Source organism: Lissotriton helveticus, chromosome 2_1 (assembly GCF_964261635.1).
Source record: "Lissotriton helveticus chromosome 2_1, aLisHel1.1, whole genome shotgun sequence".
Lineage (NCBI taxonomy): Eukaryota > Metazoa > Chordata > Amphibia > Caudata > Salamandridae > Lissotriton > Lissotriton helveticus.
The window spans coordinates 1,488,854,891-1,488,999,069 of NC_136059.1; positions in this window are offsets into that span (position 1 = coordinate 1,488,854,891).

Here is a 144,179-nt window from a genome sequence, read left to right on the forward strand (position 1 = left end):
AACCTCCCATCACCCTCTCCCCCCAAGCACGCCACTGTCTTGCAACCCGGGATCCTGTCCCCTGTCCCCCCTGCCCCCACCTCTAACCGGGCACTCCTCCTCTTCCCCTTGGCACTCCCCCCACCCCTCCCCCGCTGGCCGCCCCTCTTCCTCCCCCCGCGCCCCCTTCCGTGCTCCACCCACCTCAGCCCCGCAGACAGCTCCCCCTTGCCCCCCCGCACCCTCACAAAAGTCAACAGAGCCTTCCGCACTCCTCCTCTCTTCTTCCCCGGCCCCTTTCCTCTTCGCAGTGCCCCAGCCGCCTGCCGACCGCCGCGGCACGTCACTCCGCCTTCCCGCCCCTCCCCCTTCCCGCCCCTCCCCCTCCTCCCTCCGCACCCGCGACCTCGGCGGCTCACAAGCCGCAACCGTCGCCGTGGCGCCATCCGCAGCGCGCCGCGGAGGCCTTACCCTAACGTTGCCTCTCAGGAGGTCCATCCGTCCCGCGTCGCCAAGAAGGCGCAGCGCCTCCGGCACTCGAGGGTCCGACATCGCTGCCTCCGCCATGCCAGGTACGCCGCTCCCGCCACCTCACCACCACAACACCGCTGCGCCGCCGCCTCCAAACCTCACGCCTCAAAACGACTACCGCTCACACTAACACCCTGCCGCTAAACAAAACCCTGCCAACCCCACCCTGCAACCAGCTCAAACAAACCGACAAAACTTTCTTGACAAAAACTTTCCTGCCTACCACTCGACTGCTGGGTCACTGTCCCTAAAATGGTGGACAGTGACCCAACATGGCCGGTATTATACATTCCAGCCCAAAAGAAGCCCAAAGCTACCACCAGCCCAAAGCTAGCCCAGGGAAGCCCAATTCCCCCCAAACAGCCCAACCAGCCCAAGGCTCCTTCCTGTCCCCTGTCTATCCCGTCCCCCTCCCCTTCCTCCTGGGGCCCCAAAATTCCCTGGGAGGGCAAGCCTCCCTCCGGTCGGCCGCCCCCCGCAAAGCCCCATTTACTTTTAAGCCTCCATCAACTAATGAGGTGACAAAATCAAAAGAGGTGACATTGGCCATCTCTTTAACTGCATCCTTATTAAATAGGAACAGAATCATTTACCAATATTGGGGCATTCTGGTCTCTAACTTGAACAGAGAATGTTACATTTATGCACTTTGCATGGAGAATACCTCTCAGAGGTGCAGCTGGGCAGTGGTATACTGTGGAACCTATATCTACAAACTATGTTCTGTTGTTTGTGAAGTAGCACTACTTAACATACTACCAAATGCCATTCACCACTCTACGAGCAAAGATCTACACATAAGCCTCTCCGGCCTTTTGGTTGTATGACATCACAACGTGTTGTTTTACCACGTATGTTTTTACTTTGCAGGCTTTTGCCACGCGTTTACATTTGGTCACATTAAAAATGTGTCTACCCGCTCAAAACTAGCATGCAGATGTTCACCACGCAAGTGTAAACCAACTCCTGCAGATCACAGCAACAGCAGGCCTTCAGCCTCATACCTCGAGACTGAACATGGCTCTGTGGAAGAGTTCAAATGTTTCCGGCCCCTGACTTAATCCTTTCTGTTGCAGGAATCAAAATGCATTCACTTAGAATCAAGATAAACTTGATAGCTTTCATGTGGCCAGTTTAGATCTTACGACACCATACTGCCCTACTGAGAGAAACTTGCACTGCCTTCAGCTACAACTTAATTGTGCCCGCTATAAACACTTGGATGTGGCTAAATTCAAATTATGCACTTGATAAGAGCAATATGCTGTCTAAAAAATAAAATAAAATTGAAAGCAAACTCTCATAGGGAATGCAAGATTAAGTAAAGCATGTGAAATGTAAGCAGAAACAACATGGCTACCTTAACGATCTCTCACTCACTATTCAGAAATCAGCGAGTGTTTTTTCCTGAAAAGTTAAGGACATGACTACAGGGCCCTAAGGAGAACCGTTTCAATGTCCATTGCTTATATCCTTACAAAACGTAAGCAGTATGGTTTAAAAAGACCACATCCATAAACAAAGAGCCATGGTGCACATTTTGTTTTCCAATCCACCCATCAACCAGGTATTGCAATACTGCCAGGAATGGTGCACAGTGGGGACAACAATGCTGTTCAAAGAAAGACGAGAAAACAAAAGTAGCGCTTCACTGCAACGTCTGTAAAGTGAGGCTGATGCGTTTGGATGTGAATAAAACCAATCTGGCCACTTTGCAACCACTCTGTCTTGCTTTATTTAGTTATGTATTTATTTTTCATATTTAAAACCTTTTACTTCTCTCCATCCCGAAGCTGCACTTTGGAGTAGAAAAATGTCATCTTTTTTGGATCCATTTCACAGGGAAGCAACTAAATGAAGGAAAGGAAAAAAGGTTGTGAACCGTTTCTTCGTGTCATGGTTTTCAGTAAGGGAGGAGCAAGACAGAAAGAGATGGAATTATAGTAAGGGGGGAGGCAGCTGCCAACACAGAAAAGAAGAGGACATTGTCCGTATCTTTGCTGGGCAGTAAGGAAGAGACAGAGTACTTTTCCTTCTCTGCCCGTCCCAGAACGTCCACGAAAGCAAGCCGAGCCTCATCTGAATGCCTTTGCTATTTCTGCCGTCCTGGGACACAGCTTTGAAAAGAAAAAGTAGGGGAACTGAATCGTTTTAATAAAAGAAGTAGGGGCACGCCATGCCCTTCCAATCCCGCCCACTTCCACCACTGGGTATTTGAGATCATGGTAAACGATCGTCTCAAGGTTGTACAGCACTACAAATGCTGAAGAGAGACGATAATGTCCAAAGGCATATTCCTTTAGCTGCAGTACAGACCCACGGGAACAAAGATTCTGTCACAGTGTCTGTCCCTCTTCACTTGTTCCTCACTGGCATCCCTTCATATTACCCGGAAGCTCTTCTACTTTCTCTCAGAGTTGAGCCGAGACACGGGCGACCCCCTGCTCAGATGAGAGCCGTCTAAATGCTAAGATGAAACGTGGGTTGTTTTGGAACCGTCTTGCTCATTCCTCTTTGACGTTTCAATGTTCTTGAACTCTCATAATTCATGCTGGTCTGTTCCAGAAGTAGACACGAGGCCGAGGCCTACTCGTGCTACTTGTTTCAGCAAGAGAAAGGATGTCGTAGTCTCACTAACAGTAATCAATGCCCTTTTTAAGTACATTAAGATATCGTGTGGTGTGCAAATATTATACTGTAGTACAACATGATCGTTATACAGCTATAGTTCTGTAGATAATTACATGATACTTTTGTTATATTGAATTTTGCATTTCTTTAGGTTAAATTTGTTTTACTTTGCTGATTACACATTATTTCTTTCCTTTAAAATTCAGGAAGAGCTTTTTCTGGAATTCCGACCCCCGCAACACCAGCAGGTACGATAATAAGCTTTACTAGTCAAAATCCAATATTGTTCAATGAATGAGAAATACACCTGTAGTGTATTGCTATTGCAATTGTACAGCTCTTCATATCCATAAAGAGGCACTGAAGTGTTCTTGCAGACAGGTAGAGCAAAGCAACACAGCGAATTGCACTGCCCTGTGTTACTCTAGATTTATCAAGCCTCACAAGACCATGCAAGGTGGCCTTGCGTGGCTTGATAACTCAAACTGAAGAGATGCATCACTCTTGCACAAAGGGGCGTGCTGCAAGAGCGACGCTGCCATCTTAATTGTGTGTGAACCTGCCCTCTCAGAAGTTCATGCTTTTATCTATTAAAGACTCTTGATTCCCACAAAAGTGGAGGAAAAACTCATGTCAATATACATTGCGCTGGGTATGCCCAGATGTGGGTCCAGAGTTCACTCTGCCACTGGATTCAGCTGGCCTGGCTGATGAAGGGTGATGCCCCGAAAACCAGTCCCAGGATGCTTGTTTCCGGTACAGGGAGGTTCTGGCTTGGCAGTTTCGGCTGGACAGTTCCCATGAGGCACAGTGTCAAGGTCTGATTTGCATATGGCTGAGTCCAAACTGGGCTAGCATGGTGAATAAAAGAACGATGGATTTAACCCGGATCTCTTGACTGGGGGTGAATGTTTGATTTGCTCTGCATTGCGTCCATCATATGTGTGTCTTTTGTCTTCTCTCTTTACGTGCGCCGAGTATACCCAGACGTGGGTCCCGGGCTCACTGCGCCACTGGATTCAAGCTAGCCTTGCTTATTAGGGTTGATGCCAAGAAACCTTTCACAGGATACTTGTTTCCTGTCCAGGGAGGACCTGGATTGGCAGTTCGAGACAGACTGTTCCCATGAGGCACAGGGTCAAGACTGATTGGCATATGGCTGGGTCCAAACTGGGGTGGCATGATGAGCAACGGAACAATGGATTTAACCAGATCCCTTGACTGGGGATGGATGTTTGATTTGCTCTGTATTCTGTCCATCATCTGTGTGTCTTTTAATATACATTACACAGCCGGTTGCAGAATATGAACTATTGGGAGGGGGCAATTCATTTGAAAGAAGAGTATGCCCCGAGCTGTATTATGTTGTTGTGGGATTCCCAGTGGTGGCAGAATGGCAGCCCATGAGAATGGGATTCATGCCATCTGGTACATTATTTCTTGTAGTTTTGATTCAAGAGCAATGGAGCGGCTTCCCATATGAACCGCTTTATATGACCAGCTGTATCATATTTATAACAACCTCCCCAGCCCAGGAGCATAAAAATGAATAGGCCACACACCAATCTCTGTAACAATGTCTTTATTCTCAAACTTACGACTACGCTCTGCATTCATTACCTTAAAACCTTTTAAAACCACACATTAGTACCTCCCAGCAGATTACCCAGTTCTCATTTAGAGTCCACCCAGAACTGCGAGGTTTCTAGTGCGGATAATATCAACAAAACTATTTCTCCCTCTTTGTTATTTTAAAATTACAAACAACATGAGCATACTATTTGCTCAATGAGTCTTCGAGGTGCTCTCAGTGGTCTGTCAGATTGGGCGGTATGATGTAGTTGAGTTGCACCTTGATTATGCACCAATGATATAGGCTCAGATGTGTGATCTGGACATTTAGGCAGAGTCACCTTAGTTGTGTTTTTAGGAACTGATGGTAGTAATTAAAATGAGATGAGTCCCTTGTGATAGACTTTCTGGGATGATGTGCTGTCACTATATATCCTTTGCACGTCACAACCCTCAAAGGGTCGACAGCAAGCAGGGTGTCTGTTTTCCACTTCCGTTTCTGTTTGACAAATATCCAGTACCCTCCCTCGAAGACTGTTTTCTGGGCGTGATGGCGCTGATCTGCATATGTTTCTTTTTGCACTTATGAGAAGTATACATGGCATGAACCTTTTTGGCACTCAGCCATCACTCTTATGTCCATTGTGGAAGTTTGATTCTGATGGCCAGGGCCGACTTTAGCACTGGTAAATCCCAGTGTGACAATCATTTTTTCACCCCCCACACCCTATGACCATATCCTCGAATTCTGTCACTACCTCTAGGCAAAAGTGCCCCTCATCTCACCAATCATAAGATACTGCTCAACACAGCTCCCCCAATGAGATCAGCGCCCCCTCCAAAGGTCAGCACCCAGTGCGGCTGCACCAGTCGCACTGTCCAAATTCCTTCCCTGCTAATGGCTCCCCCAAATAGCAAGGTGGCAGGACTCTCATCAGTTGTGGAATAAGGAGTTGATCAATAGGCTCAAAGGGCTTGACACAAAGCTTGATTCATTGTGTTTCCTTCGATTGATGATCCCTGGAAGACCTTCTTGAGGGTGGCTATAAATCGTTCAACAACACCTCTGGCTAAGGACTTTTGATGCTTGAGAATTATTCGAACAAGAAACTCCTTGAATTATTTGCTCTTGGAAGGCGGGCAATTATCAGACTTGAGAATAGCAGGGATGCCCCATGCTGCAAAAATGTAATGGAGCTGCTCAATGACTTTGTCATGGGTTGTCGATGATAAGTCTTCCACCAAAGGAAAAAACGAATATTCATCAATGACTTTTCCAGGCATGTGCAGGAAGGTCAGATATTGTCAGAGTGTACTGTGTCACCGTAGGGGATAAACAGTTACAAATATTGCATGTTTTCAGCTCTTTCTCAACTCGTTTATCTGGGTGAAGGAACCACACTTAGGGCCAGATGTAGCAGCCTAAATACCGGTCGGTAACGGCCGATTTCGGCCGTTACCGACCGGTATTTAAGAATCGGCATGTAGGGGCACATTTTTACAGAATCGGTAAATTTACCGATTCAGTAAATTTACCGATTCTGTAAAATGCCGAATCGGTATTTTTACCGATTCGGTAAATCTGAGATGTAGGTGGGACTCTTCAGAGTCCCAAAGGCCCTACAAATTCGGTATTTTACCACCCAATCCAATTGGGTGTTAAAATACCGAATTCAGGTGTGCATGCACATGTGTGCATGCACACCTATGCCATGTGACAGACAGACATGCCCTTAGGGCATGTCTGTGTGCCACATGGCGCACATGTCAATTTTCGGGGTGCAAGAGGGTGTCAAAGTGACACCCCCTGCTCCCTTGCAGAATTCGGTATTTACCGATTCGGTAATTACCGAATCGGTATTTCCCATTGATTCCTATGGGCTGTGAAGCCCATAGGAATCAATAGGAAATACCGATTCGGTATTTACCGAATCGGTAAATACCGAATATTACCGATTTGGTAATTCCACATCTGGAATTACCTACATCTCCCCCCTTCATATTTACCGACTCTTACAACGCCGCAATGTCTATCTTTGGCTAATTCAATGACTTGCTGTCTCAGTCTCTCAGGTATGATGATTCTCGAGCCTCTCATTAAGATACCGTCTCGATTGATGGATAACTCATCCTGTGCATTTTGGAACGTTTGAAATTCAGCATCATCCACAGAAGGTTGAATGCTTTACTTCCAAGATTGTATCATAATGATGTCTTTGAGGATGTGTATGTCTTTATTTGCTTTAGTAGCAGTAATAATCTGTTCAATGGATAGAGCTGCTGGTGTGCTGAACCTCACAATTAAATTGATATGCTCTTCATTCGCTTTGGCTGTTGAGCTGTGGTGATGTAGCAGCACTCGTGCAGAGTAATCTGCAGGGTTTTGATCTTTTACCAACTTGTGCACAATTGCACATTGTATTGTAGGTAGTACTTGTACAGTGCACTGTCACTCTACGGGTATCCTGGTGCTGCAATTACCAGCACTGCTCAAATCTATGCCTGATCATTACTGAAAGAGAGAAATACAATCTATTGCTTGCCTAATCCCTAGGGAACAACCAGGTTTTCAATTTTTTCCTGAAAAGTAGCAGATTCTCTGTCTTTCTCGGGTCAATCGACAGTTCATTCCACAGCTGTGAGGGTGCGGAGCTGAAGTCTTGACCTCCCATCCTGGTTCTTCTAGCTTTAGGGATACACACCAGATTTGTTGAAGCAGAGCGAAGATTTCTAGATGGAGTATACCATGTGAACTTGCTCTGCAATGGCCTTGGTCCCATTCCATGTGTTGCCCTAAAGACCAGGCATAGTGACTTAAACTGTACTCTCTGCAGAATTGGAAGCCAGTGAAGATCCCTCAAAGCTAAAGCGGCAGAGGACTTGCAATGTCTATTTGAGGCTAGCTTCACAGCCAAAGTTTGAACTCTCTGTAGTTTCCTTATCAAAATAATAGGGGCCCCAAGCATCAGGCCATTACAGTAATCTAGTCTGCTCAGTATAGTGCTTCTCACCACCTGTGCCCTTGCTGGGATCGGTAGCAGCGGTAGAATTTTCCGATGGGCTCTGAGCAGCGGGAAGCACAAGCCATATAACTTGTTTACTTGAGATTCCAGCTGTAGTGTGTTACCAAACGTCACCCCCAAATTACATACCGATTGGGATGGTGTCAAAGATTTATCAGTGAGAATAGGCCAGAAGTCAGCTGAGAGTGGACACGGAGGCTTACTAGTAGCACAGTGTATTATCTCTGTTTTTTCCCCGTTAAATTGTAAGGAGTTTTCTCTAAGCCATGCAACAGTTTTCAGCATGCACTCATGAAATCTGTCCAGTGACACCGCTTGATTCCCTTCTAACGAGAAAACAAGCTGAGTGTCATCTGCATAGTTCACAAGTTCTAGTCTATAGGATCTAATAATATAGATTAGTGGTCACAAGTAGATGTTGAATAAGATGGGACGTATTGCTGAGCCTTGCGGACCCCATTCAAGATAGGACTGTAACTGTAGGAGAAAGGTGGCATAGACACTGCTTGCTGTCTACCAGAGAGGTAAGACAGAAACCATTCCAGTGATGTACCCCTGATACCAAGATCGGTTAACCTTTCCAGCAAAATGTTGTGGTTGACTGTGTCGAGATCGGCTGACATGTCCAGCAATACTAACATTACTTGATGTCCATTGTCAGCCCGCATTCTGAATCCATCAAGGACTGTCACTAGAGCTGTTTCAGTTCCGTGAGCTGGACGGAAACCAAACTGCCAGTCGTCTACCAGAGGATTTTCCTCCAAGAATAGGGATAGAGTTTGACTGACCAGCCTTTCCAAGATCTTTACCACGTAAGGCCTCAAGGAGATAGGTCTATAGTTGCACAGACAGAGGGGGTCAAAAGTGGCCTTATTCAAAAGAGGTGTTACAATAGCCTGCTTCCAACACTCAGGAACTATACCACTACTTAAAGATTGACCACATATCAGTTGGAGTTGGGGGTAGAGCTCTTGGTTAAATTCTCTCCATATCCTTTGCGGAAGAGGGTCAAGAGGTGATCCAGAGGACACACTCAGTGCAAGTTTGTTAAAGCCTTCCTCCGTCGGGATCGCACTTGATCCATGATGACCTGAGCTCCATTAACTACTCTACTTTCTTGCAGCTCCTTTGTGCTTAGGCCAAGTGGGCCATGTCCATGGGTTATTTCAACGTCTTTACTACTTTTGAGACTGCCAATAATGTTATTGATCTTCTCTTCAAAATACATTGCTAGCTTGTTGCACAACTCTTGTGTGGCCACAACTTTGCTTTTTATGCACTCCGGTTTGGAGAGGTTAATTACTACATTAAATAAAGCCTTCATGCTTTTAGCTGCTTGTAAAATAATTTTAGCATAGTATGCCGCTTTAGATTTAGCATAATGATTTTGTCCTGTTCTCCATACTCCTTTCTCCTTTTTCTCTCAGCCTGTTTACACTCTTTCCTCAGTCTTCTTAACTCTTCATTATATCACAGGGTTGGTGGTTTGTCCCTGCTCTTAATCTTTTTCATGGGGCCCCATTTGTCCAGAGAGATGTGTCTGCCTATAAAGATTAGAGTAGTTTTCCCCCACTGATTTACTGGTATCAACAATGCTATTTCCATCGAAACAAGGACAGTGTTTATTTTCAAGCAATTTGTTCCTTTCCCTGCCATAACGACAGGCGCCAGACTGGGCAGTTTTGTAATTCCCTTTATTTGCAGTGTGAAGTATTAACTGGAACTGTATTAAGAATCGGTCTGTCCTGTCTAGAGGCAATATTTCTATTATTTCTACCTCATTAAGATTGGCAAATATTAGGTCTAACATATGACCTCCCTGGTGCGTGGGTTGCTGCACTAATTGCTGCAGATATAAGGTCTTACAGGCTTGTAGTAATGTCTCTCAAGGCTGAATCTAGGGTCCCATGGTTCCGTAGATTAAATTCCCCTAAGATAAGTAGTTTGGAGTGGGTGACAGCAATGTTAAAAAGAGTATCTATTAGTGCTCGACACTGAGGGCTTTTTCCTCCAGGCGGTCTATGGCCGACTATGCCGGAGACTAGATGTCCTTTAGCTTCCCTAAGGAAGAAACCTAGCATTTCTATACCATCCAATTTGTCCACCGTAAAAGGAGCAACATTCTTCTATGTTTCCTTGTACATCACTCCCACCCCTACTCCTTTCCCTGTTAACCTAGGCTTGTGAAAAACCTTGTAGCCTGGGGGCAAGCAACCCAATACAACCTCAGAGTTGGGTTGCGTCCATTTTTCTGTAAGAACAGTACATCCAGGTTATAACCCTCTAGCAGGACAAAGATTTCCTGATAGTGTTTTATCATTGATCGAACATTGATAAGACCACATTTTTTATTGTTTTGTGTACTGTCTGTGAGTGTAAACCCTCCCTCCCCGCACACCATGCCTTCATTACTCGCTTTGCTGTGCTCACCTATTGCCAGGAAGTGGTCCCTAGAATAGCAAATGGTAGTATCCTTAATGGGGAGCTGCTTGCGGCCAGCAGGATGGCTAGCGCTAGACTCGCCCGGTGCGCGGATGGGCACAGACGGGCTTGACCTAGGTGTGCCTTCGGCGCGCATGTGCCGCGCCCCTTGCACGCTTGCATCTCCTCTGCTTAAGTAGGGAGGAGCGTGCTGGGTGAAACACTAGCATGCTGACCAAGATGGCGTGTGCTTTCCCTCATTTCTCAGTTCCTGCATGGCGATTTATAACAAATTTTCACACATTGGATACTCCATTTCCACGAATAATCATCAAATGAGCACAATTCATTGTTCTTTCTCTTTTTTTCATTTCACGCTATTTACAGTCTTTCTTCTAGCAGTGCCTGTCTAGTCATGAACGAGACAGTAACGTTCTAGTCTTTCCGACCGGAAGCCAGGCGCCATGGTATGTCGTCACTGACATTCGCCTGATTACCGGCTCCGCATGGTACTCGGTTCTCACATACCCGGAGAAACCGACAGACTACTCCATTCTTTCTCGTCTCGGCAATAAGGTAAAATATACGGCCACTGTGTCATTGAGAGACACACTTTTAGATCACTCCCCTTCTGTGCGCTTTCTGGATTTTTCCTCATCAAAACAAAACTAGACTAACAACATTTCTATTCACTACAGCCGAGAGTATGGGACAAGCGGATCGGCTTGCCCCTTTGTGACCGACCGCACACCCGACGGCGGCACACTTCTACCTTGACAAACCCACTGGACACGAAGGAGGAACACCCTTCACGTCCGCTTACATTTTCTGACACCCGATTAGGACCGGGTTGGAATTATCACCGGTCTGACGGTGAGTCCAGCCACCTTTTTCTCTTGACAATCTCGTAACTACTAGTAGTCTTATTAGGCATTCACATTTTGTATGTCAATTATCAACCAATGCCCCCCCTTTTCTCTTGTTTTTCGATTCTATAGACACTGCCCGCAGCTCAAACTTTGACAGGTATGCCTGCACATTTTGTTAAATATTCATCACCTTGTTTAATCGTTATCCTCCGCTTCGATACCTTTACGTAGGACACTTGGGGTAGTTGATTTGATTAGACAAACTGACACCAAGGGCAATCCAACCAGACTCCAACCAGTATCATTAAAGAAAGCATAACTATCATACAAAATAGAACATTATTTTTTATAATTATAATCGTTATCCTCCGCTTCGATACCTTTACGTAGGACACTTGGGGTAGTTGACTTGATTAGACAAACCGACACTAAGGGCATTCCAACCTGACTCCAACCAGTATCACTAAAGAAAGCATAACTATCATACAAAATAGAACATTATTTTCTCTCCTTGTGAACCACTTGTTAAATGATTAATATGATCTTCGTAGGTACAAGTCAATCACACTAGATATGGTTAGTGAAACATACATACGTACCAGTATAGATATATATACTCCAGATAGAGATGATGATGTTTACTGTATAGTACACTGAGTATGTGGAAACAATTATGATTATATTTTTTTCACCACTCAACTAAAAATTAAGACGAGAAATCTTGCAAATGTATGTGGTTTTCGGTCCTATTTGCCAGACGTTAAGTATTGAAAGAAGGAAAATAACTATGGAACTGTGCATGATAATGTAAGGTCACCACACCCCACGCAACACCACATCTAATTGGAGCTACTTGTATATATTTTTTACCACTCAACTAAAAATTCAGACAAGAAATCTTGCAAATGTATGTGGTTTTCGGTCCTATTTGCGAGTCGTTATGTATTGAAAGAAGGAAAATAACTATGGAAATGTGCATGATAATGTAAGGTCACCACGCCCCACGCACCACTACATCCAATTGGAGCCATCTGTATATATATTTTTGGTCTTAGAGTATATGCTTTCTTCCTCCCTTTTTTTCCACAGGATATATTATTGGACATTGATTATGTCAAAGTATTTCTGGATATTCAGCTTGTCACCGTGTCCCCACATGACACACACCATGTGGTTTTGCGTCTTGCGTCGCTGCATTATTATTGTTATCATGAGTACGATTAGCAGCTCACCACCACACTGATCTCTTAGATCACACTCACTGTTTATTGTATGTTACACTCGGGTGCTCATCGCGTCATAGACTCACCCCCAGCCCATCCCTTTGCACCTTCCTTTGGTCTACACATCTTCATGATTGTTCTTCCAGTCATTTTCTCCTTCCTATCACATCCCCTCACACTGGCCATCACTCGACCCCTTTTACGGGTACCATTTCTCTTCACTCTCACATTACTATAAAATTGTTTCTGACTTTACTTTATCTCCCCAGCCCTGAAGAGTCACGGGTTCACCCCGCTATTGACGAAACACGTGTCGGCTGGTTTTCGTGTAAAAACAAACACTGTCAATGGATAAAATAAACAAGAAAAGAAACAACAAAAGTGAAGTCTGATCTTATCCTTTCATCAAAAGATACATAACTAACTATTGAATTTACTTAGGTTGTGTGCGCTTGACCTTGCATACAAAATTCTATGTTTCCTTGTACATCACTCCCACCCCTACTCCTTTCCCTGTTAACCTAGGCTTGTGAAAAACCTTGTAGCCTGGGGGCAAGCAACCCCAATACAACCTCAGAGTTGGGTCGCGTCCATGTTTCTGTAAGAACAGTACATCCAGGTTATAACCCTCTAGCAGGACAAAGATTTCCTGATAGTGTTTTATCATTGATCGAACATTGATAAGACCACATTTTTTATTGTTTTGTGTACTGTCTGTGAGTGTAAACCCTCCCTCCCCGCACACCATGCCTTCATTACTCGCTTTGCTGTGCTCACCTATTGCCAGGAGGTGGTCCCTAGAATAGCAAATGGTAGTATCCTTAATGGGGAGCTGCTTGCGGCCAGCAGGATAGTTAGCGCTAGGCTCGCCCGGTGCGCGGATGGGCACAGACGGGCTTGACCTAGGTGTGCCTTCGGCGCGCATGTGCCGCGCCCCTTGCACGCTTGCATCTCCTCTGCTTAAGTAGGGAGGAGCGTGCTGGGTGAAACACTAGCATGCTGACCAAGATGGCGTGTGCTTGGTGACCCGCTCTTACAGGCTGAGTACACCGACTCACCCTCACCGTAAAGTGCGAATACAGGCAAACAACAGTTACATGTTACTTTAAAATGAAGTTAAAAACATTTGCCCTACTTTAAAAAGCCTAAAAAACTTAAGCCTCACCCCTTCTACTAAACAATGCTATACGTGCTGCTACCAACAATGACGAAAAGAAAAGCGCAACAAGGTAATCGTTACTGACTGCGCACTTGCATCCCCTCTGCTTAAGTAGGGAGGAGTGTGCTGGGTGAAACACTAGTTTCTTGCAGTCACAACCCCCACCTGTCAATGTGAGAAGGCATCTAAGCTTTCTGGTTTCCAATGATAGTGAGCAACTCCTGGTGGCCTGTAATAATATTGAAACATTTCCTATATAGAAATACATGAAAATGTTTTACAGGTCCACACTGCAGCCAGACTCTTCTTTTCCTTCTGAGAATAGGCATGTTCTGGTTCAGACAGGCTTTACTGGCATAGGCCACAATGTGTCTCTGAGCATTTGGATGTCCATTGGTGTTGAGCAAGAATGGCCCTCAGCCCCACCAGTTCAAATAACTGTATTTCAGCCACCTGGGCCATAAAAGTACATACATGAATAAAAAGAAATCATAAATAGATAAAAAAATACAGTTCGACAATAAGCAGTCACATTAAAGAAAACTAAAATAGTACACTCCAGTAACTGATTTATAGCAAATATTCAAGTAGATCAAAGTTAAAAGCATAACAGTATTTGTATGAGCGCAATAATTTACATGAGGTAGTGCACGAGTGATACAGCAGTGTGGTGCCAGAAAAACAGTGCAAACAACATCATCCTACTGATGGAGGGGAAAAAGCCTTTCTCCTAAGTATCCACATAGCGCCTAGGGACTTGGCAACAGAGATGGCAAATACAGGCGCACCCATCCACTATAACTATGTGAAGAGCAATAAGGTGACTGGGTACACCTAGCAAACTGCATATAGAGGTACTCAAATTCCACAGGGTGAAGCGTAAGCTGATCATGCAAACAAGACAGGTGACATGCTCCCCTCAAAGGAGTTGCAAGCCGGGTACACAGCAACTCCCCCATTAGCCCATTTGGAGGTACGCATTTCTGGTTGACTCCTTTAAGTATCCTGTCAGTCAACTGGCCCTGGTCACCCAACATCATTTGTATATATATATTCTTATGTAGATGTACTCATTACAATAGGATGTCAGGGGGCATAGCAAAATTAGCAAGGGTAGTCTAAAGACCCAACAGAGGGTCTAAATCAAAAGGGGATTTTAAATCAATGAATGCAATGTAAAGTTTGCTCTTGACGATTACAAAAGTCCTCCAGTAGATCAACAAAAAAAAAGGCTTTGTCAATGGTAGAAACTTTCCTGCGGAAAGTGGCTTGGAAGGAGCTGAGAATAACATTTATAGCTATCCATTCCATTTTAGCTATCCAAGAGTCTAGTTGAACATTTCCAATTTGTTATATATTCCTGAAAAGCTAAAGCTACCAACAAGTCAAACAACACACTTTCATGAGGCAATAACCCCAGTGACTCTGATAAGATTCCTGTAAAATGAAGAACATTTGATATAGGGATGTAAATTAAAAATAATTGAAATACAAGGTCTATTGTTAATAGTGATGCGACGATTATACCAGAGAGGAGAGTGCTGAAAAGTATTTCTCATGATTATCCTTGGCTGACTCTGAGGCGTTAACCTTTTTTGCCTATTTGTGGTAGTTCATGCTTAGGCCCCTGTAACCTTTTGACCACATAAGGTATCCACGCCAAATATGTGTCCTTTTTTACAACATCTTGGGGATTCTACAGGTACCCAGGGTTTGTGGATTCCCTTGGAGGGGACCCAGAAATTAGCCAAAATACAGCTACATTTAGTTTTTTAGGGGAAAAATGGGAACAAAGGGCTACAGATGAAAGCCTTTGTTTTTTCCCTGTAAATAGTAAAAAAAAAGGTTGTGGTGCTGAAATCACCATATTCCCAGCTTTCAGGGACAAGCAGACTTTTGTAAGAAAACCAAAATATTTTACACAGTAGGATGCGAGTACGCATTTCTAGTAGACTCAATTTTTCTGGGACATATTATTGCAATTTTTTGTGCTTTCAACCTCTTTTCAATTAATGATAGAAGTAGGGTTGAAAGCAATAATGGATCCTGGAAAGCTATACATTTTAGAGAAGTAGTCAATATTCTGAATTCAGCAAGGGGTTATTTGTGTAGATCGTTCAAGGTTTCTTCATAGAAACTAAATGTTGAATATAGGAAAAATTGCAAATTATTTGAAGAAAACAGCCATTTGTGTCAAGGTTTGCACCTGTGAATTCTTCTAAATATGATAGCTGGTTGAAATAAATATACTATTACATCCGCTGCACCTTTCTGGTTTTGGGGACATATAGGACTTGTAGGTTCACCTAGAACCCGACGATCCCAGATCCAATAACTGAGCAGCGACTTGCAATGGTTTTTTATTATGTACCAGGTATATAGCAATAATTCTGGGAAAATGTATACATGGAACAATTGGTATGAAACTCACCTATGTACTTCTGAAATGGGAACAAAATATAGAGTTTAGAAACAGTAGATATTTTCACATTTCCGAAATTGGGAATACCCATACTAGCATGAGAATTATTGGTTATTTTTCAAAATGACTTATTTTTTACACACTGTCTTTCATTTGGAAGGCAGAAATGCATTGAAAGTCAATAGGTAATACCAGTTGCTCTACAATTCTGTGTTACCCTAAGTCTTCCAATAAAAATGGTACCCCACTTGCCACGACAGGACACGGCTCAAAAAGCAACGTGGACACACCACATTTTCACAATGAAAAAATACCCTATTTTTGCAAAGCGCCTAGCTGTAGTTTTTTAACCCTACCTCTGCAGGCACCTATGGAGATCTAGCAAACCTATTCATTCTGGAAAACTAGACACCCAGGGGAATCTAGAATGGGGTGACTTGACTGGCTCTCACCAGGTTCTGTTACCCAGAATCCCTTGCAAACATAAAAAATTATTTAAAAAAACACACATTTTCCTCACATTTCTTTGATGGAAAGTTCTGGAATCTGAGTGGTTCCACAAAATTCCACCCACCCCGCATTCCCCAAAGACTTCCAAGAAAAATAGTTCCTCACTTGTGTGGGTAGGCTTAGTGACCGCGACAGGAAACGGCACAAAACGCAAAGTGTACACACCACATTTTCACAGTGAAAAATGACTCTTTTTTTGGAAAGTGCCTTGCTGTCGTTTTTTAACCCCAGCTCTGCCGGCACCTATGGAAACCTAGCAAGCCTATACATTTTTTAAAACTAGACAAGCAGGGGAATCCAGGATGGGTGACTTGACTGGCTCTCACCAGGTTTTGTTACCCAGAATCCCTTGCAAACATAGAAAATTGTCCAAAAACACATTTTCCTCACATTTCTTAAGTGGAAAGTTCCGGAATCTGTGTGAATCCACAGAATTCTACGCACTGTGCGTTTCCCAAAGTCTTCTGAGAACAACAGTATCCCACTTGTGAGGGTAGGCCTAGTGCCCACGTAGGGAAAGGCGCAAAACGCAACGTGGACACACCATATTTTCACAGTGACCACTAGGGAAACCTAGCAAGAAAAGTGGAACCTCACATGTGTGGGTAGGCCTAGTGGTCGTGCCAGGAAATGGCGCAGAATACAACGTTGACACACCACATTAACACAGTGAAAAATTACCCTTTTTTTTGCAAAGTGCCTAGCTGTAGTGTTTGAACCCTAACTCTGCCGGCACCTAGGAAAACCTAGAAAACATATAAAAAAAATTAAATTAGACACCCAGAGGAATCCAGGATGGGTGACTCGACTGGCTCTCACCAGGTTCTGTTACCCAGAATCCCTTGCAAACATAAGAAACTGTAAAAAAATAAAACATATTCCTCAAATTTCTTAGGTGGAAAGTTCCGGAAAATGTGTTGATCCACAAAATTCTACCCACCCCACGTTCCCAAAAGTCTACTGAGAAAAATGGAACCTCACTTATATGGGTAGGACTAGTGCTCGCCACAGGAAACAGGGCAAAACGCAACATTGACACACCACATTTTCACAGTGAATAGTGACCCTTTTTTTGCACAGTGCCTAGCTGTAGTTTTTAACCCTAGCTGTAGTTTTTAACCCGAGCCGGCACCTGGGGAAACCTAGCAAACCTATAAATGTTTTAAAACTAGACACCCAGGGGAATCCAGGATGGGGTAACTTGACTGGCTCTCACCAGGTTCTGTTACCCAGAATCCCTTGCAAACGTAATTTTTTTTTTTAGAAACACATTTTACTCACATTTCTGTAGTGGAAAGTTCTTTAATCTGCGTGGATCAACAAAATTCCTCCCAACCCGCATTCCCCAAAGTCTTCCAAGAGAAATGGTACCTCACTTGTGTGGATAGGCCTAGTGTCCATGACAGGCAAGGGCCCAAAACCTTTTGAGGCGACATAAAAATTACCTATCACAAATCAACCTGGTTTTGCAAGGGGGGTCCCATTAGTTTTTGACCCGAAGCTCGGCGGCCATCAAGGGAAACCCACCAAACCCACACATTTCAGGATAATAGACACCCGGGAGAGTCCAGTGAGGTATAGCTTGCATGGGTCCTCCAACATTCTTCTACCTAGAGTCCCCTGCAAACCTCAAATTTCATTGAAAAAATCACTTTTTGTCTCAAATATCTGTCTGGGAAAGTTCTCGAATCTGCGTGGATTCACAAATTTCCTCCCACCTAGTGTTCCTTCGGGTCTACCGATAAACATGGTACCTCACTCCTGTGGGTGGGTCAAGGACCCGAGACCGGCAAGGGCCCAAAACCTATTGAGGAGACATCAAAATGACCTGTCACGCATGGGGGGTGCCATGAGCTTTTGGCCCCAGGCTCGGCGGCCATCTAGGTAAATCTACCAAACACACACATTTCTGAAAACAAGACACCCAGGGGAGTCCACCGAGGTATGGATTGTCTACCGCGGGGGGCAGATAAGGGGCTATTGCCTCAATATGCCTCGGGATGGGGCAGAAAGACTGTGGTAATAGAACGTGTGCTCATGACGGAACCATTCCGTCATGAGCATAGAAGTGGTTAACAATGAGCAAGAATGTTTGAACAAAGGAAGAGATGTGAGATTAATCTTTGCCGTAAAGGCAAGAATCTCTGTATAGAAAAAGAGCAAGTAAGTGACGTTCAATAGTGAGGCATAAAGGAGTAAAAGGAGAAATGTCTGTAAGAAGCCAATGAGAAGCTTGTTTAAGACAAAACGCTTTGTGATACAGCTGGAAATCAGAAAAAAATCACTCCTCCATTAGATTTTAACTTTCTAAGATGAAACAATTACATTCTAGATTTCTTATTATTCCATAAAAATTTGAAGAGAATGGAATCAATTTTTTTTAAATACATGAAAGTAATATGTATTGAATCATTGAAAAAGTATATAACATAATTGGAGTGATCATCTTGATAGAATCAAGGCGCACCCACCATGAAGAAAAATAGGGTTCCAGGATGATATAAGTTTGGAGATACTATCAAGGCCTTCCTTCATACTTATTTTGAGCGAATCCAATATGGAATTAGTATACCATATACCTAAGTATTTGGTTCACTGATATAATATCATGTAATACATTTTGATGTTCAAAATATCAAGAAATAAATATAGAGTACAAAAATATCGACTCCCATACCTAAACAGGTAAGTACAAAAATGTTGAATCAAAAATATCGATGTTAAAAATATAGATGCAAACAACATTGATTTAAATATATACTTAAAGTAAAATAATATATATCAAATATATTAAGGGGTAGATTCTGATGCCGTCCGACATCGGTCAGGGACCGTGACCGACCGACCTACTGTCGTCAGATACGGCCCTGCAAGTACGATGCAACCGAACCCTGTTCCTTCGCAATCGTATGTCACACAATGGGAGCACGCTTTCCGGGCGGAATGCATGCCCGTATTGTGAAATGGAGGGGTGCAGTTCATGGCTGCATCCTCTGGCCGGTACCTCAAGGTGCCTGTCACCGGGTGCAGGGATCTGTAGATGGGCCCCATAGGTGCCTCCAGGCTGCCATTCGGCGCCTCACACCCCTGGGGTCCCTACTGGGGGCCCCAAAGACAGTTTCCGCCTGCCTTTTCATGCCGGAAACACCAGCACGAAAAGGCAGTGAAAAACTGCCATTGTATTCCCTCAGTCGTAAAGAGGCGGCCGGGGGAGTACTGAAGGATTTCCGTCTGACGGACAGGCTCTCCGAGCCTGTCGTCAGCCATTTGGAAATCCGAGTCAGATTCCTTTCCGACCGAGCCCATCGGAATGGCTCGGTCGGAAAGGAATCCGGCCAGCACATTCCGATGGGGGTGGATGGGATCCGAATGTCGTTCGAAGCCCTTCCATCCGAAATCGGTATCGGCCCCTAAATATTAATATTAATAAAATAAAATAAATGTAACATACATTTAAAAAAAAATGACAAAAAAACTTAATTTCAAAAAAACACACAAACATAAGTTATACTTATATATTTACTTTTACATAATTAATAAACTATTACCTTTTAAAACGTTAAAATTATATAAAAAATATATATACATAATTTAATATATATAAAAAAAATCTAGAATAAATTAAAACATTAAACAATGAACAAATAATGAAACATAAAATGCCCAATACAATCAGTGCAACAGTATGGAAAGTGTTGCATAGCAAAATAATTAAATTTACCATTCCAACTCCAGTGAGTGCAACAGTAGGGGAAATGTTGGATAGCGGAAGGGTAAAAATTACTATTTCCACTCCTCAAAGTGCAACAGTAGGGAAAGTATTGGATAGCGGAGTGGTAAAAATGACTATTCCCACTCCTGTGAGAGCAACAGTAGGAAAACTGTTGGATAGCGAAGGGCACAAAATTACCATTCCCACTCCAGTGAGTGCAACAGTAGGGAAGGTGTGGGAGATGCATCCATCCTTGTAAACTCGCACTAATGTCCTTTTTTACTTTATCAAAATTCACCTTCATAAGATCTACAATATTCTGGGTAACCCTGACCCCAAAATATATTTTTTCTTTCTTACATTCTATACCCTCTGTCTCCATATTCCAGGCCATGACTTCAGTTTCAGTTGATGCCATATCCCCAGATTTTCCCGAACTCATTCGATATACCCAACATCCACCCCATCGATTGTTGTAAGTTTGTAGTAAGAATTAAAATATCGCCAGCATAGAAGTCAATCTTTTTATTCCAACCGTGAAATTCAAAGGGCAGTATACCGTGACTATTCCTGATTTTTCTGGCCAAGGGTTCGGTATAAAGATCGAACAAAAGTGGCGACAAAGGGCATCCCTGCCTAGTCCCCCGCACAATCTGTAGTAAACCGTTAACTAGTGTAAGAAAGGGGCTCTGTATATACTGGACCAAAGTAAGGTACATTGTGCACAGAGTCCTCAGTCCCCAGAGGTTTGGCAGAGGCTAAAGTTAGATATAACCTTACTCTCTAAAGTGGTTGCTTGGTCGAGCAGTAAGGCAGTATCAGAGGACAGTGTAAAGCATTTGTTGTACACACTCAGTCAGCAAATGGTCTCACACACTCAAGAACTGAACTCTAAGCCAATTGTTTTGTATCAAAAGATATAGTTCTTTTATTTTAGAACCAACATGTATCAAAACAGACTTTTCTCAATATGAGTGGCTTTAGGTGATTACTTTTCAAATAGGCAATAGACTTTGTAAGTACCATAGCTACAGTGGTTGCAATAGGCAACACAATTTGAAACACAATATAACATTGAGCTCAATGGGTTTTTCTAGTTTTTCTAATTATATGCAATTGATTACTTTATAGATTACTTTTCTAAACACAGGACTGGATCCTAGATTCAGTCCCGAGACATATGCTGTAAACAGTTAAGTAAAAGCGTTTTGGTTACGGTAGTGAATTTTAAAGAATATAATTGTATTTTCAAAGTTGATACTTTTCAGTAAAAACCAAGCAATGTTATCCTATGGGAGGAAATTCAAGTTACTGGTAAGCACAGTTATAATTACTTTTTCGGTTCAGTGCTGGGCTGAAAGGGACAGCACTGGCTTCTCTCCTGATCACAGGTGAGTAAATTGGCAATTGTTATTCGTCTTAGAAGAATTTCCAAGTGAAACCAGTCAATGTTAACCTATGGAAGGAAAATGAGTTATCAGTTTTTAGGTAAGTACTCAACTGGTAGAGTTAAGGTTCTGGGCATAGACTCAGGAGTCTCCCAGGGTCGGAAAGGTACAGTTGTTGCACCCTCAGCGGCAGATGGGCAGCTGGATGCAGAGAGAGTGGGCCCAATGCAATCCTATTGAGGGTAGGGGGCCTTCGGTTGATGGCTGCAAGCAAGCAGGCCCCGCGGCTGTGGGAGCTGACCTCCTTTTCACTTACACAGGGCAAGTGGGAAAGTAAAGTAGTGTAGTTGCTTCCCTTTCAGCGGCACTCGGGCGGCTGGGTGCAGGGTGCTTTTGAGCCGTCGGGCGCTCAATATCAATCAATGGGAAAGTGAAAAAGTGAACAAAGGCTGCAGACTCGAAGGGCAGAGATTCTTCAGGTGCGACTACCACTTCGAGAGGTAAGTTGGGATCTTGCAGAAGAGATAAGTACCCCAAATGAAGGCACAGGGGGCCGCAGGGCGCAGGGTGCAGGGGTGTCTTTTGATGTCGGGAAATCTTACTCTCAGCTGGTTGCGGTAAGAGGGGTCCCTGGTTCTGAGGCTGCAGGCGTTGTCTGGCTCATCGAGGATGGTCTTTGGGCACTGGACTCCGGGTCACAGTCGCCGGGGAGATATCCTTGTGGCTTCGGTCACTCAGGTACAGGCCGGGCTCGGCGGGTGCAGAGTGGGCTGGACTCGCAGTTCCTGGCTGGCACCAGGGGTGTTGCTGTTTGAGCAGAACTACTGCTCGTGGGAGTCCCAGTCTTTTTAGAGGTTCAAGGCAGGCAGGTCCCTAGGGGTTTTCGAGGTTGCTGTCCGCAGGAGCCTCCGGAGTTTCGCAGGAGCAGATTCAAGGATCAACAGGCTTGTTGGGTTCTGGGACCAAGTCAGTTGGGGTCCTCTTCTTAGCAGCTGCATGGCAGGTCTTCTTGTTTTTTGTTCATCTTCCTGTTGCAATCGGGATCTGAGGAAGGAAGGTTCAGGGTGCCCCTAAATACTACAGGTAGGGCTAGGGCAGGGACCAATGGGTCCCTGTCCTGGGGTTAGTACACCCCATAGCCTGCTCCTCTCCTGTGGGAGGGGGCAGGTGCCTATCTCTGATTGGGCAGGGCTCCCCATCCTCAAGATGGCCGGAGTCCGGAGTTGTGCTTCACCTCGCCTCTGCCACCTGAGGGGTAGTGTTGACATAGGCTGGCACACCCCCTTTCCTGACTTAGGTTTTCCCGCTGTTCTTCCTGCCAGAGTGGGGGTCAGAACCGGTGGGGGCCAGTTGCTGAGTATAGCAAGTGGCCTGGAGAAGCTCACAATGGCGGCATGGCTTTGAAGCTTCCCCTGCGCATCCTGGAGGAGGAGGATTGGCACCTCGTCCCAGGATGTGTATTGTTTCAGGCCACCGAGAGCAGCAGGCTCTTGACCCAGGGGTCCAGAAACATGTCTGGCGGTGGCAGCCTCAGTAGCCACACAGGCAAGACACTGGAAGTTGGTTAGGTTTCAGGGGGCATCTCTAAGATGCCCTCTGTCATGCATTTTACATTAAATCCCACACTGGCATCAGTGCAGGTTTAATGTGCTGAGAAGTTTGATATCAAACTCTTCAGTCTTCAATGAAGCCATCATGGTGCTGTGGAGTTTGTGATGACAACCTCCCAGCACCATATACTCTTAATGGCAGCTCTGCACTTACAGTGCCCAGGAATGGCCCTGGGTACTGTAGGGGCACAGGGCTCATGCACCTCTGCCCACACCACTGGCTTAGGGCACCCAGCTAGGGGGGTTACTGATAGATGCCAGGATAGTGTGTTTGTGGGCATGGCACACAGGGATGTGCGCCATGTTGACTCTTTGTTTAGTTCTGCACCAAGACACTCAGCCTGCAATGGCAGTGTGTGTGTGTCAGGGTACAGGGACCCTAAGGGTGGCACAATAAGTGCTGTAGCCCTTAGGCGTCCTCTCTGGTCACAATGCCCTGAATACCTAGGGTACCATTTACCAGAGGCTGACATGTGGCCAGAGATGCCAATTGGGTCTGTTTAAACACAGTTATAGGGAAGGAAAACCCCCCTATCATCGGGAGACGGGGAGGGAAAAGACCGACTGGAGAGAATATATGGCGTGATAAAGGCCGCTTTATTGGGAACAGGTGCATCTTAACACAATACCAAATCCTTGGCCTTTGCCATACAAAACTAGGCCTAACTAAATATATACATAACTGGCAAACCCCCGCCCCACCCCTAAAATGTTCCCCCGCAAACAGCATATCCATAATTACCAACTACCCAAACGCCTGCCTCAACTGTTTAAACACTTGCCATATGTATACTCCCTCCCCCTCTTTCCTGGAAACCTCATTCCTCCTATCCTACCCCACCCTTTAAACTAGGAAAAAGCGCCACTCGAAAGCCCCATACGGCTTTCGACCCCCCCCAGGGCCCCTGCACCTTCGGATACCGGCGCACCCCAAGTGCCCGATCTACTGCTTCTTTCAGCTGTACAATATAGAGTTCCATCCCATATCGTGACAAATGCACGCCATCCTCCATGAAAAAATACACTGCCCCATACTTCAACTCCGGGTGCTCCATCCTACCCAAGCCTTCCTTCTCACAGAAAGCCCGCATTTCCCTGTTAATTTTTCTCCGTGTCCTGTCAATAGCCGCAGGCCTCTCTGCCCCCCTCCAGCATCATCTAGGGATGAATTCTGACCAAATGACTTCACACCCCGCCCACTGCCTCCGAATTTCCAGCAAATCCCTCTTCATCTGCTAGACAAGTGCCAGTCTCTTACACTGCACCAAGTCATTTTCTCCCAAGTGTATTACAACCGCATCCGGACAGACTCCCCCGCACAACATTGTTTAAAACCAGCACCAACTCGTGCCAACGCATACCCCCTTTCCCCCTCCAATAACACCGAAACAACTGTTCATCTAACTCCAAATGGAGGTTCCTGTGATTTTCCCATTCGGCCCTCTACGCTCTCTTAACAAAGGAATGGCCCACCACGTAAATGCTCATCGCTGTTGCAGTAGGCCCCGCCACGGCACCTGCAAAGATACATATGTAAGCAATGGGCCAAACATGTCCACCTCACTCCACTTCTACCCCCCCACATCCGAACATTTGTCCTATAGCAGTCCAATTTCCAGTGTCCCAATCGTTTGATCTCTTCCTTGCCCCAACCCTTTTGCGGCGACGTGCGAAAGGAATGCGTTCCGAACTTCTTCGGGTCCTCACCCTCAGACCGCAGGGCGTGCCGCCGGACCCACAGCAGCTGAGCCGCCGTCACCCGACCGGCCTCTCCCCGACAAAACACCTCCCCACCATCCTGCGCCTGCCCTCCCGCCAGTCGCCTCCCCCACTCTGCCGGACACACAGCCTCTGACCCCCCAGGACCCAGCACCACCCAAGTACCCTCTCCGCGCTGATCAGTCTTTGACCGTTGCAAATGCACCGCCACCTCCCGGCCTCGCAAATCTACCTCCCCCCACCGCACTCCTGGCCATCCTCGCAAACCCGCCAACTCCGACACCCGGAACGCTAAAACAAACATCCACGACATCAGTGTGGAAAACAAACTGTCTCTGCCTGATCCCTGCATACCTCCGGTAAGCGGCGCACCAAGTCTTCCAGCATCCCTTCCGTAATAGGACGTCGATGCCACACCCTTGCCCCCTTCTTCCACTCCCAACCCTCCAAAAGACGACCCCCAACTCTCCCGCCGAAGGCGCATGACCCCACCGGAGCTTCCCCAATAACGCCACCCCCGCCAACTTCCCCGCAATCGCCACCCTCGCCAGCCCCTTGTCCATCAACCCGAGCATGTACCGCACCACCTGCTCCTCCCGACGCCACTGGCCACGCTGCCTTACTGCTCCACAACGCAGAAACTCCAGCCAAGCCTGCTCATACGCCTTCCATGTGGACGCCGCCAGAGACGCCTTCACCAACTGAACGGCCCGCGCTCTCCCACCAACCAAAGCTCCTCCGGCACCCGCGTCTTGGCTGCGGCCGCCTCCGTGGCTAGCCCATGGAACCTCTGCCACTGTGAACGAGACAAAGCATCCGCAATGTAATTGTCCACCCCCGGTACATGTTGAGCTTGAAACAGAATGTCATGCTCCAGGCACTTCAACACAAAAACGCGCAACAACTTCAGCACTTGGGGCTCCCTCGCGGATTGCCGATTCACCACTTGCACCACCGCCATATTATCCACCCGGAACAAGACTCGCTTGTGCGCCAGGTCCTGCGCCTACACTGTCACAGCCACCACCAACGGAAAAAGCTCCAGGAACGCAATACTCCTGCCCCCTGCCTGCCAATGAGCCGGCCACTGCTCCGCGCACCATCTCCCCGCCCAGTAGAGACCGAAGCCGCCGACTCCCGCCACGTCCAACGACATCGTGACGTCTCACTCCCAGTCCTCCGGCGGCGCCATGGGCACTCCATTAAAGCGCCCCAAAAAGGCCAGCCACATGGTCAAGTCCTCTCTCGAACCCGCCGACAAGCGTACGTGATGGTGAGGCAACGTCAGACCGGACAATGCCAGCCCCAGCCGACAACAAAAAGTCCACCCCGCCCGCACAACTCGGCACGCAAAGTTCAAATGCCCAAGCAACACCTGCACCTCCCGCACCTTCACTTTTCGCCTGGTCAACATGTCTCTCACCAAATCCATCATCACTGCCCGCTTTTCCTCTGGTAGGCGTTCTTCCATGGCCGCAGAGTCGAGCTCTATACCGAGAAAGGACAGCACTGTGCTGGGACCCTGAGTCTTCTCCGGCGCCAAGGGGATCCCCAGGTAACCCATCAAGGCCGTAAAACTGTCCAGCTGCTGCTGGCAGTCAATCGAACTGGGCTGACCTACCAGGAAGAAGTCGTCCAGGTAGTGGGTCACCGTCTCAGAGCCTGTGCGCCAGGAAAAAGCCCACTGCAAGAAGGAGTTGAACCTCTCAAACAATGCACACGACACGGAGCACCCCATGGGAAGCGCTCTATCGACGGAAATGGAGCCGTCAAACTGGATCCCCAGCAATTGATGACCCGCCGGGTGTACCGGCAACAACTGAAACGCAGATTTTACATCGCATTTCGCCATGAGCGCACCCAGCCCTGCTGCCGTCACCAGCCTCCTCGCCACATCAACGGACGAGTACGACACCGACGCCAAATCTGCCGAGATGTAGTCAGTCACCGACGTGCCCTCTGGCCATGACAAATGCTGAATCAGTCGAAACTGACCCGGCTCCTTTTTGGGTACCACTCCAATCGGGGAAATTATCAAGCCCGGCAGGGGCGGCTCCTGAAAGGGACCCACCATCCTCCCTTCCTTCACCTCCTTGAAAAGCTTCTCCCGGACGATACCTCTGTGCGCGTTCACAGACTTCAAGTTCTCCGCCCACCGAGCGATCTGCGGACCCTCGTACCCCAACCGACAACCCTCCCTGAAGCCCTGACGCAGCACAGCCGCATCGTCCGCCCGCGGATAAGCCACCAAGAGAGGCTCGAGCCTGTCCAGCCTAACCGGTGTACAAGCCTTTTCCCATGGCACTGCCCCGCCCCCCTGCTGCCCCCTCTCCCCCCAGCGGGGGCTGGCACCGCCTGCTGCCCTTGTGCGGGTCCTCCCCCGAACCCCCAGCACCGCACCACTGGGTGTCTCCTCCCGCACTTGGAGCATTCATGCCGAAAACGGCACACGTGCCTGAGGCAGGAACCCCTATTGAAGTCCCAGCAGGCCCCGACACTGTTTGTATTCCCGGTGTCCGACGACCCCACCCACCCACGGGTGGGGTGGGCCGTAAAGGGGGGCGGCTGTGTAGATGGTGCGGCCAAACTTCGCCCCACTAATCGTCTGCTGATACAAGTCTGCATCCAGCTCACCCCACTGTGCCTCCTGGTCCGAAGCCATGCGCGCCCAGAACTCCTCATCGAAATGTGACCACGCATAACCTCTGTACGTCACATGTGCCCTCCGCACCACATCCATATATTTAAATAAAGCGACCGACCTGTCAGAGTACTTTTTGCAGTAGACACTAGCGTAAATCAAGAAAGCAGCCGACCAATTCTCAATGGTCACTGGCACCTTGGGACGTCTAGCTAACTCCTGCTCCTCCTCCTTCGAACCCTTCTTGGCCATCAACTCCCTGTGAAGCAACTTCAAAATCTCCACATACTCCCCCTTCCAGATCATCTCCTTGGTTGCCAGTGACAAGTGCGCCCCCAGTGGTTTCGCCACCCCATATACGGCAACTTCTTGACCGGCACATCGCAACTCTCCTTCGCTCCGCCGACAGATGCCACCGCTCCTCCGGACTTTTCTGCATCCCCCATCACCGCGCTCACCGACGCCGTGTCTCACGCTGCCCCGTCGGCACCATACCCACCCCCGCATCCATCACATACCTGCCCTTCACCAGTCTCACCAACTCACCACCTTCAGCATCCATACCCACTGACACCCGGGCTCCCTGAGGCGCGCACAAACCCCCCCCCCGGCATCCGTACCCCCAGCCACTCGGCCTCCATGAGGCCCGCCCAAGCCACTCCTCATCCGTGCTCCGGTCTTACCTGGCGTCAAGGCTGGCGTCTGCACCGGATCCCGCCGCCTAACCAGTTCTGCTGGGGGCGCCGTCACTCGCAGGACCGTCTGCCGGGTGCGTACCTGTAAAATACTCCCTTTTTTTTTTTTTATATTTTATTGGGTTTTCCCCCCCCCATTTTCTTTATAACATTAGCAGGGCACATTGATTACAGTCCATTTGAAGCAGAGAGTTAAACAAAAAAATTGCAGACAGAAATCAAAAGCAAATATATAAGCTTCCCCCCCCCTAAAGATCTCAACCAGACTTCCATCGGATAAAGGGTTCCCAAATTTGCATTCCCATCTTTTTACCATTTTTTCCCTTTCTGGCATATATAGCTGTTTCTAACTTTTGTATAGACATTACTTTGCCTAACCATTGATGATATGTTGGAGGATTAGGATCTAGCCAGGCCGAGGCCACGATCAATCTCAGAATCGCCATTGCCACAAACAAAAAATATTTACAAGTCGGCAGCTCGCCAGCACTTAGCCTCAATAACATAACTGCTGGCGTTAATTCTATAGTCCAAGTCATAGCAATCTGAAAAAAATTCACAATGTCCTGTTTCAATTTATCCAAATGGGGGCAGACTGCAAAAATATGTATCAGATCAGCATCTACATTTCCACATCTAAAACAGGTATTTCCAGTCATACCGCCCCACTGAGCAATCTTAGCGGGTGTGTAATATAAATGGTATAGTATCTTATAGTGCTGAGCTTGGAGGGACGATGAACACAGCGCTGTCCTGCCCATTTCCATTGATTCGATGAAAATGTCCCTACCCATATCTAAATTCATATCTAAATCCATAGACCATCTGTCTACCCATTTCTCTAAATCATCCTTCTTTAATTTCGTCATTTCTAAATAAAACCTCTTGATCGTGCAGTCTGAGCCTTTTTCAATAAGATCCATCAATGCATTTCTTTCGAAACCCAATGCGCCCCCTTGCTTATTTATAAGGCAGCTTCTTATTTGAAGATATTTAAAAAAATATTTTGTGTCCAAAGTAAACCTATTTTGCAATTCTGTGAATTGTAGTATGCCATGGAGACCCATCATATCTCCAACTTTTCTTATCCCCCGCCTATCCCATTCTTGAAATACAGGATCCGAGAAAACCTCGCTAGGAAGGGAAGGATTATTTTTTAATCTGGTATATATACTATACTTCCCGATTCCCACCTTTTTAGATATTCCTTTCCATATATTATATGCAGCTATTACAGTCTTAAAGCGTGTTCTTTTAAAGTAACTGCCCTCAGTGAATCTTAAAAAGACATTTTCAGCATTCATACCAAGAGCCAGACCGTAGATGGCAAGCGATCCAAAATCGTGCCAGCCCTCCACTTCGGCTCCTCCAATCAAACCCGCCATACATTGTAATGCCGCTGCCCAATAATAGAGCTTTAGATCAGGTAGTGACCAACCCCCTCTTTCCCGCGGGAGCGACATAAACCTCAGGGCCCTCCGCGTCTTGCCTCTTGCCCAAACAAAGCGGTTAACCATTTGTTCACAGATTTTGAACCATTTGTTATCGACTAATAGTGGAATTGCTCTAAAAATGTACAAAAATTTGGGCAAGACCAACATTTTAATAATATTAACTCGTCCTACTAACGATAAGTGTAAATTTTCGTACCAATCTAGATCTTTCTTTACTTTGTCTATTATTGGAGCGATATTTTTTTCCACCAAGTTATCTAAGTCCGCTGAGATATTAATGCCTAAATAGAGCCCACCATGTACAACACGGTTATCGTTACAGATAGTCATAGAGTTCTTAATGATCTGGGTCTTTAAAGTATTCAGCGCATAACCTGATACATATCCAAACTTGAGAGCCTCCCCCTCCAACACAGCAATTGCCTCCGTGGGGTTTGGTGTTATCACCGCCACATCATCAGCGTATGCGAGTATCTTGCAGGATCCCAGTAATGTATTTAATGGAATGATATCTGGACATAGCTCTATCCTACGGATTAACGGATCCATATACATGGCAAACAGGAGGGGCGAGCAAGGGCACCCCTGCCGTGTGCCTCTCTTAATCAAAAATTGACCCGTTGTGCCCCCGTTGACTCTTAAAGCTGCGACCGGGTCCCTATACAGAGTTTTTAGGGCTTTCACAAATCCCTCCTTCATCCCAGCTCTTATTAAGATATGCCACAAGAAGTCCCAGGAGACCCGATCGAATGCCTTTTCAGCATCGAGCAACATTACAGCCATCGGGTCTCCTGTGACTTCTGCGGCGTCAAACATGGTTATGACTTTCCGAATATGATGTGTCGTCCCTCTACCAGGGATAAAGCCATGTTGACTACTACTAACCAGGGGAGATATTATTCCTGCGAATCTCATTGCAAGGGCTTTTGAGTATATTTTAGTATTGTTATTCATCAGCGTAATTGGTCTATAGGACCCTGGTTCAGTTTCTATCTTCCCTTTTTTTAATATTAAAATGATATCTGCACCGCTCCAAGATTTGGGGATAGATTCCCCAGACTGTGCAGTTTGGATTGTCCTAATTAAGTCCTGCCCTAAACTCCCCCAAAATTTTTTATAAAACTCTAGAGGCAATTGGTCCGGGCCAGCGGCCTTTCCAGAGGGCAGATTGGCCATAGCTTCTTTAACTTCATTGGACTCTAAACTCGTAACATCTCTCCCTTTTAATAGAATAGTGTTGAGCTGCCTTGTTCGCCATATCTTCTTCCGCTTCACTTTTTGCTTTCATCAATTCTATAGTCGCCTCTTCAATCATTTCACCCCTTGTTAAAGATTCGTGAAGGTGTTCCTCCACCTCTAAAACAGCCCTCTCTATGTCACTATCCCTAGTTCGTGCTACTTTCCTTTTATGAGCACTGAAGCTACATGTCTCACCTGTAAAAAACTTCCAACAGTATTACTCGCTTCTCCCTCCCCCTCCCGAAGCTCCTCTTCCTCCTCCGACTCCATCTCTCTGCTCACCCTGCTCAAACCCGCCTTGTCCCTGCAGGCCTGCATCAAATCAAAGCCCCCAAGTCGACGCTCTGCCTTCTCCCCCTCTCTGTTTGGTAATCCGAATATCCTAACACATGTTCGCTCCATCCCCGTCCCCCGGCGGCCCTCTCGACCCATCGGGAGGGGGGCGGCGGAGACCTTTGGCCCTGCCATCCGCTCTCCTCACGTGCAAGGTCCCTCGGTGGAGCGCGACCGCCCATACAAGGCAGAGCCGGCCCATCCTCTTGGTGGGTTGGAGCCGCATGCTGCTCACCCGAGCCCCCTGCCAACTGCTCCTGCCAAGAAAAAAGCGGGGAAGTCCAGCATGCCAATGAAAACTCACCTCTGTCGCCCCCCCAACCTCCAGGCGCGCCTCTCCCCCAGGCCGCTGAATGCCCTCCCCGTCACACCGGACGTCCCCGCTACCCCCTTCCCACCGCCCCCACCCCGCGCCCCCCCATTCCCCTCCTGTGCCCACCACCAAACCCCCACATGCCCCACATCCCTGCGACCCACCCCCGCTCCCCCCGCCACCCCCTGTCCCCAAGGCCCCACTCCTCGCACACCCCCTTTTCCCCCTCCTCTCCCACCCCCTCTCTGCCCCTGACCCCCGTGGCCACGCCTCACCCCTCCCTCGCCCCACGACCGCCCCGCCTCACCCCCTCAACCCCACGTCCACCCTCACCCCCTGAGGAGACACCAGCCTGCTGGGCCCCACCACACCCCCTCCCCTTCCGATGATGACCCCAGTCCAGTTCACTCTCTGCCCCCCTCCCCTGCTCCCCCCTCCACCTCCGATTCCTCTATCAGCAACGGGGAGCCGCCCCCCCTCCCGCTGGCCCCCCGACCCCACCCCCCCGCGTGTACCCAGGGCCGGCCCCCTCCCCCCACCCCCCCACTCCCCACACCGAGTAAGCCTGGCAACCTCCCATCACCCTCTCCCCCCAAGCATGCAACTGTCTTGCAACCCGGGCTCCTGTCCCCTGTCCCCCCTGCCCCCAACTCTAACCGGGCACTCCTCCTCTTCCCCTTAGCACTCCCCCCACCCCTCCCCCGCATGCCGCCCCTCTTCCTCCCCCCGCACCCCCTTCCCGTGCTCCACCCACCTCAGCCCCGCAGACAGCTCCCCCTCGCCCCCCCGCACCCCGACAAAGGTCAACGGAGCCTTCCGCACTCCTCCTCTCTTCTTCCCCAGCCCCTTTCCTCTTCGCAGTGCCCCAGCCGCCTGCCGACCACCGCCGCACGTCACTCCGCCTTCCCGCCCCGCCCCCTCCTCCCTCCGCACCCGCGACCTCGGCGGCTCACAAGCCGCAACCGCCGCCGTGGCGCCATCCGCAGCGCGCCGCGGAGGCCTTACCCTAACGTTGCCTCTCAGGAGGTCCATCCGTCCTGCGACGCCAAGAAGGCGCAGCGCTTTCGCACTCGAGGGTCCGACATCGCTGCCTCCGCCATGCCAGGTACGCCGCTCCCGCCGCCTCACCACCACAACACCGCTGCGCCGCCGCCTCCAAACCTCACGCCTCAAAAGGACAACCGCTCACACTAAAACCCTGCCGCTAAACAAAGCCCTGCCAACCCCACCCTGCAACCAGCTCAAACAAACGACAAAACTTTCTTGACAAAAGCTTTCCTGCCTACCACTCGACTGCTGGGTCACTGTCCCTAAAATGGTGGACAGTGACCCAACATGGCCGGTATTATACATCCCAGCCCAAAAGAAGCCCAAAGCTACCACCAGCCCAAAGCTAGCCCAGGGAAGCCCAAATCCCCCCAAACAGTCGAACCAGCCCAAGGCTCCTTCCTGTCCCCTGTCTATCCCGTCCCCCTCCCCTTCCTCCCGGGGCCCCAAAATTCCCGAGGGAGGGCAAGCCTCCCTCCGGTCGGCCGCCCCCCGCAAAGCCCCATTTGCTTTTAAGCCTCCATCAACTAATGAGGTGACAAAATCAAAAGAGGTGGCATTGGCCATCTCTTTAACTGCATCCTTATTAAATAGGAACAGAATCATTTACCAATATTGGGACATTCTGGTCTCTAACTTGAACAGAGAATGTTACATTTATGCACTTTGCATGGAGAATACCTCTCAGAGGTGCTGCTGGGCAGTGGTATACTGTGGAACCTATATCTACAAAGTATGTTCTGTTGTTTGTGAAGTAGCACTACTTAACATACTACCAAATGCCATTCACCACTCTACGAGCAAAGATCTACACATAAGCCTCTCCGGCCTTTTGGTTTTATGACATCACAACGTGTTGTTTTACAACGTATGTTTTTACTTTGCAGGCTTTTGCCACGCGTTTACATTTGGTCACATTAAAAATGTGTCTACCCTCTCAAAACTAGCATGCAGATGTTCACCACGCAAGTGTAAACCAACTCCTGCAGATCACAGCAACAGCAGGCCTTCAGCCTCATACCTCGAGACTGAACATGGCTCTGTGGAAGAGTTCAAATGTTTCCGGCCCCTGACTTAATCTTTTCTGTTGCAGGAATCAAAGGGCATTCACTTAAAATCAAGATAAACTTGATAGCTTTCATGTGGCCAGTTTAGATCTTACGACACCGTACTGCCCTACTGAGAGAAACTTGCACTGCCTTCAGCTACAACTTAATTGTGCCCGCTATAAACACTTGGATGTGGCTAAATTCAAATTATGCACTTGATAAGAGTAATATGCTGTCTAAAAAATAAAATAAAATTGAAAGCAAACTCTCATAGGGAATGCAAGATTAAGTAAAGCATGTGAAATGTAAGCAGAAACAACATGGCTACCTTAACGATCTCTCACTCACTATTCAGAAATCAGCGAGTGTTTTTTCCTGAAAAGTTAAGGACATGACTACAGGGCCCTAAAGAGAACCGTTTCAATGTCCATTGCTTATATCCTTACAAAACGTAAGCAGTATGGTTTAAAAAGACCACATCCATAAACAAAGAGCCATGATGCACATTTTGTTTTCCAATCCACCCATCAACCAGGTATTGCAATACTGCCAGGAATGGTGCACAGTGGGGACAACAATGCTGTTCAAAGAAAGACGAGAAAACAAAAGTAGCGCTTCACTGCAAGGTCTGTAAAGTGAGGCTGATGCGTTTGGATGTGAATAAAACCAATCTGGCCACTTTGCAACCACTCTGTCTTGCTTTATTTAGTTATGTATTTATTTTTCATATTTAAAACCTTTTACTTCTCTCCATCCCGAAGCTGCACTTTGGAATAGAAAAATGTCATATTTTTTGGATCCATTTCACAGGGAAACAACTAAATGAAGGAAAGGAAAAGAGGTTGTGAACCGTTTCTTCATGTCATGGTTTTCAGTAAGTGAGGAGCAAGACAGAAAGAGATGGAATTATAGTAAGGGGGGAGGCAGCTGCCAACACAGAAAAGAAGAGGACATTGTCCGTATCTTCGCTGGGAAGTAAGGAAGAGACAGAGTACTTTTCCTTCTCTGCCCGTCCCAGAACGTCCACGAAAGCAAGCCGAGCCTCATCTGAATGCCTTTGCTATTTCTGCCGTCCTGGGACACAGCTTTGAAAAGAAAAAGTAGGGAACGGAATTGTTTTAATAAAAGAAGTAGGGGCACGCCGTGCCCTTCCAATCCCGCCCACTTCCACCACTGGGTATTTGAGATCATGGTAAACGATCCTCTCAAGGTTGTACAGCACTACAAATGTTGAAGAGAGACGATAATGTCCAAAGGCATATTCCTTTAGCTGCAGTCCAGACCCACGGGAACAAAGATTCTGTCACAGTGTCTGTCCCTCTTCACTTGTTCCTCACTGGCATCCCTTCATATTACCCGGCAGCTCTTCTACTTTCTCTCAGAGTTGAGCCGAGACACGGGCGACCCCCTGCTCAGATGAGAGCCGTCTAAATGCTAAGATGAAACGTGGGTTGTTTTGGTACCGTCTTGCTCATTCCTCTTTGACGTTTCAATGTTCTTGAACTCTCATAATTCATGCTGGTCTGTTCCAGAAGTAGCCATGAGGCTGAGGCCTACTCGTGCTACTTGTTTCAGCAAGAGAAAGGATGTCGTAGTCTCACTAACAGTAATCAATGCCTTTTTAAGTACATTAAGATATCGTGTGGTGTGCAAATATTATACTGTAGTACAACATGATAGTAATACAGCTATAGTTCTGTAGATAATTACATGATACTTTTGTTATATTGAATTTTGCATTTCTTTAGGTTAAATTTGTTTTACTTTGCTGATTACACATTATTTCTTTCCTTTAAAATTCAGGAAGAAATTTTTCTGGAATACCAACACCCGCAACACCAGCAGGTACGATAATAAGCTTTACTAGTCAAAATCCAATATTGTTCAATGAATGAGTAATACACCTGTATTGTATTGCTATTGCAATTGTACAGCTCTTCATATCCATAAAGAGGCACTGAAGTGTTCTTGCAGACAGGTAGAGCAAAGCAGCACATCGAATTGCACTGCCCTGCGTTACTCTAGATTTATCAAGCCTCACAAGACCATGCAAGGTGGCCTTGCGTGGCTTGATAACTCAAACTGAAGAGATGCATCACTCTTGCACAAAGGCGCGTGCTGCAAGAGCGACGCTGCCATCTTAATTGTGTGTGAACCTGCCCTCTCAGAAGTTCATGCTTTTATCTATTAAAGACTCTTGATTCCCACAAAAGTGGAGGAAAAACTCATGTCAATATACATTGCGCTGGGTATGCCCAGATGTGGGTCCAGAGTTCACTCTGCCACTGGATTCAAGCTGGCCTGGCTGATGAAGGGTGATGCCCCGAAAACCAGTCCCAGGATGCTTGTTTCCGGTACAGGGAGGTCCTGGCTTGGCAGTTTCGGCTGGACAGTTCCCATGAGGCACAGTGTCAAGGTCTGATTTGCACATGGCTGAGTCCAAACTGGGCTAGCATGGTGAGCAAAAGAACGATGGATTTAACCTGGAGCTCTTGACTGGGGGTGAATGTTTGATTTGCTCTGCATTGCGTCCATCATATGTGTGTCTATTGTCTTCTCTCTTTACGTGCGCCGAGTATGCCCAGACGTGGGTCCCGGGCTCACTGCGCCACTGGATTCAAGCTAGCCTTGCTTATTAGGGTTGATGCCCAGAAACCTGTCACAGGATACTTGTTTCCTGTCCAGGGAGGACCTGGATTGGCAGTTCGAGACGGACTGTTCCCATGAGGCACAGGGTCAAGACTGATTGGCATATGGCTGGGTCCAAACTGGGGTGGCATGATGAGCAAAGGAACAATGGATTTAACCAGATCCCTTGACTGGGGATGGATGTTTGATTTGCTCTGTATTCTGTCCATCATCTGTGTGTCTTTTAATATACATTACACAGCCGGTTGCAGAATATGAACTATTGGGAGGGGGCAATTCATTTGAAAGAAGAGTATGCCCCGAGCTGTATTATGTTGTTGTGGGATTCCCAGTGGTGGCAGAATGTCAGTCCATGAGAATGGGATTCATGCCATCTGCTGCGTTATTTGTTGTAGTTTTGATTCAAGAGCAATGGAGCGGCTTCCCATATGAACTGCTTTATATGACCAGCTGTATCATATCTGTAACAACCTCCCCAGCCCAGGAGCATAAAAATGAATAGGCCACACACCAATCTCTGTAACAATGTCTTTATTCTCAAACTTACGACTACGCTCTCCATTCATTACCTCAAAACCTTTTAAAACCACACATTAGTACCTCCCAGCAGATTACCCAGTTCTCATTTAGAGTCCATCCAGAACTGTAAGGTTTCTAGTGCGGATAATATCAACAAAACTATTTCTCCCTCTTTGTTATTTTAAAATTACAAACAACATGAGCATACTATTTGCTCAATGAGTCTTCGAGGTGCTCTCAGTGGTCTGTCAGATTGGGCGGTATGATGTAGTTGAGTTGCACCTTGATTATGCACCAATGATATAGGCTCAGATGTGTGATCTGGACATTTAGGGAGAGTCACCTTAGTTGTGTTTTTAGGAACTGATGAACGTTGAGGTAGGTAATTAAAATGAGATGAGTCCCTTGTGATAGACTTTCTGGGATGATGTGCTGTCACTATATATCCTTTGCACGTCACAACCCTCAAAGGGTCGACAGCCAGCAGGGTGTCTGTTTTCCACTTACGTTTCTGTTTGACAAATATCCAGTACCCTCCATCGAAGACTATTTTCTGGGCGTGATGGCTCTGATCTGCATATGTTTCTTTTTGCACTTATGAGAAGTATACATGGCATGTACCTTTTTGGCACTCAGCCATCACTCTTATGTCCATTGTGGAAGTTTGATTCTGATGGCCAGGGCCGACTTTAGCACTGGTAAATCCCAGTGTGACAATCATTTTTGCACCCCCCACACCCTATGACCATATCCTCGAATTCTGTCACTACCTCTAGGCAAAAGTGCCCCTCATCTCACCAATCATAAGATACTGCTCAACACAGCTCCCCCAATGAGGTCAGCGCCCCCTCCAAAGGTCAGCACCCAGTGCGGCTGCACCAGTCGCACTGTCCAAATTCCTTCCCTGCTGATGGCTCCCCCAAATAGCAAGGTGGCAGGACTCTCATCAGTTGTGGAATAAGGAGTTGATCAATAGGCTCAAAGGGCTTGACACAAAGCTTGATTCATTGTGTTTCCCTCGATTGATGATCCCTGGAAGACCTTCTTGAGGGTGGCTATAAATCGTTCAACAACGCCTCTGGCTAAGGACTTTTGATGCTTGAGAATTATTCGAACAAGAAACTCCTTGAATTATTTGCTCTTGGAAGGCAGGCAATTATCAGACTTGAGAATAGCAGGGATGCCCCATGCTGCAAAAATGTAATGGAGCTGCTCAATGACTTTGTCATGGGTTGTCGATGATAAGTCTTCCACCAAAGGAAAAAACAAATATTCATCAATGACTTTTCCAGGCATGTGCAGGAAGGTCAGATATTGTCAGAGTGTACTGTGTCACCGTAGGGGATAAACAGTTACAAATATTGCATGATTTCAGCTCTTTCTCAACTCGTTTATCTAGGTGAAGGAACCACACTTAGGGCTAGATGTAGGAGCCTAAATACCGGTCGGTAACGGCCGATTTTGGCCGTTACCGACCGGTATTTAAGAATCGGCATGTAGGGGCACATTTTTAGAGAATCGGTAAATTTACAGATTCGGTAAATTTACCGATTCTGTAAAATACCGAATCGGTATTTTTACCAATTCGGTAAATCTGAGATGTAGGTGGGACTCTTCAGAGTCCCAAAGGCCCTACAAATTCGGTATTTTACCACCCAATCCAATTGGGTGATCAAAATACCGAATTCAGGTGTGCATGCACATGTGTGCATGCACACCTATGCCATGTGACAGACAGACATGCCCTTAGGGCATGTCTGTGTGCCACATCGCGCACATGTCAATTTTCGGGGTGCCAGAGGGTGTCAAAGTGACACCCCCTGCACCCTTGCAGAATTCGGTATTTACAGATTCGGTAATTACCGAATCGGTATTTCCCATTGATTCCTATGGGCTGTGAAGCCCATAGGAATCAATAGGAAATACCGATTCGGTATTTACCGAATCGGTAAATACCGAATATTACCGATTCGGTAATTCCACATCTGGAATTACCTACATCTCCCCCCTTCATATTTACCGACTCTTAAATACCGAATCGGTAAAATTCGGTATTTAAGTCGGTAAATATGATTTACCTACATCTGGCCCCTGGTCTGTTAGATCTCTCTTGGTGGCCACAATGTCTATCTTTGTCTAATTCAATGACTTGCTGTCTCAGTCTCTCAGGTATGATGATTCTCGAGCCTCTCATTAAGATACCGTCTCGATTGATGGATAGCTCATCCTGTGCATTTTGGAACGTTTGAAATTCAGCATCATCCACAGAAGGTTGAATGCTTTACTTCCAAGATTGCATCATAATGATGTCTTTGAGGATGTGTATGTCTTTATTTGCTTTAGTAGCAGTAATAATCTGTTCAATGGATAGAGCTGCTGGTGTGCTGAACCTCCCAATTAAATTGATATGCTCTTCATTCGCTTTGGCTGTTGAGCTGTGGTGATGTAGCAGCACTCGTACAGAGTAATCTGCAGGGTTTTGATCTTTTACCAACTTGTGCACAATTGCACATTGTATTGTAGGTAGTACTTGTACAGTGCACTGTCACTCTACGGGTATCCTGGTGCTGCAATTAAAAGCACTGCTCAAATCTATGCCTGATCATTACTGAAAGAGAGAAATACAATCTATTGCTGGCCTAATCCCTAGGGAACAACCAGGTTTTCAATTTTTTCCTGAAAAGTAGCAGATTCTCTGTCTTTCTCAGGTCGATCGACAGTTCATTCCACAGCTGTGAGGCTGCGGAGCTGAAGTCTTGACCTCCCATCCTGGTTCTTCTAGCTTTAGGGATACACACCAGATTTGTTGAAGCAGAGCGAAGATTTCTAGATGGAGTATACCATGTGAACTTGCTCTGCAATGGCCTTGGTCCCATTCCATGTGTTGCCCTAAAGACCAGGCATAGTGACTTAAACTGTACTCTCTGCAGAATTGGAAGCCAGTGAAGATCCCTCAAAGCTAAAGCGGCAGAGGACTTGCGATGTCTATTTGAGGCTAGCTTCACAGCCAAAGTTTGAACTCTCTGTAGTTTCCTTATCAAAATAATAGGGGCCCCAAGCATCAGGCCATTACAGTAATCTAGTCTGCTCAGTATAGTGCTTCTCACCACCTGTGCCCTTGCTGGGATTGGTAGCAGCGGTAGAATTTTCCGATGGGCTCTGAGCAGTGAGAAGCACAAGCCATATAACTTGTTTACTTGAGATTCCAGCTGTAGTGTGTTACCAAACGTCACCCCCAAATTACATACCGATTGGGATGGTGTCAAAGATTTATCAGTGAGAATAGGCCAGAAGTCAGCTGAGAGTGGACACGGAGGCTTACTAGTAGCACAGTGTATTATCTCTGTTTTTCCCCGTTAAATTGTAAGGAGTTTTCTCTAAGCCATGCAACAGTTTTCAGCATGCACTCATGAAATCTGTCCAGTGACACCGCTTGATTCCCTTCTAACGAGAAAACAAGCTGAGTGTCATCTGCATAGTTCACAAGTTCTAGTCTATAGGATCTAATAATATAGATTAGTGCTCACAAGTAGATGTTGAATAAGATGGGACGTATTGCTGAGCCTTGCGGACCCCATTCAAGATAGGACTGTAACTGTAGGAGAAAGGTGGCATAGACACTGCTTGCTGTCTACCAGAGAGGTAAGACAGAAACCATTCCAGTGATGTACCCCGGATACCAAGATCAGTTAACCTTTCCAGCAAAATGTTGAGGTTGACTGTGTCGAGATCAGCTGACATGTCCAGCAATACTAACATTACTTGATGTCCATTGTCAGCCCGCATTCTGAATCCATCAAGGACTGTCACTAGAGCTGTTTCAGTTCCGTGAGCTAGACGGAAACCAAATTGCCAGTCGTCTACCAGAGGATTTTCCTCCAAGAATAGGGATAGGGTTTGACTGACCAGCCTCTCCAAGATCTTTACCAGGTAAGGCCTCAAGGAGATAGGTCTATAGTTGCACAGACACAGAGGGTCAAAAGTGGCCTTATTCAAAAGAGGTGTTACAATAGCCTGCTTCCAACACTCAGGAACTATACCACTACTTAAAGATTGACCACACATCAGTTGGAGTTGGGGGTAGAGCTCTTGGTTAAATTCTCTCCATATCCTTTGCGGAAGAGGGTCAAGAGGTGATCCAGAGGACACACTCAGTGCAAGTTTGTTAAAGCCTTCCTCCGTCGGGATCGGCACTTGATCCATGATGACCTGAGCTCCATTAACTACTCTACTTTCTTGCAGCTCCTTTGTGCTTAGGCCAAGTGGGCCATGTCCATGGGTTATTTCAGCGTCTTTACTACTTTTGAGACTGCCGATAATTTTATTGATCTTCTCTTCAAAATACATTGCTAGCTTGTTGCACAACTCTTGTGTGGCCACAACTTTGCTTTTTATGCACTCCGGTTTGGAGAGGTTACGTACTACATTAAATAAAGCCTTCATGCTTTTAGGTGCTTGTAAAATAATTTTAGCATAGTATGCCGCTTTAGCTTTAGCATAATGATTTTGTCCTGTTCTACATACTCCCTTCTCCGCTTTCTCACAGCCTGTTTACACTCTTTCCTCAGTCTTCTTAACTCTTCATTATATCACAGGGTTGGTGGTTTATCCCTGCTCTTAATCTTTTTCATGGGGCCCGATTTGTCCAGAGAGATGTGTCTGCCTATAAAGATTAGAGTAGTTTCCCCCCACTGATTTACTGGTATCAACAAGGCTATTTCCATCAAAACAAGGACAGTGTTTATTTTCAAGCAATTTGTTCCTTTCCCTGCCATAACGACAGGCGCCAGACTGGGCAGTTTTGTAATTCCCTTTATTTCCAGTGTGAAGTATTAACTGGAACTGTATTAAGAATCGGTCTGTCCTGTCTAGAGGCAATATTTCTATTATTTCTACCTCATTAAGATTGGCAAATATTAGGTCTAACATATGACCTCCCTGGTGCGTGGGTTGCTGCACTGATTGCTGCAGATATAAGGTCTTACAGGCTTGTAGTAATGTCTCTCAAGGCTGAATCTAGGGTCCCATGGTTCCGTAGATTAAATTCCCCTAAGATAAGTAGTTTGGAGTGGGTTACAGCAATGTTAAAAAGAGTATCAATTAGTGCTCGACTCTGAGGGCTTTTTCCTCCAGGCGGTCTATGGCAGACTATGCCGGAGACTAGATGTCCTTTAGCTTCCCTAAGGAAGAAACCTAGCATTTCTATACCATCCACTTTGTCCACCGTAAAAGGAGCAAAATTCTATGTTTCCTTGTACATCAATCCCACCCCTACTCCTTTCCTTGTTAACCTAGGCTTGTGAAAAACCTTGTAGCCTGGGGGCAAGCAACCCCAATACAACCTCAGAGTTGGGTCGCGTCCATGTTTCTGTAAGAACAGTACATCCAGGTTATAACCCTCTAGCAGGACAAAGATTTCCTCATAGTGTTTTATCAGTGATCGAACATTGATAAGACCACATTTTATATTGTTTTGTGTACTGTCTGTGAGTGTAAACCCTCCCTCCCCGCACACCATGCCTTCATTACTCGCTTTGCTGTGCTCACCTATTGCCAGGAGGTGGTCCCTAGAATAGCAAATGGTAGTATCCTTAATGGGGAGTGGCTTTCGGCCAGCAGGATGGCTAGCACTAGACTCGCCCGGTGCGCGGATGGGCACAGACGGGCTTGACCTAGGTGTGCCTTCGGCGCGCATGTGCCGCGCCCCTTGCACGCTTGCATCTCCTCTGCTTAAGTAGGGAGGAGCGTGCGGGGTGAAACACTAGCATGCTGACCAAGATGGCGTGTGCTTGGTGACCCACTCTTACAGGCGGAGTACACCGACTCAGCCTCACCGTAAAGTGCGAATGCAGGCAAACAACAGTTACATGTTACTTTAAAATGAAGTTAAAAACATTTGCCCTACTTTAAAAAGCCTAAAAAACTTACGCCTCACCCCTTCTACTAAACAATGCTATACGTGCTGCTACCAACAATGACGAATAGAAAAGCGCACCAAGGTAATCGTTACTGACTGCGCACTTGCATCCCCTCTGCTTAAGTAGGGAGGAGTGTGCTGGGTGAAACACTAGTTTCTTGCAGTCACAAATCCCACCTGTCGATGTGAGAAGGCATCTTAGTTTTCTGGTTTCCAATGATAGTGAGCAACTCCTGGTGGCCTGTAATAATATTGAAACATTTCCTATATAGAAATACATGAAAATGTTTGCAGGTCCACACTGAGATTCTGCGGATACTTCAGAAATAGACTTGCTAGTCAAAAAAGCGCAACGTCTACAGGCTATAAAAAATTTGAAAGCTTCATCAAAAACCACTGGCGTGCCATCAATCTCTCAGCCTAGTATTTCTGAAATTTTTAGCCCATTACCAAAAGAAAGTCAGAACAAATCAACAACGAATATAAAGACATATGATAAACGTGACATAAGTGATGCAAAAAAACGAATCAAAGACATCAATTTGGATTTTGTTGAAGGTGAAGAAGCGAATAATTTTACTTCGGAGTCCAATTTTAGAAAGGAAGAAACCGTGTCAGCAATAATGGTTAAAAAAACATAACAAATGAGCTACCCGGTGAGGTCAAATCATCTTCACCAGGGGTAGCGCACAACATAGAGACTATTGTGACACCAGAAATACCAGAAGTACAAGATCATGCATTATTGTCAGAGAATCGCCAGTCACCACTAAATAATTTAGCTATTGAGAAGGAATCGGACTCAGACATCTATGAGACTGGGATGTCCGTTTCTAGTGAACCAAGTGAATTGACGGAGAGCTCGGAGAGCAATGAAGATTTACCGGACGAAGAAACACATGATGGGCAAGATTCCTACGATTCTCGTAAATCCGGTAAAACCAGACTAAGCACAAATTCAAAGAAATATCTGGAGAAAAGGAGGATCAAACGTCAAGGAAATTATACAGCGGAAGATACTACCGACCCAGGTATTAATACCGATCATACTAAAAAAACAAGAACCTCACAATATGAAGGAAATTGAGGAAAGAAATCGGAAGTCGAAGGGAATCCCTTGTATCTTACCAGAACCATCGTTGGGTGAAGTCTTAAATTCTATCAAGAACTTTCACGCTGATGTGAAAAAAGACAGTCAGAGAAACCATGTGGCCATAGAAAAACTACAGGGCGCAATTAAGAAGGTTGGCAACACATGTATAGAAATCTCAGAAAGAATGGCTTCGGTAGAATCGCGTACCGAATACCTGGAAACAGATGTTACCGAACTTCTAAAGAAAGAAAAAGAACATGACGGAATCATAAGGGATCTCATGCTAAAAGTTGAGGACCATGAAAATAGGTCCAGAAGGAATAACCTGAGATTTCTCGGAATTCCGGAAGGTTTTGAGGCAAATGATGCAAGAGGATCTATGATTGGCCTCCTAAAAATTGCATTTCCAGAACTTGAGGCTTGGGATATGGACAAGGAGGTACAACGGGCCCATCGAATTCCCTTAACGCTACCCAAATACTCTCAGAAGTCACCACAATATCCGAGAGCTATGTTAATCAATTTTGGAAACTATTTTCTGAGAGAAGCCATATATGATTTTGCAAGACCAACTAGTCAGCGGGAATACAAAGGGTTTAAATTTTTTGTTAGACCGGATTTTGCACATCCGACTGTTGAAAGAAGATGGAAAATGCGCCAACTGTTCAAGCCCTTTGAAAAACTTGGAGCCACTGTCTATCTTCAGAACCCCGCGAGACTGAAAATCATATATAAAGGAACAACGAGAAGCTTCACTAGCGAGATTCAAGCCCAAGATTACCTGAGAGAAATAACAGAGCCTGGGGCTAGGAAGTCTGGAAAAATCAGCAAGAGTACAAATATAGACTGATAATGCACAACTAGCATTGTGAACTGGTGACTCTAACAAAAATATATTTTGAGGGGAAATTTGTGCAGGGGGGCTGATAAATATAAGAATTGTTGAATGTATTCAATACATTACCACCTAAAGTTTAACTATCACATTTTAGATACACAGGGTTAGGATAGGGAGGGTGCTAACGCGGGCGGATCACATGGACACCCACACCCGGGTACCATGGCACCTGGGGTGCCTCAACGGATGGAAAGGGGGGCGGGGGGTGGGGGGGTCTAGGGTGGGAGGGGGGGTCATACAAGCAGGGACAGCTAGGTAGGGGGGGGCAGAACAGGTTAGAAAATACTTACACTGGAGATACAGATCATACTAACCTTAGCAAAATAGAAAGAAATAAAAAAGCAAACGATTTTATTTTCAGAGTACATGAGAAAAACTCCAATGGCTAAGATTAGCATATTGTCAATGAACATATGCGGCCTCAATGATATAAAGAAAAGACAGAAAGTCGCAGAGGGTCTAAGAACATCTGGGCCGAATATCGTGTGTCTCCAAGAGACACATATTGAAGGTTCGCAGCAATATCTGTTGAAATCCCTAGGATATCGACTTATAGCCGCTACATCACAGGGGACACGCACTAGGGGGGGTCGCAATTTTAGCAAAGGGTGGAGGGCTACAATTTTCACGGTCCAAAGCGGATACTTTAGGTAGATTTGCAATTACAGAATGCCATCTTAATAATGGTGAAGGTAAATTCACACTATGTACAATATATGGGGATATTATTGACGATCCGGAGGTATTGATTAAGGTGTCCAACGAGTTAATTCATTGGCCTCTCCCATTGATTCTCTGTGGAGATCTTAATATTCATTTACCCTATAATTGGTCCACAGATCCTGGGTTTATTTATCAAGGCAGGAAACCGAAGGTCTATGTCGCTCTTAAAGACTTATGTTTACAACACGGCCTTTTAGATGGCTGGGCCATGAGTCACCCGGGTGACACTGGTTACACTTATTACTCATTTCCACATTCAAAACATGTAAGATTAGATTATATGCTTCTTTCGAATAGCTTACCTCTACATGTCAAATCAGTAAACTACCAAGAATTCTGTCGGATCACAACCCGCTTAAGCTTAATTTAATGAAGGGTCCCGAAAAACCTAATATAAATATATGGACATTCGAAAGAGCTTTGCTATACAATAACGCATATAATTCCCATATGAAAACATGGATTCCAGCTTTTCTATCAGATAATATCGGGTCTACCTCCATCGACATAGTCTGGGACACTTTGAAAGCAGGGGTTAGGGGCGAAACGATGAAATTCTCCTTTCACCACAACAAAACAGAAAAACTAAAAATGGCTTCACTGGAAGAAGATTTGCGTAAAGCAGAAGAAGGACTTATTAAAACAATACAAGAAGGTAACCCAATTGCTAATGCAGAGCGCAAAGTGGCTATCGCAAAAAATAACATCTTGGCAATATTAACTGATAGAGCAGCTAGTAAGGCTAACGTCAACAAAGCTAAAATATATGAGCTTGGGGAAAAAATGGGCCACCAATTAGCTGTTAGAACCCGCAAAGAGATATCTTCTGCTCTAATTAAAGAAATTAGGGACCCGGATTTGGGTCTAAGGTCAGATCCATCTGAAATAAGAACATCCTTTCAGAGATTTTATAAAAACCTCTATCACGAGGATAATGCAGAATGCGGTGATCCCAATATTTATTTGGAATCATTTGCCCCATCACACTTGGAAATTGCTGATCAGGAGATATTAGATAGTACAATTAGCTTTGAGGAAATACTTCTAGCAATCAAGGGCCTGGCTAATGGAAAGGCTGCGGCCATGGACGGGATTCCTACTGAATTCTACCTTAAATTCGCCCCTCAACTCGAGAATATCATAACCCTCCTTTTTCAAACTATCTTCTCCGGAGGGAACCCGCCTAGGTCATGGTCCATTGCCAAGATAATAGTATTTCCTAAAAAAACAAAGATGAGAAAGAATTGGGCTCATATCGACCGATCACATTGATTAACGGGGATTCTAAAATATATTCAAAAATACTGGCAGATCGATTGGCTCCCGTAATTCATAATATTGTCTCAGAACGACAACATGGCTTTGTTCCCGGAAGGTCTACGATTGATCATATACAAAGGGTTATTTCCCTCTTTGATTATACGGGGGTGACAGGAGACCCTATGGCCCTTATATTGCTCGACGCAGAGAAAGCGTTTGATAGGGTCTCCTGGAAATTCCTATGGGCGGCCCTATCAAACTGTGGGATAGGCGGAAATTATTTAACAGCAGTCCAACAACTTTATGTAAACCCCAGCGCCCACGTATTAATCAATGGGGCTCTATCAGAAAGCTTTGCCATCACGCGGGGTACAAGACAGGGCTGCCCCTGCTCGCCCCTCCTATTTGCTATTTATATTGATGTATTTATACACAACTTGGAAAATAATAATTTAATTCCCCCAATTCAAGCTCGCAACGTAGAAACTAAATGTCTGGCATATGCCGACGATATAGCTATTATCACAGGTGACCCCAATAACGCTATTAAGTGGATAGAACAAGAAGCCCACGCCTTTGGCAAAGTCTCGGGGTATAAATTAAATCGTAGTAAAACTCAGATCATCATAAATAATAAAATTACGATGCAAGATCCACGTATAATTAATAAAGCAATTTATTTAGGCGTGAGTATTAACGCTGATATTGAAAAAATGGTTGACGATAATCTTAACCCTCTCATTAGTCGCACTAAGAAGGAACTACTACGCCTACACAATTTACAACTCACTATTGGGGGGAGAGTTAATGTAGTCAAAATGTTATTTTTTCCGAAGTTTCTCTATTTTTTTCGCACAATAAACCTAGAATTCTCCCAAATAGTTTTTAAAAACATAGACGATATGTTTTCATGTTTTATATGGGGATATCATAAGCCACGAAGAGCACTCAAATGGATCACTTTACCTAGAGATCGGGGGGGATGGGCACTGCCAAACTTTAAACTGTATTATTGGGCAACAGTGTTGAGATTCAGTGTATACCTTTTGAAAGAAGACACCGATGTCCATAATATTCCCACCCCGCAAGAACTTATTTTGGGAGATGGTTGTGCAGGCTGCTTATGGCGTCACTCTAACGATGACTATTTTAAAAAGGTGAAATTCAAGACTATCTCTAGTGTTGTTAAAGTGTGGCGGAATGTTAAAAAACTAGTTGGTCTAGGTCGATATTCCTTTTATACACCTGCAATACAGAATTTGGATCTCCCGGAAATATTTCGAGACGCAATATCAAATAGATGGGCAGAATTAGGGATAAAACATTTAGGGTGCTTTTTTTCTGAGAATGGCTTCAAGTCTTTCGAAGAACTGAAAACCGAGTTCAAACTATCTAACAGAGATTTCTTCAAATACCTCCAAGTGCGGGATTTTATTTTAAAGAAAGGGGGAGGTCGCACAAATTTCAATCGTGGCAAACGATGGACAAATTATTAGCTATAAAAACCCCTAGATTTGGCGAGATATATGAAGGACTTAATTTACTTTTGCCAGACGACATGGAGAAACATACGGAGGCATGGCAAAGCAGACTTGGCATCTCTCCACGAACCTCTTTGGAAGCCTTGGAGATGTCAATATCAACCCTAATGTCCATGAAACTCCAAGTACAATTTTATAAAACATTTTTTTCACTTTATTACACCCCAGAAAAAATGGCAAAATGGGGGACCGGAAATTTAACACACTGCCCTAGGTGTTCACTTTCATCAGCAGATCTAACCCACATGTTTGCTACATGTCCTATGTTAGGGAATATCATATCGACAATCTCGGACTTTCTTTCCAACCTCGCAAATTGCCGTATTAATATATCAACCGAAGAAATTCTATTAGGTATGTCTAACATACCACGACCACATTCTATGCATGGGCTTATCTTCGTGGCTATGGCTGTTCTAAGATTGTGCATTGCGTCAGCCTGGATAGATCCATTAGCACCTTCTTTTGTAGAATGGAGAAACAGGCTGTTTGCAACTTGCAACTTGGAAGTGGCGATTTATAGAAACAAAGGGAGGACTAAGCGGAATAAGGGCATGATGATATGGGCACCTCTGCTAGACTGGATGCAAGAGGAATGAAATGTTTGAATTACTTAGGTTCTATATTTACTGTTCCTCTTCTCCCCCCCTTTTTTTTCTTTTTTATTTTTCTTCTTTATTAGCTCAGTTTCATGCTCACTGAACAAATGTATATACCTTTCCTCATATCTTCTATAATCAATAAAATGTAAGATTTTGCTACCTGTTCTGTGGGGGTTAGGGGTGGGGGGGTGGGGGGAAATGCTGTTTATAAATCTCAAATGCAAATAAAAAAATATAAAAAAATAAAAAAAAAGCGCACCAAGGTAATCATTACTGACTGCGCGCTTGCATCCCCTCTGCTTAAGTAGGGAGGAGTGTGCTGGGTGAAACACTAGTTTCTCGCAGTCACAACCCCCACCTGTCGATGTGAGAAGGCATCTTAGCTTTCTGGTTTCCAATGATAGTGAGCAACTCCTGATGGCCTGTAATAATATTGAAACATTTCCTATATAGAAATACATGAAAATGTTTTACAGGTCCACACTGCAGCCAGACTCTTCTTTTCCTTCTGAAAATAGGCATGTTCTGGTTCAGACAGGCTTTACTGGCATAGGCCACAATGTGTCTCTGAGCATTTGGATGTCCATTGGTGTTGAGCAAGAATGGCCCTCAGCCCCACCAGTTCAAATAACTGTATTTCAGCCACCTGGGCCATAAAAGTACATACATGAATAAAAAGAAATAATAAATAGATAAAAAATACAGTTCGACAATAAGCAGTCACATTAAAGAAAACTAAAATAGTACACTCCAGTAACTGGTTTATAGCAAATATTAAAGTAGATCAAAGTTAAAAGCATAACAGTATTTGTATGAGCGCAATAATTTACATGAGGTAGTGCACGAGTGATACAGCAGTGTGGTGCCAGAAAAACAGTGCAAACAACATCATCCTACTGATGGAGGGGAAAAAGTCTTTCTCCTAAGTATCCACATAGCGCCTAGGAACTTGGCAACAGAGATGGCAAATACGGGCGCACCCATCCACTATAATTATGTGAAGAGCAATAAGGTGACTGGGTACACCTAGCAACCTGCATATAGAGGTACTCAAATTCCACAGGGTGAAGCGTAAGCTGATCATGCAAATAAGACAGGTGACATGCTCCGCTCAAAGGAGTTGCAAGCCGGGTACACAGCAACTCCCCCATTAGCCCATTTGGAGGTAGTCATTTCTGGTTGACTCCTTTAAGTATCCTGTCAGTCAACTGGCCCTGGTCACCCAACATCATTTGTACATAATCATTCTTATGTAGATGTACTCATTACAATAGGATGTCAGGGGGCATAGCAAAATTAGCAAGGGTAGTCTAAAGACCCAACAGAGGGTCTAAATCAAAAAGGGATTTTAAATCAATGAATGCAACGTTAAATTTGCTCTTGACGATCACAAAAGTCCTCCAGTAGATCAACAACAAATAAAAGGCTTTGTCAATGGTAGAAACTTTCCTGTGGAAAGTGGCTTGGAAGGAGCTGAGAATATCATTTTTAGCTATCCATTCCATTTTAGCTATCCAAGAGTCTAGTTGAACATTTCCAATTTGTTATAATTTCCTGAAAAGCTAAAGCTACCAACAAGTCAAACAACCCACTTTTATGAGGCAATAACCCCAGTGACTCTGATAAGCTTCCTGTAAAATGAAGAACATTTGATATAGGGATGTAAATTAAAAATAATTGAAATGCAAGGTCTATTGTTAATAGTGATGCGACGATTATACCAGAGAGGAGAGTGCTGAAAAGTATTTCTCATGATTATCCTTGGCTGACTCTGAGGCGTTAACCGCTCTGCTGCTACGCCTTTCCCCCCTGTGCTAAGCCTTTTTTGCCTATTTGTGGTAGTTCATGCTTAGGCCCCTGTAACCTTTTGACCACATAAGGTATCCACGCCAAATATGTGTCCTTTTTTACAACATCTTGGGGATTCTACAGATACCCAGGGTTTGTGGATTCCCTTGGAGGGGACCCAGAAATTAGCCAAAATACAGCTACATTTAGTTTTTTGGGGTAAAAATGGGAACAAAGGGCTACAGATGAAAGCTTTTGTTTTTTCCCTGTAAATAGTAAAAAAAAAAGGGTTGTGGTGCTGAAATCACCATATTCCCAGCTTTCAGGGACAAGCAGACTTTTGTAAGAAAACCAAAATATTTTACACAGTAGGATGCCAGTACGCATTTCTAGTGGACTCAATTTTTCTGGGACATATTATTGCAATTTTTTGTGCTTTCAACCTCTTTTCAATTAATGATAGAAGTAGGGTTGAAAGCAATAATGGATCCTGGAGGAGGAGCTACGCGGGCATCCAAGATGGTCGCGTGAGCACAAAGCTCCCCGGACCTGTGCCACCTCTCACGATTATCCTGGCAACATCCTGATTTCGTCGACGGGCTTTTGTTCGCCTATCCTCTCTGATCATCAGACACTTTGAAAGATCGAAATTGGACTTCGGGGTCCACTTTTACGCTGTTTCTGCATTCTGAGGCCCACCCCGAGGCGGACCGGGGGTTCGGTTTTGGAGCGAGCCGAGGAGCCGTTGATCAACAACGGCTGCGAGGGTCCCCGCCGGGTCGCCCCCTCCTGACTTTCAGTTTCGATTCCCCAACTCCACTGGTGGGGGTGCGGCCTTTCACTGGCTTCATTCGTCCCGTTGCCCTCTTTCCTGTGTGGGGTTCCCTGGCTGCCTGCCCACGGCTCGATTTATTTTGGTCCGCAAAGTCTGGACTTGGTCTTATTGACTGTTTGGTCGCTTGCTCCCGGCCATTTTCACCAGGTCGCAGGGACCCCTCCGGGGTCCCTTTTCCAAGATGGCTGCCGGACAGCCTCTCGAGAAGCGGAAGACCAAGGCGCCTCTACGTGGCGGCCAACATCAGACCAACACCATGGACCACTATGCACATGCCAAGGGTTCGCCCGGCGCTGTGAGCCGTATTTCGGACACCTCTAAGACCCTCTTTCCTGAGACTTCGGACCCGTCCTTGAAGGATGTTATGGGAGCCATTGCCGCCATGCAGGCCTCTATGGGGCAACAATATGAGGCCTTGGCGACTAAGATCGACACGGTGGCCATCGATATCACGCTGATTAGAGCGGATCTTTCTAAAAACAACGAGAGAGTGGAATCGTTGGGCTTGAAGACCTCCAGTCTGGTCACTGATGTCTCGGACGCCCAAGCGGAACTTGGTAATCTTCGATCCTCCCATGACCAACTGGCCCGCCGTCTTGAGGATTACGAAAATAGGGCCCGCCGCAACAACGTACGTCTTATTGGCGTTCCGGAGGATTCCGAGACCGAAGGGGTTGATCTCCTGGTTGAAGACTTGATCTCCAACCATTTGGCTCCTTCAGGACTTAGTCAATTCTTTGCGGTGGAACGGGCTCATCGTGTTCCCGGCGGGAAGGCTAAGCTGGGTGCTCCTCCGAGACCCATCATCGCCAGGCTGTTCCATTTTCGAGATCGGGACGCTGTGCTGCAGGCTTCGCGAGACAAAGGACCTGTGAAATTTGAGAATGCCTCTATTTCCTTTTATCCTGACTATTCGCCGCTTGTTCAGAAGCAGAGACTTGGATTTCAGGGGGTCAAGAGGCGCCTGCGAGACTTGGGTTTGAAATACTCCTTATTGTTCCCCACCAGGCTGAAGATTGAATGTCGGGAACGTACATTCTTTTTTGACCGCCCTGATAATGTCAGTGACTGGCTTGATACACTTCCTGAGGGACAGGATCGTTCCGGACACCCTGGCGGCGCCGAGGGGAGTGTGGCCGAGTGAGGACTTCGCCGGTTGATCCCGACATATGGACTTTTGTCAGCTGAGTTTGTCCTTGGGACTTCTTAGACCCTGTTTAGCCCGGGGGTGGCGGGGGTAAACGGAGACTCTTCCTCCTCCTGGGTTCTTAGCGTAGTTTAGTTTAGATATGGGGCGACAGGCACACTGCAAGTTGGGGTGGCTTTTTAGTCTTACGCAGGGGTACAGGGTGGGGGGAGTACCATGGGTAAGTTTGTGTGTTTTTGTTTCTTCACAAGGCATCTTATTGATTGTGGTGTTCCATGTGGGTTCTGCTCCTCTCATGCATTGGGGATGGGGGTCGGTGAGTTGAGACTTTTATCCTGGAACGTCAATGGTTTGGGAGACAGGATTAAGCGGGGTATTGTCTTGAGATACCTTAAGCGGCATTCCCCCGATATTGTCCTCTTGCAAGAGACCCATTTAATAGGGAACGCTTGTCAGGCTCTTAATCGACGTGGTTACCGCCTAGTGGCCCACGCGGGGTTTACTTCTGGGTCTCGGGGAGCTGGCATCCTTCTTCGGTCCTCCCTTCCCTTTGCAGTTGATGACGTCCAACTTGATGACAGGGGGCGCTATGCCGTGCTCACTGGTAGATGGGAGGGGAAGCCCTTGTCCATTATTTCGGTTTATGTTCCCCCGGGCCTGCAGACCGTAACCTTCGCTGACTTGTGTGGCGTCCTTTTGGGTTTACCGGAAGGGCTTCTGATCCTGGGTGGGGCTTTTAACTCTGTTGTCTCTGGCACTTCTGACGGACATCCACCCCGAGACCTGCCTAGGGCGCACAGGTGGCTAAACGACTTGCTGGAGACTTTTGGGCTTGTAGATGCGTGGAGGCTGCTACACCCTACACAGTTGCAGTACACTTTCCACTCTGGGGCCCATGGCAGTTTGTCTAGACTGGACTACTTTTTATTGCCAGCAGTTCAGTCTACTTCTATCAGGGAAATTCGTCAGCTCCCCAGGGGCATCTCGGACCATTCCCCATTATGGCTCCGTTACGAGGTTGGTATGGGAGTCGAGGGTAGAGTGGCTCCGATTAACCCGTGGTACTTTCATGATCCCCGGACCCGTTCCGGCCTTGTTAAAGCCATTGGGAACTATTTTGATGAAAATGTTGGGTCGGTCTCTTCATCTGTTTCGTTGTGGGAAGCGTTTAAAACTGTGATCCGTGGGCAGTCCTTGTCCATGATTACCGCAGCGAAAAAGTCTGCTACTGCTGAGGTTGTGCGGATGGAATCTGAGATTGCTGCTTTGGAGGAGGATCTTAGTCTTGATGTATCTAACGTTAAGCTTCACGCACTTGCTTTGAAACAGGCGGACTATAAGGCTCTGGTTACGGATGCGGCGAAAGTGATGTACAGGGAGCAGCAGGGACGATTGTATGACGTGGGTGACAAAGCGGGCAAGTTGTTGGCGTGGTTGGATAAGAAGGAGAGAGTGAATCGTGTGGTCCCAGTGGTTGAGAGGCTTGACGGTGAGTGTGTCACTGACCCCGTTGGGATCGTTCAGTGCTTCGCGGATCCCTTTGAGACTGTGTACACCTCAGTCTGTGCTCGAGACGAGGAAGACTCTCGTTTACTGCTGCGGGACATAGCTCTGCCTTGCCTTTCTGGCTCGGATAGGGATCTCTTGGATGCCCCGCTAACGGTGGATGAAATCGCGGTGGCGATCCGGTCGCTCCGCTCGGGTAAGGCGTTGGGCCCCAATGGTTTGCCTATTGAGCTTTATAAGCTGCAGCCCGACAAAATGGCACCCTATTTACAGGACATGTTTCTCGAGGCCCTGGAGTCGGGCTCCCTCCCCGTGGACCAGCGACTTGCCACCATTGTTGTTATTCCTAAAGAGGGTAAGCCTCGAGACCGTTGTACCTCCTACAGGCCTATCTCTTTGCTCAACGCCGAACCCAAGATATTGGCGAAAACTCTGGCTAATCTATTGGTCACTGTGATCAGGGACCTGATCCATCCGGATCAGTCCGGTTTTATCCCTCACCGCAACACTGCCTTGAACCTGCGTAGACTCCACGGGGTTCTCGCGAGAGCCGGGACGCTTACGGAACCGGCCATTTTGGTTTCTCTCGACGCTACCATGGCTTTCGACACAATAGCCTGGGTGAAACTTCTTTATGAAAATCCCTTGGCCCAGGTAGTTGTTAACGGACAAGTTTCTGGCGTCTTTGAGCTTGGACGGGGCACCCGGCAGGGCTGTCCGTTGTCTCCACTGCTCTTTGCTCTCGCTCTTGAACCGCTGGCGGAATGGCTCCGTTGGGAACCGTCCATGCGGGGCATTCGATGGTCCCCTGACTTCGAGGATCGAGTCTCTCTATATGCAGACGATATCCTCCTATATCTTACCTCGCCGCGGAAATCCCTCAATGTACTTTTCGATGTGCTTGCTTCCTTTGGCAAGAACTCCGGTCTCGTTATCAATTGGGCTAAATCCTGCGTCTACGTTTTGGCAGGAGATCTCCCCTCTTTGCCGCGTAGATTTCCAATTCAGGTGGCGAAGACCGGCTTTAAGTACTTGGGGATCTATATTTCCCTGGATCCCGTTTTGCGCTATGACCTTAATTTGTTGCCCCCCCTTCAGCGGCTTAAACTTGATGTAGCTCGCTGGCGTAAGTTGCCATTGTCGCCCCTCGGCAGAGCGGCGCTCTTTAAAATTATGTCTTTGCCCCGTTTCATGTACGCGCTACAGAACTCCTTTGACCCGATTGCCTCCAGCTACTTTCGTGAAGTGGAAAATCTGCAGAGGCAACTTATCTGGGACGGGCGTGCCCGTATCGCCCTATCCAAGCTCACACTTCCATGGTACGATGGCGGTATAGCCCTCCCGGACATCAGACGTTATTACTGGGCGTCCCAACTCACGAAATTAACCACGCAACTTACGCTCCAGGCCCATCTCCGGCTTTTTCAATGGATAGGCTTATCCTTCCGGGAGGGTCTTTTAGTAGAACACTGTACTCCGGTGGTCGCCGTGGAGCGCTGACCGGTCCCACTAAGATTGCTGTGAGAGTGTGCCGTGATGCGACTGCGACCCTGGGCTGGACTGGTAGATTCACTCGGGCCACCCCCCTGTATGACTCGGAATGTTTGGGTTCTTTGTGGCGGACGAAAGGCTTCGACAAATGGGATATGATTGGTATCTGTAGAGTGGGTGACTTGTGGTCGAAGGGGACGGTCAAGTTCTTTGATGCACTGCGTCTGGAGTATGAATTGGGCGGCACTGAATTCTTTCGAAACGCTCAGGTCCGTCACGCTTTGTTGTCTGTGTTCCCTGTGGGTACTGATATCCCTGAGTCCTCCCCTTTGGAGTACCGCATTCTGGATGGACATGTGCCTGATAGTACGATCTCCTTAATTTACAAAAAGCTCATTAATAACGTAGCGGATTTACTGATTCGCCTTAGAGAAGCATGGTGCTCTGACGGCCTGGAGTTAGACGACAAGGACTGGCAATCGGCTCTGTCCTCTCCTAAGGAGGTCGCTATCCCTGCCCATTTGCGGTTTGTCCAATTGAAGATACTACACAGGGTGTATGTCACTGGGCCTTGTTTGGTTCGGATGGGGTTTTCCGTGGATGGGTCATGCAAGCGTGGCTGTGGTATGACTGGTACCTTTCTTCACATATTGTGGGAGTGCCCGGAGATGGTACGATTCTGGGCCCGAGTACACGATGTTATGAGGATTGTTACGGGTGTGTCTCTGCTGCCCGAAGTCAGGCGTTGCCTGCTTAATGTTTGGGAGCCTAATGATTACAATTCTGCGCAAATTATCTGGGCGACCCTTGGTAACATGGTTGCTAAAAAGGACATTGCCCAGCTTTGGGGTTCGCATAGGCCACCTACCCTGTCCGCCTGGAAAGACAACATGGATTGGTGCATGTTCCGAGAGAAGACTGTGTACCTTTCCCGGGGACGTCCCAAGAAATGGGGTCGTGTCTGGTCCCAATGGAACGCATATCGGGGTAATATATGCACTCCCCCCACGATTTGTCTACTGATGTGTCCTTATCCCCCTAATTGGCGTTCATTTGTTGTCACTGATGCATTTGTTGCTTGTCTCCTCGCTTGACCCTACCCCTATCTTAACTGATTGTCATGTGTTGATTTTGTCTTGAGCCCCACCCGCATGGATCCCTGATATTGCTCTGTATATATTTTTTGCCTTGTGAAGTTTTGTTTGTTGTTTGTTACTTTTCAATAAAAGTTTATAATAAAAAAATAAGAAAAAATAAAAAAAATAATGGATCCTGGAAAGCTATACATTTTAGAGAAGTAGTCAATATTCTGAATTCAGCAAGGGGTTATTTGTGTAGATCTTTCAAGGTTTCTTCATAGAAACTAAATGTTGACTATAGGAAAAATTGCAAATTATTTGAAGAAAACAGCCATTTGTGTCAAGGTTTGCACCTGTGAATTCTTCTAAATATGATAGCTGTTTAAAATCAATATACCATTACATCCGCTGCACCTTTCTGGTTTTGGGGACATATAGGATTTGTAGGTTCACCTAGAACCCGACGATCCCAGATCCAATAACTGAGCAGCGACTTGCAATGGTTTTTTATTATGTACTATGTATATAGCAATTATTCTGGGAAAATGTATACATGGAACAGTTGGTATGAAACTCACCTATCTACTTCTGAAATGGGAACAAAATATAGAGTTTAGAAACAGTAGATATTTTCACATTTCCGAAATTGGGAATACCCATACTAGCATGAGAATTATTGGTTATTTTTCAAAATTACTTATTTTTTACACACTGTCTTTCATTTGGAAGGCAGAAATGCATTGAAAGTCAATAGGTAATACCAGTTGCTCTACAATTCTGTGTTACCCTAAGTCTTCCAATAAAAATGGTACCTCACTTGCCAAGACAGGACACGGCTCAAACAGCAACGTGGACACACCACATTTTCACAATGAAAAATTACCCTATTTTTGCAAAGCGCCTAGCTGTAGTTTTTGAACCATAGCTCTGCCGGAACCTAGGGAGATCTAGAAAACCTATTCATTCTGGAAAACTAGACACCCAGGGGAATCTAGAATGGGGTGACTTGACTGGCTCTCACCAGGTTCTGTTACCCAGAATCCCTTGCAAACAAAAAACATTATTTTAAAAAACACGCATTTTCCTCACATTACTTTGATGGAAAGTTCAGGAATCTGAGTGGCTCCACAAAATTCCACCCACCCCGCATTCCCCAAAGACTTCCAAGAAAAATAGTTCCTCACTTGTGTGGGTAGGCCTGGTGACCGCGACAGGAAACGGCACAAAACACAAAGTGTACACACCACATTTTCACAGTGATAAATGACCCTTTTTTTGGAAAGTGTCTTGCTGTCGTTTTTGAACCCCAGCTCTGCCGGCACCTATGCAGGGCTATACATTTTTTAAAACTAGACATGCAGGGGAATCCAGGATGGGGTGACTTGACTGGCTCTCACCAGGTTTTGTTACCCAGAATCGCTTGCAAACATAGAAAATTGTCCAAAAACACATTTTACTCACATTTCTTAAGTGGAAAGTTCCGGAATCTGTGTGAATCCACAGAATTCTACCCACTGTGGTGAAGTGCCATCATACAGCCTTTTTTACATGTAACTGGGTGCACGGACCGAGACAGACTTCGACCCATAAGAAATCTAGGTATGTTCCCAGCGGAATTGCGCTAAATGCGCTACAGGTAATATGTTCGAGTGAGGTAGACTGCGTAACACGATGGAGGATATGTACCCTAAGAGTGCCGGGGTGGGAGGGATTGGGAGGAGGGAGTTAGAAAGGGGTTATCTTGATTATGAAACGAAAATGTCTAATATAGCTAGTACAATGGTTCAATATTATTGTGTTAAGTAAGTAATGACAGTGTATTTGCTGTACCGTGTCATCATGATATTATGCTGTCAATAAAAAAGATTTTCAAAAAAAATCTCACTTGTGAGGGTAGGCCTTGTGCCCACGTCAGGAAACGGCGCAAAACGCAACGTGGACACACCATATTTTCACAGTGAAAAGTGACCCTTTTTTTGCAAAGTACCTAGCTGTAGTTTGTGAACCCCAGCTCTGCCGGCACAGAGGGAAACCTAGCAAACCTATTCATTTTTTAAAACTAGACACCCAGGGGAATCCAGGAGGGTGTGGCTTGACTAGTTACTTGCCTGGCTCTCACTAGGTTCTGTTACCCAGAATCCCCTGAAAACCTAAAAAAACTGTAAAAAAAACATATTTTCCTCACATTTCTGTGGTAGAAAGTTCTGGAATCTGTGTAGATCCACAACATTCCACCCACCACGCATTTCCCAAAGTCCTCAGAGAAAAATGGAACCTCACATGTGTGGGTAGGCCTAGTGCTCGCGCCAGGAAACGGCGCAAAACGCAGCATTGACACACCACATTAACACAGTGAAAAATTACCCTTTTTTTTGCAAAGTGCCTAGCTGTAGTGTTAGAACCCTAACTCTGTTGGCACCTAGGGAAACCTAGCAAACCTATACATTTTTTAAAATTAGACACCCAGAGGAATCCAGGATGGGGTGACTCGACTGGCTCTCACCAGGTTCTGTCACCCAGAATCCCTTGCAAACATAAAAAACTGTAAAAAAAAAAACATATTCCTCAAATTTCTTAGGTGGAAAGTTCCGGAAAATGTGTTGATCCACAAAATTCTACCCACCCCACATTCCCAAAAGTCTACTGAGAAAAATTGGAACCTCACTTGTATGGGTAGGACTAGTGCTCGCCACAGGAAACAGCGCAAAACGCAACATGGACACACCACATTTTCACAGTGAATAGTGACCCTTTTTTCTTGCACAGTCCCTAGCTGTAGTTTTTAACCCTAGCTCTGCCGGCACCTGGGGAAACTTAGCAAACCTATAAATGTTTTAAAACTAGACACCCAGGGGAATCCAGGATGAGGTAACTTGACTGGCTCTCACCAGGTTCTGTTACCCAGAATCCCTTGCAAACTTAAAAAGTGTTTTAAAAAACAAATTTTACTCACATTTCTGTGGTGGAAAGTTCTTTAATCTGCGTTGATCAACAAAATTCCTCCCAACCCGCATTCCCCAAAGTATTCCAAGAGAAATGGTACCTCACTTGTGTGGTTAGGCCTAGTGTCCATGACAGGCAAGGGCCCAAAACCTATTGAGGCAACATCAAAATTACCTGTCACAAATCAACCTGGTTTTGCAAGGGGGGTCCCATTAGTTTTTGACCCGGAGCTCGGCGGCCATCAAGGGAAACCCACCAAACCCACACATTTCTGGAAACTAGACACCCGGGAGAGTCCAGTGAGGTATAGCTTGCATGGGTCCTCCAGCATTCTTCTACCCAGATTCCCCTTCAAACCTCAAATTTCATTGAAAAAATCACTTTTTGTCTCAAATATCTGTCTGGGAAAGTTCTCGAATCTGCGTGGATTCACAAATTTCCTCCCACCTAGTGTTCCCACGGGTCTCCCGATAAACATGGTACCTCACTCCTGTGGGTGGGGCAAGGACCCGAGACAGGCAAGGGCCCAAAACCTTTTGAGGAGACATCAAAATGGCCTATCACGCATGGGGGGTGCCATGAGGTTTTGGCCCCTGGCTCGGCGGCCATCTAGGTAAATCTACCAAACTGCATCAGTTGCATTGGCTCCCAGTGAGACAGAGGGCGCTGTTCAAAGGATTGTGTATTTCACACAAAGCACTCTATGGTAATGCGCCCAGTTACATCAAGACCAGACTTACTGGTTACACCCCTGGTAGGGCGCTTCGTTCCTCTGAAGCTACTCTTTTGGCTAATCCACGTTTTCGCCTGTCCACCATGGGCGGGCGTGCTCTTTCCACTCTGCTCCCGGCAGCGTGGAATAAACTGCCAATCAGTCTCCGCAAGGAGTCAAACCTATTGCTCTTTCGCCGAACATTAAAAACAATACTTTTTCGGGAAGCATGGGAAGTGCTATAAAGTAGACATCTGGTTTCGGTTGCATTGATTTCCTTTTATGTACAAGCGCTTAGAGACCTCGGGGTGATAATGCGCTATATAAATGGAAATAAATAAATAAATAAATAAATAAACCCACACATTTATGAAAACAAGACACCCAGGGGGGTCCACCGAGGTATGGATTGTCTACCCTGGGGGGCAGATAAGGGGCTATTGCCCCAATATGCCTCGGGAAGAACGTGTGCTCATGACGGAACCATTCCGTCATGAGCATAAAAGGGGTTAACAATGAGCAAGAATGTTTGAACAAAGGAAGAGATGTGAGATTAATCTTTGCCATAAAGGCAAGAATCTCTGTATAGAAAAAGAGCAAGTAAGTGACGTTCAATAGTGAGGCATAAAGGAGTAAAAGGAGAAATGTCTGTAAGAAGCCAATAAGAAGCTTGTTTAAGACAAAAAGCTTTGTGATACAGCTGGAAAGCAGAAAAAATCACTCCTCCATTAGATTTTAACTTTTTAAGATAAGACAATTACATTCTAGATTTCTTATTATTCCATAAAAATTTGAAGGGAATGGAATCAATTTTTTTAAATACATGAAAGGAATATGTATTGAATCATTGAAAAAGTATATAACATAATTGGAGTGATGATCTTGATAGAATCAAGGCGCACCCACCATGAAGAAAAAGAGGGTTCCAGGATGATAGAAGTTTGGAGATACTATCAAGACCTTCCTTCATACTTATTTTGAGCGAATGCAATATGGAATTAGTATACCATATACCTAAGTATTTGGTTCACTGATAGAATATCCTTGTAATACATTTTGATGTTCAAAATATCAAGAAATAAATATAGAGTACAAAAATATCGACTCCCATACCTAAACAGGTAAGTACAAAAATGTTGAATCAAAAATATCGATGTTAAAAATATAGATGCAAACAATATTGATTTAAATATATACTTAAAGTAAAATAATATATATCAAATATATTATGGGGTAGATTCTGATGCCGTCCGACATCGGTCAGGGACCATGACTGACCAACCTACTGTCGTCAGATACTGCCCTGCAAGTACGATGCAACCGAACTCTGTTCCTTCGCAATCGTATGTCACACAATGGGAGCACGCATTCCGGGCGGAATGCATGCCCATATTGTGAAATGGAGGGGTGCAGTTTATGGCTGCATCCTCTGGCCGGCACCTCAAGGTGCCTGTCACAGGGTGCAGGGATCTGTAGATGAGCACCATAGGTGCCTCCAGGCTGCCATTCGGCGGCCTCGCACCCCTGGGGTCCCTACTGGGGGCCCCCCAAAGACAGTTTCCGCCTGCCTTTTCATGCCGGAAACACCAGCACGAAAAGGCAGTGAAAAACTGCCATTGTATTCCCTCAGTCGTAAAGAGGCGGCCGGGAGAGTACTGAAGGACTTCCGGCTGACGGACAGGCTCGTCAGCCATTTGGAAATCCGAGTCAGATTCCTTTCCGACCGAGCCCATCGGAATGGCTCGGTCAGAAAGGAATCCAGCCAGCACATTCCGATGCGGGCGGATGGGATCCGAACGCCGTTCGTAGCCCTTCCGTCCGAAATCAGAATCGGCCCCTAAATATTAATATTATTAAAATAAAATAAATGGAATATACATTTAAAAAAAATATAACAAAAAAACTTAATTTAAAAAAACACAAAAACATAATAAGTTATACTTATATATTTACTTTAAAATAATTAATAAACTATTACCTTTTAAAACGTTAAAATTATATAAAAAAATATATATACATAATTTAATTTATATAAAAAAATCTAGAATAAATTAAAACATTAAACAATGAACAAATAAAGAAACATAAAATGCCCAATACAATCAGTGCAACAGTATGGAAAGTGTGGCATAGCAAAATAATTAAATTTACCATTCCAACTCCAGTGAGTGCAATAGTAGGGGAAATGTTGGATAGCGGAAGGGTAAAAATTACTATTTCCACTCCTCAAAGTGCAACAGTAGGGAAAGTATTGGATAGCGGAGTGGTAAAAATTACTATTCCCACTCCAGTGAGAGCAACAGTAGGGAAACTGTTGGATAGCGAAATGCAAAAAATTACCATTCCCACTCCAGTGAGTGCAACAGTCGGGAAGGTGTGGGAGATGCATCCATCCTTGTAAACTTGCACTAATGTCTTTTTTACTTAATCAAAATTCACCTTGATAAGATCTACAATATTCTGGGTAACCCTGACCCCAAAATATCATTTTTCTTTCTTACATTCTATCCCCTCTGTCTCCATATTCCAGGCCATGACTTCAGTTTCAGTTGATGCCATATCCCCAGATTTTCTCGAACTCATTCGTTATACCCAACATCCACCCCATCGATTGTTGTAAGTTTGTAGTAAGAATTAAAATATCGTCAGCATAGAAGTCAATCTTTTTATTCCAACAGTGAAATTCAAAGGGCAGTATACCGTGACTACTCATGATTTTTCTGGCCAAGGGTTCGGTATAAAGATCAAACAAAAGTGGGGACAAAGGGCATCCCTGCCTAGTACCCCGCTCAATCTGTAGTAAACCGTTAACTAGTGTAAGAAAGGGGCTCTGTATATACTGGACCAAAGGAAGGTACATTGTGCACAGAGTCCACAGTCCCCAGAGGTTTGGCAGAGGCTAAAGTTTGATATAACCTTACTCTCTAAAGTGGTTGCTTGGTCGAGCAGTAAGGCAGTATCAGAGGACAGTGTAAAGCATTTGTTGTACACACTCAGTCAGCAAATGGTCTCACACACTCAAGAACTGAACTCTAAGCCAATTGTTTTGTATCAAAATATATAGTTGTTTTATTTTAGAACCAACATGTATCAAAAAAGACTTTTCTCAATATGAGTGGCTTTAGGTTATAACTTTTCAAATAGGCAATAGACTTTGTAAGTACCATAGCTACAGTGGTTGCAATAGGCAACACAATTTGAAACACAATATAACATTGAGCTCCAAGGGTTTTTCTAGTTTTTCTAATGATATGCAATTGATTACTTTATAGATTACTTTTCTAAACACAGGACTGGATCCTAGATTCAGTCCCGAGACATATGCTGTAAACAGTTAAGTAAAAGCGTTTTGGTTACAGTAGTGAATACTTTTCAGTAAAAACCAAGCAATGTTATCCTATGGGAGGAAATTCAAGTTACTGGTAAGTACAGTTATAATTACTTTTTCGGTTCAGTTCCTGATCACAGGTGAGTAAATTGGCGTTCGTTATTCGTCTTAGAAGAATTTCCAAGTGAAACCAGTCAATGTTAAACTATGGAAGGAAAATGAGTTATCAGCTTTTAGGTAAGTACTCAACTGGTAGAGTTAAGGTTCTGGGCATAGACTCAGGAGTCTCCCAGGGTCGGAAAGGTACAGTTGTTGCACCCTCAGCGGCAGAGGGGCAGCTGGGTGCAGAGAGAGTGGGGCCAATGCAATCCTATGGAGGGTAGGGGGCCTTCGGTTGATGGTTGCAAGCAAGCAGACCACGCGGCTGTGGGAGCTGACCTCCTGGTCACTTACACAGGGCAAGTGGGAAAGTAAAGTAGTGTAGTTGCTGCACTTTCAGCGGCACTCGGACGGCTGGGTGCAGGGTGCAATGGGAAAGTTAAAAAGTGAACAAAGGCTGCAGACTCGAGGACAGAGATTCTTCAGGTGCGACTACCACTTCGAGAGGTAAGTTGGGATCTTGCAGAAGAGATTAGTACCCCAAATGAAGGCACAAGGGGCCGCAGGGCACCGGGTGCAGGGGTGTCTTTTGATATTGGGAAATCTTACTCTCAGCTGGTTGCGGTAAGAGGGGTCCCTGGTTCTGAGGCTGCAGGCGATGTCTGGCTCATCGAGGAGGGTCTTTGGGCACTGGACTCCGGGTCACAGTCGCCGGGGAGATATCCTTGTGGTCTTCGGTCACTCAGGTACAGGCCGGGCTCGGCGGGTGCAGAGTGGGCTGGGCTCGCAGTTCCTGCCTGGCACCAGGGGTATTGCTGTTTGAGCAGAACTACTGCTCGTGGGAGTCCCAGTCTTTTTAGAGGTTCAAGGCAGGCAGGTCCCTAGGGGTTTTCGAGGTTGCTGTCCGCAGGAGCCTCCGGAGTTTCACAGGAGCAGGTTCAAGGATCAACAGGCATGTAGGGTTCTGGGACCAAGTCAGTTGGTGTCCTCTTCTTAGCAGCTGCATGGCAGGTCTTCTTGTTTCTTGTTCATCTTCTTGTTGCAATCGGGATCTGAGGAAGGAAGGTTCAGGGTGCCCCTAAATACTACAGGTAGGGCAAGAGCAGGGAACAATGGGTCCCTGTCCTGGGGTGAGTACACCCCCTAGCCTGCTTCTCTCCTGTGGGAGGGGGCAGGAGCCTATCTCTGATTGGGCAGGGCTCCCCATCCTCAAGATGGCCGGAGCCCGGAGTTGTGCTTCACCTCGCCTCTTCCACCTGAGGGGTAGTGTTGATATAGGCTGGCACACCCCCTTTCCTAACTTAGGTTTTCCCGCTGTTCTTCCTGCCAGAGTGGGGGTCAGAACCGGTGGGGGCCAGTTGCTGAGTACAGCAAGTGACCTGGAAAAGCTCACAAAGGCGGCATGGCTTTGAAGCTTCTCCTGCGCATCCTGGAGGAGGAGGCTTGGCACCTCGTCCCAGGATGTGTATTGTTTCAGGCCCCCGAGAGCAGCAGGCTCTTGACCGAGGGGTCCAGAAATATGTCTGGCTGTGGCAGCCTCAGTAGCCACACAGTCAAGACACTGGGAGTTGGTTAGGTTTCAGGGGGCATCTCTAAGATGCCCTCTGTCATGCATTTTACATTAAATCCCACACTGGCATCAGTGCGGGTTTAATGTGCTGAGAAGTTTGATATCAAACTCTTCAGTCTTCAATGAAGCCCTCATGGTGCTGTGGAGTTTGTGATGACAACCTTCCAGCACCATATACTCTTAATGGCAGCTCTGCACTTACAGTGCCCAGGAATGGCCCTGGGTACTGTAGGGGCACAGGGCTCATGCACCTCTGCCCACACCACTGGCTTTGGGCACCCAGCTAGGGGGGTGACTGATAGATGCCAGGGTAGTGTGTTTGTGGGCATGGCACACAGGGATGTGTGCAATGTTGACTCTTTGTTTAGTTCTGCACCAAGACACTCAGCCTGCAATGGCAGTGTGTGTGTGTCAGGGTACAGGGACCCTAAGGGTGGCACAATAAGTGCTGTAGCCCTTAGGCGTCTTCTCTGGTCACAATGCCATTAATACCTAGGGTACCATTTACCAGAGGCTGACATGTGGCCAGAGATGCCAATTGGGTTTTGTTTAAACACAGTTTTACGGAAGGAAAACAGGCCCTGGGCACCTGATTGGCAGGAGCCCAGGGCACACTCATTCAAAGAACATCAGCACTCTAGCATTCAGAGCCATATATATATATATATATATAACTTTTACTATTTTTTACAAAAGTTTGCACCCAAGTTAAGGCACTTTGCCAATGTCTGCAGGTATACCCAATTTACGCGTTCAAACGCCTTAGCAGCATCTAGCGCTATCAATGACAGAGTGAAATTAAAGGCCGTAACCATATCTATAGATCCTATCAGAGAATATGTCAGCTCCTTCAGAGTTCTACCTTTAATAAAGCCCTTCTGATCCTCGTGAAATAAGTTAGGCGTTACCACATTTAACCTTACTGCTATCACCTTCGCGAAGAGCTTATAATCAGCGTTTAAGAGAGAGATAGGCTAATACGATTCTACTTTTTTTAATGACTTGCCCGGCTTTGGTATTAACGTTATATTAGCCTCTTTCCAAGACTCTGGTAGATCAAAATCAAACAGAAAAGCCACATTAAAAAGCTGCCTCAGTACAGGTATTAACTCATTAGCCAGTGTTTTATACACCTCCACTGGAAGGCCATCTTGCCCTGGTGCCTTGCCCTTCTTACCACCCCTAATAGCCTCCTCTAAATCCTATACCGAAATCCCCTTATTCAATACCCTCATATCTTCTTCTGATAATAGTTCCATGCCATCTAACTAAGTCATACAAAAGGGGATGATGGACGGAGCGTTTGAACAAATCATCATCCCCTTTAGTTTCGCTTCGTTCGCCCTAAGTGTGGCAGGGTATGCTCAGACGTGAGTCCCTTGCTCACTTGCCACTGGATTCAAGATAGCCTGGCTGATGAGGATTATGAATCCGAAACCGGTCCCAGGATGCTTGTTTCGGGTCCATGGAAGACATGGCTTGGCAGTTCGGGCTGTACTGTTCCCATGAGGCACAGGGTCCGACTGATTTGCATATAGCCATGTCTGAAATGGGGTGGCTGAGTGGGCTAAAGAATGGTGGTGGATTAAACCCAGATCAGTTGACTGGGGATGAGTGTTTGATTTGCTCAAATGCTCCGTCCATCATCCCCTTTTGTTTCGCTTTGTTCGTCCTAAGTGTGGCAGGGTATGCTCAGACGTGAGTCCCTTGCTCACTTGGCCACTGGATTCAAGATAGCACGGCTGATGAGGATTATGAATCCGAAACCGGTCCCAGGATGCTTGTTTCCGGTCCATGGAAGACATGGCTTGGCAGTTCGGGCTGTACTGTTCCCATGAGGCACAGTGTCAGACTGATTTGCATATAGCCATGTCTGAAATGGGGTGGCTGAGTGGGCTAAAGAATGGTGGTGGATTAAACCCAGATCAGTTGACTGGGGGTGAGTGTTTGATTTGCTCAAATGCTCCGTCCATCATCCCCTTTTGTTTCGCTTTGTTCGCCCTAAGTGTGGCAGGGTATGCTCAGACGTGAGTCCCTTGCTCACTTGGCCACTGGATTCAAGATAGCCTGGCTGATGAGGATTATGTAACCGAAACCGGTCCCAGGATGCCTGTTTCCGGTCCATGGAAGACATGGCTTGGCAGTTCGGGCTGTACTGTTCCCATGAGGCACAGGGTCAGACTGATTTGCATATAGCCATGTCTGAAATGGGGTGGCTGAGTGGGCTAAAGAATGGTGGTGGATTAAACCCAGATCAGTTGACTGGGGGTGAGTGTTTGATTTGCTCAAACGCTCCGTCCATCATCCCCTTTTGTTTCGCTTTGTTCGCCCTAAGTGTGGCAGGGTATGCTCCGAAGTGAGTCCCTTGCTCACTTGGCCACTGGATTCAAGATAGCCTGGCTGATGAGGATTATGAATCCGAAACCGGTCCCAGGATGCTTGTTTCCGGTCCATGGAAGACATGGCTTGGCAGTTCGGGCTGTACTGTTCCCATGAGGCACAGGGTCAGACTGATTTGCATATAGCCATGTCTGAAATGGGGTGGCTGAGTGGGCTAAAGAATGGTGGTGGATTAAACCCAGATCAGTTGACTGGGGGTGAGTGTTTGATTTGCTCAAACGCTCCGTCCATCATCCCCTTTTGTTTATCTAACTAAGTCAGCACATCCCTCTCCGACACAACCAGATATTCCTTATATACTTTTCCAAAACACTCAAAAAAAGCTAGAGCTATTCCACTATTATCACTTAGAACCGCGTCTGACCGGTCACAACTAATTTCTTTGATCACATTTCTGACCTGATCGCTTTTTACCTTCAAGGATAGTAATTTGCAACAGCCCCCCCCATATTCAAAATGTGCCAACTGGCTAGCTTCCCACTTCTCCCTAACTCTTTCCCTTAAAACTCCTGACAGACATGCTTTCAAATGTATTATTTCCTCCCTCTCCTTCTCATAGCTTTCCTGACTCCCTGAATTTATCAAGACTGCTTCCAATTTCCGAATCTGTTCTTCTAAATCTAAAACTGTTCTATAATATATTTGTCTTTTTCTTGCAGCTAAAGTACCTAGCCTACCTCTCAAATATGCTTATAGGCATCGCAAAAAATCCCTATCTCAGCCGACCCTGATTCCTTTAAAAATATTCCTTAGCTTCCTCCTTTAAAGTCTCAATCATCTCAGACTCACATAAAATCGTGCGATCTAGCCGCCATCTCGAAGTAATCGTTCCCTCCCCTACCCTCACACCTAACAAGATGGCTGAATGGTCTGAAAGGTGTACCCCAATATGTGCCTCATCTGCAACATCATCCTCAATTGCATGATCCACCAAAAAATATTCTATTTGAGACATATGCTTATATTTTTTATTATAGTACGTAAAACCCTTTTTTGAGCCAACCTTACATCTCCATATATCACACAAACTCCCCTCCAGCATTATTAAACCCACTCCCTCCGCCATCTAGGGGTTGACTGCCACTCTGCTATTTAAAGATCTATCTAATTTATCTAAAACTGTATTAAAATTTCCTGCCATAATAATCTGGCCAGTAAAACCTAATAATTCATTCGCTAATTCCTCCAAAGGGCCAGTGTCATCCTGGTTAGGACCATAGTAGCCAACCAATATAATATAATGCCCGTAAATCTTTACCTTGACAATTAACCATCTTCCTGAAGTACTTGAGGCAGTTCCTTCTATCAAAATACTCGTACTGTGCTTTGCTAGCACTGCTACTCCCTTAGTGACTGCTGTCTGTCTCGTATACATTGCGTGTGCGACCCACCTCTGTGCCTTAAATATCTCCCTACTCTCCTCTTCCGTCAAATGAGTCCCTTTATGAAATAATTGTGTCGTACAATCCTTCAAATACTGCATTATTCTATAGAAGGAGATTAGTGCGAGTTTACGAGGATGGATGCATCTCCCACTCACATTATATGGTTGTGTAAATTAAGTTAAAATTATTGTTTTGCCGAAGATAACTTTTGTGTTTGAAACAATCTGCTTAACTTTTCGGAAAGAGTTGTTCTTAAAACTGCAAAGCGAAATTAGTTCATTTATTTGGGCGTCAAAAGGACCACAGCTTTCATGGAAAAAATTGAGAAGGAGATTGATCAAGGGGGGCTTAGCTCTGCCGCATTTGGTATTTTATTCATGGGCATTTCTTTTGAAGAATGGAAGGATGTTATTAGATTCCCTGACAACTACAGAGATAGGCAGGATGTTTAAAGAAATGCTGAGAGACGAAGAGGGAGCAGAAATGGGATTTATGTTTAAATATGCTGATCCAAAGTATTTTATGAAAGTCAGATTAGAGGTGCTAAAATCTATGGCTGAAACATGGTACAGAATCAGAAGAGTTTTAAAAATTCCGTACTTAAGCTGGTCAGCCCCGATTTGGGATGCGCCAGGTTCTCAATTGTGGACTAAGGATCTCTGGCTCAACCACTTAAAGAGGCAGGAATTTTAAAGTGGAAACAGCTGTTTCCAGATGGACATCTAGTTTTGTGGGCCTGGTGTGAACAGGAGTTGGGTTTAAGGTTCTCAAGATTTAAATTCCTTAAGATCAAGAGTTGGCATATGGCGTCGGGTGAAGAAATAGGTGGTTCAAATGAACTTGAGGAAAAGCTTCTGTTCAGTCCCGTGTCAAAAAAGGAATTGCACTTTGGTATTCGTTGCTGCTTTAGATGGAGGACGGAGCTTTTACGTTACCTGAGGATCTGTGGAGAAGATGCTTGCCAGATCAATTGCAAGTATCGATGTCTATGCTCTACAAAATAGTCAAACCTGCAAATCTCAGAAGGAACCATTTCTTTACCATGCACAGGGCCTACTGGACCCCACGAAGACTGTCGAAATTTGGGTCAGGAGGAATGGTGGTGTGTCCTAAGTGTGGCAGTCCACATGAAGATGACCTCCACATGTTTGTACGCTGCTCAAAGTTCCAATCCTTTTGTGAGGCCGTGAGTAATTGTCTGTCTAATATCCTGAAAGTGCGGATCAAGGTAAGCGCTGAGCTGATAATATTTGGGAAATTATATCTGCAATGTGGCTCTACTAAGGACAGTGCAAAGTTGGTATGAACTGTAATAATAATAGAAGAAAAATAGATCATTTAATAGGAGAGATAGATCAGATACCAACCTGCAAAGGAAGTAAAAGTAATGATTAGAAGAAAATTAGCATTGACTGTTAGATAAAGTTAAGTAGTAAAGAAAGGACCAGCAGTCTCCATGGAAGATGTAGAGTGTGAATTGATGAATTTCCGAAGGTCCGCCAGTTCTTCAAAAAGTACATGTATGGTTCTGAAAAGTCACCTTGAACAAGCAGGGATGGAATAGGCCATAACGTGCACCTGAGGTACGCAGGGCTGGTGGAAGCTCAAGGAACTTTTTTCGCCATTTGGCAGTTTCTGTGGAAACTTCCTGGTGTATAAACAGTCTTGCTCCAGACCAAGATAGTTGTTTCCTAAACTTGGCTGCATGTAGAGCTTGTAGAAGGTCAGTAAATTGCAAGAATAGAAGGATCACACCACGGGGCTTCGAAGGTGTAGATGAAGAAGATAGGTGGGGGCCCAGTCTGTGCTCTCTTTGGATATTCAAAGACATTGATGTTGGTATGCCCAGAAGTTTCGGGAGGAAAGAAGTGAAGAAGGACACAGGGTCTCCTCCCTCAATGGCCTCCGGAAGACCATGTAAAGAAAGGTTATTGCGTCTGTTCCTGTTTTTAAGGTGTTCAGCAGATGTTCTTAAGAATGGAACATCCTTCTCCAAAGATGAAATTCTTGCAGAAACGTCCTGCATATCACTAACCTGTTGTTCCAGTACGGATATTCTGGAATCAAGTGATGAGCATTAATGGGCAGATCATGATGGCGGAAGGACCGCCACCGCAGGGCCGGCTGTGGTGGAGGTTCTTCTGCAGCGAATTGATATTTCCCACCACCAGATTAGGATGGCGGTGGGAACAGGAATGCGTCCGCAGCGGAAGCAAAGACCGTCTGCCACCAGCAATCGTCCAGATTGCCTGGCGGACAGCCCAGGGAGCCCAAAATGGTGGCGGTGCCTAGCAGGCACCGTCTACCTGATTAGGATGGCTAAAAAAAAAAGGCAGACTTTCCATGGCAGTGATGCCGCCATGGAAAGGCATACAGTCTTTTGCCACTGGCCCATTGTGGGCCCCTGAATGGGTGGAGGGCTGCACTTGGGTGGGAGGGGGTTACCTATGGTAAGCCCTACATTGCCATGCCCAAGATGGCAGGCACCGCGCAGTGCCTGCCACATTGGGCATGGTAATGCACAACGTGCCTCTTTGACATTGCGGCGGGTGCTGCCTACAACATCATCCACTGCAATGTTAAAGATGCGACTGCGACCGCCAGGGTGGCGGTCGCATCCTAATTAGTGGTGCGTGACCACCGCTCTGCTGACGTACAGTCCCAGCACCCTTAAGGTGGCGGGCGGACGAATCCTAATAAGCCCCTTAGTGTCTAGAACCTATAGACGAGTGTTGGTTTCCTCTACAAATTGTCTCAAAGCCCTTATTTCCTCCAAGACAGTTTCCAAAGATACAGGTAAGACAGCCATCGGCGGAGAAGGAGGATCCTGTTTGAGTCTTTTTTTTTTTAAGAATAATAGGGCGACTGTAGTTTGGGAGGAGCAGTGGGCGAAGAAACTGATTAAGAAGAATCAGATTGAGCCATATTGAGACCTTTGCTGTTTTGGGTGAGAGTATGGACCACAACAGAATTAGCTAACTATAAAGAAGGGCTAGAGGAGATCCTAGGGTTCGACAGAAGTAACACTCTTCAGTGGGTTAGGCATGTGCATACATGGTTTGGTAAATGTGGGCTAAGGCACTTTTGGGAAACTTCCACTCTAGTGACAGCAACTGCCTAAAAGACATTGAAAACTGCTTTTTGGCCATTTATACAGAACAGTGTTTACCACAACCCAGACAATGGTAGACTAACGTCTCAGGTCTTGCTTACAAAATCAACTCCAGTTTTTGAACAATATCTAGATGAAGTACAGCCCCAGGTGGCAAAAACATTGTATATGAAATGTTGCTATGGTATACTGCAAATCAACTCAAACACAGCAAAATGGGGCCAAAGGACTGGTAGATTGATAATGAGCACTGTTGTGTCTTATGTCAATCCAATTCACAAGAAAATTAGTTATATATATTATTCTTCTGCCCTGCATATGCCATGCCAAGGCAAACATGGATTAGAGCCATTTGTCGAAACCTAATTGGCACCACGGGACCGCCGGACCTCTGGCGGTTGGTCCTGTTTTCCGTTACAGTGGCAGGCGGACTCTGCCCGCCATCGTAATGGGGCCCTAGGTCTTGCTCTGAAGCGTTTAGAATATTAAAAACTGATAACATATAGGACATCGTTTTTAGTGTCAGTAGACATTTATTCGGCGTGGGTATATTAAGAGAGAAGAAAGGCCTGAAATGTTAATTTCTTAAAAAAGTAATGTGTAGCTTTAATTTCTAATATTTACTTTTTTTCTGCACATGCACTTTGAAATTGCGTAGATGTCCGATTGAACAAATTGCGGTGCTCGTTTCGTCTAGTTCCAGTTCGCTTATAAGCACTTTCAAAGCCCCCGCACTTTGGTTGCTGACTCGACTCTAAAGCACTTTTATCTTAATGCATACTTTGGTATTGTGTCTAGTTGTCACAACCTGGAATTTATTCTCTTCTTGTTTTAACTAAATTGGATTAGAAGCTTAGCATTTTTATTGCATTCTACTATATATTTTATATATTGTTTGCCGGTGTTATTCTTAATATAAAATCTTTTGCATTTGTCTAAGGCAGCACTAAAAGAATGTCTCGTATTTTAAACTGTCTTTTATCAAGAAATATGTATAAATTGTATAATACCATCTTTTATGGTTTTATACATCGAAATAAAGATTAAATGATGATGATGAATGACAGGAATATGCAAATAATCCACAGGGGTGTCAAAAGAAGAAGACTTCGACACAGGCAAACCAGGACCAGGTGGCTTATTACGATGGCAGAATGGCCAAAAGCGATGCAGCGCGCGCAACAAAATGTGTTGTATTTGTTTGTGTACTTACCACTGTGCGACTGCATTCCAGAGTTTACAGCCTCCCACCATGCCCCTCCCCGCCCCATGGCAGCACCTGGCAGCACTCCCACCACGGGCCGCTACTGTATGATTCTGTCACAGTGTCCGTCCTTCTTTACTTGTTCATCGCTGGCATCCCTTCATATTACCCAGATGCTCTTCAACTTCTCTCAGAGTTGAGATGAGAAACGGGCAAACCCCTGCTCAGATAAGAGCCATCTAAATGCTAATATTAAATGTGGGTTGTTTTTTGGGACCGTCTTGCTCATTCCTCTTTGACGTTTCAAACAATGTTCTTGTACTCTCATAATTCATGCTGGTCTGTTCCAGAAGTAGCCACGAGGCTGAGGTCTACTCGTGCTACTTGTAAAATATGAGTTTCAGCAAGAGAAAAGATGTCAAAGTCTAACTAAAAGTAATCAATTGCCTTTTTTTAAGTACATAGGATATTGTGTGATGTGCAAACATTATAATGTAGTACAACATGATCCTTATACAGTTAGAGTTAAGTAGATAATGAAATGGTAGTTTTTTTATATTGATTTTTGCATTTCTTTTGGTTACATTTGTGTTCCTTCACTGATTATACATTATTTTTTCCTTTAAAATTCTGCAGGTTCAAGACGAGTAGGGATGACCCGTAGATCAGGTACGATAATTAGCTTTACTAGTCAAAAATCCAATATTGTTCAATGAATTAGTAATAAACCTGTATTGCATTGTATTGCTATTGCAATTTTACAGGGCTTGATATACATAAAAAGCACCAAAGTGTTTTTGCGGACTGGTAGCTAACTAGTCCATGGGGGTGCTATGATTGGACGAGTGTGTTTCTGTCATGAGACCTATATGGGTAGTGTTTGAGTTTGTGCACGTAGACTGGAGTTGCGCTCTAATTCCACCTAGGATTGGGGCTGAAACGAGAAGGAGCATTGCCAATTCGTAATTTGTGTATGTGTTTGCCGGTGCTCTGAACAGAATTCTTAACACAGGGACTTATTTATGATGGCTTACCACATTATGGTGTTTTCAGACTATTTTTGAGCCGAGAACATAAGAAAATTGTTTACAAATTGTAAAATGTTTAGTGGTATGATAATTAGTAGTTAGCGTTTGCACTTGTGTTTGGCAGCCTTGGTAGGGCTAGAGGGTGAAGAAAGCTGCATATTTGGGCCCTGTCATTTATATTTTAACAAATCAAATAGTGAACAAAGGATATTAAAAGGTAACCATTAAAGTAAGTGAACAGTTCAGTAAATAGTTTTTGCATCCTTTGTGCAAAATGGCAAGTGTGTTTGTGTCCTCAAGTGTGTAGCCTAGAATACAACCCCATGTCACTGCAAGTGTAAACATAGGTATTTACAACTCTTTTAGGAAATGTATGAGATGTACCCATGCAGAAGCATATGATCTCAGTAGGTTTAGCACCTGTTTGATAAAAACTATGGACCATACTTACCAAATCATGCAGCAAGCCACCTTGCTGCGCTGTGTGATAGGAAAAGGGCAGGAATGTGTCACACTACTTGCAATAAACGGCGCATTCCTCTCATTTACCTGCACTGGCGCAAAATGTGTTGCTTAATGCCAACGCAGGCACCCTTGCACTGTGGTGCAAGAGTGCCTGTGTTGTAAGTAAGATTGTTTTTGTGCAGGATGGAAAACAATCCCTGAGGCATATTCACCTTTCTATGTGTGCTGCAGAATGTAGCGCCTACAGAAAGAGGAAGTAATGGGGAGAAATAAAGATATTTCTCCTTGTTATGCCTCACCTGGGGTGTCATGTCCTTTAGGAGATTTCCATCATGTACATACCAATTGCATACATTTTGTCCCATCCACATGACATAACCGTTCTATACATGTGACCTTTTACCTAGTAGCTTACTGCTTTCCCTTCGACACCAGGCTCTCGGTACCCTATCTTATTTCCTGCACCTGACATACATAAATGTCCTCAGGTACAGCAGATTTATTCCGGATAAGTGTCACTACTTTTTTTCCATCCATTGGCAATAGCCAGCTGTGCATGACTGTTTTGTTTAGAAAAGGCTTAGCAAAGGATTAGTGAATGTTTTCAAAACATATCGATTCTAGAAGAAAGCTTGGAATGATCACTTTGGTATAAAAGACCATCACTCCCCATTACAAAACAGAGGATAGTTACTTCTAGGCTGTACCAAAACTCTGCAGGCTGATCCTTCGAGAGACAGAGACCTAACTTCCCTTCAGGGGTGCCATCCTTGATGCAGAGACGGGGTCCTTCATTCTATACCACCAAGTAACGGGTTAGCACTTCCCCGGGGGATTCTTGGCTCCATTAGGATATATCCTAACACTTTGAAGTCAAGGAGAGGGGGCTCTATAAACCAAGGGGATAGAGCTCCCAGTAACCATAAAGTTAAAAAAAAGGGTTCCCTTTGATCAAGATCTATAAGATAATTCATGCCTCAAATACAACCACACTTATAAGTGCTTTGATACATTCTGAGTGGATTGTTAAGTAGTGCCTGTTGGAGGACATGAGTGTGGTTGTATTTGAGGCATGAATTATCTTATATAGATCTGGACCAAAGGGGACCCTTTTTAAGAAAAATTTATCCTAACACTTACATACACAGGCTTCACCTGCATATCTAGGCTAGGTACATTTAGGTAGGATATGCATCTGAGAAGTACGCCAATGAGTATGATAGAAATATATCTGCTGTTTACGATATTGATACTAGCGATAACATTTGAAGGCTCCTGTCTGTTGATTGTCGCAGCTAAAATTTAGAAAACAAATGGGGGAGCATGACTTAACATAGTCCAGTAGACCAAAGATGTTTGAAAAACAGTCACTTCTTTATTAGATCGGAATTTTTTCAAAATGTAAAATCAGTTGAGACAAAGTAACAGCCAACGCGTTTCGCTCCCAAGATGAGAGCTTCCTCAGGGCTGAAACCAGAAACAAACCTACAAATATATAAATAACAAGTAAAAAAATAACATATACAAAAAGACAAAGAACATGGCACAGGGACAAATGGCAATAAACAAAAAAAGCTAGTCCTCATAGTAATCGTAATTAATGTCATAACCAACATGATAGAATGATTGAGAGAGTATCAGATGCACCTGATACATCCACCATATAGCCGTCAAGCATGGCTGTGAAATGACATAAGGTACACAGAACTACATTGTACCTAAAGCTGATCAATTTAAAAACATAATCAATCATCTGACAATTTGAGTTGAAATACTTGCGTCTCTCACAGATTGAAACTCCTGCCAGGATTTTTAGAGAAAAGGGGAAAAAGAATAAATTCCTAGCAAGATGAAAGAGAGTCTAGGTGTAAGTAGTCCGAGAGAAACGTGAGGAAGAGGAGTCAAATGAGAAACATGGGAGAGGCCAAGGCCAGCAGCGAAGGAAATCCATAGAAAAGCAGATGACTCTTGGCCCACCCAAGGCAGAAAAATGTTAAATCTAGGACCCGTGCAAAGTATACTGCGGGCTGCTTACCACAAAGATGTATCTGCAATCAGTCAATTCCATACATAAAATCAATCTGTGGAATACCACTGTTATTTTGGTCCTGGGCAGCAAGATCAGTAATAGTAGGACCTGCCGTACTTCCAAATGGATCCTGCACAGTGTGATTGAAAAAAGAGAGAGAGGGAGAGAGTCACCAGACAGTCAGACAGAGGGTATGGGCAATGTGCTCCCAGAAATGACAGTCAGGGAATAGGCGGACCTTGAAGTTTAGCAGTGTCCAAACAGCATTCGTAGAATATCAACAGCAGTGGAAAGATTCAAGCTCAAATTGTCACAGCTAATATGTTTCACACTAGACTGACGCTTGACCAATAAATTCTTTTTGAAACCGTTCCAATCGTCATTCTATGTGTATTCTAAGAAAAGTAAGCACGATAACTGAGGAATCAGGGTTTTCATGGTCAGTGGTTGCCAGAAAGTACCTGCACCGCTGTAGAAAACCGGGGGGTGGTAGTGGCACCAAAGAGCTAGCTGATCTAATGGCTGACTCATCCTGTGGGGGTGTCCAGAGTCTGTCTGCCAACAAGCCCTCAGTTTAGGTCATCCAAAAGCGCCCAGGCCCTGAGGGGGTCCTAGGAACTACATGACAGCGGAGACGTGGCATTTTGAAGCATTCCCAGGTTAACCAATAATGGTAAATCTGGGAATACATCATAATCCATGCGAGGGAGCCCCTATGCTCGACCCATGGACTGCCTCCCTGCGGCAGAGAAACGCAACACAATGATTTGCACTGCCCGGTGTTACTATAGATTTATCAAGCCTCACAAGACCATGCAAGGTGGACTTCCATTGCTTGATGAGTCAAACCTAAAAGTTGCATTACCCACAAAGTGGCGTGCCGCAAGAGCGATGCTACCATCTGAATTGTGTGTCAACCTGCCCTCTCAGAAGTTCATGCTTTCATTTATTAAAGTAAATTCCCACAGAAGTGGCAGATAAACAACTCATGTCAATATACATTGTGCCAGGTATGCCAAGATGTGGGTCCTGGGTCACTCTGCCACTGGATTCAAGCTAGCCTGGCTGATGAGGGGTGATGCCCCGAAACCAGTCCCAGCATGCTTGTTTCGAGTCCAGTGAGGACCTGGCTTGGCTGTTCAGGCTGGACTGTTCCCATGAGGCACAGTGTCAAGACTGATTTGCATATGGCTGGATCCAAACTGGGGTAGCATGGTGAGCAAAAGAACAAAGGATTTAACCCAAATCGCTTAACTGGGGGTGAATGTTTAATTTACTCAGCATTCCATCCATCATATGTGTGTTTTTTGCTTTCTTGCCCTAATTGTGCCGGGAATGCCCAGACGTGGGTACCGGGCTCACTGTACAATTGGATTTAAACTAGGCCGGCTTATTAGGGTCAATGCCCCGAAACCAGTCCCAGGATGCTTGTTTCCGGTCCAGGGTCCGGACCTGGATTGGCAGTAGGGCTGGACTTGTCCCCTGAGGCGCAGGGTCAAGACTGATTTGCATATGGCTAGGCCCAAACTGTGATGGCATGGTGAGCAAAAGAACAATGGGTTTAACCCAGATCTCTTGATAGGGGGAGGTGAATGTTTGATTTACTCTGTATTCTGTCCATCATTTGTGTGTCTTTTAATATACATTACACAGCTGGTTGCAGAATATGCATTATGGGGGAGAGGACAATTACGGTCTGATGGGGACAATCTTGCCATTGTCGCTAGAGTGAGGAAGGCCCGCACTGGAGGCCGCCGTTTTTCCATGAACGCGGCAAAAAACTGGAACGCTCTTCTCAGGGATATCCGGATGGAATCCTCTTATCTGAAATTCAGAAAATCTCTTAAAACTTTTCTTTTCCCTAAAATTTCATAATACCCTATATCCTCAGAGTCTTCTGTTATTAGTTAGTTAGAGCTGGGACGCTCTAGGGCAGCCAATGCGCTTTATAAATCAAATTTCATTTCATTTCATTTCATTTCATGTGGTTGTGGGGCTGCCCAGTGGTGGCAGAATGGTAGCCCATGTGAATGGGATTAATGCCATCTGCTGCATTATTTCTTGTAGTTTGATTCAAGAGCAATGGAGCAGCTTCCGATATGAACTGGCTTTATACGACCAGCTGTATCATATTTGTAGCAACCTCCCCAGCCCAGGAAAATAAAAATGAATAGGCCCCACACCGAGCTCTGTAACAATGTATTTATTCTTCAACTTACGACTACCTTCGGAATGCATTACATCATAAACTTTTATAACCACACCTTATTACCTCCCAGCAGATTAACTCATTCTTATTTAGAATCCACCCAGAATTGAGACAGTCCTAGTGCGTATTATATCAACAACACTACATCTCCCTCTTTGTTAAATAAAAATTCAAAACAACATGACATTGTTAGACCTGGCACCATTGGCGTGGGTCTCCCTTCCATGTTTGCTGTTGCCTCATGTGTTTTTGCTGGTGTTAGAGGCTTTGGGCACTGTGCCACTGCTATTCAATGCCACAGTGCAAGTGCTCCCCACTGTAAATTGATGTATTGATTAGTGGTTCCCTGATTGGATGTTTGGTTTACTGTCAGACCCTGATGTGGATACAGGAGACAGCTTACCTGTGAAGCACAAGTCTTACAGGGTAACTGACAGGGTAAGAGCTTGCATCAAAGAGGAGGTCTCAAAGACGCTTGCACTGGGTGTGATTGAGTCCTCCAGCAGTCCTAGGACCAGCCCAGTGGTATTGGTCCCAAAGGCTGCAGCGCCGGGTGCCACACCCGAACTACAGTTCTACGTGGACTAACGAGGGCTCAATTCGACACGAAGACCGACGCGTACCCCATCCCCAGAGCTGATGAGCTCATTGATCGGTTAGGGGCTGCACGTTACCTCAGCACGTTTGACTTGACGTCTGGGTACTGGCAGATGACCTTGACAGATGGGGCAAAGGAGAGGTCAGCATTCTCCACACCAGATGGGCATTTCCAGTTCAGTGTTATGCCCTTTGGGATGAAAATGGCCCTTCCACCTTTCAGAGGTTGGTCAACCGGGTGTTGGTTGGACTGGATGAGTTCAGTGCCGACTACCTGGATGACATTGCAGAGTTCAGTGTCACTTGGGTGGAACATCTGCGCCACCTCTGGGAAGTGCTGTTGGCACTGCGGAAAGCAGGCCCCACGATCAAGGCGAGTAAGTGCCAGATCGGGCAGGGTTCTGTGGTGTACTTGGACACCAAGTTGGGAGCAGCCAGTTGGCGCAACTACAACCCAAGATTGAAACCATCCTGGCTTGGGAACCCCCCAAAACCCAGACAGAGGTGAGGGCCTTTTTAGGACTCACCGGGTACTGCAGGAGGTTTGTCAAGGGGTATGGCAACATTGTTGCTCCCTTGACAGAGCTGACTTCCAGGAACCAGCCCAAAAAAGTGATTTGGACTGACACCTGTCAGAGAGTTTCTGAGGCCCTGAAAGCTGCCATGTGCACGGCGCCCGTGCTCCTGGTGGCCAACTTCTACAAAGAGTTCATCGTTCAAACAGATGCTTCAGAGCTTGGTGTGGGGGCTGTTTTGTCACAGATGAATGAAGAGGGCCTAGATCAACCGGTAGCCTTCATCAGTAGGAGGTTACTTCCACAGGAACAGAGGTGGAGTGCTGTTGAGCGTGAGGCATTTGCTGTGGTCTGGGCACTGAAGAAGCTGAGACCATACCTGTTTGGGACTCACTTTCGGGTTCAGACAGACCACAGGCCCCTCAAATGGTTGATGCAGATGAGGGGTGAGAATCCAAAGCTGTTGAGGTGGTCCATTTCCCTACAGGGTATGGACTTTATGGTGGAACACCGCCCTGGTACAGAACACGCCAAAGCTGATGGTGTGTCCAGATTTTTCCGCCTTAGTGATAAGAACTCCCAGGAGGTAGGGTAGTTATCTCCACATTTCAGCTGGAGGGGACACGTGTTAGACCTGGCACCATTGGCGTGGGTCTCCCTTCCATTTTTGCTGTTGCCTCATGTGTTTTTGCTGGTGTTAGATTCTTTGGGCACTGTTCCACTGCTATTCAGTGGCACAGTGCAAGTGCTCCCTACTGTAAATTGATGTATTGATTAGAGGTTCCATGATTGGATGTTTGGTTAACTGTCAGACCCTAGTACAGAGCACTGAGTGTGCCCAGGGCGTGTAATCCAAATGCTGCTAGTGGGCTTGCAGCACTGGTTGTGCCACCCACAGAAGCGGCCTTGTAAAACGTGTCTAAGGTCTGCCATTGCCGAGCCAGCGTGCAGTCTGGTACTGTCATGCTGAATGGGCAAGTGCACCCACTTGCGAGTCCCTAAACCGTCCCTTGACTTCATATTAGTCACCCCTATGATAGGCCCAAGGGCAGGGTGCATTGTAAGTATAAGGTAGGAAAAGCCCTGATGTGTGTGGCATGTCCTGATAGGGAATTACAGCCATTTTCGTTTTTCACTATTGCAAGGCTACCTGTTCTCCATAGGCCAGAACAGGCTGCTAGATTATTACACTTTATAATCCTAGCAGACTCAGAGAACATGGTAGAAATTCGAGTTTAGTATGCCTGGACTCAGAATAATAAAATATATCTTTTAGTAAAGTTTATTTTAATATTCTGTGTTTGCAAATACCACTTTTAGAAAGTAGGTATTTGCTTACCTAACCATTTAAGCCTGCCTCTGCTAGGTTGTGTATTCCTTTGTCTGGGTTTGTGAGTGACAGGGCTGGGGGATTCCAGAAGGCAGGCTGGGGCAGCCCGGTGGTGAATAGAGAGATCTGCATCTAGATGGGAGGGAGGAGTTGCACCTGGGACCTGAGTAGGACTGTGCCCTGCCCCCACAGTGCTGGCTTCACCCCCTGTGGTGCGCCTGATGTCTCTATCCTGCACACTGAAAGAAGAGAAGGAAGACAGTCATCAAAGTGCTCCAGGACTGTACTTGCCTTCCACAATGTTGGCTCCACCTCCTGTGGGGCGTCTGATGTGCCTGCCCTGTGCTGTGAAAGGAAAGGAGAAGTCTGGTAAACAGAGTACTTCAGAACTGGTTTATACTAGGTACATGCCCCTCTCCCCTCAGAGACCAAAGGATTTGGGGGTATAAGTATTGAGACCCTGATCCCATGAATTTAGATCACTTCTGGACTTACAAGACGAAACCTCTGCTAAGGAGAGGAACCTGAAGAAACTGAGGAGAGACTATTACCAAGCTGTTGCTTGGGGTATTGGCCTGCAGTGCTTGCCTTACTGCCAAAGAGAGGAGAAAGGACTTTGTGGACTTTACTTTCAACTTGTGCAAAGATCTCCAAGGGCTTGGAAGAGAGCATACCCCCTGACCAAAGTCCCAGGACCAGTTGACTTCACCAGCCTTTGTGACTTTGTGAATTTCTGCTGGAAACAAGTGGCTACAGAGGCAGGGAGCTGTGACCGACTCTCACGACCGGCCCGGTGTCCTGTAGGCACCGCACCAAGCAACGTCCATCTCGAACAACGCAAGATCTGCGCTCACCGACTCCGTCCTGATGTCGTCACCAAGGCGTAGCCTGCACCGCGACTGGAAGGACACCGCGACGTGCAACGCCTCGCTACACCAAAATGAACTGGTCTGACTGGTCACCGCTGCTGACTTCGAGTCCTGTCATCACACCGGAGTCGAGCACCGCCTCGCACACTTTGCGACACACCGCCCGACTCGCACCGCTGTCCTGACAGATCGACGAAGCTTCCGAACTCTGGCTCATTCACCACATCGCAAGCTGCAAGCACTGCATCGAAGCACTGTCTCACCCTGCAACGCAAGCCTTGGATCCATCGACTCTGTCAATGGGCCGCTGCCTGCACCGCATCGAGGGACAACGTGTCCTGCAACGCTTCCTTTCTGCACGCGGCGATCACCGGAACCGGCTCGCACATCCGTGCCGGACGCCCCAAGGAAAACTTACTGTGACTGAGTCTGTCGACATTTGAGTGGGCCCGTACCGACGCGTTCCGCTAGATTTGCTAGACTTTGTGTTATTTTCAAACAACGTGGTAGCCGTACCAGGCAACCGACTCACGCAGAACCTTGATTTAAGCCTTTTCACAAGAATTCTTGAAATCTAATTGTACTGTGGATTCTTTTTGTTGTTTATTGGTATTGTGGTAACTCTATATAAAATATACTTATTTTTGATATACAACCTTGTGTGCTGTCCATTTGTAGTGTTGTCACTCGGTTACTGTATGTGGTCACAAATGCTTAACTCACAACGCCTCTCAAATAATGCCTTGCTGCTCATGCCACGCTAGCAAAGGGGTGAGCAGGGGTTGTTTTAGGAGTGTAATCCCCTTAACTTGACTAGAGGAGAGGGTCCCTATTTGTCACAAGTACCTATCCTGTGCCAACTAGAGACCCCCAATTCTAACAAGCATTCTATTTGCTCAATGAGTCTTTGAGGTGCTCTCACTGGTCTGCCAGATCAGGCGGTATGATGTAGTTGAGTAGCACCTTGCTTATGCACAAATGATATTGGTTCAGATGTGTGATCTGGACATTTAGGCGGAGTCACCTTGGTTGTGCTCTCAAAAACAAATGTATGACATTACAATGCAAACATTTACAACGCATGCCTTTACAACACAGTTTTTACATCACAACGTCCATTACAATGCATGATTTTACAACGCATGCCATCACAACGCATTTTCAGACACTAAATTTAAAATGCACACCACTACAATGCATACCATTACAACGCATACCATTACAACGCATATTACTGTTAGGGCAACAGTAGGGTAAGTGTTGAATAGTGTAGGGGTAAAAATTACTATTCCCACTCCAGTGAGTGCAACAGTAGTGTAAGTGTTAGATAGTATAGGGGTCAAAATTACTATTCCCACTCCAGTGAGTGCAACAGTAGGGTAAGTGTTGAATAGTGTAGGAGTAAAAATTACTATTCCCTCTCCAGTGAGTGCAGCAGTAGGGTAAGTGTTGGATAGTGTAGGGTTAAAAATGACTATTCCTCCTTACTTACCTTATTATGCATTGTAATGGCATGCATTGTAGTGGCATGCGTTGTAGTGACATGTGTTGTAGTGACTGCGTTGTAGGGCATGTGATGTAAAGGATGTTGCATTGTAATGACTGAGTTGTTACGGTACTGCATTGTAATTGCTGCATTGTAAAGGTTGTTTCCCCTCAGGAGGTGATAAATGTTGAGATAGGTGTCTAAAATGGGATGGGTCCCTTATGATGGACTTTCCGGGACAATGCACTGTCACCATATTTCCTTTTTTTTTATTGAGAATTGATTGACACAATATAAAAAGCATTAACTTCATTGTACAACAAATAAATATCATCCGACATTAGAATAAGATCCTTGGAATCAATTGAAGCCTTAAAATAGAGAAACATCATATACACACAATCATACAAATACACATAAAGATTATACAGTGATCGGAAGATGAGTATAAAAAAAACGTTATATACATCATTATGTAGTTCAGCACCATATTGATTACTGCTGCAACCTAGTGGCCCTTCATGCATCCACGGGTGCCCAGATCTTTAGACCAATCTCCTGTGCCCTTCTGCCCTTAAGCTCGTATAGGGAAGCCTCTATATTGTGTATGCCTAGGAGTCAAATCAAATCAAAAATAGTCTTTATTCGATATTTTTCAATCATGAAAGACATTTACAATACAAATTCGCCCCCCACCCCATAGATAATAAGATCCACATTTGGTCAATCGTTAACACTATATCTAAAAAGAGCTTACTAGCTCATACATGATTACAGAAAGTTTAAATAACTAAATATCACATTTAAAAACGTTAAAAAACAGTATTAAAAGGATAATTCATTCATTGCTAGGAAAATCAATTTCTCAATACACTTTACATAATCAGATAGCAGCATATAACAGCATATAACAGCAGGCCTTGGGGTTATTCGGAACTCATTTTACGGGCACGAATTATCCACATCCAGTGTAAGAATTTCGACATGGCTATAACGACTAGCTGGGATGTATCAGTTCTTAAGATCCTAATTGCCTCACTAGCAGCTTTGGGCCTAACTGAACACAAATTGGTTTAAGCCACGACTTTCTTGGTACATTGTATTCAGGGCAGGCAAACAATACATGCCCTATGTTTTCCCTTTGGTCGGGGCAAAAGGGACACACCGAACTTTGATTCCCACGCCATTTTATAGTTAATGTATTTAGTGGTAGTGTCCCCACCCTCATTTGGTGATACTTCTTCCGGTCCCCTGGAATAGTAATCCAGTCCCAATAGGGTTCTAGGGCCGGAGCATGCTTGAGCTCCAAGAAATCAGTAGTAAATGATAATTCTGTATAACGTCCAAATGTCTTGAGCTCAACCATGTTCCAATACAGATCACAAAGTATTTTCTTGGGTGGGAAGACATTCCCCACAGGGTCATCCCATAATGCAGATAGGCCCATAGCCATGTAGGTTATTTTAACCTCCCTCATCCACTGAATTTTGTGGGTCTCTAACCTCGAGGAAGCCCTGGGCATACTGCAGGAGTTCCGGGGTTACCCATAATCTCCTCCAGTAGGCAACTGATCTATATTTTGCCGTATCCTCGAAGCTACGAGCTCCCAGATCATAGTGGAGAGGTATCAAGGGAGTGGATACTGGTAATCCAGTAATATTCCGAAAAAATTTATTTTGGGCCACCGTCAACTTAGTGAGGTTGCTGGTCCCCCAGAGTTCTGCCCCATAAAGGACCGCTGCTCCCACCTTAGCATTGTGAATCTTTAAAACAGGAGTAATAGGCCTAGTATGTGATAAGTAAAATTCCTTGGTGAGTGCTCCTGCCAATTGCGCGTGCCTCTTAACCAGCTGATTGGTATGCTGCTTCCAATCTAATTTATAGGACAGGGTAATGCCCAAGTAGTTAAAGACTTGGGTCTGTTCAAGTTGAACCCCATCCATGACCACCTTCCCTCTGACGTATTTCCGTTCATGCAGAACCATGAATTTTGTTTTAGCTGTGTTAATAACAAGGCCATGATCTGCACAAAACACTTCAAAGACATTAATAGCCTTCTGGAGCCCCTGTTGCGTCTTTGATATTAACAGGGTATCGTCCGCAAACATCAACAGGGGGATCAGTTTTCCGGACAACTTAGGTGCGTCGGTCGGTTGTTGTTCAAAGTACCTGATCACCCTGTTGATGTATAGCGAAAAGAGGGTTGGGGCTAGTACACAGCCTTGGCGTACTCCCCTTGCAATGGGAAATTTGTCGGTTACGCTTTCCTGCTGGTTCCATCGGACTTGGGCAAAATTATCCTCGTGCAGTCTAATTAAGAAGGATAGAATTTCAATTGGGATGCCCTGTTCCTGTAAGGCTTTCCACAACTTAGCACGAGGGACCAAGTCAAAAGCTGATTTAAGGTCAACAAAGGCTGCAAACAGCATACCCCCGCCAAGTAACACTACCCTCCAGTATATTAAAACAAATCTAAAAACTTGGTCAATGGTGCTAGTATGACAGCGAAACCCTGCCTGTAATGGTGACAAGATATCTTGCTCGTCTATTCAAGCATGGATACGCTGCAACACAAGCCTTGCCACTATCTTTTGAATGCATGCAATAAGGCTGATAGGCCTATAGTTTCCTGGATCCGAGCTTTCCCCTTTTTTAAAGATTGGGATAATCTCGGCACCCTTCCAGGTCTCGGGGATAGGTGAGCCCCTTGCATTGCCATTAACTAGCAGCTGGATATAGGTAGCCCAAAGGTCCTTGTCGTACATAAATAGATCAGCAGGGACCGAATCCATTGCCTGGGGCCCTCACTTTTGGGATGTTGTTCAAAGTTTTTAGGACATCGGTTTTAGTGAAAGATAGATAACTAGTACTCAGATTTATATCCAAAGGTAATTCGCAACCATCTTCTTCGATGTCCTCCGAAGCAAACTGAGACGCGTAGTGGGAAACCCAAGCATTTGGTGACACATGATTCGTGGGCTCTCCTCTTTTGACCCCCCTTCCCCACTTAACAATGTCCCAGAAGGTGGACATGGATCTTTCTTTGCTGGCTCTCAAGAAGTCATCCAATAACCATCATCCCATTCGCTTTTTGCCCTGATTTGTGTTTTCTTATACATGGCACGGGCATCCTTTATCTTCACTATATCTTTTGTCTTTACTGTGTCTGACAAGGCCCTGTAGGCAACTCTGCAGGATTTGTCATACCATTGATCCTCCTTCTTTGCTGGCCTACTCTGTTTCTTAGTGACCTTTTTTACAAAGAAGGATTTCAGTTTGATAAAAAAAACACATTGTGGATCTTGCTAACGTTTGATACCGGAGCATCATCAACAAAATTACTCCTTAGATCTGTAATAGCCTGGGTAGTTAAGTCCCTCATAGCTGCAACACTTTCTTCATTTGTAACACAGTTTGACCATCTAATACGTCTATAATAATTAGAAAGAGAAATTTGCACATTATCTCTTTGTACTTCGTTATTAGATAGATCAAACAACCTAAATAACAAAACTAATGGGTCATGATCACTTTTGGCCCGCTGCTCTATCCACATATCGATGAGACTAGACCAATTCTCCTTGTTGGTAAGAATGTAGTCAATACGACTATGTGATATACCATTATTAAACGTAGGGGCACCCAGTGTATCTGAACCAGTTCTTCCATTAGTGGCCCGCAGCCCATGCTCCACACACAAAATATTTATTTGCAATGCGGCCTCTGACAATTTTTTTATAGGTGGTAAGGACAGCTGAGGGATTTTCCAAATACAGTCTTCTTCCAACGTAAGGTCTATATCGTAATTATCTAGGGGTTCAAAACAACAATTAAAATCACCTGCAACAATAGCGTTGCCATTCAAACAATATTGTTTTAAAAGCATATCTAGTTGTTCAATTGCCTCAGTGGCTTTCCCGCCTGGTAGACCCCTTGAATAGATGTTAAAGATATAAAGATCTTTACACTGGTGTTGCTGGAGTTTCACTAACAAAATGTCAGGGGTGTTTGTAACCAGCTGGGAAACAGAGTACCCGCTGTTTTGTTTTACCCATGTCACCAGTCCCCCCTTTGACCTACCCCGGAGGCTCGGAGTAGCCGAGATGTAAAAATGTAGGTAACCTTGCTTTGGTTCTGGGGTTTCCTGCTAAGTTTCCTGGAAGAGGATTATATCCTTTGTATCCAGGAAGGCTAGCCGGTAGAGAGATGTAATTTTACTTTTCAGACCTGGTACATTCCATGACACTAGGGTAAAATGAGCAACAACATTGACATTAGGTTCTTCCATGTTGGTAATTTGGCTAACCATATGGATTTGGGATGAAATATTTGCATTCAGGGAATTCTCATTTACCACCAAGTTAGAAGATATTTTAACATTTTCATTAGTATTATTGTTAGAAACAGGTGGATAATAAAGATCATTATTTCCATATGAACCCTCGAAAATACTTTGTTGACTTGTTAGGTTTGTCTGGAGTGTGGAGCTATCATTTTTCGAGGTATTCAGCTGAGCTATAGCAACTCCCACTTCATTTTCACATGGTGGGATATAACTTACAATGCTATTTCCCCTCTTGAGTCAATCACACTCATTCAGCCCTGATAAGGTCTCATATCTGTTTCCCAAAGGCCAGCCCCATTCCTTAACTGAACCCATTATTCCTCGACTGTTTCTTACAGTATCCCATACTGGGCCCGGGGTCTTAGGAAAAGTTACATTTCGTTGTTCGCCATAAAAGAATTTTAAAGTGAGGGGAACAACAGTCCCACTTCTTCTTTGTGGCTGTAGTACATTGGTCAACACATTAGGTAAAACAGCCGGATGCGAAAAAGTCACCGCTACACAGTCTCCTTTAAACCGTTTTGGTCTATTCCCAATCCAGGTAACCCTCTTCGCTGTCTTAATTTCGCCTGCTAGTTGCTGTTTCCCTCCAGGCGCCATCTGCATGTTCCCTGTAAGCCAATGCAGCGCCTTACTGGTCAGTGAAGCTGAAGTTTCCAATTGGCCTGTCGCCAAGGGTGGGACATTAGCCAACACCAATACCACAGGAGAAGCTTCTTCTATGAATTGAAGAGAATCTTTTTCTGGGCATAATGCAGGCATGATATTTGGTATTATCAAACCACCGTCATTTGCATCAGGGTGGTTGTTAGAACTTAATTGAACCTGAGCCAGGTGGTTACATGGCATCGAGTCACCCCCCTCCATTGTTATACTCCCAGGATTTTCTTCAGTTGCATGGGCTGCTTTTGTCACTAGTATAGCCAACTTGTCAACCTCGTCCACTGCTTTAGTCTGTATTGTGGCAATTTTTTTTATTTCAGTGGTTAGTTTATCAATCTTAGCGACCAGAGGCTTGATGATGGATTTAATTTTGGAATCAATCATATCAGCTATCTTGAGAAGCAGATCATCGTCCAAGAAGCTTTTGACACTGTCAGCCCCATTCTCCGTACTTCTAGCCTTGGTTTTCCCAGGAGGAGATGCCCTTTTCTTCTTTAGACCTGATCGTAGGCCTGTTCGTTTTGGCTGAGTTCTTCTGGTGGTTTTGACAGGTCGGGTTTCCTCTTCAGAGGAGGTGGAGAGGTCATCATCTGTAATTTGGGCACCCATCTCACGATCGGAACTGATATTTTTGACTAGATCATTAACAATAGGATTTACCAGATCAACTGCCAGGGCATTACTTTGGTCGTCATTATCACCAATGTAGGAATTATTAACTATCTGATCAAAGGGAGCATCCAACAGTGGAGTTTCTGCCTGTAAGCATAATGGAGTTGGACTCAGGAGTTGAAGATCAGGAGACTGACTTAGTCCCAGTGACTGTCTCCTGTTACTGTTTATTTTTGTAACCACTTGGACCAGATAATTGTCCATTGTTTTGGTGGGGATTGGCACTACTTTTTTAGGCATAATGGGCTTTCAATAAGTAGGTAGACTTGAGAGGGATATATCAAGTCACGAATGCGGCTGGAACATGCAATGGAGAGGAGAAGAGTATGAGGGTCAGTTTTACCTTCCAAATGCAGTAGCAAGTTAGTATATAAATACCTTATTTCAGGTGCAGGGGGTGTGGCCCAGTCCAGTCTCTGCCTGTCTCGGACTGTCTAAGACTGTCTGCCCTTTGTCCGGGCTTCGTCCGGGTGCTCCCGCGCACGACTCGCGGGGGCAAGAGGCGTTCCTGCCTTTTAGCGCGCCTCCGGGCGCTCTGGTGGCGTCACTCTCGCGCCACGGCCGCCAGGACACCTGGGAAATGGAGTCCCATGGGCGGCGATGGTGCTGGTGGGGCGCGAGAGCGAGGAGCAGCAAGCCGTTCCCCTCACGGCAGGCAAAGGAGGTGCAGAAGTCCACAGTTTGGCCATTCCCCTCACGGCAGTCGGGTAGGTAAGAAATAAGCGTTCCCAATGAGCGCTCGGCGCTCCTGCCTTTAAGCGCGCCTCCGGGCACTCTGGTGGCGTCACTCTCGCGCCACGGCCGCCGGGACACCTGGGAAATGGAGTCCAAGGGGCGGCAATGGTGCTGGTGGGGCGCGAGAGCGAGGAGCAGCAAGCCGTTCCCCTCACGGCAGGCAAAGGAGGTGCAGAAGTCCACAGTTTGGCCGTTCCCCTCACGGCAGTTGGGTAGGTAAGAAATAAGCGTTGCCTAGGAGTCTAGTCAGCCACATCTGGAAAGATGATGCCACTGTATCTTTCCAGGTGGCTGAGATAAGAATACGAAGTACTGCTACTGAGATAAAAACCAGAGCCTCCGTCTCAGCTTTTAGAGCCAGCTTGCTTTCGCAACCTAATATCATCAGTGTTGGGGATAGACTTATCTTAATATCTAGCAGCCCCTCCCAGAATACCTTGATCTCTTTTTTAATCATTCTGAGTTTTTCACACTGATAGAACATGTGTATAAGATCCGCTGGGCTCTCCAAGCAACTGGGGCATCTGTTATCCTCCCTCTTACCGAATTCCACAGGGGAGTATGGTGGTTATATCTAGGAATTCCCAAGCATTTCTGCACTACCACCCAGACCCCCCAGATACTTTCTATTGTCTAATATCTAATTTTCTTATAATATCGTCGCTCTGTCCTTCTCAGTAAAACCCCAATTGCCTCCCTACCAAATATTAATTCATATATTGAAGGGGAGTTATCATTTCTATAGGAAGTATTTTGTTCATTCACCGCAGGGTCAAATAGAATTGCCATTTGAGTTAATAAGCAGGACCAGTGATAATACCTTATGTTGGGTATCCCCAAACCTCCTTTTTCCTGCGGCAACAACATACATTTTAAGGATCTCCTAAACTTTCCGTGTTGCCATAGAAAATTCATGAACATAGCTTCTAATGATTTAATAAGTTTTTCATCTATTAGGAAGGGAATAGCCCGAAACATGCATAAGATCTTTGGGAACATAGTCATTTTGAGGAATTTAGCGCGCCCTACTATTGACAGATGTAGTGTGTCCATTCTTTTCAGATCTATCTCCATCGATTTCAATATTGGGGCAGAGTTGTCTCTGATGATATGATCAGGTAGAGCATTGATCGATACTCCTAAATATACAGCCGAATCGACGAACCTCAGATCCGATTAAAAAATATTCTGGGAGCATAGTACTTGGGTATTTTCTTCATTTAGACGATAACCTGAATGTCTCCCAAATTACTTGGTGATATCAACCAAGGCCTGCAGAGCTGCATCCGGTTCTACAGAGATAACCGCCAAATCATCGGCATATGCCAAGATTTTAGTTTCAAAGCCCTTTGTGATTACTGGTTTTATTATTAAATTATCCATTATCCGCTGTATCAACGGATCTATATAGAGAGCAAACAAAATGGGTGAGCAGGGGCACAACTGCTGTGTCCCTCTTGTTATATAGATCTTGTCTGAACTTTCACCCATCATTTGGATCTTAGCAACTGGATCTGAATACATCGCTTGGATAGCCTTCCGAATTCTTGGTCCAAACCCTCTTCCCTCCATCACTCCCCACAGATAATCCCACCTAACACGGTCGAATGCTTTCTCCGCGTCGAGGAGGATCATTGCCCCCCCCCCTCCCATGCTCACTAAGCCACTGGAGTCAAGCTATCCTGACTGAAGACGGCTAAAATCCAGAAACCGGTCCTAGGATGTTTGATTCCGGTCCAGGGAAGACATGGCTTGGCAGTTTGGGCTGGATTGTTCCCATGAGGCACAGGGTCAAGACGGATTTGCATATGGCCATGTCTGAACTGGGGTGGCTTGGTGAGCAAAACAACGATGGATTAAACCCAGATCTGTGACTGGGGGTGAATGTTTTGCCATTGTGCATCATTCCATCCATCATCATGTGTGTTTTGCTGTTCACTCTATGTGGGAATGGTATGCAAAGACGTGGGTCCCGTGCTCACTAAGCCACTGGAGTCAAGCTATCCTGGCTGAAGATGGCTGATAGCCAGAAACCAGCCCTAGGATGCTTGATTCCAGTCCAGGGAAGACATGGCTTGGCAGTTCGGGCTGGACTGTTCCCATGAGGCACAGGGTCAAGACTGATTTGCATATGGCCATGTCTGTCCTGGGGTGGCTTAGTGAGCAAAATAACGGTTGATTAAACCCAGATCTGTGACTGGGGGTGAATGTTTTGCCATTGTGCAAAATTCCATCCATCATCTTGTGTGTTTTGCTGTTCACCCTATGTGGGAAGGGTATGCTCAGACGTGGGTCCCGTGCTCATTAAGCCACTGGAGTCAAGCTATCCTGGCTGAAGTCGGCTGATAGCCAGAAACCGGTCCTAGGATGCTTGATTCCGGTCGAAGGAAGACATGGCTTGGCAGTTCAGGCTGGACTGTTCCCATGAGGCACAGGGTCAAAACTGATTTGAATATGGACATGTCTGAACTGGGGTGGCTTGGTGAGCAAAATAACGATGGATTAAACCCAGATATGTGACTGGGGGTGAAAGTTTTGCCATTGTGCAAAATTCCATCCATCATCTTGTGTGTTTTGCTGTTCACCCTATGTGGGAAGGGTATGCCCAGACGTGGGTCCCGTGCTCACTAAGCCACTGGAGTCAAGCTATCCTGGCTGAAGACGGCTGATTGCCAGAAACCGGTCCTAGGATGCTTGATACCTGTCCAGGGAAGACATGGCTTGGCAGTTTGGGCTGGACTGTACCCATGAGGCAGAGGGTCAAGATTGATTTAATATGGCCATGTATTAACTGGGGTGGCTTGGTGAGTAAAATAACGATTGATTAAACCCAGATCTGTGACTGGGGGTGAATGTTTTGCCATTGTGCAACATTCCATCCATCATCTTGTGTGTTTTGCTGTTCACCCTATGTGTGAAGGGTATGCCAAGACGTGGGTCCTGTGCTCACTACGCCACTGGAGTCAAGCTATCCTGGCTGAAGACGGCTGCTAGCCAGAAATCGGTCCTAGGATACTTGATTCCGGTCCAGGGAAGACATGGCTTGGCAGTTTGGGCTGGACTGTTCCCATGAGGCACAGAGTCAAGACTGATTTGCATATGGCCATGTCTGAACTGGGGTGGCTTGGTGAGCAAAATAATGATGGAGTAAACCCAGATTTGTGACTGGAGGGTGAAGGTTTTGCCATTGTGCAACATTCCATCCATCATCTTGTGTGTTTTGCTGCTCACCCTATGTGGGAAGGGTATTCCAAGATGTGGGTCCCGTGCTCACTAAGCAACTGGAGTCAAGCTATCCTTGCTGAAGACGGCTGATAGCCAGAACGCGGTCCTGGGATGCTTGATTCCGGTCCAGGGAAGAAATGGCTTGGCAGTTCGGGCTGGACTGTTCCCATGAGGCACAGGGTCAAGACTGATTAGCATATGGCAATGTCTGAACTGGGATGGCTTGGTGAGAAAAATAACGATGGATTAAACCCAGGTCTGTGACTGGGGGTGAATGTTCTGCCATTGTGCAACATTCCATCCATCATCTAGTGTGTTTTGCTGTTCACCCTATGTGGGAAGGGTATGCCCAGACGTGGGTCCCGTGCTCACCAAGCCACTGGAGTCAAGCTTTCCTGGCTGAAGACGGCTGATAGCCAGAAACCGGTCCTCGGATGCTTGATTCCGGTACAAGGAAGACATGGCTTGGCAGTTTGAGCTGGACTGTTCCCATGAGGCACAGGGTCAAGACTGATTTGCATATGGCCATGTCTGAACTGTGGTGGCTTGGTGAGCAAAATAACGATGGATTAAACCCAGATCTGTGACTGGGGGTGAATGTTTTGCCATTGTGCAACATTCCATCCATCATCTTGTGTGTTTTGCTGTTCACCCTATATGGGAAGGGTATGCCCAGACGTGGGTCCCGTGCGCACCAAGCCACTGGAGTCAAGCTATCCTGGCTGAAGACGGCTGATAGCCAGAAACCGGTCCTAGGATGCTTGATTCCGGTCCAGGGAAGACATGGCTTGGCAGTTTGGGCTGGACTGTTCCCATAAGGCACAGGGTCAAGACTGATTTGCATATGCCATGTCAGAACTGGGGTGGCTTGGTGAGCAAAAAAAACAATGGATTAAACATTGATCTGTGATTGGGGGTGAATGTTTTGCCATTGTGCAACATTCCATCCATCATCTTGAGTGTTTTGCTGGTTACCCTGTGTAGGAAGGGTATACCCAGACGTGGGTCCCGTGCTCACTAAGCCACTGGAGTCAAGCTATCCTGGCTGAAGACGGCTGATAGCCAGAAACCGGTCCTAGGATGCTTGATTCCAGTTGAGGGAAGACAAGTCTTGACAGTTCGGGCTGGACTGTTCCAATGAGGCACAGGGTCAAGACTGATTTGCATATGGCCATGTCTGAACATGGGTGGCTTGGTGAGCAAAATAACAATGGATTAAACCAAGATCTGTGACTGGGAGGGAATGTGTTGCCATTGTGCAACATTCCATCCATCATCTTGAGTGTTTTGCTGTTCACCCTATGTCGGAAGGGTATACCGAGACGTGGGTCCCGTGCTCACTAAGCCACTGGAGTCAAGCTATCCTGGCTGAAGACGGCTGATAGCCAGAAACCGGTCCTAGGATGCTTGATTCCAGTCGAGGGAAGACATGTCTTGGCAGTTCGGGCTGGACTGTTCCCATGAGGCACAGCGTCAAGACTGATTTGCATATGGCCATGTCTGAACTTGGGTGGCTTGGTGAGCAAAATAACAATGGATTAAACCAAGATCTGTGACTGGGGGGGAATGTGTAACCATTGTGCAACATTCCATCCATCATCTTGTGTGTTTTGCTGTTCAACCTATGTGGGAAGGGTGTGCCAGACGTGGGTCCCGTGCTCACTAAGCCACTGGAGTCAAGCTATCCTGGCTAAAGACGGCTGATAGCCAGAAACCGGTCCTAGGATGCTTGATTCCGGTCCAGGGAAGACATGGCTTGGCAGTTCGTGCTGGACTGTTCCCATGAGGCACAGGGTCAAGACTGATTTGCATATGGCCATGTCTGAACTAGGGTGGCTTGGTGGGAAAAATAACGATGGATTAAACCCAGATCTGTGACTGGGGGTGAATGTTTTGCCATTGTGTAACATTCCATCCATCATCTTGTGTGTTTTGCTGTTCACCCTATGTGGGAAGGGTATGGCCAGACGTGGGTCCCGTGCTCACTAAGCCGCTGGAGTCAAGCTATCCTGGCTAAAGACGGCTGATAGTCAGAAACCGGTCCTAGGATGCTTGATTCCGGTCCAGGGAAGACATGGCTTGGCAGTTCGTGCTGGACTGTTCCCATGAGGCACAGGGTCAAGACTGATTTGCATATGGCCATGTCTGAACTGTGGTGGCTTGGTGAGCAAAATAACGATGGATTAAACCCAGATCTGTGACTGGGGGTGAATGTTTTGCCATTGTGCAACATTCCATCCATCATCTTGTGTGTTTTGCTGTTCACCCTATGTGGGAAGGGTATGCCAAGACGTTGGTCCCGTGCGCACTAAGCCACTGGAGTCAAGCTATCCTGGCTGAAGACGGCTGATAGCCAGAAACCGGTCCTAGGATGCTTGATTCCGGTCCAGGGACGACATGGCTTGGCAGTTTGGGCTGGACTGTTCCCATGAGGCACAGGGTCAAGACTGATTTGCATATGGCCATGTCAGAACTGGGGTGGCTTGGTGAGCAAAATAACAATGGATTAAACATTGATCTGTGACTGGGGGTGAATTTTTTGCCATTGTGCAACATTCCATCCATCATCTTGAGTGTTTTGCTGTTCACCGTATGTAGGAAGGGTATACCCAGACGTGGGTCCCGTGCTCACTAAGCCACTGGAGTCAAGCTATCCTGGCTGAAGATGGCTGATAGCCAGAAACCGGTCCTAGGATGCTTGATTCCAGTCGAGGGAAGACATGTCTTGGCAGTTCGGGCTGGACTGTTCCCATGAGGCACAGGGTCAAAACTGATTTGCATATGGTCATGTCTGAACTGGGGTGGCTTGGTGAGCAAAATAACAATGGATTAAACCAAGATCTGTGACTGGGAGGGAATGTGTTGCCATTGTGCAACATTCCATCCATCATCTTGAGTGTTTTGCTGTTCACCCTATGTCGGAAGGGTATACCCAGACGTGGGTCCCGTGCTCACTAAGCCACTGGAGTCACGCTATCCTGGCTGAAGACGGCTGATAGCCAGAAACCGGTCCTAGGATGCTTGATTCCAGTCGAGGGAAGACATGTCTTGGCAGTTCGGGCTGGACTGTTCCCATGAGGCACAGCGTCAAGACTGATTTGCATGTGGCCATGTCTGAACTTGGGTGGCTTGGTGAGCAAAATAACAATGGATTAAACCAAGATCTGTGACTGGGGGGGAATGTGAAACCATTGTGCAACATTCCATCCATCATCTTGTGTGTTTTGCTGTCAACCTATGTGGGAAGGGTGTGCCCAGACGTGGGTCCCGTGCTCACTAAGTCACTGGAGTCAAGCTATCCTGGCTAAAGACGGCTGATAGCCAGAAACCGGTCCTAGGATGCTTGATTCCGGTCCAGGGAAGACATGGCTTGGCAGTTTGTGCTGGACTGTTCCCATGAGGCACAGGGTCAAGACTGATTTGCATATGGCCATGTCTGAACTAGGGTGGCTTGGTGGGAAAAATAACGATGGATTAAACCCAGATCTGTGACTGGGGGTGAATGTTTTGCCATTGTGTAACATTCCATCCATCATCTTGTGTGTTTTGCTGTTCACCCTATGTGGGAAGGGTATGGCCAGACGTGGGTCCCGTGCTCACTAAGCCGCTGGAGTCAAGCTATCCTGGCTAAAGACGGCTGATAGTCAGAAACCGGTCCTAGGATGCTTGATTCCGGTCCAGGGAAGACATGGCTTGGCAGTTCGTGCTGGACTGTTCCCATGAGGCACAGGGTCAAGACTGATTTGCATATGGCCATGTCTGAACTGTGGTGGCTTGGTGAGCAAAATAACGATGGATTAAACCCAGATCTGTGACTGGGGGTGAATGTTTTGCCATTGTGCAACATTCCATCCATCATCTTGTGTGTTTTGCTGTTCACCCTATGTGGGAAGGGTATGCCAAGACGTTGGTCCCGTGCGCACTAAGCCACTGGAGTCAAGCTATCCTGGCTGAAGACGGCTGATAGCCAGAAACCGGTCCTAGGATGCTTGATTCCGGTCCAGGGACGACATGGCTTCGCAGTTTGGGCTGGACTGTTCCCATGAGGCACAGGGTCAAGACTGATTTGCATATGGCCATGTCAGAACTGGGGTGGCTTGGTGAGCAAAATAACAATGGATTAAACATTGATCTGTGACTGGGGGTGAATTTTTTGCCATTGTGCAACATTCCATCCATCATCTTGAGTGTTTTGCTATTCACCGTATGTAGGAAGGGTATACCCAGACGTGGGTCCCGTGCTCACTAAGCCACTGGAGTCAAGCTATCCTGGCTGAAGATGGCTGATAGCCAGAAACCGGTCCTAGGATGCTTGATTCCAGTCGAGGGAAGACATGTCTTGGCAGTTCGGGCTGGACTGTTCCCATGAGGCACAGGGTCAAAACTGATTTGCATATGGTCATGTCTGAACTGGGGTGGCTTGGTGAGCAAAATAACAATGGATTAAACCAAGATCTGTGACTGGGGGGGAATGTGTTGCCATTGTGCAACATTCCATCCATCATCTTGTGTGTTTTGCTGTTCACCCTATGTAGGAAGGGTATGCCCAGACGTGGGTCCCGTGCTCACTAAGCCACTGGAGTCAAGCTCTCCTGGCTGAAGACGGCTGATTGCCAGAAACCAGTCCTAGGATGCTTGATACCTGTCCAGGGAAGACATGGCTTGGCAGTTCGGGCTGGACTGTTCCCATGAGGCAGAGGGTCAAGATTGATTTAATATGGCCATGTATTAACTGGGGTGGCTTGGTGAGTAAAATAACAATGGATTAAACCCAGATCTGTGACTGGGGTGAATGTTTTGCCATTGTGCAACATTCCATCCATCATCTTGTGTGTTTTGCTGTTCACCCTATGTGTGAAGGGTATGCCAAGACGTGGGTCCTGTGCTCACTAAGCCACTGGAGTCAAGCTATCCTGGCTGAAGACGGCTGCTAGCCAGAAACCGGTCCTAGGATACTTGATTCAGGTCCCGGGAAGACATGGCTTGGCAGTTCGGGCTGGACTGTTCCCATGAGGCACAGGGTCAAGACTGATTTGCATATGGCCATGTCTAAACTGGGGTGGCTTGGTGAGCAAAATAACGATGGAGTAAACCCAGATCTGTGACTGGAGGGTGAAGGTTTTGCCATTGAGCAACATTCCATCCATCATCTTGTGTGTTTTGCTGTTCACCCTATGTGGGTAGGGTATTCCCAGATGTGGGTCCCGTGCTCACTAAGCCACTGGAGTCAAGCTATCCTTGCTGAAGACGGCTGATAGCCAGAACGCGGTCCTAGGAAGCTTGATTCCGGTCCAGGGAAGAAATGGCTTGGCAGTTCGGGCTGTACTGTTTCCATGAGGCACAGGGTCAAGACTGATTTGCATATGGCAATGTCTGAACTGGGGTGGCTTGGTGAGAAAAATAACGATGGATTAAACACAGGTCTGGGACTGGGGGTGAATGTTTTGCCTTTGTGCAACATTCCATCCATCATCTTGTGTGTTTTGCTGTTCACCCTATGTGGGAAAGGTATGCCCAGACGTGGGTCCCGTGCTCACTAAGCCACTGGAGTCAAGCTATCCTGGCTGAAGACGGCTGATAGCCAGAAACCGGTCCTCGGATGCTTGATTCTGGTCCAAGGAAGACATGGCTTGGCAGTTTGGGCTGGACTGTTCCCATGAGGCACAGGGTCAAGCCTGATTTGCATATGGCCATGTCAGAACTGGGGTGGCTTGGTGAGCAAAATAACAATGGATTAAACATTGATCTGTGACTGGGGGTGAATTTTTTGCCATTGTCCAACATTCCATCCATCATCTTGAGTGTTTTGCTGTTCACCCTTGTAGGAAGGGTATACCCAGACGTGGGTCCCGTGCACACTAAGCCACTGGAGTCAAGCTATCCTGGCTGAAGACGGCTGATATCCAGAAACCGGTCCTAGGATGCTTGATTCCAGTCGAGGCAAGACATGTCTTGGCAGTTCGGGCTGGACTGTTCCCATGAGGCACAGGGTCAAGACTGATTTGCATATGGCCATGTCTGAACTTGGGTGGCTTGGTGAGCAAAATAACAATGGATTAAACCAAGATCTGTGACTGGGGGGGAATGTGTTGCCATTGTGCAACATTCCATCCATCATCTTGTGTGTTTTGCTGTGTAACCTATGGGAAGGGTGTGCCCAGACGTGGGTCCCGTGCTCACTAAGCCACTGGAGTCAAGCTATCCTGGCTGAAGACGGCTGATAGCCAGAAACCGGTCCTCGGATGCTTGATTCCGGTCCAAGGAAGACATGGATTGGCAGTTTGGGCTGGACTGTTCCCATGAGGCACAGGGTGAAGACTGATTTGCATATGGCCATGTCTGAACTGTGGTGGCTTGGTGAGCAAAATAACGATGAATTAAACCCAGATCTGTGACTGGGGGTGAATGTTTTGCCATTGTGCAACATTCCATCCATCATCTTGTGTGTTTTGCTGTTCACCCTATGTGGGAAGGGTATGCCCAGACGTGGGTCCCGTGCGCACTAAGCCACTGGAGTCAAGCTATCCTGGCTGAAGACAGCTGATAGCCCGAAACCGGTCCTAGGATGCTTGATTCCGGTCCAGGGAAGACATGGCTTGGCAGTTTGGGCTGGACTGTTCCCATAAGGCACAGGGTCAAGACTGATTTGCATATGGCCATGTCAGAACTGGGGTGGCTTGGTGAGCAAAATAACAATGGATTAAACATTGATCTGTGACTGGGGGTGAATGTTTTGCCGTTGTGCAACATTCCATCCATCATCTTGAGTGTTTTGCTGTTTACCCTATGTAGGAAGGGTATACCCAGACGTGGGTCCCGTGCTCACTAAGCCACTGGAGTCAAGCTATCCTGGATGATGATGGCTGATAGCCAGAAACCGGTCCTAGGATGCTTGATTCCAGTCGAGGGAAGACATGTCTTGGCAGTTCGGGCTGGACTGTTCCAATGAGGCACAGGGTCAAGACTGATTTGCATATGGCCATGTCTGAACATGGGTGGCTTGGTGAGCAAAATAACAATGGATTAAACCAAGATCTGTGACTGGGAGGGAATGTGTTGCCATTGTGAAACATTCCATCCATCATCTTGAGTGTTTTGCTGTTCACCCTATGTAGGAAGGGTATACCCAGACGTGGGTCCCGTGCTCACTAAGCCACTGGAGTCAAGCTATCCTGGCTGAAGACGGCTGATAGCCAGAAACCGGTCCTAGGATGCTTGATTCCAGTCGAGGGAAGACATGTCTTGGCAGTTCGGGCTGGACTGTTCCCATGAGGTACAGGGTCAAGACTGATTTGCATATGGCCATGTCTAAACTTGGGTGGCTTGATGAGCAAAATAACAATGGATTAAACCAAGATCTGTGACTGGGGGGGAATGTGTAACCATTGTGCAACATTCCATCCATCATCTTGTGTGTTTTGCTGTTCAACCTATGTGGGAAGGGTGTGCCCAGACGTGGGTCCCGTGCTCACTAAGCCACTGGAGTCAAGCTATCCTGGCTAAAGACGGCTGATAGCCAGAAACCGGTCCGAGGATGCTTGATTCCGGTCCAGGGAAGACATGGCTTCGCAGTTCGTGCTGGACTGTTCCCATGAGGCACAGGGTCAAGACTGATTTGCATATGGCCATGTCTGAACTAGGGTGGCTTGGTGGGAAAAATAACGATGGATTAAACCCAGATCTGTGACTGGGGGTGAATGTTTTGCCATTGTGTAACATTCCATCCATCATCTTGTGTGTTTTGCTGTTCATCCTATGTGGGAAGGGTATGGCCAGACGTGGGTCCCGTGCTCACTAAGCCGCTGGAGTCAAGCTATCCTGGCTAAAGACGGCTGATAGTCAGAAACCGGTCCTAGGATGCTTGATTCCGGTCCAGGGAAGACATGGCTTGGCAGTTCGTGCTGGACTGTTCCCATGAGGCACAGGGTCAAGACTGATTTGCATATGGCCATGTCTGAACTGTGGTGGCTTGGTGAGCAAAATAACGATGGATTAAACCCAGATCTGTGACTGGGGGTGAATGTTTTGCCATTGTGCAACATTCCATCCATCATCTTGTGTGTTTTGCTGTTCACCCTATGTGGGAAGGGTATGCCAAGACGTGGGTCCCGTGCGCACTAAGCCACTGGAGTCAAGCTATCCTGGCTGAAGACGGCTGATAGCCAGAAACCGGTCCTAGGATGCTTGATTCCGGTCCAGGGACGACATGGCTTGGCAGTTTGGGCTGGACTGTTCCCATGAGGCACAGGGTCAAGACTGATTTGCATATGGCCATGTCAGAACTGGGGTGGCTTGGTGAGCAAAATAACAATGGATTAAACATTGATCTGTGACTGGGGGTGAATTTTTTACCATTGTGCAACATTCCATCCATCATCTTGAGTGTTTTGCTGTTCACCCTATGTAGGAAGGGTATACCCAGACGTGGGTCCCGTGCTCACTAAGCCACTGGAGTCAAGCTATCCTGGCTGAAGATGGCTGATAGCCAGAAACCGGTCCTAGGATGCTTGATTCCAGTCGAGGGAAGACATGTCTTGGCAGTTCGGGCTGGACTGTTCCCATGAGGCACAGGGTCAAAACTGATTTGCATATGGTCATGTCTGAACTGGGGTGGCTTGGTGAGCAAAATAACAATGGATTAAACCAAGATCTGTGACTGGGGGGGAATGTGTTGCCATTTTGCAACATTCCATCCATCATCTTGTGTGTTTTGCTGTTCACCCTATGTAGGAAGGGTATGCCCAGACGTGGGTCCCGTGCTCACTAAGCCACTGGAGTCAAGCTATCCTGGCTGAAGACGGCTGATTGCCAGAAACCGGTCCTAGGATGCTTGATACCTGTCCAGGGAAGACATGGCTTTACAGTTCGGGCTGGACTGTTCCTATGAGGCAGAGGGTCAAGATTGATTTAATATGGCCATGTATTAACTGGGGTGGCTTGGTGAGTAAAATAACAATGGATTAAACCCAGATCTGTGACTGGGGGTGAATGTTTTGCCATTGTGCAACATTCCATCCATCATCTTGTGTGTTTTGCTGTTCAACTTATGTGTGAAGGGTATGCCAAGACGTGGGTCCTGTGCTCACTAAGCCACTGGAGTCAAGCTATCCTGGCTGAAGACGGCTGCTAGCCAGAAACCGGTCCTAGGATACTTGATTCAGGTCCCGGGAAGACATGGCTTGGCAGTTCGGGCTGGACTGTTCCCATGAGGCACAGGGTCAAGACTGATTTGCATATGGCCATGTCTGAACTGGGGTGGCTTGGTGAGCAAAATAACAATGGATTAAACCAAGATCTGTGACTGGGGGGGGAATGTGTTGCCATTGTGCAACATTCCATCCATCATCTTGTGTGTTTTGCTGTTCACCCTATGTAGGAAGGGTATGCCCAGACGTGGGTCCCGTGCTCACTAAGCCACTGGAGTCAAGCTATCCTTGCTGAAGACGGCTGATAGCCAGAACGCGGTCCTAGGATGCTTGATTCCGGTCCAGGGAAGAAATGGCTTGGCAGTTCGGGCTGGACAGTTTCCATGAGGCACAGGGTCAAGACTGATTTGCATATGGCAATGTCTGAACTGGGGTGGCTTGGTGAGAAAAATAACGATGGATTAAACACAGGTCTGGGACTGGGGGTGAATGTTTTGTCTTTGTGCAACATTCCATCCATCATCTTGTGTGTTTTGCTGTTCACCCTATGTGGGAAAGGTATGCCCAGACGTGGGTCCCGTGCTCACTAAGCCACTGGAGTCAAGCTATCCTGGCTGAAGACGGCTGATAGCCAGAAACCGGTCCTCGGATGCTTGATTCTGGTCCAAGGAAGACATGGCTTGGCAGTTTGGGCTGGACTGTTCCCATGAGGCACAGGGTCAAGCCTGATTTGCATATGGCCATGTCTGAAATGTGGTGGCTTGGTGAGCAAAATAACGATGGATTAAACCCAGATCTGTGACTGGGGGTGAATGTTTTGCCATTGTGCAACATTCCATCCATCATCTTGAGTGTTTTGCTGTTCACCCTTGTAGGAAGGGTATACCCAGACGTGGGTCCCGTGCTCACTAAGCCACTGGAGTCAAGCTATCCTGGCTGAAGACGGCTGATATCCAGAAACCGGTCCTAGGATGCTTGATTCCAGTCGAGGCAAAACATGTCTTGGCAGTTCGGGCTGGACTGTTCCCATGAGGCACTGGGTCAAGACTGATTTGCATATGGCCATGTCTGAACTTGGGTGGCTTGGTGAGCAAAATAACAATGGATTAAACCAAGATCTGTGACTGGGGGGGGGGGTGTGTTGCCATTGTGCAACATTCCATCCATCATCTTGTGTGTTTTGCTGTTCAACCTATGGGAAGGGTGTGCCCAGACGTGGGTCCGGTGCTCACTAAGCCACTGGAGTCAAGCTATCCTGGCTGAAGACGGCTGATAGCCAGAAACCGGTCCTCGGATGCTTGATTCCAGTCCAAGGAAGACATGGATTGGCAGTTTGGGCTGGACTGTTCCCATGAGGCACAGGGTGAAGACTGATTTGCATATGGCCATGTCTGAACTGTGGTGGCTTGGTGAGCAAAATAACGATGAATTAAACCAAGATCTGTGACTGGGGGTGAATGTTTTGCCATTGTGCAACATTCCATCCATCATCTTGTGTGTTTTGCTGTTCACCCTATGTGGGAAGGGTATGCCCAGACGTGGGTCCCGTGCGCACTAAGCCACTGGAGTCAAGCTATCCTGGCTGAAGACAGCTGATAGCCAGAAACCGGTCCTAGGATGCTTGATTCCGGTCCAGGGAAGACATGTCTTGGCAGTTCGGGCTGGACTGTTCCAATGAGGCACAGGGTCAAGACTGATTTGCATATGGCCATGTCTGAACATGGGTGGCTTGGTGAGCAAAATAACAATGGATTAAACCAAGATCTGTGACTGGGAGGGAATGTGTTGCCATTGTGCAACATTCCATCCATCATCTTGAGTGTTTTGCTGTTCACCCTATGTAGGAAGGGTATACCCAGACGTGGGTCCAGTGCTCACTAAGCCACTGGAGTCAAGCTATCCTGGCTGTAGACGGCTGATAGCCAGAAACCGGTCCTAGGATGCTTGATTCCAGTCGAGGGAAGACATGTCTTGGCAGTTCGGGCTGGACTGTTCCCATGAGGCACAGGGTCAAGACTGATTTGCATATGGCCATGTCTGAACTAGGGTGGCTTGGTGGGAAAAATAACGATGGATTAAACCCAGATCTGTGACTGGGGGTGAATGTTTTGCCATTGTGTAACATTCCATCCATCATCTTGTGTGTTTTGCTGTTCATCCTATGTGGGAAGGGTATGGCCAGACGTGGGTCCCGTGCTCACTAAGCCGCTGGAGTCAAGCTATCCTGGCTAAAGACGGCTGATAGTCAGAAACCGGTCCTAGGATGCTTGATTCCGGTCCAGGGAAGACATGGCTTGGCAGTTCGTGCTGGACTGTTCCCATGAGGCACAGGGTCAAGACTGATTTGCATATGGCCATGTCTGAACTGTGGTGGCTTGGTGAGCAAAATAACGATGGATTAAACCCAGATCTGTGACTGGGGGTGAATGTTTTGCCATTGTGCAACATTCCATCCATCATCTTGTGTGTTTTGCTGTTCACCCTATGTGGGAAGGGTATGCCCAGACGTGGGTCCCGTGCTCACTAAGCCACTGGAGTCAAGCTATCCTTGCTGAAGACGGCTGATAGCCAGAACGCGGTCCTAGGATGCTTGATTCCGGTCCAGGGAAGAAATGGCTTGGCAGTTCGGGCTGGACAGTTTCCATGAGGCACAGGGTCAAGACTGATTTGCATATGGCAATGTCTGAACTGGGGTGGCTTGGTGAGAAAAATAACGATGGATTAAACACAGGTCTGGGACTGGGGGTGAATGTTTTGTCTTTGTGCAACATTCCATCCATCATCTTGTGTGTTTTGCTGTTCACCCTATGTGGGAAGGGTATGCCAAGACGTGGGTCCCGTGCGCACTAAGCCACTGGAGTCAAGCTATCCTGGCTGAAGACGGCTGATAGCCAGAAACCGGTCCTAGGATGCTTGATTCCGGTCCAGGGACGACATGGCTTGGCAGTTTGGGCTGGACTGTTCCCATGAGGCACAGGGTCAAGACTGATTTGCATATGGCCATGTCAGAACTGGGGTGGCTTGGTGAGCAAAATAACAATGGATTAAACATTGATCTGTGACTGGGGGTGAATTTTTTGCCATTGTGCAACATTCCATCCATCATCTTGAGTGTTTTGCTGTTCACCCTATGTAGGAAGGGTATACCCAGACGTGGGTCCCGTGCTCACTAAGCCACTGGAGTCAAGCTATCCTGGCTGAAGATGGCTGATAGCCAGAAACCGGTCCTAGGATGCTTGATTCCAGTCGAGGGAAGACATGTCTTGGCAGTTCGGGCTGGACTGTTCCCATGAGGCACAGGGTCAAAACTGATTTGCATATGGTCATGTCTGAACTGGGGTGGCTTGGTGAGCAAAATAACAATGGATTAAACCAAGATCTGTGACTGGGGGGGAATGTGTTGCCATTTTGCAACATTCCATCCATCATCTTGTGTGTTTTGCTGTTCACCCTATGTAGGAAGGGTATGCCCAGACGTGGGTCCCGTGCTCACTAAGCCACTGGAGTCAAGCTATCCTGGCTGAAGACGGCTGATTGCCAGAAACCGGTCCTAGGATGCTTGATACCTGTCCAGGGAAGACATGGCTTTACAGTTCGGGCTGGACTGTTCCTATGAGGCAGAGGGTCAAGATTGATTTAATATGGCCATGTATTAACTGGGGTGGCTTGGTGAGTAAAATAACAATGGATTAAACCCAGATCTGTGACTGGGGGTGAATGTTTTGCCATTGTGCAACATTCCATCCATCATCTTGTGTGTTTTGCTGTTCAACTTATGTGTGAAGGGTATGCCAAGACGTGGGTCCTGTGCTCACTAAGCCACTGGAGTCAAGCTATCCTGGCTGAAGACGGCTGCTAGCCAGAAACCGGTCCTAGGATACTTGATTCAGGTCCCGGGAAGACATGGCTTGGCAGTTCGGGCTGGACTGTTCCCATGAGGCACAGGGTCAAGACTGATTTGCATATGGCCATGTCTGAACTGGGGTGGCTTGGTGAGCAAAATAACAATGGATTAAACCAAGATCTGTGACTGGGGGGGGGAATGTGTTGCCATTGTGCAACATTCCATCCATCATCTTGTGTGTTTTGCTGTTCACCCTATGTAGGAAGGGTATGCCCAGACGTGGGTCCCGTGCTCACTAAGCCACTGGAGTCAAGCTATCCTTGCTGAAGACGGCTGAGAGCCAGAACGCGGTCCTAGGATGCTTGATTCCGGTCCAGGGAAGAAATGGCTTGGCAGTTCGGGCTGGACAGTTTCCATGAGGCACAGGGTCAAGACTGATTTGCATATGGCAATGTCTGAACTGGGGTGGCTTGGTGAGAAAAATAACGATGGATTAAACACAGGTCTGGGACTGGGGGTGAATGTTTTGTCTTTGTGCAACATTCCATCCATCATCTTGTGTGTTTTGCTGTTCACCCTATGTGGGAAAGGTATGCCCAGACGTGGGTCCCGTGCTCACTAAGCCACTGGAGTCAAGCTATCCTGGCTGAAGACGGCTGATAGCCAGAAACCGGTCCTCGGATGCTTGATTCTGGTCCAAGGAAGACATGGCTTGGCAGTTTGGGCTGGACTGTTCCCATGAGGCACAGGGTCAAGCCTGATTTGCATATGGCCATGTCTGAAATGTGGTGGCTTGGTGAGCAAAATAACGATGGATTAAACCCAGATCTGTGACTGGGGGTGAATGTTTTGCCATTGTGCAACATTCCATCCATCATCTTGTGTGTTTTGCTGTTCACCCTATGTGGGAAGGGTATGCCCAGACGTGGGTCCCATGCGCACTAAGCCACTGGAGTCAAGCTATCCTGGCTGAAGACGTCTGATAGCCAGAAACCAGTCCTAGGATGCTTGATTCCGGTCCAGGGAAGACATGGCTTGTCAGGTTGGGCTGAACTGTTCCCATGAGGCACAGGATCAAGACTGATTTGCATATGTCCATGTCAGAACTGGGGTGGCTTGGTGAGCAAAATAACAATGGATTAAACATTGATCTGTGACTGGGGGTGAATTTTTTGCCATTGTCCAACATTCCATCCATCATCTTGAGTGTTTTGCTGTTCACCCTTGTAGGAAGGGTATACCCAGGCGTGGGTCCCGTGCTCACTAAGCCACTGGAGTCAAGCTATCCTGGCTGAAGACGGCTGATATCCAGAAACCGGTCCTAGGATGCTTGATTCCAGTCGAGGCAAAACATGTCTTGGCAGTTCGGGCTGGACTGTTCCCATGAGGCACTGGGTCAAGACTGATTTGCATATGGCCATGTCTGAACTTGGGTGGCTTGGTGAGCAAAATAACAATGGATTAAACCAAGATCTGTGACTGGGGGGGGATGTGTTGCCATTGTGCAACATTCCATCCATCATCTTGTGTGTTTTGCTGTTCAACCTATGGGAAGGGTGTGCCCAGACGTGGGTCCGGTGCTCACTAAGCCACTGGAGTCAAGCTATCCTGGCTGAAGACGGCTGATAGCCAGAAACCGGTCCTCGGATGCTTGATTCCAGTCCAAGGAAGACATGGATTGGCAGTTTGGGCTGGACTGTTCCCATGAGGCACAGGGTGAAGACTGATTTGCATATGGCCATGTCTGAACTGTGGTGGCTTGGTGAGCAAAATAACGATGAATTAAACCCAGATCTGTGACTGGGGGTGAATGTTTTGCCATTGTGCAACATTCCATCCATCATCTTGTGTGTTTTGCTGTTCACCCTATGTGGGAAGGGTATGCCCAGACGTGGGTCCCGTGCGCACTAAGCCAATGGAGTCAAGCTATCCTGGCTGAAGACAGCTGATAGCCAGAAACCGGTCCTAGGATGCTTGATTCCGGTCCAGGGAAGACATGTCTTGGCAGTTCGGGCTGGACTGTTCCAATGAGGCACAGGGTCAAGACTGATTTGCATATGGCCATGTCTGAACATGGGTGGCTTGGTGAGCAAAATAACAATGGATTAAACCAAGATCTGTGACTGGGAGGGAATGTGTTGCCATTGTGCAACATTCCATCCATCATCTTGAGTGTTTTGCTGTTCACCCTATGTAGGAAGGGTATACCCAGACGTGGGTCCAGTGCTCACTAAGCCACTGGAGTCAAGCTATCCTGGCTGTAGACGGCTGATAGCCAGAAACCGGTCCTAGGATGCTTGATTCCAGTCGAGGGAAGACATGTCTTGGCAGTTCGGGCTGGACTGTTCCCATGAGGCACAGGGTCAAGACTGATTTGCATATGGCCATGTCTGAACTTGGGTGGCTTGGTGAGAAAAATAACAATGGATTAAACCAAGATCTGTGACTGGGGGGGAATGTGTAACCATTGTGCAACATTCCATCCATCATCTTGTGTGTTTTGCTGTTCAACCTATGTGGGAAGGGTGTGCCCAGACGTGGGTCCCGTGCTCACTAAGCCACTGGAGTCAAGCTATCCGGGCTAAAGACGGCTGATAGCCAGAAACCGGTCCGAGGATGCTTGATTCCGGTCCAGGGAAGACATGGCTTGGCAGGACTGTTCCCATGAGGCACAGGGTCAAGACTGATTTGCATATGGCCATGTCTGAACTAGGGTGGCTTGGTGGGAAAAATAACGATGGATTAAACCCAGATCTGTGACTGGGGGTGAATGTTTTGCCATTGTGTAACATTCCATCCATCATCTTGTGTGTTTTGCTGTTCACCCTATGTGGGAAGGGTATGGCCAGACGTGGGTCCCGTGCTCACTAAGCCGCTGGAGTCAAGCTATCCTGGCTAAAGACGGCTGATAGTCAGAAACCGGTCCTAGGATGCTTGATTCCGGTCCAGGGAAGACATGGCTTGGCAGTTCGTGCTGGACTGTTCCCATGAGGCACAGGGTCAAGACTGATTTGCATATGGCCATGTCTGAACTGTGGTGGCTTTGTGAGCAAAATAACGATGGATTAAACCCAGATCTGTGCCTGGGGGTGAATGTTTTGCCATTGTGCAACATTCCATCCATCATCTTGTGTGTTTTGCTGTTCACCCTATGTGGGAAGGGTATGCCAAGACGTGGGTCCCGTGCGCACTAAGCCACTGGAGTCAAGCTATCCTGGCTGAATACGGCTGATAGCCAGAGACCGGTCCTAGGATGCTTGATTCCGGTCCAGGGACGACATGTCTTGGCAGTTTGGGCTGGACTGTTCCCATGAGGCACAGGGTCAAGACTGATTTGCATATGGCCATGTCAGAACTGGGGTGGCTTGGTGAGAAAAATAACAATGGATTAAACATTGATCTGTGACTGGGGGTGAATTTTTTGCCATTGTGCAACATTCCATCCATCATCTTGAGTGTTTTGCTGTTCACCCTTTGTAGGAAGGGTATACCCAGATGTGTGTCCCGTGCTCACTAAGCCACTGGAGTCAAGCTATCCTGGCCGAAGATGGCTGATAGCCAGAAACCGGTCCTAGGATGCTTGATTCCAGTCGAGGGAAGACATGTCTTGGCAGTTCGGGCTGGACTGTTCCCATGAGGCACAGGGTCAAAACTGATTTGCATATGGTCATGTCTGAACTGGGGTGGCTTGGTGAGCAAAATAACAATGGATTAAACCAAGATCTGTGACTGGGGGGGGAATGTGTTGCCATTGTGCAACATTCCATCCATCATCTTGTGTGTTTTGCTGTTCACCCTATGTAGGAAGGGTATGCCCAGACGTGGGTCCCGTGCTCACTAAGCCACTGGAGTCAATCTATCCTGGCTGAAGACGGCTGATTGCCAGAAACCGGTCCTAGGATGCTTGATACCTGTCCAGGGAAGACATGGCTTGGCAGTTCGGGCTGGACTTTTCCCATGAGGCAGAGGGTCAAGATTGATTTAATATGGCCATGTATTAACTGGGGTGGCTTGGTGAGTAAAATAACAATGGATTAAACCCAGATCTGTGACTGGGGGTGAATGTTTTGCCATTGTGCAACATTCCATCCATCATCTTGTGTGTTTTGCTGTTCACCCTATGTGGGAAGGGTATGCCCAGACGTGGGTCCCATGCGCACTAAGCCACTGGAGTCAAGCTATCCTGGCTGAAGACGTCTGATAGCCAGAAACCAGTCCTAGGATGCTTGATTCCGGTCCAGGGAAGACATGGCTTGTCAGTTTGGGCTGGACTGTTCCCATGAGGCACAGGATCAAGACTGATTTGCATATGGCCATGTGGCATGGTGAGCAAAATAACAATGGATTAAACATTGATCTGTGACTGGGGGTGAATTTTTTGCCATTGTCCAACATTCCATCCATCATCTTGAGTGTTTTGCTGTTCACCCTTGTAGGAAGGGTATACCCAGACGTGGGTCCCGTGCTCACTAAGCTACTGGAGTCAAGCTATCCTGGCTGAAGACGGCTGATATCCAGAAACCGGTCCTAGGATGCTTGATTCCAGTCGAGGCAAAACATGTCTTGGCAGTTCGGGCTGGACTGTTCCCATGAGGCACTGGGTCAAGACTGATTTGCATATGGCCATGTCTGAACTTGGGTGGCTTGGTGAGCAAAATAACAATGGATTAAACCAAGATCTGTGACTGGGGGGGGATGTGTTGCCATTGTGCAACATTCCATCCATCATCTTGTGTGTTTTGCTGTTCAACCTATGGGAAGGGTGTGCCCAGACGTGGGTCCCGTGCTCACTAAGCCACTGGAGTCAAGCTATCCTGGCTGAAGACGGCTGATAGCCAGAAACCGGTCCTCGGATGCTTGATTCCAGTCCAAGGAAGACATGGATTGGCAGTTTGGGCTGGACTGTTCCCATGAGGCACAGGGTGAAGACTGATTTGCATATGGCCATGTCTGAACTGTGGTGGCTTGGTGAGCAAAATAACGATGAATTAAACCCAGATCTGTGACTGGGGGTGAATGTTTTGCCATTGTGCAACATTCCATCCATCATCTTGTGTGTTTTGCTGTTCACCCTATGTGGGAAGGGTATGCCCAGACGTGGGTCCCGTGCGCACTAAGCCACTGGAGTCAAGATATCCTGGCTGAAGACAGCTGATAGCCAGAAACCGGTCCTAGGATGCTTGATTCCGGTCCAGGGAAGACATGGCTTGGCAGTTCGTGCTGGACTGTTCCCATGAGGCACAGGGTCAAGACTGATTTGCATATGGCCATGTCTGAACATGGGTGGCTTGGTGAGCAAAATAACAATGGATTAAACCAAGATCTGTGACTGGGAGGGAATGTGTTGCCATTGTGCAACATTCCATCCATCATCTTGAGTGTTTTGCTGTTCACCCTATGTAGGAAGGGTATACCCAGACGTGGGTCCAGTGCTCACTAAGCCACTGGAGTCAAGCTATCCTGGCTGTAGACGGCTGATAGCCAGAAACCGGTCCTAGGATGCTTGATTCCAGTCGAGGGAAGACATGTCTTGGCAGTTCGGGCTGGACTGTTCCCATGAGGCACAGGGTCAAGACTGATTTGCATATGGCCATGTCAGAACTGGGGTGGCTTGGTGAGAAAAATAACAATGGATTAAACATTGATCTGTGACTGGGGGTGAATTTTTTGCCATTGTGCAACATTCCATCCATCATCTTGAGTGTTTTGCTGTTCACCCTTTGTAGGAAGGGTATACCCAGATGTGGGTCCCGTGCTCACTAAGCCACTGGAGTCAAGCTATCCTGGCCGAAGATGGCTGATAGCCAGAAACCGGTCCTAGGATGCTTGATTCCAGTCGAGGGAAGACATGTCTTGGCAGTTCGGGCTGGACTGTTCCCATGAGGCACAGGGTCAAAACTGATTTGCATATGGTCATGTCTGAACTGGAGTGGCTTGGTGAGCAAAATAACAATGGATTAAACCAAGATCTGTGACTGGGGGGGGAATGTGTTGCCATTGTGCAACATTCCATCCAGCATCTTGTGTGTTTTGCTGTTCACCCTATGTAGGAAGGGTATGCCCAGACGTGGGTCCCGTGCTCACTAAGCCACTGGAGTCAATCTATCCTGGCTGAAGACGGCTGATTGCCAGAAACCGGTCCTAGGATGCTTGATACCTGTCCAGGGAAGACATGGCTTGGCAGTTCGGGCTGGACTTTTCCCATGAGGCAGAGGGTCAAGATTGATTTAATATGGCCATGTATTAACTGGGGTGGCTTGGTGAGTAAAATAACAATGGATTAAACCCAGATCTGTGACTGGGGGTGAATGTTTTGCCATTGTGCAACATTCCATCCATCATCTTGTGTGTTTTGCTGTTCACCCTATGTGGGAAGGGTATGCCCAGACGTGGGTCCCATGCGCACTAAGCCACTGGAGTCAAGCTATCCTGGCTGAAGACGTCTGATAGCCAGAAACCAGTCCTAGGATGCTTGATTCCGGTCCAGGGAAGACATGGCTTGTCAGTTTGGGCTGGACTGTTCCCATGAGGCACAGGATCAAGACTGATTTGCATATGGCCATGTCAGAACTGGGGTGGCATGGTGAGCAAAATAACAATGGATTAAACATTGATCTGTGACTGGGGGTGAATTTTTTGCCATTGTCCAACATTCCATCCATCATCTTGAGTGTTTTGCTGTTCACCCTTGTAGGAAGGGTATACCCAGACGTGGGTCCCGTGCTCACTAAGCTACTGGAGTCAAGCTATCCTGGCTGAAGACGGCTGATATCCAGAAACCGGTCCTAGGATGCTTGATTCCAGTCGAGGCAAAACATGTCTTGGCAGTTCGGGCTGGACTGTTCCCATGAGGCACTGGGTCAAGACTGATTTGCATATGGCCATGTCTGAACTTGGGTGGCTTGGTGAGCAAAATAACAATGGATTAAACCAAGATCTGTGACTGGGGGGGGATGTGTTGCCATTGTGCAACATTCCATCCATCATCTTGTGTGTTTTGCTGTTCAACCTATGGGAAGGGTGTGCCCAGACGTGGGTCCCGTGCTCACTAAGCCACTGGAGTCAAGCTATCCTGGCTGAAGACGGCTGATAGCCAGAAACCGGTCCTCGGATGCTTGATTCCAGTCCAAGGAAGACATGGATTGGCAGTTTGGGCTGGACTGTTCCCATGAGGCACAGGGTGAAGACTGATTTGCATATGGCCATGTCTGAACTGTGGTGGCTTGGTGAGCAAAATAACGATGAATTAAACCCAGATCTGTGACTGGGGGTGAATGTTTTGCCATTGTGCAACATTCCATCCATCATCTTGTGTGTTTTGCTGTTCACCCTATGTGGGAAGGGTATGCCCAGACGTGGGTCCCGTGCGCACTAAGCCACTGGAGTCAAGATATCCTGGCTGAAGACAGCTGATAGCCAGAAACCGGTCCTAGGATGCTTGATTCCGGTCCAGGGAAGACATGTCTTGGCAGTTCGGGCTGGACTGTTCCAATGAGGCACAGGGTCAAGACTGATTTGCATATGGCCATGTCTGAACATGGGTGGCTTGGTGAGCAAAATAACAATGGATTAAACCAAGATCTGTGACTGGGAGGGAATGTGTTGCCATTGTGCAACATTCCATCCATCATCTTGAGTGTTTTGCTGTTCACCCTATGTAGGAAGGGTACACCCAGACGTGGGTCCCGTGCTCACTAAGCCACTGGAGTCAAGCTATCCTGGCTGTAGACGGCTGATAGCCAGAAACCGGTCCTAGGATGCTTGATTCCAGTCGAGGGAAGACATGTCTTGGCAGTTCGGGCTGGACTGTTCCCATGAGGCACAGGGTCAAGACTGATTTGCATATGGCCATGTCTGAACTTGGGTGGCTTGGTGAGAAAAATAACAATGGATTAAACCAAGATCTGTGACTGGGGGGGGAATGTGTAACCATTGTGCAACATTCCATCCATCATCTTGTGTGTTTTGCTGTTCAACCTATGTGGGAAGGGTGTGCCCAGACGTGGGTCCCGTGCTCACTAAGCCACTGGAGTCAAGCTATCCTGGCTAAAGATGGCTGATTGCCAGAAACCGGTCCGTGGATGCTTGATTCCGGTCCAGGGAAGACATGGCTTGGCAGTTCGTGCTGGACTGTTCCCATGAGGCAAAGGGTCAAGACTGATTTGCATATGGCCATGTCTGAACTAGGGTGGCTTGGTGGGAAAAATAACGATGGATTAAACCCAGATCTGTGACTGGGGGTGAATGTTTTGCCATTGTGTAACATTCCATCCATAATCTTGTGTGTTTTGCTGTTCACCCTATGTGGAAAGGGTATGGCCAGACGTGGGTCCCGTGCTCACTAAGCCGCTGGAGTCAAGCTATCCTGGCTAAAGACGGCTGATAGTCAGAAACCGGTCCTAGGATGCTTGATTCCGGTCCAGGGAAGACATGGCTTGGCAGTTCGTGCTGGACTGTTCCCATGAGGCACAGGGTCAAGACTGATTTGCATATGGCCATGTCTGAACTGTGGTGGCTTGGTGAGCAAAATAATGCTGGATTAAACCCAGATCTGTGACTGGGGGGGGGGGAATGTGTTGCCATTGTGCAACATTCCATCCATCATCTTGTGTGTTTTGCTGTTCACCCTATGTAGGAAGGGTATGCCCAGACGTGGGTCCCGTGCTCACTAAGCCACTGGAGTCAATCTATCCTGGCTGAAGACGGCTGATTGCCAGAAACCGGTCCTAGGATGCTTGATACCTGTCCAGGGAAGACATGGCTTGGCAGTTCGGGCTGGACTGTTCCCATGAGGCAGAGGGTCAAGATTGATTTAATATGGCCATGTATTAACTGGGGTGGCTTGGTGAGTAAAATAACAATGGATTAAACCCAGATCTGTGACTGGGGGTGAATGTTTTGCCATTGTGCAACATTCCATCCATCATCTTGTGTGTTTTGCTGTTCACCCTTTGTGTGAAGGGTATGCCAAGACGTGGGTCCTGTGCTCACTAAGCCACTGGAGTCAAGCTATCCTGGCTGAAGACGGCTGCTAGCCAGAAACCGGTCCTAGGATACTTGATTCAGGTCCCGGGAAGACATGGCTTGGCAGTTCGGGCTTGACTGTTCCCATGATGCACAGGGTCAAGACTGATTTGCATATGGCCATGTCTGAACTGGGGTGGCTTGGTGAGCAAAATAACAATGGATTAAACCAAGATCTGTGACTGGGGGGGGAATGTGTTGCCATTGTGCAACATTCCATCCATCATCTTGTGTGTTTTGCTGTTCACCCTATGTAGGAAGGGTATGCCCAGACGTGGGTCCCGTGCTCACGAAGCCACTGGAGTCAAGCTATCCTTGCTGAAGACGGCTGATAGCCAGAACGCGGTCCTAGGATGCTTGATTCCGGTCCAGGGAAGAAATGGCTTGGCAGTTCGGGCTGGACTGTTTCCATGAGGCACAGGGTCAAGACTGATTTGCATATGGCAATGTCTGAACTGGGGTGGCTTGGTGAGAAAAATAACGATGGATTAAACACAGGTCTGGGACTGGGGGTGAATGTTTTGCCTTTGTGCAACATTCCATCCATCATCTTGTGTGTTTTGCTGTTCACCCTATGTGGGAAGGGTATGCCCAGACGTGGGTCCCGTGCTCACTAAGCCACTGGAGTCAAGCTATCCTGGCTGAAGACGGCTGATAGCCAGAAACCGGTCCTCGGATGCTTGATTCTGGTCCAAGGAAGACATGGCTTGGCAGTTTGGGCTGGACTGTTCCCATGAGGCACAGGGTCAAGCCTGATTTGCATATGGCCATGTCTGAAATGTGGTGGCTTGGTGAGCAAAATAACGATGGATTAAACCCAGATCTGTGACTGGGGGTGAATGTTTTGCCATTGTGCAACATTCCATCCATCATCTTGTGTGTTTTGCTGTTCACCCTATGTGGGAAGGGTATGCCCAGACGTGGGTCCCATGCGCACTAAGCCACTGGAGTCAAGCTATCCTGGCTGAAGACGTCTGATAGCCAGAAACCAGTCCTAGGATGCTTGATTCCGGTCCAGGGAAGACATGGCTTGTCAGTTTGGGCTGGACTGTTCCCATGAGGCACAGGATCAAGACTGATTTGCATATGGCCATGTCAGAACTGGGGTGGCTTGGTGAGCAAAATAACAATGGATTAAACATTGATCTGTGACTGGGGGTGAATTTTTTGCCATTGTCCAACATTCCATCCATCATTTTGAGTGTTTTGCTGTTCACCCTTGTAGGAAGGGTATACCCAGACGTGGGTCCCGTGCTCACTAAGCCACTGGAGTCAAGCTATCCTGGCTGAAGACGGCTGATATCCAGAAACCGGTCCTAGGATGCTTGATTCCAGTCGAGGCAAAACATGTCTTGGCAGTTCGGGCTGGACTGTTCCCATGAGGCACTGGGTCAAGACTGATTTGCATATGGCCATGTCTGAACTTGGGTGGCTTGGTGAGCAAAATAACAATGGATTAAACCAAGATCTGTCACTGGGGGGGGATGTGTTGCCATTGTGCAACACTCCATCCATCATCTTGTGTGTTTTGCTGTTCAACCTATGGGAAGGGTGTGCCCAGACGTGGGTCCCGTGCTCACTAAGCCACTGGAGTCAAGCTATCCTGGCTGAAGATGGCTGATAGCCAGAAACCGGTCCTCGGATGCTTGATTCCAGTCCAAGGAAGACATGGATTGGCAGTTTGGGCTGGACTGTTCCCATGAGGCACAGGGTGAAGACTGATTTGCATATGGCCATGTCTGAACTGTGGTGGCTTGGTGAGCAAAATAACGATGAATTAAACCCAGATCTGTGACTGGGGGTGAATGTTTTGCCATTGTGCAACATTCCATCCATCATCTTGTGTGTTTTGCTGTTCACCCTATGTGGGAAGGGTATGCCCAGACGTGGGTCCCGTGCGCACTAAGCCACTGGAGTCAAGCTATCCTGGCTGAAGACAGCTGATAGCCAGAAACCGGTCCTAGGATGCTTGATTCCGGTCCAGGGAAGACATGTCTTTGCAGATCGGGCTCGACTGTTCCAATGAGGCACAGGGTCAAGACTGATTTGCATATGGCCATGTCTGAACATGGGTGGCTTGGTGAGCAAAGTAACAACGGATTAAACATTGATCTGTGACTGAGGGTGAATGTTTTGCCGTTGTGCAACATTCCATCCATCATCTTGAGTGTTTTGCTGTTCACCCTATGTAGGAAGGGTATACCCAGACGTGGGTCCCGTGCTCACTAAGCCACTGGAGTCAAGCTATCCTGGCTGATGATGGCTGATAGCCAGAAACCGGTCCTAGGATGCTTGATTCCAGTCGAGGGAAGACATGTCTTGGCAGTTTGGGCTGGACTGTTCCCATGAGGGACAGGGTCAATACTGATTTGCATATGGCCATGTCTGAACTTGGGTGGCTGGGTGAGCAAAATAACAATGGATTAAACCAAGATCTGTGACTGGGGGGGAATGTGTTGCCATTGTGCAACATTCCATCCATCATCTTGTGTGTTTTGCTGTTCAACCTATATCGGAAGGGTGTGCCCAGACATGGGGCCCGTGCTCACTAAGCCACTGGAGTCAAGCTATCCTGGCTGAAGACGGCTGATAGCCAGAAACCGGTCCTTGGATGCTTGATTCCGGTCCAGGGAAGACATGGCTTGGCAGTTCGGGCTGGAATATTCCCATGAGGCACAACGGTCAAGACAGATTTGCATATGGCCATGTCTGAACTGGGGTGGCTTGGTGGGCAAAATAACGATGGATTAAACCCAGATCTGTGACTGGGGGTGCATGTTTTGCCATTGTGCAACATTCCATCCATCATCTTGTGTGTTTTGCTGTTCACCCTATGTGGGAAGGGTATGGCCAGACGTGGGTCCCGTGCTCACTAAGCCGCTGGAGTCAAGCTATCCTGGCTAAAGACGGCTGATAGCCAGAAACCGGTCCTAGGATGCTTGATTCCGGTCCAAGGAAGACATGGCTTGGCAGTTTGGGCTGGACTGTTCCCATGAGGCACAGGGTCAAGACTGATTTGCATATGGCCATGTCTGAACTGTGGTGGCTTGGTGAGCAAAATAACGATGGATTAAACCCAGATCTGTGACTGGGGGTGAATGTTTTTCCATTGTGCAACATTCCATCCATCAACTTGTGTGTTTTGCTGTTCACCCTATGTGGGAAGGGTATGCCCAGACGTGGGTCCCGTGCGCACTAAGAAACTGGAGTCAAGCTATCCTGCCTGAAGACGGCTGATAGCCAGAAAACGGTCCTAGGATGCTTGATTCCGGTCCAGGGAAGACATGGCTTGGCAGTTTGGGCTGGACTGTTCCCATGTGGCACAGGGTCAAGATTGATTTGCATATGGCCATGTCAGAACTGGGGTGGCTTGGTGAGCAAAATAACAATGGATTAAACATTGATCTGTGACTGGGGGTGAATGTTTTGCCATTGTGCAACATTCCATCCATCATCTTGAGTGTTTTGCTGTTCACCCTATGTAGGAAGGGTATACCCAGACGTGGGTCCCGTGCTCACTAAGCCACTGGAGTCAAGCTATCCTGGCTGAAGATGGCTGATAGCCAGAAACCGTTCCTAAGATGCTTGATTCCAGTCGAGGGAAGACATGACTTGGCAGTTCGGGCTGGACTGTTCCCATGAGGCACAGGGTCAAGACTGATTTGCATATGGCCATGTCTGAACTTGGGTGGCTTGGTGAGCAAAATAACAATGGATTAAACCAAGATCTATGACTGGGGGGGAATGTGTTGCCATTGTGCAACATTCCATCCATCATCTTGTGTGTTTTGCTGTTCACCCTATGTGGGAAGGGTATGCCCAGACGTGAGTCCCATGCGCACTAAGCCACTGGAGTCAAGCTATCCTGGCTGAAGACGGCTGATAGCCAGAAACCGGTCCTAGGATGCTTGATTCCGGTCCAGGGATGACATGGCTTGGCAGTTTGGGCTGGACTGTTCCCATGAGGCACAGGTTCAAGACTGATTTGCATATGGCCATGTCAGAACTGGGGTGGCTTGGTGAGCAAAATAACAATGGATTAAACATTGATCTGTGACTGGGGGTGAATGTTTTGCCATTGTGCAACATTCCATCCATCATCTTGAGTGTTTTGCTGATCACCCTATGTAGGAAGGGTATACCCAGACGTGGGTCCCGTGCTCACTAAGCCACTGGAGTCAAGCTATCCTGGCTGAAGACGGCTGATAGCCAGAAACCGGTCCTAGGATGCTTGATTCCAGTCGAGGGAAGACGTGTCTTGGCAGTTCGGGTTGGACTGTTCCCATGAGGCACAGGGTCAAGACTGATTTGCATATGGCCATGTCTGAACTTGGGTGGCTTGGTGAGCAAAATAACAATGGATTAAACCAAGATCTATGACTGGGGGGGAATGTGTTGCCATTGTGCAACATTCCATCCATCATCTTGTGTGTTTTGCTGTTCACCCTATGTGGGAAGGGTATGCCCAGACGTGGGTCCCGTGCTCACTAAGCCACTGGAGTCGAGCTATCCTGGCTGAAGACGGCTGATAGCCAGAAACCGGTCCTAGTATGCTTGATTCCGGTCCAGGGAAGACATGGCTTGGCAGTTCGGGCTGGAATGTTCCCATGAGGCACAGGGTCAAGACTGATTTGCATATGGCCATGTCTGAACTGGGGTGGCTTGGTGGGCAAAATAACGATGGATTAAACCCAGATCTGTGACTGGGGGTGAATGTTTTGCCATTGTGCAACATTCCATCCATCATCTTGTGTGTTTTGCTGTTCACCCTATGTGGGAAGGGTATGGCCAGACGTGGGTCCCGTTCTCACTAAGCCGCTGGAGTCAAGCTATGCTGGCTAAAGACGGCTGATAGCCAGAAACCGGTCCTAGGATGCTTGATTCCGGTCCAGGGAAGACATGGCTTGGCAGTTCGTGCTGGACTGTTCCCATGAGGCACAGGGTCAAGACTGATTTGCATATGGCCATGTCTGAACTGGGCTGGCTTGGTGAGCAAAATAACGATGGATTAAACCCAGATCTGTGACTTGGGGTGAATGTTTTGCCATTGTGCAACATTCCATCCATCATCTTGTGTGTTTTGCTGTTCACCCTATGTGGGAAGGGTATGCCCAGACGTGGGTCCCGTGCGCACTAAGCCACTGGAGTCAAGCTATCCTGGCTGAAGACGGCTGATAGCCAGAAACCAGTCCTAAGTTGCTTGATTCCGGTCCAGGGAAGACATGGCTTGGCAGTTTGGGCTGGACTGTTCCCATGAGGCACAGGGTCAAGACTGATTTGCATATGGCCATGTCAGAACTGGGGTGGCTTGGTGAGCAAAATAACAATGGATTAAACATTGATCTGTGACTGGGGGTGAATGTTTTGCCATTGTGCAACATTCCATCCATCATCTTGAGTGTTTTGCTGTTCACCCTATGTAGGAAGGGTATACCCAGACATGGGTCCCGTGCTCACTAAGCCACTGGAGTCAAGCTATCCTGGCTGAAGACGGCTGATAGCCAGAAACCGGTCCTAGGATGCTTGATTCCAGTCGAGGGAAGACATGTCTTGGCAGTTCGGGTTGGACTGTTCCCATGAGGCACAGGGTCAAGACTGATTTGCATATGGCCATGTCTGAACTTGGGTGGCTTGGTGAGCAAAATAACAATGGATTAAACCAAGATCTATGACTGGGGGGGAATGTGTTGCCATTGTGCAACATTCCATCCATCATCTTGTGTGTTTTGCTGTTCACCCTATGTGGGAAGGGTATGCCTAGACGTGGGTCCCGTGCTCACTAAGCCACTGGAGTCGAGCTATCCTGGCTGAAGACGGCTGATAGCCAGAAACCGGTCCTAGTATGCTTGATTCCGGTCCAGGGAAGACATGGCTTGGCAGTTCGGGCTGGAATGTTCCCATGAGGCACAGGGTCAAGACTGATTTGCATATGGCCATGTCTGAACTGGGGTGGCTTGGTGGGCAAAATAACGATGGATTAAACCCAGATCTGTGACTGGGGGTGAATGTTTTGCCATTGTGCAACATTCCATCCATCATCTTGTGTGTTTTGCTGTTCACCCTATGTGGGAAGGGTATGGCCAGACGTGGGTCCCGTTCTCACTAAGCCGCTGGAGTCAAGCTATGCTGGCTAAAGACGGCTGATAGCCAGAAACCGGTCCTAGGATGCTTGATTCCGGTCCAGGGAAGACATGGCTTGGCAGTTCGTGTTGGACTGTTCCCATGAGGCACAGGGTCAAGACTGATTTGCATATGGCCATGTCTGAACTGGGCTGGCTTGGTGAGCAAAATAACGATGGATTAAACCCAGATCTGTGACTTGGGGTGAATGTTTTGCCATTGTGCAACATTCCATCCATCATCTTGTGTGTTTTGCTGTTCACCCTATGTGGGAAGGGTATGCCCAGACGTGGGTCCCGTGCGCACTAAGCCACTGGAGTCAAGCTATCCTGGCTGAATACGGCTGATAGCCAGAAACCAGTCCTAAGTTGCTTGATTCCGGTCGAGGGAAGACATGGCTTGGCAGTTTGGGCTGGACTGTTCCCATGAGGCACAGGGTCAAGACTGATTTGCATATGGCCATGTCAGAACTGGGGTGGCTTGGTGAGCAAAATAACAATGGATTAAACATTGATCTGTGACTTGGGGTGAATGTTTTGCCATTGTGCAACATTCCATCCATCATCTTGAGTGTTTTGCTGTTCACCTTATGTAGGAAGGGTATACCCAGACGTGGGTCCCGTGCTCACTAAGCCACTGGAGTCAAGCTATCCTGGCTGAAGACGGCTGATAGCCAGAAACCGGTCCTAGGATGCTTGATTCCAGTCGAGGGAAGACATGTCTTGGCAGTTCGGGCTGGACTGTTCCCATGAGGCACAGGGTCAAGACTGATTTGCATATGGCCATGTCTGAACTTGGGTGGCTTGGTGAGCAAAATAACGATGGATTAAACCAAGATCTGTGACTGGTGGGGAATGTGTTGCCATTGTGCAACATTCCATCCATCATCTTGTGTGTTTTGCTGTTCACCCTATGTGGGAAGGGTATGCCCAGACGTGGGTCCCGTGCTCACTAAGCCACTGGAGTCAAACTATCCTGGCTGAAGACGGCTGATAGCCAGAAACCGGTCCTAGGATGCTTGATCCCGGTCCAGGGAAGACATGGCTTGGCAGTTTGGGCTGGAATGTTCCCATGAGGCACAGGGTCAAGACTGATTTGCATATGGCCATGTCTGAACTGGGGTGGCTTGGTGGGCAAAATAACGATGGATTAAACCCAGATCTGTGACTGGGGGTGAATGTTTTGCCATTGTGCAACATTCCATCCATCATCTTGTGTGTTTTGCTGTTCACCCTATGTGGGAAGGGTGTGGCCAGACGTGGGTCCCGTGCCCACTAAGCCGCTGGAGTCAAGCTATCCTGGCTAAAGACGGCTTATAGCCAGAAACTGGTCCTTGGATGCTTGATTCCAGTCCAGGGAAGACATGGCTTGGCAGTTCGTGCTGGACTGTTCCCATGAGGCACAGGGTCAAGACTGATTTGCATATGGCCATGTCTGAACTGGGCTGGCTTGGTGAGCAAAATAACGATGGATTAAACCCAGATCTGTGACTGGGGGTGAATGTTTTGCCATTGTGCAACATTCCATCCATCATCTTGTGTGTTTTGCTGTTCACCCTATGTGGGAAGGGTATGCCCAGACATTGGTCCGTGCTCACTAAGCCTCTGGAGTCAATCTATCCTGGCTGAAGACGGCTGATAGCCAGAAACCGGTCCTCGGATGCTTGATTCCGGTCCAAGGAAGACATGGCTTGGCAGTTTGGGCTGGACTGTTCCCATGAGGCACAGGGTCAAGACTGATTTGCATATGGCCATGTCTGAACTGTGGTGGCTTGGTGAGCAAAATAACAATGGATTAAACCCAGATCTGTGACTGGGGGTGAATGTTTTGCCATTGTGCAACTTTCCATCCATCAACTTGTGTGTTTTGCTGTTCACCCTATGTGGGAAGGGTATGCCCAGACGTGGGTCCCGTGCGCACTAAGCCACTGGAGTCAAGCTATCCTGGCTGAAGACGGCTGATAGCCAGAAAACGGTCCTAGGATGCTTGATTCCGGTCCAGGGAAGACATGGCTTGGCAGTTTGGGCTGGACTGTTCCCATGTGGCACATGGTCAAGATTGATTTGCATATGGCCATGTCAGAACTGGGGTGGCTTGGTGAGCAAAATAACAATGGATTAAACATTGATCTGTGACTGGGGGTGAATGTTTTGCCATTGTGCAACATTCCATCTATCATCTTGAGTGTTTTGCTGTTCACCCTATGTAGGAAGGGTATACCCAGACGTGGGTCCCGTGCTCACTAAGCCACTGGAGTCAAGCTATCCTGGCTGAAGATGGCTGATAGCCAGAAACCGTTCCTAGGATGCTTGATTCCAGTCGAGGGAAGACATGACTTGGCAGTTCGGGCTGGACTGTTCCCATGAGGCACAGGGTCAAAACTGATTTGCATATGGCCATGTCTGAACTGGGGTGGCTTGGTGAGCAAAATAACAATGGATTAAACCAAGATCTGTGACTGGGGGGGGGGAATGTGTTGCCATTGTGCAACATTCCATCCATCATCTTGTGTGTTTTGCTGTTCACCCTATGTGGGAAGGGTATGCCCAGACGTGGGTCCCGTGCTCACTAAGCCACTGGAGTCAAGCTATCCTGGCTGAAGACGGCTGATTGCCAGAAACCGGTCCTAGGATGCTTGATAACTGTCCAGGGAAGACATGGCTTGGCAGTACGGGCTGGACTGTTCCCATGAGGCAGAGGGTCAAGATTGATTTAATATGGCCATGTATTAACTGGGGTGGCTTGGTGAATAAAATAACGATGGATTAAACCCAGATCTGCGACTGGGGGTTAATGTTTTGCCATTGTGCAACATTCCATCCATCATCTTGTGTGTTTTGCTGTTCACCCTATGTGTAAAAGGTATGCCAAGACGTGGGTCCTGTGCTCACTAAGCCACTGGAGTCAAGCTATCCTGGCTGAAGACGGCTGCTAGCCAGAAACCAGTCCTAGGATACTTGATTCCGGTCCAGGGAAGACATGGCTTGGCAGTTCGGGCTGGACTGTTCCCATGAGGCACAGGGTCAAGACTGATTTGCATATGGCCATGTCTGAACTGGGGTGGCTTGGTGAGCAAAATAACGATGGAGTAAACCCAGATCTGTGACTGGAGGGTGAAGGTTTTGCCATCGTGCAACATTCCATCCATCATCTTGTGTGTTTTGCTGTTCACCCTATGTGGGAAGGGTATTCCCATATGTGGGTCCCGTGCTCACTAAGCCATTGGAGTCAAGCTATCCTTGCTGAAGACGGCTGATAGCCAGAACGCGGTCCTAGGATGCTTGATTCCGGTCCATGGAAGAAATGGCTTGGCAGTTCGGGCTGGACTGTTTCCATGAGGCACAGGGTCAAGACTGATTTGCATATGGCAATGTCTGAACTGGGGTGGCTTGGTGAGAAAAATAACGATGGATTAAACCCAGGTTTGGGACTGGGGGTGAATGTTTTGCCATTGTGCAATATTCCATCCATCATCTTGTGTGTTTTGCTGTTCACCCTATGTGGGAAGGGTATGCCCAGACGTGGGTCCCGTGCTCACTAAGCCACTGGAGTCAAGCTATCCTGGCTGAAGACGGCTGATTGCCAGAAACCGGTCCTAGGATGCTTGATACCTGTCCAGGGAAGACATGGCTTGGCAGAACGGGCTGGACTGTTCCCATGAGGCAGAGGGTCAAGATTGATTTAATATGGCCATATATTAACTGGGGTGGCTTGGTGAGTAAAATAACGATGGATTAAACCCAGATCTGCGACTGGGGGTGAATGTTTTGCCATTGTGCAACATTCCATCCATCATCTTGTGTGTTTTGCTGTTCACCCTATGTGGGAAGGGTATGCCCAGACGTGGGTCCCGTGCGCACTAAGCCACTGGAGTCAAGCTATCCTGGCTGAATACGGCTGATAGCCAGAAACCAGTCCTAAGTTGCTTGATTCCGGTCGAGGGAAGACATGGCTTGGCAGTTTGGGCTGGACTGTTCCCATGAGGCACAGGGTCAAGACTGATTTGCATATGGCCATGTCAGAACTGGGGTGGCTTGGTGAGCAAAATAACAATGGATTAAACATTGATCTGTGACTTGGGGTGAATGTTTTGCCATTGTGCAACATTCCATCCATCATCTTGAGTGTTTTGCTGTTCACCTTATGTAGGAAGGGTATACCCAGACGTGGGTCCCGTGCTCACTAAGCCACTGGAGTCAAGCTATCCTGGCTGAAGACGGCTGATAGCCAGAAACCGGTCCTAGGATGCTTGATTCCAGTCGAGGGAAGACATGTCTTGGCAGTTCGGGCTGGACTGTTCCCATGAGGCACAGGGTCAAGACTGATTTGCATATGGCCATGTCTGAACTTGGGTGGCTTGGTGAGCAAAATAACGATGGATTAAACCAAGATCTGTGACTGGTGGGGAATGTGTTGCCATTGTGCAACATTCCATCCATCATCTTGTGTGTTTTGCTGTTCACCCTATGTGGGAAGGGTATGCCCAGACGTGGGTCCCGTGCTCACTAAGCCACTGGAGTCAAACTATCCTGGCTGAAGACGGCTGATAGCCAGAAACCGGTCCTAGGATGCTTGATCCCGGTCCAGGGAAGACATGGCTTGGCAGTTTGGGCTGGAATGTTCCCATGAGGCACAGGGTCAAGACTGATTTGCATATGGCCATGTCTGAACTGGGGTGGCTTGGTGGGCAAAATAACGATGGATTAAACCCAGATCTGTGACTGGGGGTGAATGTTTTGCCATTGTGCAACATTCCATCCATCATCTTGTGTGTTTTGCTGTTCACCCTATGTGGGAAGGGTGTGGCCAGACGTGGGTCCCGTGCCCACTAAGCCGCTGGAGTCAAGCTATCCTGGCTAAAGACGGCTTATAGCCAGAAACTGGTCCTTGGATGCTTGATTCCAGTCCAGGGAAGACATGGCTTGGCAGTTCGTGCTGGACTGTTCCCATGAGGCACAGGGTCAAGACTGATTTGCATATGGCCATGTCTGAACTGGGCTGGCTTGGTGAGCAAAATAACGATGGATTAAACCCAGATCTGTGACTGGGGGTGAATGTTTTGCCATTGTGCAACATTCCATCCATCATCTTGTGTGTTTTGCTGTTCACCCTATGTGGGAAGGGTATGCCCAGACATTGGTCCGTGCTCACTAAGCCTCTGGAGTCAATCTATCCTGGCTGAAGACGGCTGATAGCCAGAAACCGGTCCTCGGATGCTTGATTCCGGTCCAAGGAAGACATGGCTTGGCAGTTTGGGCTGGACTGTTCCCATGAGGCACAGGGTCAAGACTGATTTGCATATGGCCATGTCTGAACTGTGGTGGCTTGGTGAGCAAAATAACAATGGATTAAACCCAGATCTGTGACTGGGGGTGAATGTTTTGCCATTGTGCAACTTTCCATCCATCAACTTGTGTGTTTTGCTGTTCACCCTATGTGGGAAGGGTATGCCCAGACGTGGGTCCCGTGCGCACTAAGCCACTGGAGTCAAGCTATCCTGGCTGAAGACGGCTGATAGCCAGAAAACGGTCCTAGGATGCTTGATTCCGGTCCAGGGAAGACATGGCTTGGCAGTTTGGGCTGGACTGTTCCCATGTGGCACATGGTCAAGATTGATTTGCATATGGCCATGTCAGAACTGGGGTGGCTTGGTGAGCAAAATAACAATGGATTAAACATTGATCTGTGACTGGGGGTGAATGTTTTGCCATTGTGCAACATTCCATCTATCATCTTGAGTGTTTTGCTGTTCACCCTATGTAGGAAGGGTATACCCAGACGTGGGTCCCGTGCTCACTAAGCCACTGGAGTCAAGCTATCCTGGCTGAAGATGGCTGATAGCCAGAAACCGTTCCTAGGATGCTTGATTCCAGTCGAGGGAAGACATGACTTGGCAGTTCGGGCTGGACTGTTCCCATGAGGCACAGGGTCAAAACTGATTTGCATATGGCCATGTCTGAACTGGGGTGGCTTGGTGAGCAAAATAACAATGGATTAAACCAAGATCTGTGACTGGGGGGGGGGAATGTGTTGCCATTGTGCAACATTCCATCCATCATCTTGTGTGTTTTGCTGTTCACCCTATGTGGGAAGGGTATGCCCAGACGTGGGTCCCGTGCTCACTAAGCCACTGGAGTCAAGCTATCCTGGCTGAAGACGGCTGATTGCCAGAAACCGGTCCTAGGATGCTTGATAACTGTCCAGGGAAGACATGGCTTGGCAGTACGGGCTGGACTGTTCCCATGAGGCAGAGGGTCAAGATTGATTTAATATGGCCATGTATTAACTGGGGTGGCTTGGTGAATAAAATAACGATGGATTAAACCCAGATCTGCGACTGGGGGTTAATGTTTTGCCATTGTGCAACATTCCATCCATCATCTTGTGTGTTTTGCTGTTCACCCTATGTGTGAAAGGTATGCCAAGACGTGGGTCCTGTGCTCACTAAGCCACTGGAGTCAAGCTATCCTGGCTGAAGACGGCTGCTAGCCAGAAACCAGTCCTAGGATACTTGATTCCGGTCCAGGGAAGACATGGCTTGGCAGTTCGGGCTGGACTGTTCCCATGAGGCACAGGGTCAAGACTGATTTGCATATGGCCATGTCTGAACTGGGGTGGCTTGGTGAGCAAAATAACGATGGAGTAAACCCAGATCTGTGACTGGAGGGTGAAGGTTTTGCCATCGTGCAACATTCCATCCATCATCTTGTGTGTTTTGCTGTTCACCCTATGTGGGAAGGGTATTCCCATATGTGGGTCCCGTGCTCACTAAGCCATTGGAGTCAAGCTATCCTTGCTGAAGACGGCTGATAGCCAGAACGCGGTCCTAGGATGCTTGATTCCGGTCCATGGAAGAAATGGCTTGGCAGTTCGGGCTGGACTGTTTCCATGAGGCACAGGGTCAAGACTGATTTGCATATGGCAATGTCTGAACTGGGGTGGCTTGGTGAGAAAAATAACGATGGATTAAACCCAGGTTTGGGACTGGGGGTGAATGTTTTGCCATTGTGCAATATTCCATCCATCATCTTGTGTGTTTTGCTGTTCACCCTATGTGGGAAGGGTATGCCCAGACGTGGGTCCCGTGCTCACTAAGCCACTGGAGTCAAGCTATCCTGGCTGAAGACGGCTGATTGCCAGAAACCGGTCCTAGGATGCTTGATACCTGTCCAGGGAAGACATGGCTTGGCAGAACGGGCTGGACTGTTCCCATGAGGCAGAGGGTCAAGATTGATTTAATATGGCCATATATTAACTGGGGTGGCTTGGTGAGTAAAATAACGATGGATTAAACCCAGATCTGCGACTGGGGGTTAATGTTTTGCCATTGTGCAACATTCCATCCATCATCTTGTGTGTTTTGCTGTTCACCCTATGTGTGAAGGGTATGCCAAGACGTGGGTCCTGTGCTCACTAAGCCACTGGAGTCAAGCTATCCTGGCTGAAGATGGCTGCTAGCCAGAAACCAGTCCTAGGATACTTGATTCCGGTTCAGGGAAGACATGGCTTGTCAGTTTGGGCTGGACTGTTCCCATGAGGCACAGGGTCAAGACTGATTTGCATATGGCCATGTCTGAACTGGGGTGGCTTGGTGAGCAAAATAACGATGGAGTAAACCCAGATCTGTGACTGGAGGGTGAAGGTTTTGCCATCGTGCAACATTCCATCCATCATCTTGTGTGTTTTGCTGTTCACCCTATGTGGGAAGGGTATTCCCATATGTGGGTCCCGTGCTCACTAAAATACTGGAGTCAAGCTATCCTTGCTGAAGACGGCTGATAGCCAGAACGCGGTCCTAGGATGCTTGATTCCGGTCCATGGAAGAAATGGCTTGGCAGTTCGGGCTGGACTGTTTCCATGAGGCACAGGGTCAAGACTGATTTGCATATGGCAATGTCTGATCTGTGGTGGCTTGGTGAGCAAAATAACGATGGATTAAACCCAGATCTGTGACTGGGGGTGAATGTTTTGCCATTGTGCAACATTCCATCCATCATCTTGTGTGTTTTGCTGTTCACCCTATGTGGGAAGGGTATGCCCAGACGTGAGTCCCATGCGCACTAAGCCACTGGAGTCAAGCTATCCTGGCTGAAGACGGCTGATAAGCAGAAACCGGTCCTAGGATGCTTGATTCCGGTCCAGGGATGACATGGCTTGGCAGTTTGGGCTGGACTGTTCCCATGAGGCACAGGTTCAAGACTGATTTGCATATGGCCATGTCAGAACTGGGGTGGCTTGGTGAGCAAAATAACAATGGATTAAACATTGATCTGTGACTGGGGGTGAATGTTTTGCCATTGTGCAACATTCCATCAATCATCTTGAGTGTTTTGCTGTTCACCCTATGTAGGAAGGGTATACCCAGACATGGGTCCCGTGCTCACTAAGCCACTGGAGTCAAGCTATCCTGGCTGAAGACGGCTGATAGCCAGAAACCGGTCCTAGGATGCTTGATTCCAGTCGAGGGAAGACATGTCTTGGCAGTTCGGGTTGGACTGTTCCCATGAGGCACAGGGTCAAGACTGATTTGCATATGGCCATGTCTGAACTTGGGTGGCTTGGTGAGCAAAATAACAATGGAATAAACCAAGATCTATGACTGGGGGGGAATGTGTTGCCATTGTGCAACATTCCATCCATCATCTTGTGTGTTTTGCTGTTCACCCTATGTGGGAAGGCTATGCCCAGACGTGGGTCCCGTGCTCACTAAGCCACTGGAGTCGAGCTATCCTGGCTGAAGACGGCTGATAGCCAGAAACCGGTCCTAGTATGCTTGATTCCGGTCCAGGGAAGACATGGCTTGGCAGTTCGGGCTGGAATGTTCCCATGAGGCACAGGGTCAAGACTGATTTGCATATGGCCATGTCTGAACTGGGGTGGCTTGGTGGGCAAAATAACGATGGATTAAACCCAGATCTGTGACTGGGGGTGAATGTTTTGCCATTGTGCAACATTCCATCCATCATCTTGTGTGTTTTGCTGTTCACCCTATGTGGGAAGGGTATGGCCAGACGTGGGTCCCGTTCTCACTAAGCCGCTGGAGTCAAGCTATGCTGGCTAAAGACGGCTGATAGCCAGAAACCGGTCCTAGGATGCTTGATTCCGGTCCAGGGAAGACATGGCTTGGCAGTTCGTGCTGGACTGTTCCCATGAGGCACAGGGTCAAGACTGATTTGCATATGGCCATGTCTGAACTGGGCTGGCTTGGTTAGCAAAATAACGATGGATTAAACCCAGATCTGTGACTTGGGGTGAATGTTTTGCCATTGTGCAACATTCCATCCATCATCTTGTGTGTTTTGCTGTTCACCCTATGTGGAAAGGGTATGCCCAGACGTGGGTCCCGTGCGCACTAAGCCACTGGAGTCAAGCTATCCTGGCTGAAGACGGCTGATAGCCAGAAACCAGTCCAAAGTTGCTTGATTCCGGTCCAGGGAAGACATGGCTTGGCAGTTTGGGCTGGACTGTTCCCATGAGGCACAGGGTCAAGACTGATTTGCATATGGCCATGTCAGAACTGGGGTGGCTTGGTGTGAAAAATAACAATGGATTAAACATTGATCTGTGACTTGGGGTGAATGTTTTGCCATTGTGCAACATTCCATCCATCATCTTGAGTGTTTTGCTGTTCACCTTATGTAGGAAGGGTATACCCAGACGTGGGTCCCGTGCTCACTAAGCCACTGGAGTCAAGCTATCCTGGCTGAAGACGGCTGATAGCCAGAAACCGGTCCTAGGATGCTTGATTCCAGTCGAGGGAAGACATGTCTTGGCAGTTCGGGCTGGACTGTTCCCATGAGGCACAGGGTCAAGACTGATTTGCATATGGCCATGTCCGAACTTGGGTGGCTTGGTGAGCAAAATAACAATGGATTAAACCAAGATCTGTGACTGGGGGGGGGAATGTGTTGCCATTGTGCAACATTCCATCCATCATCTTGTGTGTTTTGCTGTTCACCCTATGTGGGAAGGGTATGCCCAGACGTGGGTCCCGTGCTCACTAAGCCACTGGAGTCAAGCTATCCTGGCTGAAGACGGCTGATTGCCAGAAACCGGTCCTAGGATGCTTGATAACTGTCCAGGGAAGACATGGCTTGGCAGTACGGGCTGGACTGTTCCCATGAGGCAGAGGGTCAAGATTGATTTAATATGGCCATGTATTAACTGGGGTGGCTTGGTGAATAAAATAACGATGGATTAAACCCAGATCTGCGACTGGGGGTTAATGTTTTGCCATTGTGCAACATTCCATCCATCATCTTGTGTGTTTTGCTGTTCACCCTATGTGTGAAAGGTATGCCAAGACGTGGGTCCTGTGCTCACTAAGCCACTGGAGTCAAGCTATCCTGGCTGAAGACGGCTGCTAGCCAGAAACCAGTCCTAGGATACTTGATTCCGGTCCAGGGAAGACATGGCTTGGCAGTTCGGGCTGGACTGTTCCCATGAGGCACAGGGTCAAGACTGATTTGCATATGGCCATGTCTGAACTGGGGTGGCTTGGTGAGCAAAATAACGATGGAGTAAACCCAGATCTGTGACTGGAGGGTGAAGGTTTTGCCATCGTGCAACATTCCATCCATCATCTTGTGTGTTTTGCTGTTCACCCTATGTGGGAAGGGTATTCCCATATGTGGGTCCCGTGCTCACTAAGCCACTGGAGTCAAGCTATCCTGGCTGAAGACGGCTGATTGCCAGAAACCGGTCCTAGGATGCTTGATACCTGTCCAGGGAAGACATGGCTTGGCAGAACGGGCTGGACTGTTTCCATGAGGCACAGGGTCAAGACTGATTTGCATATGGCAATGTCTGAACTGGGGTGGCTTGGTGAGAAAAATAACGATGGATTAAACCCAGGTTTGGGACTGGGGGTGAATGTTTTGCCATTGTGCAATATTCCATCCATCATCTTGTGTGTTTTGCTGTTCACCCTATTTGGGAAGGGTATGCCCAGACGTGGGTCCCGTGCTCACTAAGCCACTGGAGTCAAGCTATCCTGGCTGAAGACGGCTGATTGCCAGAAACCGGTCCTAGGATGCTTGATACCTGTCCAGGGAAGACATGGCTTGGCAGAACGGGCTGGACTGTTCCCATGAGGCAGAGGGTCAAGATTGATTTAATATGGCCATATATTAACTGGGGTGGCTTGGTGAGTAAAATAACGATGGATTAAACCCAGATCTGCGACTGGGGGTTAATGTTTTGCCATTGTGCAACATTCCATCCATCATCTTGTGTGTTTTGCTGTTCACCCTATGTGTGAAGGGTATGCCAAGACGTGGGTCCTGTGCTCACTAAGCCACTGGAGTCAAGCTATCCTGGCTGAAGACGGCTGCTAGCCAGAAACCAGTCCTAGGATACTTGATTCCGGTTCAGGGAAGACATGGCTTGTCAGTTTGGGCTGGACTGTTCCCATGAGGCACAGGGTCAAGACTGATTTGCATATGGCCATGTCTGAACTGGGGTGGCTTGGTGAGCAAAATAACGATGGAGTAAACCCAGATCTGTGACTGGAGGGTGAAGGTTTTGCCATCGTGCAACATTCCATCCATCATCTTGTGTGTTTTGCTGTTCACCCTATGTGGGAAGGGTATGCCCAGACGTGGGTCCCGTGCGCACTAAGCCACTGGAGTCAAGCTATCCTGGCTGAAGACGGCTGATAGCCAGAAACCAGTCCTAAGTTGCTTGATTCCGGTCCAGGGAAGACATGGCTTGGCAGTTTGGGCTGGACTGTTCCCATGAGGCACAGGGTCAAGACTGATTTGCATATGGCCATGTCAGAACTGGGGTGGCTTGGTGAGCAAAATAACAATGGATTAAACATTGATCTGTGACTGGGGGTGAATGTTTTGCCATTGTGCAACATTCCATCCATCATCTTGAGTGTTTTGCTGTTCACCCTATGTAGGAAGGGTATACCCAGACATGGGTCCCGTGCTCACTAAGCCACTGGAGTCAAGCTATCCTGGCTGAAGACGGCTGATAGCCAGAAACCGGTCCTAGGATGCTTGATTCCAGTCGAGGGAAGACATGTCTTGGCAGTTCGGGTTGGACTGTTCCCATGAGGCACAGGGTCAAGACTGATTTGCATATGGCCATGTCTGAACTTGGGTGGCTTGGTGAGCAAAATAACAATGGATTAAACCAAGATCTATGACTGGGGGGGAATGTGTTGCCATTGTGCAACATTCCATCCATCATCTTGTGTGTTTTGCTGTTCACCCTATGTGGGAAGGGTATGCCTAGACGTGGGTCCCGTGCTCACTAAGCCACTGGAGTCGAGCTATCCTGGCTGAAGACGGCTGATAGCCAGAAACCGGTCCTAGTATGCTTGATTCCGGTCCAGGGAAGACATGGCTTGGCAGTTCGGGCTGGAATGTTCCCATGAGGCACAGGGTCAAGACTGATTTGCATATGGCCATGTCTGAACTGGGGTGGCTTGGTGGGCAAAATAACGATGGATTAAACCCAGATCTGTGACTGGGGGTGAATGTTTTGCCATTGTGCAACATTCCATCCATCATCTTGTGTGTTTTGCTGTTCACCCTATGTGGGAAGGGTATGGCCAGACGTGGGTCCCGTTCTCACTAAGCCGCTGGAGTCAAGCTATGCTGGCTAAAGACGGCTGATAGCCAGAAACCGGTCCTAGGATGCTTGATTCCGGTCCAGGGAAGACATGGCTTGGCAGTTCGTGTTGGACTGTTCCCATGAGGCACAGGGTCAAGACTGATTTGCATATGGCCATGTCTGAACTGGGCTGGCTTGGTGAGCAAAATAACGATGGATTAAACCCAGATCTGTGACTTGGGGTGAATGTTTTGCCATTGTGCAACATTCCATCCATCATCTTGTGTGTTTTGCTGTTCACCCTATGTGGGAAGGGTATGCCCAGACGTGGGTCCCGTGCGCACTAAGCCACTGGAGTCAAGCTATCCTGGCTGAATACGGCTGATAGCCAGAAACCAGTCCTAAGTTGCTTGATTCCGGTCGAGGGAAGACATGGCTTGGCAGTTTGGGCTGGACTGTTCCCATGAGGCACAGGGTCAAGACTGATTTGCATATGGCCATGTCAGAACTGGGGTGGCTTGGTGAGCAAAATAACAATGGATTAAACATTGATCTGTGACTTGGGGTGAATGTTTTGCCATTGTGCAACATTCCATCCATCATCTTGAGTGTTTTGCTGTTCACCTTATGTAGGAAGGGTATACCCAGACGTGGGTCCCGTGCTCACTAAGCCACTGGAGTCAAGCTATCCTGGCTGAAGACGGCTGATAGCCAGAAACCGGTCCTAGGATGCTTGATTCCAGTCGAGGGAAGACATGTCTTGGCAGTTCGGGCTGGACTGTTCCCATGAGGCACAGGGTCAAGACTGATTTGCATATGGCCATGTCTGAACTTGGGTGGCTTGGTGAGCAAAATAACGATGGATTAAACCAAGATCTGTGACTGGTGGGGAATGTGTTGCCATTGTGCAACATTCCATCCATCATCTTGTGTGTTTTGCTGTTCACCCTATGTGGGAAGGGTATGCCCAGACGTGGGTCCCGTGCTCACTAAGCCACTGGAGTCAAACTATCCTGGCTGAAGACGGCTGATAGCCAGAAACCGGTCCTAGGATGCTTGATCCCGGTCCAGGGAAGACATGGCTTGGCAGTTTGGGCTGGAATGTTCCCATGAGGCACAGGGTCAAGACTGATTTGCATATGGCCATGTCTGAACTGGGGTGGCTTGGTGGGCAAAATAACGATGGATTAAACCCAGATCTGTGACTGGGGGTGAATGTTTTGCCATTGTGCAACATTCCATCCATCATCTTGTGTGTTTTGCTGTTCACCCTATGTGGGAAGGGTGTGGCCAGACGTGGGTCCCGTGCCCACTAAGCCGCTGGAGTCAAGCTATCCTGGCTAAAGACGGCTTATAGCCAGAAACTGGTCCTTGGATGCTTGATTCCAGTCCAGGGAAGACATGGCTTGGCAGTTCGTGCTGGACTGTTCCCATGAGGCACAGGGTCAAGACTGATTTGCATATGGCCATGTCTGAACTGGGCTGGCTTGGTGAGCAAAATAACGATGGATTAAACCCAGATCTGTGACTGGGGGTGAATGTTTTGCCATTGTGCAACATTCCATCCATCATCTTGTGTGTTTTGCTGTTCACCCTATGTGGGAAGGGTATGCCCAGACATTGGTCCGTGCTCACTAAGCCTCTGGAGTCAATCTATCCTGGCTGAAGACGGCTGATAGCCAGAAACCGGTCCTCGGATGCTTGATTCCGGTCCAAGGAAGACATGGCTTGGCAGTTTGGGCTGGACTGTTCCCATGAGGCACAGGGTCAAGACTGATTTGCATATGGCCATGTCTGAACTGTGGTGGCTTGGTGAGCAAAATAACAATGGATTAAACCCAGATCTGTGACTGGGGGTGAATGTTTTGCCATTGTGCAACATTCCATCCATCAACTTGTGTGTTTTGCTGTTCACCCTATGTGGGAAGGGTATGCCCAGACGTGGGTCCCGTGCGCACTAAGCCACTGGAGTCAAGCTATCCTGGCTGAAGACGGCTGATAGCCAGAAAACGGTCCTAGGATGCTTGATTCCGGTCCAGGGAAGACATGGCTTGGCAGTTTGGGCTGGACTGTTCCCATGTGGCACATGGTCAAGATTGATTTGCATATGGCCATGTCAGAACTGGGGTGGCTTGGTGAGCAAAATAACAATGGATTAAACATTGATCTGTGACTGGGGGTGAATGTTTTGCCATTGTGCAACATTCCATCTATCATCTTGAGTGTTTTGCTGTTCACCCTATGTAGGAAGGGTATACCCAGACGTGGGTCCCGTGCTCACTAAGCCACTGGAGTCAAGCTATCCTGGCTGAAGATGGCTGATAGCCAGAAACCGTTCCTAGGATGCTTGATTCCAGTCGAGGGAAGACATGACTTGGCAGTTCGGGCTGGACTGTTCCCATGAGGCACAGGGTCAAAACTGATTTGCATATGGCCATGTCTGAACTGGGGTGGCTTGGTGAGCAAAATAACAATGGATTAAACCAAGATCTGTGACTGGGGGGGGGAATGTGTTGCCATTGTGCAACATTCCATCCATCATCTTGTGTGTTTTGCTGTTCACCCTATTTGGGAAGGGTATGCCCAGACGTGGGTCCCGTGCTCACTAAGCCACTGGAGTCAAGCTATCCTGGCTGAAGACGGCTGATTGCCAGAAACCGGTCCTAGGATGCTTGATAACTGTCCAGGGAAGACATGGCTTGGCAGTACGGGCTGGACTGTTCCCATGAGGCAGAGGGTCAAGATTGATTTAATATGGCCATGTATTAACTGGGGTGGCTTGGTGAATAAAATAACGATGGATTAAACCCAGATCTGCGACTGGGGGTTAATGTTTTGCCATTGTGCAACATTCCATCCATCATCTTGTGTGTTTTGCTGTTCACCCTATGTGTGAAAGGTATGCCAAGACGTGGGTCCTGTGCTCACTAAGCCACTGGAGTCAAGCTATCCTGGCTGAAGACGGCTGCTAGCCAGAAACCAGTCCTAGGATACTTGATTCCGGTCCAGGGAAGACATGGCTTGGCAGTTCGGGCTGGACTGTTCCCATGAGGCACAGGGTCAAGACTGATTTGCATATGGCCATGTCTGAACTGGGGTGGCTTGGTGAGCAAAATAACGATGGAGTAAACCCAGATCTGTGACTGGAGGGTGAAGGTTTTGCCATCGTGCAACATTCCATCCATCATCTTGTGTGTTTTGCTGTTCACCCTATGTGGGAAGGGTATTCCCATATGTGGGTCCCGTGCTCACTAAGCCATTGGAGTCAAGCTATCCTTGCTGAAGACGGCTGATAGCCAGAACGCGGTCCTAGGATGCTTGATTCCGGTCCATGGAAGAAATGGCTTGGCAGTTCGGGCTGGACTGTTTCCATGAGGCACAGGGTCAAGACTGATTTGCATATGGCAATGTCTGAACTGGGGTGGCTTGGTGAGAAAAATAACGATGGATTAAACCCAGGTTTGGGACTGGGGGTGAATGTTTTGCCATTGTGCAATATTCCATCCATCATCTTGTGTGTTTTGCTGTTCACCCTATGTGGGAAGGGTATGCCCAGACGTGGGTCCCGTGCTCACTAAGCCACTGGAGTCAAGCTATCCTGGCTGAAGACGGCTGATTGCCAGAAACCGGTCCTAGGATGCTTGATACCTGTCCAGGGAGACATGGCTTGGCAGAACGGGCTGGACTGTTCCCATGAGGCAGAGGGTCAAGATTGATTTAATATGGCCATATATTAACTGGGGTGGCTTGGTGAGTAAAATAACGATGGATTAAACCCAGATCTGCGACTGGGGGTTAATGTTTTGCCATTGTGCAACATTCCATCCATCATCTTGTGTGTTTTGCTGTTCACCCTATGTGTGAAGGGTATGCCAAGACGTGGGTCCTGTGCTCACTAAGCCACTGGAGTCAAGCTATCCTGGCTGAAGATGGCTGCTAGCCAGAAACCAGTCCTAGGATACTTGATTCCGGTTCAGGGAAGACATGGCTTGTCAGTTTGGGCTGGACTGTTCCCATGAGGCACAGGGTCAAGACTGATTTGCATATGGCCATGTCTGAACTGGGGTGGCTTGGTGAGCAAAATAACGATGGAGTAAACCCAGATCTGTGACTGGAGGGTGAAGGTTTTGCCATCGTGCAACATTCCATCCATCATCTTGTGTGTTTTGCTGTTCACCCTATGTGGGAAGGGTATTCCCATATGTGGGTCCCGTGCTCACTAAAATACTGGAGTCAAGCTATCCTTGCTGAAGACGGCTGATAGCCAGAACGCGGTCCTAGGATGCTTGATTCCGGTCCATGGAAGAAATGGCTTGGCAGTTCGGGCTGGACTGTTTCCATGAGGCACAGGGTCAAGACTGATTTGCATATGGCAATGTCTGATCTGTGGTGGCTTGGTGAGCAAAATAACGATGGATTAAACCCAGATCTGTGACTGGGGGTGAATGTTTTGCCATTGTGCAACATTCCATCCATCATCTTGTGTGTTTTGCTGTTCACCCTATGTGGGAAGGGTATGCCCAGACGTGAGTCCCATGCGCACTAAGCCACTGGAGTCAAGCTATCCTGGCTGAAGACGGCTGATAGCCAGAAACCGGTCCTAGGATGCTTGATTCCGGTCCAGGGATGACATGGCTTGGCAGTTTGGGCTGGACTGTTCCCATGAGGCACAGGTTCAAGACTGATTTGCATATGGCCATGTCAGAACTGGGGTGGCTTGGTGAGCAAAATAACAATGGATTAAACATTGATCTGTGACTGGGGGTGAATGTTTTGCCATTGTGCAACATTCCATCAATCATCTTGAGTGTTTTGCTGTTCACCCTATGTAGGAAGGGTATACCCAGACATGGGTCCCGTGCTCACTAAGCCACTGGAGTCAAGCTATCCTGGCTGAAGACGGCTGATAGCCAGAAACCGGTCCTAGGATGCTTGATTCCAGTCGAGGGAAGACATGTCTTGGCAGTTCGGGTTGGACTGTTCCCATGAGGCACAGGGTCAAGACTGATTTGCATATGGCCATGTCTGAACTTGGGTGGCTTGGTGAGCAAAATAACAATGGATTAAACCAAGATCTATGACTGGGGGGGAATGTGTTGCCATTGTGCAACATTCCATCCATCATCTTGTGTGTTTTGCTGTTCACCCTATGTGGGAAGGCTATGCCCAGACGTGGGTCCCGTGCTCACTAAGCCACTGGAGTCGAGCTATCCTGGCTGAAGACGGCTGATAGCCAGAAACCGGTCCTAGTATGCTTGATTCCGGTCCAGGGAAGACATGGCTTGGCAGTTCGGGCTGGAATGTTCCCATGAGGCACAGGGTTAAGACTGATTTGCATATGGCCATGTCTGAACTGGGGTGGCTTGGTGGGCAAAATAACGATGGATTAAACCCAGATCTGTGACTGGGGGTGAATGTTTTGCCATTGTGCAACATTCCATCCATCATCTTGTGTGTTTTGCTGTTCACCCTATGTGGGAAGGGTATGGCCAGACGTGGGTCCCGTTCTCACTAAGCCGCTGGAGTCAAGCTATGCTGGCTAAAGACGGCTGATAGCCAGAAACCAGTCCTAGGATGCTTGATTCCGGTCCAGGGAAGACATGGCTTGGCAGTTCGTGCTGGACTGTTCCCATGAGGCACAGGGTCAAGACTGATTTGCATATGGCCATGTCTGAACTGGGCTGGCTTGGTTAGCAAAATAACGATGGATTAAACCCAGATCTGTGACTTGGGGTGAATGTTTTGCCATTGTGCAACATTCCATCCATCATCTTGTGTGTTTTGCTGTTCACCCTATGTGGAAAGGGTATGCCCAGACGTGGGTCCCGTGCGCACTAAGCCACTGGAGTCAAGCTATCCTGGCTGAAGACGGCTGATAGCCAGAAACCAGTCCAAAGTTGCTTGATTCCGGTCCAGGGAAGACATGGCTTGGCAGTTTGGGCTGGACTGTTCCCATGAGGCACAGGGTCAAGACTGATTTGCATATGGCCATGTCAGAACTGGGGTGGCTTGGTGTGAAAAATAACAATGGATTAAACATTGATCTGTGACTTGGGGTGAATGTTTTGCCATTGTGCAACATTCCATCCATCATCTTGAGTGTTTTGCTGTTCACCTTATGTAGGAAGGGTATACCCAGACGTGGGTCCCGTGCTCACTAAGCCACTGGAGTCAAGCTATCCTGGCTGAAGACGGCTGATAGCCAGAAACCGGTCCTAGGATGCTTGATTCCAGTCGAGGGAAGACATGTCTTGGCAGTTCGGGCTGGACTGTTCCCATGAGGCACAGGGTCAAGACTGATTTGCATATGGCCATGTCCGAACTTGGGTGGCTTGGTGAGCAAAATAACAATGGATTAAACCAAGATCTGTGACTGGGGGGGGGGAATGTGTTGCCATTGTGCAACATTCCATCCATCATCTTGTGTGTTTTGCTGTTCACCCTATGTGGGAAGGGTATGCCCAGACGTGGGTCCCGTGCTCACTAAGCCACTGGAGTCAAGCTATCCTGGCTGAAGACGGCTGATTGCCAGAAACCGGTCCTAGGATGCTTGATAACTGTCCAGGGAAGACATGGCTTGGCAGTACGGGCTGGACTGTTCCCATGAGGCAGAGGGTCAAGATTGATTTAATATGGCCATGTATTAACTGGGGTGGCTTGGTGAATAAAATAACGATGGATTAAACCCAGATCTGCGACTGGGGGTTAATGTTTTGCCATTGTGCAACATTCCATCCATCATCTTGTGTGTTTTGCTGTTCACCCTATGTGTGAAAGGTATGCCAAGACGTGGGTCCTGTGCTCACTAAGCCACTGGAGTCAAGCTATCCTGGCTGAAGACGGCTGCTAGCCAGAAACCAGTCCTAGGATACTTGATTCCGGTCCAGGGAAGACATGGCTTGGCAGTTCGGGCTGGACTGTTCCCATGAGGCACAGGGTCAAGACTGATTTGCATATGGCCATGTCTGAACTGGGGTGGCTTGGTGAGCAAAATAACGATGGAGTAAACCCAGATCTGTGACTGGAGGGTGAAGGTTTTGCCATCGTGCAACATTCCATCCATCATCTTGTGTGTTTTGCTGTTCACCCTATGTGGGAAGGGTATTCCCATATGTGGGTCCCGTGCTCACTAAGCCACTGGAGTCAAGCTATCCTGGCTGAAGACGGCTGATTGCCAGAAACCGGTCCTAGGATGCTTGATACCTGTCCAGGGAAGACATGGCTTGGCAGAACGGGCTGGACTGTTTCCATGAGGCACAGGGTCAAGACTGATTTGCATATGGCAATGTCTGAACTGGGGTGGCTTGGTGAGAAAAATAACGATGGATTAAACCCAGGTTTGGGACTGGGGGTGAATGTTTTGCCATTGTGCAATATTCCATCCATCATCTTGTGTGTTTTGCTGTTCACCCTATTTGGGAAGGGTATGCCCAGACGTGGGTCCCGTGCTCACTAAGCCACTGGAGTCAAGCTATCCTGGCTGAAGACGGCTGATTGCCAGAAACCGGTCCTAGGATGCTTGATACCTGTCCAGGGAAGACATGGCTTGGCAGAACGGGCTGGACTGTTCCCATGAGGCAGAGGGTCAAGATTGATTTAATATGGCCATATATTAACTGGGGTGGCTTGGTGAGTAAAATAACGATGGATTAAACCCAGATCTGCGACTGGGGGTTAATGTTTTGCCATTGTGCAACATTCCATCCATCATCTTGTGTGTTTTGCTGTTCACCCTATGTGTGAAGGGTATGCCAAGACGTGGGTCCTGTGCTCACTAAGCCACTGGAGTCAAGCTATCCTGGCTGAAGACGGCTGCTAGCCAGAAACCAGTCCTAGGATACTTGATTCCGGTTCAGGGAAGACATGGCTTGTCAGTTTGGGCTGGACTGTTCCCATGAGGCACAGGGTCAAGACTGATTTGCATATGGCCATGTCTGAACTGGGGTGGCTTGGTGAGCAAAATAACGATGGAGTAAACCCAGATCTGTGACTGGAGGGTGAAGGTTTTGCCATCGTGCAACATTCCATCCATCATCTTGTGTGTTTTGCTGTTCACCCTATGTGGGAAGGGTATTCCCATATGTGGGTCCCGTGCTCACTAAAATACTGGAGTCAAGCTATCCTTGCTGAAGACGGCTGATAGCCAGAACGCGGTCCTAGGATGCTTGATTCCGGTCCATGGAAGAAATGGCTTGGCAGTTCGGGCTGGACTGTTTCCATGAGGCACAGGGTCAAGACTGATTTGCATATGGCAATGTCTGATCTGTGGTGGCTTGGTGAGCAAAATAACGATGGATTAAACCCAGATCTGTGACTGGGGGTGAATGTTTTGCCATTGTGCAACATTCCATCCATCATCTTGAGTGTTTTGCTGGTTACCCTGTGTAGGAAGGGTATACCCAGACGTGGGTCCCGTGCTCACTAAGCCACTGGAGTCAAGCTATCCTGGCTGAAGACGGCTGATAGCCAGAAACCGGTCCTAGGATGCTTGATTCCAGTTGAGGGAAGACAAGTCTTGACAGTTCGGGCTGGACTGTTCCAATGAGGCACAGGGTCAAGACTGATTTGCATATGGCCATGTCTGAACATGGGTGGCTTGGTGAGCAAAATAACAATGGATTAAACCAAGATCTGTGACTGGGAGGGAATGTGTTGCCATTGTGCAACATTCCATCCATCATCTTGAGTGTTTTGCTGTTCACCCTATGTCGGAAGGGTATACCCAGACGTGGGTCCCGTGCTCACTAAGCCACTGGAGTCAAGCTATCCTGGCTGAAGACGGCTGATAGCCAGAAACCGGTCCTAGGATGCTTGATTCCAGTCGAGGGAAGACATGTCTTGGCAGTTCGGGCTGGACTGTTCCCATGAGGCACAGCGTCAAGACTGATTTGCATATCGCCATGTCTGAACTTGGGTGGCTTGGTGAGCAAAATAACAATGGATTAAACCAAGATCTGTGACTGGGGGGGAATGTGTAACCATTGTGCAACATTCCATCCATCATCTTGTGTGTTTTGCTGTTCACCCTATGTGGGAAGGCTATGCCCAGACGTGGGTCCCGTGCTCACTAAGCCACTGGAGTCGAGCTATCCTGGCTGAAGACGGCTGATAGCCAGAAACCGGTCCTAGTATGCTTGATTCCGGTCCAGGGAAGACATGGCTTGGCAGTTCGTGCTGGACTGTTCCCATGAGGCACAGGGTCAAGACTGATTTGCATATGGCCATGTCTGAACTGGGCTGGCTTGGTTAGCAAAATAACGATGGATTAAACCCAGATCTGTGACTTGGGGTGAATGTTTTGCCATTGTGCAACATTCCATCCATCATCTTGTGTGTTTTGCTGTTCACCCTATGTGGAAAGGGTATGCCCAGACGTGGGTCCCGTGCGCACTAAGCCACTGGAGTCAAGCTATCCTGGCTGAAGACGGCTGATAGCCAGAAACCAGTCCAAAGTTGCTTGATTCCGGTCCAGGGAAGACATGGCTTGGCAGTTTGGGCTGGACTGTTCCCATGAGGCACAGGGTCAAGACTGATTTGCATATGGCCATGTCAGAACCGGGGTGGCTTGGTGTGAAAAATAACAATGGATTAAACATTGATCTGTGACTTGGGGTGAATGTTTTGCCATTGTGCAACATTCCATCCATCATCTTGAGTGTTTTGCTGTTCACCTTATGTAGGAAGGGTATACCCAGACGTGGGTCCCGTGCTCACTAAGCCACTGGAGTCAAGCTATCCTGGCTGAAGACGGCTGATAGCCAGAAACCGGTCCTAGGATGCTTGATTCCAGTCGAGGGAAGACATGTCTTGGCAGTTCGGGCTGGACTGTTCCCATGAGGCACAGGGTCAAGACTGATTTGCATATGGCCATGTCTGAACTTGGGTGGCTTGGTGAGCAAAATAACGATGGATTAAACCAAGATCTGTGACTGGTGGGGAATGTGTTGCAATTGTGCAACATTCCATCCATCA